The sequence below is a fragment of the Pygocentrus nattereri genome, chromosome 22, assembly GCF_015220715.1.
Source record: "Pygocentrus nattereri isolate fPygNat1 chromosome 22, fPygNat1.pri, whole genome shotgun sequence".
Classification (NCBI taxonomy): domain Eukaryota; kingdom Metazoa; phylum Chordata; class Actinopteri; order Characiformes; family Serrasalmidae; genus Pygocentrus; species Pygocentrus nattereri.
This window is the reverse complement of record NC_051232.1, coordinates 15,694,843-15,839,021: the sequence shown is the minus strand read 5'-3', so window position 1 is coordinate 15,839,021 and position 144,179 is coordinate 15,694,843. Positions and strand designations below refer to the sequence as shown.

The 144,179-nt window shown below is 39.2% G+C and overlaps 1 protein-coding gene across 5 annotated transcripts; it reads right to left on the bottom strand.

The window, feature by feature from the left end:
- Nucleotides 1-34,212: 34,212 nt before the first annotated feature.
- Nucleotides 34,213-138,604, bottom strand: slit2 (slit homolog 2 (Drosophila)). 5 transcript variants are annotated; one of them, XM_037533037.1, is made up of 39 exons: nt 138,156-138,604; nt 136,875-136,946; nt 133,550-133,621; nt 129,430-129,501; nt 88,549-88,620; nt 87,097-87,168; nt 85,088-85,159; nt 81,723-81,886; nt 81,615-81,626; nt 81,011-81,143; nt 77,306-77,377; nt 76,968-77,039; nt 75,531-75,602; nt 74,911-75,054; nt 73,014-73,177; nt 67,574-67,724; nt 67,042-67,116; nt 66,674-66,817; nt 65,651-65,794; nt 63,020-63,186; nt 61,777-61,909; nt 60,639-60,707; nt 59,461-59,532; nt 58,748-58,819; nt 58,293-58,364; nt 56,496-56,659; nt 55,198-55,322; nt 54,794-54,891; nt 51,239-51,378; nt 50,523-50,549; nt 48,402-48,495; nt 47,086-47,223; nt 44,306-44,546; nt 43,916-44,046; nt 43,321-43,475; nt 42,308-42,599; nt 41,168-41,376; nt 39,896-39,936; nt 36,753-36,988 (listed from the first exon to the last, which is right to left on the bottom strand). In XM_037533037.1, the coding sequence occupies exons 1-39, from the start codon at nt 138,317-138,319 to the stop codon at nt 36,896-36,898; spliced, it is 4,476 nt and encodes a 1,491-aa protein (XP_037388934.1). In that variant the 5' UTR covers nt 138,320-138,604; the 3' UTR covers nt 36,753-36,895. The 5 variants fall into 5 exon arrangements, with proteins under 5 accessions (XP_037388932.1, XP_037388933.1, XP_017570496.1 ...); XM_037533035.1 differs by lacking the exon at nt 39,896-39,936 and having other exon boundaries at nt 34,213-36,988; XM_037533036.1 differs by lacking the exons at nt 39,896-39,936; nt 50,523-50,549 and having other exon boundaries at nt 34,213-36,988.
- Between the last annotated feature and the right edge of the window lie 5,575 nt (nt 138,605-144,179).

Here is a 144,179-nt window from a genome sequence, read left to right as displayed (position 1 = left end):
TGGCTATTTATAACTTCTGTTTACAGTGGCATCTTATTGATATCTGTATCTATTGTTGTCATGCTATTGGCAGTTATTTATGGGTTTCTTGACCACTGCCACTGATGACTTTGTCTCCTCTATACTGCAAAACAGGAGCCCCAGCAGCTTTAGTAAAAGAGTAAATGTTTATCTGTTTCTGTATTTACTGTAAAATAAGATGATTTAGAGAGATATATGATTAACTTCGACCCACATACTATTTAATCATAAACTACATTACATACACCTAATACATCTATTATTATCTTTATTATTTACAAAGAAGAGCTGACCTTGAGTTGTTGTCCACCAACACATATAACATGTATAACAATTATAACACATGAATTGTATATAACATGTAAAATCTGAAAGAGTTCAAAGAAGCTATAATATCATATAAAATATGATTCTGTGTCTTAGGTTAGTCAAAGTCATGGAGACAAACTAAATTAACCCATTTTGCAGGGCCTAGAATGCATTTATAGAGGTATTTTGAGTTTACATGGATTTTGAGTTTTTATTGAGAATGCGTGTGTGTGTATGTGTGTGTAGAGATGGTGGCATCATTTTGAAAACCACAGAGGAATGTTAAGCCATCTTTAAGCAGCAATAAACCAGAGATTTACATCTAATGAAAACACTTCACAATTAACATTACCACACAGTGGGCATGCTCATATAATCACCAAATACAACATTAGAGCCCCTTTTTTACCAATAGCATGCCAGAGAGATAACTCTAGACATTAGTATAAAGGTCAAAATCGATTTTACTGCCACTTAGGGACACCATCCTGTTTTGGCTGTTGTTTCACAGTAATTTTGCCCAATTGTTTTTTTCCCTCTCAACTTGCAAAGTTTTAAGAGTTGGAGTTTTTGTCTTGCATTCATATCCACTGCAGTCAAGGCTACCCTGTTTTTAATTAGATAAAAAAAATATTAGTTCGAAAAAATGTTCTCATACTTTTTTCAACTAACCAAGTAGAAACCAAAAGCTCCTCTGCCATTTAGTGTTTTCCAACCAATATATGTATTCTTTTTCACATACATTCACTGGCTACTTTATTAGGTACACCTTGCTAGTAAAAGGTTGGACCCCCTTTTGCCTTCAGAACTGCCTTAATTCTTCGTGGCATACTTTCAACAAGGTGTTGGAAACCTTCCTCAGAGATTTTGGTTGGTTATTTGAGTTACTGTTGTCTTTCTATCATCTTGAACTAGTTTGCCCATTCTCCTCTGACCTCTCACATCAACAAGGCATTTTCATCCACACAACTGCGGCTCACTGGATATTTTCTCTTTTTCAGAGCGTTCTCTGTAAAAACCCTAGAGATGGTTGTGTGTGAAAATCCCAGCAGATCAACAGTTTCTGAAATACTCAGACTGTCTGGAACCAACAACCACGCCACATTCAAATTCACTTAAATCTCCTTTCTTCCCCATTCTGATGCTCGGTCTGCACTTCAGCATGTTGTCTTGACCACCTCTACAAGCCTAAATGCACTGAGTTGCGGCCATGTGATTGGCTGATTAGCTATGTGTGATTGAACAGGTATACCTAATAAAGTGGCAGGTGAGTGTAGATCACAGTCATTCTTGTTGAAAATTCGGAATGATCTGACTTATTTTTAAATTATCATTCAAAAGCCTCAACATTCACTTTTGTCAATCATCTTAAACCAATTTTGTGGCACAAACATGTAAATAAACGATTCTAGCGCTCCACAACTTCATAGGTTTCAGTAATTAGTCATTTGTAAAAAGCTGAAAAAGGCTGTATATGATTCGTTAAAAAGGAAAAGAAAAGTTTACATCATCAAGAATTAAGTTAATAATTACAACTCCATGGAGTTTAAGGATCTTAAGTTCATAAGTTCATCAAAGCACAACCAATATTACAAAATGTTCTTCTGCGTGTATCAAATTTTTTTGATAGTGCAGCTCTACACAAAAAACACCTGTGTGCTAAAATTAGTAGTTAGCTACTTTGGAGCTACTTTCCCAAAATGTGCAGCTAGCTGCAATTTAGCTACTTTTCCAGAAAGTGTAGTGGCTACTTTTTAGCTACTTTCAAAGCACAACTGTCAGAATGCATGTGAATCTTCACCTGACACACCAAACAAGCCCAACTGACAGTGTGAACAAGACACCGCATTTAATCCTGTGCCAGAAAGAAAAATACAATTGAAAGGCTGCAAATATACAAGAAGACCACCAAAAAGTGTAAGCAACAATCAAACTTACACACCCAAAGGCATGATATTCAACAAAAATGAAGACTAAATGCAGTCCAACATTCCAGGTTTTTACTAACAAAAATCAATAAAAATAACTGAATATACACCAGAGAATTTTGTGCTGTCTACTGTAACATAAAATAATACTGTAAAATAAAAAAACTGCTCCAATTTAAACATTTCAGCAAGATACACTGATCAGGCATAACATTATGACCACCTCCTTGTTTATATACTCGTCCATTTTATCAGTTCCACTTACTATATAGGTGCACTTTGTAGTTCTATAATTATAGACTGTAGTCCATCTGTTTCTCTGATACTTTGTTAGCCCCCTTTTACCCTGTTCTTCAGTGGTCAGGACCCCCATGGACCCTCACAGAGCAAGTACTATTTGGGTGGGGAATCATTCTCAGCACTGCAGTAACACCGATGTGGTGGTGGTGTCTTAGTGTGTGTCGCGCTGGTCTGAGTGGATCAGACACTCACTCACTCACTCACTCACTCACTCACTCACTCACTCACTCACTCACTCACTCACTCACTTTTAACAAGATTGACCACAATGGGGAGGTACCGGCACTAGTAAAAAATTCATTAATGGCGTACTGATGTTTTGCATTAATGACACTTTGTTTACACAGCACAATAATAATTGTCTTTAAAGCAATGAAATCAACTGACTTGTCAATCATCAGTGATATCGCAAATTACAAAGGCCTGACAAAGGCCTAGTAGTTACCAAATAAGAAGTCTTAATGAACCCTGATGTTATGGGGTGAACACTGAGAAAGACAAGACACTAGAAAAATGGCCAACTGACACTAATATAAATTATTGTCCATATCAATCTGTCCTCACAGCAATGATAATCGCTTTCTGTTGCTCTATCAGTGCATTTTTTAAACTAAAAATCCCATGTGTAGCAGAATACTACAACTCAGTTTAGGGAGACCTTGTGCTTCCACACTATGACTTAACTCCCACCAGAAGAGCCTTGGACTCCTGTGAAGCCTATCTAAGCTGCTTTAGTGTCTGTTACAATTCTCTTCTGCACAAGCACCTCCTCTGCTGCACATTCCAAAGTCCTTAATGCTGTTGCTCCTGCAACGGGAAACACTCGTCTATGATTTGTAACAAAATAGAAAGCACTTTAACAGGGCAGATACTGAACACACAAAAGCCACAAAGTAAATGCTAGTCCAAAAAAAACAAACAAAAAAAAGCCAGTGAGAAGCTTAGAGATGTTCTTCATCTTTTAGTTTTCCAGAACTAAGTGGCAGCTTGCCAATCATTTTTTCAACTTGTTTGCAATAAATAAAGCCTAAGGAGAAATAAAAAGCCTTTTTATTTATACTGAAAGCTAAAGCATTTCTAAAGATCCAACACCATGGAAAAACGAGCCAATTTAAAAACTACCTTTCTCTATAAGAACAATACAAAATAAATGCAAAAGATAACAGTGTCTTTTATAAAAGATTTATAGAAGCAATTTTCATAGCAGGTCAAAGTAATATAAGTAAATTATAAGTAAATTCACTGATACCAACATTACAATACCAGTTGATACCATGTAACATAAGTCTGGTGTTCACTGCTGTGCTAATGAACAAATGCAGTGAATGAGGTTCTGCTCAAGTGCTAACTGACTTTGTGGTGGTCAGACACAAAGTCATTGATCTCTTTGAACAAACAGGTGTGCAAAAATTGACTGCTGTGCTGCTACACTCTTTGAATAGAATTAAACAGTATTAACATTAATGTAGTGATTTTCTAAAATGTCTCATGTCATTTTTGGGACCAAGACCTATTTTCTCCTTTCCCAAAGCCCCAACACATGGGGTTCAATTTTAAACTATTCTGTGCTGTGGTTTTTTTCAACTGTTGCTTAATTACTTAATCACAAAAATAAAAGAGTATTCAACCAAAAATAAGAGAAAGTAAAATAAAAGACTTCAAATAAAAGACTGAGTTCTTGTGGAAGGAAGGAAAAGGCCCTCTTCTTTTATTGAGCTTCAGGTGGCAAGATGGTTCCCAGACAACCACAATGCAAAGATCATCACAAAACACCCATTTTTTATATCCTATTTGGTGGCAATGAAATAATCTCTTTTATATAATAATCTTTTACCTTGTCACAAATGGTGGACAGAAACTAAGTAAATGTAATTTGTTACTGTACTTAAGTACTTTTTTTGTGTACATTTTGGGTGACTTTTTACTTTCACTCCACCACAATTCAAAGTCAAAAATCTTACTTTTTACTCCACTACATTTTGAGAAATCTGTGGTTCCTTCTGGTTTTTGTGTGTATAAAAACACAACATATCAAAACAAAAGAAGCGCAAAGCAAGAACACCAATCAGGGCACAGCGGTCACTTTGTTCTAAGCTTGTTTTGACCTGTTGGTCATACCAACCCAGTGCAAGCACATGGTTCAGTTTCAGTGGCAGCAGTGTAAAAATTTGGGAACACATACATCACCTAAATGATGGAACTAACCTGCAGTTGTGACTGGCATGTTCCTTTTTTTCTGAATTTATACAAACAATTTCATTTTATAGTTAGTTATTTCCGGTTAGTGTATGTTTATGAACAGAGACACCAAGAGAAAGCAAGTTTTTATTCAACTTGTAACTAAGTTACAAAGTAATCTTAAATGGAAACTTTGCTTGTTCATAAAAAGTGATTTCAGAGCCACTCAGTTCTACCTGATGGAAACTGTTTGCCTTCAGTGTTTTGTGTCTCACAAAGACATCATTTTAATAGACATCAGTGTTAGACTAATTAATGACATTCTATTAAAAGACTGAGTATTTTCACCTAAAATGAGTTCATGGAGCAGGTCTTGTTACAAAAATGATAACAGGACATCAGAGCCATAATTAATCTTTTAGTAAGTAAGTAAGTAAGCAAGAATTTATTTATAAAGCACTCTAAACACAACCTGAGTTGACCAAAGTGCTGTACATAAAACAAATCCCCAGGACACACAGGGTTAAGAACAATAAAACAAATAAAATACATAACGAAAGTAACATATAAAAAGAGCTTAGAAAAGGAGAGAAAGAAAAACTAGCAGCACCTCACATCACTACAATCTCCTGCTATTCAAATGCAAGTTTGTAAAAGTTATTAGACCTGATTTAAACACAGAGATAGAAGTGGCGTGGCGAATATCGGGCGGAAGACTGTTCCAAAGTCTCGGAGCATAAAACCACAAATGCGTGATCCCCTTTAAATTTCAGCCGAGTCCTGGGAACAGTCAGCAAGTTCTGAGAAGATGATCTAAGAGAATGTTGACAAGTTGAGGGTGTTAGCAGGTCTGTAATATAAGAGGGGGCAAGCTTAATTAGTGCCTTAAAAACAAATAACAGCATTTTAAACTGTATTCTGTGCTGGACAGGTAGCCAATGTAGAGAAGCGAGCACTGGAGTAATGTGGTCTCTTTTCTTAGTGCTAGTCAGTAACCTGGCAGCAGAATTCTGGACTAGTTGCAGACGTTGCAATAGAGAGTGATTAATCCCTATATATAACGAATTGCAATAGTCAAGTCTGGAAGAAATGAAGGCATGAATAGGTCAGAGAAACAGAGAAAAGGCTTAAGCTTTTCAATGCTTCTGAGCTGGAAGAAACTACTCCTTACGACAGAGTTGATTTGTTTATCAAATCTGAGATCTGAGTCAAAAACAACACCAAGATTGGTCACAGAGGACTTGACACATGTCAACAGACGACCCAGGTTATTAGAGACATTGTTAATAAGATGGGGAGCACCAAAAACAATGACCTCTGTCTTGCTTACATTCAGCTGAAGGAAATTGACAGTCATCCATCTCTTAATGTCCTCAAGACAATTTGTGAGGGACATTAGTGAGCCATGGTCATTAGGTTTAATCGGAAGATATAACTGTATATCATCCGCATAACAGTGAAAGCTAACATTGTGCTTCCTAATAATTTGGCCCAATGGTAGCATGTACAACGAAAAGAGGAAGGGCCCTAATATGGACCCTTGAGGAATACCCCAAGACATGTCTGCAGAGGAGGAGAAATAGTTGCCCATGTTCACAGAAAATGTTCTATGTTCCAGGTAAGACCTAAACCAACTCAGGACCACTCCCTGTATCCCCACCCACTCGTCTAAGCGCCCAATAAGTATGTTATGGTCAACTGTGTAGAAAGCAGAACATAGGTACTTTACTTTTAGGTACTTAGGTACATAGGTACTTTACTTTTTTTACTTTTTACTTTTAGGTACTTACAGAACATAGTACATTTACTTTCGATACTTAAGTAGACTTGAATGCAAATACTTTTATACTTTTACTCAAGTTGAGGTCTAGAGTAAGGACTTTTACTGGAGTAATATTTTACCTTGGGTATCTCTACTTTAACTCAAGTACATGATTTGTGTACTTCGTCTACCACTGCTTGTCACATATCATCTTAGTCCCTATATCTTAATTCTGCACTTTTCTTGGAAACCCTTATTTCCAGTCATACATGACATTGTTTTTTTTAAAACCTTCCTGTTTTTGGCTGTACCAAGCCGTTTCATCCTTTCAAGGCCCTTTAACTCTTGCTTTATTAACAGGCTCCAAAAACCGGCTTATCAGCTTACTTCACTCTTTGAAGGTCAGTTCGTTTCAGGGACTCTCCAATGCCAAAACTCCCTAACATACACAAATCAAGACCTATCCTTAGTGAGAGCATTAGTATGCTTTTATTAATCAACTTTGTATGTGCAATTGTAATTTGTTTATTGATCAAGGTAGTAATTTTAAGTAATCTTTTAACACAGTTATTATTTTTGATAAGGAGTTTCAGCGTATGAAAATATCACTCCCAGAAGATGTATTTATGGGTATACTATTTTGGTATATATTTGGGGGCAGTCGTGGGCTGGAGGTTAGGGATCTGGCCCTATGACTGGAAGGTTGCCGGTTCAATCCCCAGGGCTGACAGTCCATGACTGAGGTGTCCATGAGCAAGACACCTAACCCCTAACTGCTCCCTGGGCACCGTGGATAGGGCTGCCCACCGCTCCAGGCAAGTGTGCTCACTGCCCCTAGTGTGTGTGTTCACTAGTGTGTATGTGGTGTTTCACTTCATGGATGGGTGAAATGCGGAGTTGGAATTTCCCACGTTGTGGGATCAAAACAGTATCACTTAACTTACCTTACCTGTACATATGCGCTACAGCAGAACATTTTGATAAGATCTCACAGCTTCTCAGAGCACCGCTACAGTTTCGTGTAGCTTAGTGACATCAAATTGATGAGCAGTAGCTTTAACTCACATGTAGCAATATTAGTATTATAGCTTTTTACAACCTCGTAATTCAAAGGATCCAATGGTATTCTGGAGAAAAATGTTCACATCGGGTTCTGAAGATTTTTTTTTACACAGGGTACGATAGAGGTGATTTTTCAAAAACACTATTCATTCTGCCCATAGAACAATGGGGCTTAGACCCGGTGTTCATTATATGGGCATAACGAGGACTACAGAATGACACACGACTACAGTGGTCTATAGAGAAATGGGGCTTAGACCTGGAGTTCCTAATATGGGCACAACAAGGACTACAGAATGATGAGTTTATTTGTTTGAGTTAACAAACCAAGAGCAGTTTCAACTCCTTGCAGTGTATTCTGTCTTAGAGCTCATTAGGTGCTAGCTAGGTTAACTATATTTTCTTGCAATTCATCGATTTCAACAGGTGTGCCTACTTTGCTCCTACTCTTGAATTTGAAAGTTACTAACATAAAATTTGTATTAAAACATGTTTTATATATTTTTTAATATATTTTTTATGTTTTGTATATTTTTATTTTATACACTGCTCAAAAAAATAAAGGGAACACTCAAATAACACATCCTAGATCTGAATGAATGAAATATTCTCATTGAATACTTTGTTTTGTACAAAGTTGAATGTGCTGACAACAAAAATCACACAAAAATCATCAATGGAAATCAAATTTATTAACCAATGGAAGCCTGGATTTGGAGTCACACACAAAATTAAAGTGGAAAAACACACTACAGGCTGATCCAACTTTGATGTAATGTCCTTAAAACAAGTCAAAATGAGGCTCAGTATTGTGTGTGGCCTCCACGTGCCTTTTTGACCTCCCTACAATGCCTGGGCATGCTCCTGATGAGGTGGCGGATGGTCTCCTGATGGATCTCCTCCCAGACCTGGACTAAAGCATCTGCCAACTACTGGACAGTCTGTGGTGCAATGTGGCATTGGTGGATGGAGCGAGACATGATGTCCCAGATGTGCTCAATCGGATTCAGGTCTGGGGAACGGGCGGGCCAGTCCATAGCTTCAATGCCTTCATCTTGCAGGAACTGCTAACACACTCCAGCCACATGAGGTCTAGCACTGTCCTGCATTAGGAGGAACCCAGGGCCAACCGCACCAGCATGGTCTCACAAGGGGTCTGAGGATCTCATCTCGGTACCTATTGGCAGTCAGGCTACCTCTGGCGAGCACATGGAGGGCTGTGCGGCCCTCCAAAGAAATGCCATCCCACACCATTACTAACCCACTGCCAAACCGGTCATGCTGAAGGATGTTGCAGGCAGCAGATCGCTCTCCACAGCGTCTCCAGACTCTGTCACATCTGTCACACGTGCTCAGTGTGAACCTGCTCTCAACTGTGAAGATCACAGGGCGACAGTGGCGAATTTGCTAATCCTGGTGTTCTCTGGCAAATGCCAAGCATCCTGCACGGTGTTGGGCTGTGAGCACAACCCCCATCTGTGGACGTCGGGCCCTCAAACCATCCTCATGGAGTTGGTTTCTCGTTTGTGCAGACACATGCACATTTGTGGCCTGCTGGAGATCATTTTGCAGGGCTCTGGCGGTGCTCCTCCTGTTCCTCCTTACACAAAGGCAGAGGTAGCAGTCCTGCAGCTGGGTAGTTGCCCTCCTATGGCCTCCTCCACATCTCCTGGTAGCCCCTCCAGGCTCTGGACACTACACTGACAGACACAGCAAACCTTCTTGCCACAGCTCACATTGATGTGCCCTCCTGGATGAGCTGCACTACCTGAGCCGCTTGTGTGGGTTGTAGAGTCCGTCTCATGCTACCAAGAGTGTAAAAGCACCACCAACATTCAAAAGTGACCAAAACATCAGCCAGAAAGCATAAGCACTGAGAAGTGGTCTGTGGTCCCCACCTGCAGAACCACTCCTTTATTGAGTGTATCTTGCTAATCGCCAATGATTTCCACCTGTTGTCTATTCCATTTGCACAACAGCATGTGAAATTTATTGTCAATCAGTGTTGCTTCCTAAGTGGACAGTTTGATTTCACAGAAGTTATCTGGAGTTATATTGTGTTGTTTAAGTGTTCCCTTTATTTTTTTGAGCAGTGTATATTTTTGTTTATTTCTAAACATATTTCAACTACATTGTAATTTATCCTTTGGTTGCTAACTAGTTAGCTATCTATCATGGCCCCAATTTTTCCACAGCCTGTTCTCCTGCTTACTTACATGTCAAGTTCAGTACAGTTACGAGTAAATGTTATATGGTGTTGGTGTAATTTTATATATTGGTTAACATTTATATATTGGACCGAAACATGTTGTGAGGGTTTGTTGGGAACGTCTGGCTGAGGAACCTACCAGAAAGATCTTCAACTCCCACATCTGACCAAGCTTTGACAGCATACTGAGGGAGGCCGGTAACATTGAGTCTGAGAGGGCCCTGTTCCATGCCTCCATTGTTGATGCAGTGGATCAGAGCTGTGGCCACAAGGTTGTGGCAGCAATCCCCGAACCTATTTGTGGACACCTTGGGTAAAGGAAGCCGTCAAGCTGAAGAAAGAGTCCTATCGTGCCTGGTTGGCTTGTGGGACTCTGGAAGCAAAAGATGGGTACAGAAGGGCCAAGCAGGTCACAGCTTTGGTGGTTGCTGAGGCAAAAACTCAGGTGTGGGAGGAGTTTGTTGAGGCCATGGAGGAAGACCATTGACAGGCAGCGAGAAGGTTCTGGCAAACCGTCAGGCGCCGCAGAAGAGGAAACTGGTTCCCAACCAACACTATATACAGTGGGGCTGCTGACTTTGACTGGGGACGTCATTGGACGGTGGAAGGAATACTTCAAGGATCTTCTCAATCCCACCAACAATCCTTCCCTAGAGGAGGCAGGACTTGGAGATCCGAGCGAGGGTCCGTCCATCACTCAGGCTGAGGTAGCGAAAGTGGTTGGAAAACTCCTTGGTGGCAGAGCACCGGGGGTGGATGAGATCCGCCCAGAATTCCTGAGGGCTCTAGATGTTGTAGGGCTGTCTTGGCTGACACGCCTCTGCAACATCGCGTGGACATCTGGGGTCCCCCTAGAATGGCATTCCCCTTGGAATGGCCCCTTTTTAAGAAAGGGGACTGGAGGGTGTGTTCCAACTATCAAGGGATCACACTTCTCAGCCTACTCGGTAAGGTCTATGCAGGGGTACTGGGGAAGAGAGTCCGACCGATAGTCGAATCTCAGCTACAAGAGGAACAATGAGGGTTTCGCCCTGGTTGTGGAACACTGGACCAGCTTTTTATCCTCACCAGGGTCCTGGAGGGTGCATGGGAGTTCGCCCAACCAGGCCACATGTGTTTTGTGGATTTGGAGAAGGCATTCGACCGCATCTCTCGGGGGATCCTGTGGGGAGTGCTCCGGGAGTATGGGGTGAGGGGCTCGTTGTTATGGGCCATTCAGTCCCTGTACAAATAGAGCAGGAGCTTGGTTCATATAGCCGGCAGTAAGTCAGATTGGTTTCCAGTCAGGGTTGGACTCTGCCAGGGCTGTCCATTGTCACCAGACAGAATTTCTCAGAACAGCCAAGTGGCGGAGGGTGTCCGGTATGGTGGCCTCAGGATTTCACTTTCTCCGCTGGGTTGCCGGGCTCTCTCTTAGAGATAGGGTGAGAGGCTCGGAGATTCGGGAGAGGCTTGGAGTAGAGCCACTGCTCCTCCACATTGAGAGAAGCCAGTTGAGGTGGTTCAGGCATCTGGTAAGGATGTCCTCTGGAGGTGTTCCAGACATGTCAGATGGGGAGGAGACCCCAGGGAAGACCCATGACACTTTGGAGGGATTATATCTCTCGACTGTCTTGGCAACACTTCGGTATCCTTCCAGAAGAGCTGGAGGAGGTGGCAGGGGAGAGGGATGCCTGGGCCTCTTTGCTTAGGCTGTTGCCTCCGCGACCCGGACTCAGATAAATGGATGACGATGGATGGATGGATGGATGGATGGATGGATGGATGGATGCATGGTTAACTAGCTAGCTAAATGTAGTTTCTTAAGGGTGGTGGTAAATGGCTAGCTAGCTAACCTACTAGATAAGGAGATTAATTTTGGGCGCCATTTGTTGTGGTATGAGTTTGCAGATTGCAGTTTGGTTTGGACTTAGCCCAAGGTGAGTTTGCTTTTTTTTCACATATTTTGTATTTTAAGCATTTTAAATGCTTAAAATGTTATTAATATTTTTCTAAACAACTGAGGGAAGAGGCAGAAGTTGGCTTCCTATTTGCCTGGCACTTGTTCGAATTTTCCCATTCCACCTTAAACAGTGCAGCAGTTGCACTCTGATGCCTCAGACGCCAGAATGTAATTGCTGCAATAGAATCAAATTGCTATGAAAGGCATTTCCATAAAACAAGAATGCCCACATCAGGAATGCTCACTTATGATTCAATGGCTGATATGTCTGCAAAATGGCTTCTCTCATCGGTGGCTAAGACTTAACAGGGAAAATACATCAATTAGTAAAGACATTACTAATACTAAATTAATATTGTTTCTACATATTTACATAATGAGCTTTTGGCATTTAAAAACAAATATGCCTATATCTATAGCCTCTGGTGATTTGAGTTCTGTCTGTTTTGTGATTTACTTGACCTTACTTGAACTTGCAGTCAATGCCATCATAATGGTAGCAATCAGTAGTGTTTTCAGCAGTACTAATCTGCTCCACACAAGCTGTTATTTAAATTACTGTCTAACAATGGATTATAAGGTTAACATCCCTAATGAGAACACAGAAACCATTAAAAGTTTCTGTTGGTTCTTGGGGGTAATGTGTGTTGGCCTTTCTTGATGGGTTGATAATGTAAAGGAATGATTGAGCAGGTGACCTAGTGACTGATTCCAGATACTTTTCTAATTCTTCTTGGAAACTAGTGGTCTCTAATGGTAACCATTAGGAGGCAAGAACATTTTAAAAATCCTCATGGTCTTTGTTCAGAAGGGGTTACTGTGTTGCTGCCAGCTTGGACAATATACCTCTGGCAAGGTTGAGTATTGCTGACTATCAAGCAACCATGTGTTTATTTTACACAAGTTTTAAGGTGGTAGTAAAATGTTAATGTAACAGTAAAACATACCGACATCATAATCTGTATTGAATTGTAATCTGTAATGAAAGCGCTCGCACAGTGTTTCAGGGCCACTAATAAAAATAAAAGTCGTAGACTTTGAGAATAAAGTCATAATATTTTGAGACAAAAGTTGCATTTTTAGAATAAAATTGTAATGTTTTGAAAAGAAAGTCATATCCATCCATTTTCTAATCCGCTTCTCCGTCAGGGTCGCGGGGGGGGGGTGCTGGAGCCTATCCCAGCAGTCTTCGGGCAGAAGGCAGGATACACTCTGGACAGGTTGCCAGTCCATCGCAGGGCAGACAGACAGACACAGACAGTCACTCACACCTAGGGGCAATTTAGCATGTCCAATTGGCCTGACTGCATGTCTTTGGACTGTGGGAGGAAACTGGAGAACCCGGAGGAAACCCACGCAGACATGGGGAGAACATGCAAACTCCACACAGAGAGGACCCCGGTCACCCGGTCGGGGAATCGAACCCAGTCCCTCTTTGCTGTGTGGCGACAGCGCTACCCACCATGCCACCGTGCTGCCCAGAAAGTCATATTTCGATGATAATTTATTACGATAAAAATTATTATATTAAAGTGTGATATTACCAGAAAAGGTTGTAGTATTTTGGCCAAAAGCTTTGCAAAGGGAAGCAGCACCTCGTGTTAAATGAGGGGTGTTGAGTTGGTGGAGCTATACTTTCACCCATAAAGGAACACTCAGTCTGTTATTAGTATAAGAAATGGCTGAGCAGGAAAATGCGTTTATCTAGAATAAAGAGCCAGACAGACTCGGAGGAAACTGTCTGTCTGCCTGTGGTGTTGAAGGAGAATCGCAGACAGGGTCGTCTACATGGCTATTGGGAGCTACATCTCCCCCTATTCAAAGGGGGCATTAAGTTTCACAGAGAGTGAGAATTATAATCAAAATGATCCACAAGGAGACAGGAGTTTGAGGAAATCCGTCGTGCTCAGCGTCTTCACTGTCGCCAGTACAGCAACCGAGACCCCATGGCAGCCCCACTACAGTTAGCACTTAATCCTCAAAATATTGCGATTTTACTCTCGTAATTTTACGACTTAAATCTCTAAATAGTACGACTTTATTTTCAAAGTCTACTATTTTTATTTTTATTAACAGCGGCCGTAAAACACCATCGTAGGTCTGTTTACTCAGTAATGTTACTGTGACTTTAACTCCAAAGCCCACCTGCCCCTGACGTCACTTGACGGGCGTTCCTGTGGGGGCATGTCTGCATCACAGAAATGCCCTCATATGGTGCTGCAATTCGACCCACCTAGATTGCTGCACTATGGAGCCCCAGAGGGGATAGAGGTAAAAAAAAAAAGATTAATTAAAGGGCGAACATTTGGCAATTCGTACACATTTTTTCTCTTATTCATGATTTCTTAAATTGTTCCCTCATTTTCATTTAATTGTGCGCACCCTTTCCTTAATTCGTTCCCACTATTAATTATTCATTCCATCGTTATTATTTAACAATACGCACGTTTTCTTATATTAGTGGGTACATTTTCGATCCCACGATTAACAGTTCATTCCAGCTTCCTTTGTACCGCAAAGCATCATTATCGGCTTGCGGTAGTTGAAGAGGGTTGGATACTGTCAGTGAGGTCTACCAGCTCTACAACAATATAGCATTAAAGTATTGATTGATGGTTATATTATTATTATTATTATTATTATTATTAACATTACATTTTAACAAATGCTAGTTAACACACTTGCTCATATTTTATGTGTATGTAGTGTGCTGCGAATTGAGGGTCTTAAATCTACCGAGAGTCAGCTCATGGTTCTGATAAGCTAGCAAGCCTAGGTTACATAAGCTAACATTAAACCACAAACTGATTCCTAGCTTAGTTAGCTAGCTAACTGACAACCGTAGCAGAAAGATAACATTAATACTGTGTAGAGGTTAGTGTAAAATATTTGCTGAACGTGTGTTACCGTACACTGTATTTTCTGTAATATAACCTACTGATGTTCATGCAGTCTAGGCAGGTAAATGCCAATGAGTTTGTTGAATATGCTAAGTTAAGCTAGGTTTTTGCAGAGAGCTGTTATTTGGCAGAGGGCTTTTTATGGCTGTTCATGCTGGTGCTGGTATATATCCATATTTAAAGTCTGAAACACATCCTAGTTATGTTTTTTCCCTTGTGTGTTTAACAGTTTTTGGAATTTTACACAGATTTATTCAGTACCACCAGAGGCATTAACAAGGCAATGCAATAACATTATATGCCTGGCTGGCAGAGTTCGGTTTATGAACCTTTGGTTTTTTTAACCCAGTGGCTCCGCAGCAAGCATGGTACAAACTAGAAGGTTTGGGAATGCTGTGAGCCTTGTGCGAGGCAGCAGCATACACATATTGTGTCATGTGCTGCACATTTTAATGCTTTCCCTGCTGTAACACCTGCTTGCACTCATCATGCAATTCTAGAGCCATTCATTGGTACAGCTGAGTGTGTTAGAGCAGGTGTAAACAGTGTAGTACAGTGGTTCCCAACCAGTAGCCTTACACTATTATGGTTATGACAGCAGGGATTTCCTCACCTCCACCCCATTATATGGTCTCTTTAACTACATTGTGGAGGTGAACAAAGGAAAAGGGGTGATATTTATATATCATATTGCGTTTCTATCATTTAGACCAGTTTCTCAGCCCTGGTCTTGGAGGCCTACTGCCCTGCACTTTTTAGTGTGTTCTCTGATCTCAACCAACCAATCTGTTCATTATTAACCCCTTACTGAGTTCAACTCACAAGAAAATAGTCAAATGAGCAGGACAGTGGGCCTCCAGAAACAGGACCGAGAAACACTGATTTACACTGTGGCATCTTTTTAGGAATGCTAGTGCCCTAGCCTTTGCTAAAATCATTGTAACTCTATACATGCACACACAATGTCTTAAACTGATAGTATGTTGTATATTTTATTAGAGTATTAATAAACTACTTGTATCTCACAGAATGGATGAGGAACTAAAGAGCTTTTAAGACAGAGAAAAATTGATGAGGAGTGCATACAGAAACTTGAGCATGAAAAGGTCAGCCTTTTTTCACAGGGTGTTTGATTGCATGGATAAGTTGTTCTTTTAATAGCTTTACTAAGTACATTTGATTAAAGTGGCGAGGATCTAAATGGTACTGGCGACCTGTCCAGGGTGTATCGTGCCTTTCGCCCGAAGACTGCTGGGATAGGCTCCAGCACAACCCCGCGACCCTGACGGAGAAGCGGCTTGGAAAATGGATGGATGGATGGATGGATCTAAATGGTATGCTGTTGTGCTTTTATGTTTTCTGTGGATTGATCTGTAATCCCTTTGATGTCTTACAAAGACCTCACTAAATACTTTCCTAAAGTAGGGGACCAAGTATCTGTTGTTGCATTCTGTCAGCAAACCAAGAGGTCAGTTGATCCCAACTTCAGGAAGGAGTCCTGAATAAATAGTCCTGAATAATTTTATCAAGATGGCGAAGTAGGCTGAACCGAACAGAAGACACTAACTCATCTAAGAAAAAGAAGAATTCATGGATTGGTAATAAAAGTGCACAAAAACAACAAAGACACATCAAAGTTGGATGGATGGATTTTAATACAAATGAGCAACGATAGAAGCAAGTTAAAGCAATAAATGGGGGTGGGACAAGACAGCTCACAGTAAAAAAGGGAAAACTGTGGAGGAAGAAATTGCTGGGGGTTTGTTTTCCCCAATGGTGTGTCCAAGAGGAAAAAGAAGCTAGCTTGCTACACAACAGAAATACAGTCATCTCAGATTGAGGTCAACAGCTCAGATACTGTTTCTCAGTTATATGAGAAAAGCAAAGGTAAGCCACTGAGACACTTATCTCTGTACAAAAAAAAGGCACTGACCTGCAAGGTTTGCAGTCAACAGTTGACCTTACAGGTAGTGATGAAGAACAAAATGGGCAGAGCTTTGAGGAAAACCTTGATTTGGAAGTAATAATTGGTGCAGTGGAGAATGATGGTGTATCAGTAGATGACACTGTGCCATGGGAAATAACAGTTTACCATTCTGTAGCCCCAGAACTCAAGAAGAGCAAGCCAGATAAGTAGACCCTGCAAAATATCTATGTATGTATGTAGTGTGTTTATGCATGTGCAATTCTTTAGTTAAACACACTAGTATGTTTTAACCTTCTACTTATAGAAGATACTGTTCCTGTAATAGTACAACTCGAAGATAACCAGCCCCAGATGCCAGTTGAATACAGCCGTGAACAATTTAAAATGTCTTTATTCATGTACCTTCAAGGTTTGGGGCTAGTATGTTTTATCTTTCTTCTTATAGAGGTCCCTGTTCCTGTTAGACTAGAACTCGAAATGAATCTGCCACAGATGCCAGGTGAATACATCATAAACTATACAAAAAAATAAAAAAGAAATTATGGAGACATATTTGCATGTCTCCACATTTCAGGTTTGGGTCATAAAACAGCAATGTTAATGATCAAAATCAAACTACAAACAAACAAAAAATGTTTTCTGGAAAATATTAATACCATGTTTTCAGTCCTTTTCAGTGTTGCAAATTCACAGATCAAATCCTCTGGTGTTCCCCCTATCCATTGTAAACACCATCTATGTGGATTTAATACCTTGTTATATAAATCAGTGCTAGACCAGGATTATAGTTTAAGAAAATCACAAACAGTTTCAGTATGGGGAAACCACTGGATGCGTGAAAAGAGCAATAGATAATAGAACTTAATAGAGCATCTAGAAGTTGCCTTTGGGGTAGGGGAACAGGTCTCTTCATTATAAATCTATATTCTCCTTTATTAAATACTGTCTGTAGCATTGGTTAGTATGACTGAGCATTTCATCCACATGAGTAATGTAAAAAGGTATTATTCTGGCACTTAGCAGAAGCTTGTGTTTAGTAGTGAATACAGATCCTGCTTAGTCACAGAATAACTGTTTAGCAGTAGGGGTTTCATTTCAACAAGTGGTGTTCAGAATGGAGCTTCTGAGTTTCATTTGGTAAGAGAAGCAGATTTCAGCATGGTATTTCACGTGTTTTCAGTGTAAATAAAAAAGAAATGTAAACATTAATATTGATTATATAGAACCACACATTTAATGGTGTTCACAGCGTAGCTTTTCTGAGTGGTATTTGGTAGGGGGACCAGATATTCACAACCCATTTCTTCAGACTGTTTAATCTAAAAGCTGAAATGGAGGCCATCTTTTAGTCTGTATTATATTAACAGAAGTACATCCAGTAATGTTTGTTAGTTAAAGCAAATGTATCATGTTCTTTTCACATGATATTGAGATGGTTAATATATATATCACAATTGACATTTTGTGAAAGGATACATATTCTATTTAATTATAAACAGGAAACGCAGTCATGCAGAAAAATATGTATTTTTATGTTCTGGCACATGACAAGTCACGACGATCCAGCAGCCACAAATGCCAGGTGAGTATGGCTGTGCATCAATACTCTATGAATTACTGGCATACGCTAAGGCAAGGATGTTAAATGCTGGTCCTGGAGATCTACCACCTTGAAGAGTTCAGATCCATCATACCTTGTTCTAATGTTCAGATGCCCTAAATGCCTTCATTACCTGGATCAGGTGTGATAGATTTGGGTTGAAGCCAAACTCAGCAGGGTGGTAGCTTTCCATCCTTGCCTTAAAGCAGCAACATGTAAGGATTTGGAGCCCACTCTAGAGGAAAATGTATGGTGGCCTGCTGAATCATATGACTACAGCATTTACAAAGCAAGCAAAAGCTGAGAAGACAGAAACATTTAGGGAGAACGCAAATACAAATGCAAAAGTGAGAACGGAAATACCAGAAAAATGAAACAAGTACATTACCAGAAATGAAAAAATGCTGCATTTATAAAAAAGAAAAACAGCTCACAATACTGAAACATTAAGCCAAGACACAACGGCATTAAGTGAAACAAGAAACATTAGGGGTTGATGGTTTCCTTATGTAGGATGTGTACATATTCAAAGATCAGTCAGCTGCGAAATCGTCAGTAAAGCATTTGCCAGTATATTGTTTAGTTCCAGTGCTATGAGTTTTTTATTTTTTTTATTTTTTACAGAGGCAGCATTTTTAGTGCTTAATTAGTGCTTAATTTATGGTGTGTATTTACATTCTCTTTTGCATTTTTGCATTCTTCTTTTTGTCTTTGCAGATGTAAGTGAATAATGTGCAATGCCCATTGATTATTTCCAGCTTTACAGAGTGACAAGTGACTCCGGACTGACTTTAGGGCAAGGCAAGTTACGTTGGTTATTGAAACATGTTCTGTATTATTATGATACTTGTAATTCACTCTCAAGTCGAGATCACGAAACCAAGTCGTTCTTTGTATTACGGGCTTTAATCACACAAAGCATGATAGTGTGCCGTGAGAACTGTTAGACATACAGAAAGATAAAACAAAAAAAACAACTTATTTCCACATAAAGACTTCAAAGGAACAACACGACCGTACTGTTACATGAAATTCGTCACATTACATCTTTACACTCTTACAAAATTACAGTAACAGAAAACATTAAATGTACCTCATTGGCCGCTTTCCCTTGAGAGAAAATTAGAAATCTTCAGTCCTTAAACGCACTATGCACTTTATCCAATCTTCCTTAATCATTGCTGATCTTAGGCAGAGGAATCAGCGAGGTGTCTGCCTGCTAGCTTGGTCCAGCATGTTACAAGTATAACCCTCAAAAGTAACACCCTATCAACCCGCGGCAGCAAACTTTGGTTCCCCCCTATCAAAACAAACAATATACATGAAATATATGAAATTATGCTTCTAATATTTAACTATTTTACTAGAAATGTATGTATTTATGAACTCTATATTTTTTAACCTAATATTTATTAATCTATTATTTATTTATTTATTCTGACTTCGATGGCAGCTACAATACTACATGACGTTACTTATGATTTTACTTGAGATGATTTAACCAGCAAGGTGTCTGAACATCTACTGACAGCTACTGAAATATGTAGGATAAGTGTGTGCGACAAAAAAGCTAAATTTTGATGTCAGGTAATGTTCCATAGTTTATTTAATTTACTTAATTGGGACATGAAATTTTATTTTCTTGATTTTTGTAGAATTGTCAGCATTTCACAAAAAATCAACCAACTTCTACTCTGTTTGGGAAGGTGGTAAGCATGTACAATAGTGATGCCACCACTATGACATATTTTTTATTAATGAAACAAGGTGGGGGAGACATAGGGAAGATTATCCCATGTTACCCTGGTCCCAAGGAATTACAGCCCCCTGCCCTATGCAGGTCATGAAATTGGCATTTAATGTTATTACATGCATGATGCCAGGTCATGTTCAGCAGGCAATCCAACACAGATTGGTTTCAAATATTTAGCACAAAACACAATATTACACTTGTATCATAGGATGTATTCCAGTATTAACATTCCAGTCACAATTGTAAAATCTAGGAGCAGAACTGGTGCAACAGGTAGCTCTTACCAAAAATATGTAATTGGGCATATAATGTATTCCAAGAACGTAATCATTTTTGCCTTTTAAAGAATGTCTAAATCACCAAAAATTTATTCTATATATATAAATATATTAGTTATGTCTTTTCTCTATTCATAGATGATTCTGTTCCTGTTGGTCCAGAACAAAAGATGCATGCTGATCCTGAACCTGCAGTTGCAACAATAATCATTAGGTGGGGACATTGCCTTCTCGACCTGACTCATGCTTTCAATAATCCAGCCATTCTACACTCGAAGATCTGTGTGAAGATGTGTCTTCCCAATGGACAACTTGAAGAGGGTGAGGGAATTGTTTAACAGAATTTTATGAGCAATGAACTTTAGGCATGGACATAAAAGTTCCCTTTATTCGGCATCAGTGTGATGAGTGGCAGGTGATTGATATTTGTAGTAGGATGGTTTCAAGCATGTTATCTCCAAATACAACTAGCAGCTCCATTTCTAGTAGAGGTTCTGTATGGCACAACTACAAGTAGCTTAAAGGATGCTTTTTTGCAATACGTGTCTCTCTGTCTAAAAAAGGGAGATCCTTCTCAAGGCTTTGCAAGACTTTGAATCTGTTGAAAGTAATGTGTTGTTTGATGCTCTTGATACCCATGAGTGTCACCATGTTCCTACACAAGAAAATTTGTTCCCACTGTTATCACAAATGGGACACAAGGCTCTTATACAGGCACCAATGTATGTTATTGAGTGTTGTCCTGTGTTAACAGAGATAGCAAATGATCTTCGTCCAGATGCTTTGCATGTTATCCTAAAGAAGAAGATTCCAACTGGAAAGGCCGTGAAGGATCTCCTCATCTTCCCAGCAGAAATGAACCCACCCCAAACATTAGTAGCTCAGTATCTAAAGAGATACATAGGTGAACTTGATTTGCATACTCTTTAGCTGTTCCGTTTTTGTACTAGTTTAAATTTGATTGACAGCCCAATCACTGTTGAGTTTATCGAAACATCTGACTTCCAGGGAAGACCACAAGACCACAATCACACACGTGCGGATGTGTATTAAAGTTGCCAGTACCACAATTATCCTGACCTCTGTAGATTTCATTGGCTTACTTCCAAGCTCTGTGTGGGTTATGGACATCATTTAGATCAGATGCAGTGATATGTGTGTGTGTGTGTGTGTGTGTGTGTGTGTGTGTGTGTGTGTGTGTGTGTGTATGCGTGTGTGTACATATATACATACACTGTATCACTTTATTGGAAACATCTACTAAGTTGGTACACCTAGAACAGTTTGTCTTAGCCATCCTCTACCCTATAGGTTCACAAACCTGGTCTTGCAGTACTCCCTGCCCTGGACATTTCATGATTTCCCTGCTATAACACACCCACTTTAAGTCAGGAAGAGTTAGATAATGAGCTGATTAGCTGGGTAAGATGTGTTGGGAGCAGTGAGCAGTGAGGGACCAGGTTTGGGAATCACTGCTCCAGTCTTTAATAAGTGGTCTGTTTCTGACCATGTCTGGTTATATTTGGGTGGTTGTCCACTGAACCCAGCAGTGAAATTGATGTTTCTAAAAATCCCAGCAACACATCTGTACCTGTTACATTCGTATCAGTGTGTTTTAACATGGCATACCAAGCAAAATAATCTCTACTAAGCAGTGGGACTGTGATTAAAATCTGTCTGTACACAGACTATACATAATTGTATACCTATAAAATACATCTATAAGGTAGGTGGACCATAATGTGGCTAGTGACAATAGGTACAGGATAGGTGTTTCTAATTAAATAATCACTGAGCATGTAGAATGTCTCATGTGAAGAAATTGCCTGCGTTTCAGTCTCCTCGCTGTTGCTTCACATCTTGATTTTCCATCCATCCATCCATCCATCCATCCATCCATCCATCCATCCATCCATCCATCCCCTCCCACTCCCAGGCCTGCCAAGCAATATAGTCACATCAGCGTGCCCTGGGTCTTCCCCGGGGTCTCCTCCCGGGTGGACTTGCCTGTGACACCTCCCGAGGGAGGCGTCCAGGAGGCATCCTAACCAGATGCCTGAACCACCTCAGCTGGCTCCTCTCGACGTGGAGAAGCAGCAGCTCTACTCCGAGTCCCTCCCGGATGACCGATCTTCTCACCCTATCTCTAAGGGAGAGTCCAGACACCCTGCGGAAGAAACTGATTTCGGCCGCTTGTATTCGCGATCTCATTCTTTCGGTCATTACCCAAAGCTCATGACCATAGGTGAGGGTGGGAACGTAGATCGACCGGTAAATAGAGAGCCTTGCCTTATGGCTCAGCTCTTTCTTTACCACAACAGACCGGTAAAGAGCCCGCATCACTGCTGACCTAGCACCAATCCGCCTGTCAACCGCCCGCTCCCTTTTGCCATCACTAGTGAACAAGACCCCAAGATACTTAAACTCCTCCACTTGAGGCAAGAGCTTATCCCCAACCCAGAGAGCCCCACTCTCCACCCTTTTCCGCCTGAGAACCAAGGCCTCAGATTTGGAGGTACTGATTCTCATCCCGGCCACTTCACACTCGGCTGCAAACCGATCCAGCGAAAGCTGAAGTTCACAGCCTGATGTCCCCAATAGGACCACATCATCTGCAAACAGCAGCGATGTGACCTTGAGGTCACCAAACCGGACACACTCCATCCCGTGACTACGCCTAGAAATTCTATCCATAACAATTATGAATAGAATGACAAAGGGCAGCCCTGACGGAGTCCAACTCTCACTGGGAACGAGTCTGACTTACTGCCAGCCATGCGAACCAAACTCCAGCTTTGTTTGTACAGGGCCTGAATGGCTCGTAGCAAAGAGCCATGTACTTCGTACTCCCGAAGCACCTCCCACAGAATACCTCGGGGAACACAGTCGAATGCCTTCTCCAAATCCACAAAGCACATGTGGACTGGTTGGGCAAACTCCCATGAACCTCCAGAACCCTCCAGAAACCTGGAGAGGGTGAAGAGTTTGTCCAGTGTTCCATGACCAGGGCGGAACCCACACTGCTCTTCCTGAATCTGAGGTTCGACTATAAGATGGACTCTCTTCTCCAGTACCCCTGCATAGACCTTACCAGGGAGGCTGAGGAGTGTGATTCTTCTGTAGTTGGAACACACCCTCCGGTCCCCTTTTTTAAAAAGAGGCACCACCACCCCAGTCTGCCAATCCAGTGGCACCACCCCCGATGTCCACGCAATGTTGAAAAGGCGTGTCAGTCAAGACAGCCCCACAACATCCAGAGCTTTGAGGAACTCCGGACGTGTCTCATCCACCCCTGGAGCCTTGCCACCAAGGAGCTTTTTAACTACCTAAACAACTTTGGCCTCAGTAATGGACAAGCCTATTCCCGTGTCCCCAGACTCTGCCTCCTCACTGGAGAACGTGTTGGTGGGATTGAGAAGGTCCTCAAAGTATTCCTTCCACCGCCCAATCACGTATTCAGTCGAAGTCAACAGCACACCATCTCCACTATATACAGTGCTAGTGGTACACTGCTTTCTGAGTCGCCTGACGGTTTGTCAGAATCTTTTTGGAGCTGACTTAAAGTCACTTTCCAAGGCCTCACCAAACTCCTCCCACACCCAGGTTTTTGCCTTGGCGACGTCTGAAACCGCAGATCGCTTGACCTGTCGATACCTGCCAGCTGCCTCTGGTGTCCCACAGGCCAACCATGCCCAGTAGGACTTCTTCAGCTTAACGGTGTCTCTCACCTGGGGTGTCCACCACCGTGTTCGAGGATTACCGCCCCGACAGGCACCAAGTACCTTGCAGCCACAGCTACAGTCAGCAGCTTCAACAATGGAGGAGAGGAACATGGCCCATTTTGACTCAATATCCCTCACCTTCTCCGATGTCTGGTCAAAGTTCTGATGGAGGTGTGAGTTGAAGATCAATCTGACAGGTTCTTCTGCCAGATGTTCCCTGCAAACCCTCACTATACGTTTGGGTTTGTCTGGTCTGACCGGCATCTTCCTCCACCACCTGATCCAACTCACCACCAGGTGGTGATCAGTTGACAGCCCAGCTCCTCTCTTTACCCGAGTGTCTAAAACACATGGCCACAAGTCCGATGATACAACTACAAAGGCAATCATTGAACTGCGGCCTAGGGTGTCCTGGTGCCATGTGCACTTATGGACATCCTTGTGTTCAAACATGGTGTTCATGATGGACAAACTGTGGTTTGCACACCCCTCCAGGTCTGACTGTCATTGCCCATGTGAGCGTTGAAGTCCCCCAGTAGGACAATAGAGTCTCCAGGAGGAGCACTTTCAAGCACCCTTTCCAAGGACTCTAAGAAAGCTGGGTACTCTGAACTGCTGTTTGGTGCATAAGAACAGACAACAGTCAGGACCCGTTCCCCAACCTGAAGGCATAGGGAAGCTACCCTCTCGTCCACTGGAGAAAACCCCAACATACAGGCGCCGAGTCGAGGGGCTATGAGAAAGCCCACACCCGCCCGCCGCCTCTCACCATGGGTGTCACGATTGGCCCCTCCCAGTCCGGTCCATGTGCGTTTGTTTTGGTTTTGTAACTCTGGCCCTGATTGTTTGCACCTGTCCCTCGTTTTCCCTGTGTACTTGGGCCCTGTGTTTGCCGGTCTTTGTTTGAATCTCTGTGTTTCATGTATCAGTCTTTGTTGGAAGCTCTGTGTTGTTTGAATCTATTGGGTGTTTGTGTTTCTCTTCATGTCTGCACCCAGATCTATCCGTGTGGGTTATATGAACCTGGACAGTCTTGACCATGACCCTGGATTTGCCCTTAATAAATCTCACTTATCTCAGCGTCTGCGTCTGCCTCATCGCTCCCTGTTACAATGGGCAACTCCAGAAAAGAATAAAGTCCAGCCCCTCTCAAGGAGATTGGACCCAGAGCCCAAGCTGTATGTTGAGGTGAGCCTGACTATATCTAGCCAGTATCTCTCAACCTCGTGCACCAACTCAGGCTCCTTCCCTGTCAGTGAGGTAACATTCCAAGTTCCAAAAGCCAGTTTCAGCAACCAAGGATCAGAACGCGTTCGGACACTGCCCGATCCACAAAGCACCAAACCCCTACTACTGCCCCTCCCATCGGTGGTGGGTCATTGGGAGGGGGGACTCATGTAGCTCCTTCGGGCTGGGTCCCCGGGCACCATGAGTAAATGCCTGGCCACCAGATGCTCGCTGGCGAGCCCCTCCACCAGGCCTGGCTCCAGGGGATCCGGGAAGGGTACACAAGTCCTTTTTTATTTTTGTTTTCATTATGTAAGTATGGATCACACTTTGTCTGACCTGTCACCTAGGACCTGTTTGCCCTGGGAGACCCTACCAGGAGCTTTTGCTCCAGACAACATAGCTCCTAGGATCATTCAGGCACGCAAACCCCTCCACCACGATATGGTGGTGATCCATGGAGAGGATGTCGTCGCTCGACACTTATTCGACTACTTAGACTAGGTATTATTTATGGTTGATAAAATAAGATGAATTTAACTGTTTGTTGAAGGAAAATAAAAGAATCAAATGCACTAAAAAATACGAGAAGACTCTTCGAATTTCAGAAGTGCAGGTCATTTATTCTTTTCTTGAGCATGGAGAATGCGTCCCAGAGGCCCTCGGGCAATACTCACACAGATGTAGGCTTTGAACACATAATTTATACCCTCAGTAAGGATGGGGTGGTGTCACCCCACCCCTTTTTTGTTATCTCCTAATCTCATGACACCACCATTATGTCCAAATTGATGTCCATACGTCTAACATATGGAATCATGTGGAAACCATTATCTCCAAGTCCGGTCTGTATCATTTTTTAAAAAAGACATTGTACCAGGCACATCCTAACACACCCTAGCATGGTTGCTGGTGTATTTCCATCTTGGCCATTCGGCCTTGAGAAGTTCATAAGTTCACTCACCTCCTAAAAAGTGTTTTTTCTTTCCTCTTATGCCCTACTAAGGAAGCTTGTTTTAGGGCACTTGCTCCAATATGCTAGGCCATATTGTACTTTATTTATGTTTTATCCTGCATAATACAAGATACAAGAAACAAGATTTTGGGAATCTTTAATTTACATCAAGGACATTTTGATTTCCAGGTTTCTGTAATCTGTAATTGTAATTTCATAAGATATAAGGTGTTCATAACCTTGGTGTGCCTATTGAGTCCAGATTCATGCAAAACCCGGATGTGTTGTATAACCACACCAGGTTAGTCTCGGGTTTTGGTATGTTTTGTTTTTTTATTTTAATACTATTAAAAACATGTATTTTCTGTAGCTGTTTTTATGGCTAAGGCGTATTCCTGTTATTTTGAGGTTCCTATTGTTTCACTTTATCCTGTTTGACCAATTTCAGTCTTTAATATGAAAGTTTTCTAATGGAAGTTCATAACTTTTAATATTGAATGTGATCTAGTAATAAAATTTGAGAATAATGCTCTTATGGAATTATAGTTTTATGGTATACAGGGTATTAAAGCTTGTTTTCTGTCTATGAAAAGATGCCCACTGTATGTTTTTCATCTAAGTTTAATACTGTAATACCCATGTGTTCAGTGAAAAGTTAGAAATATTTCATGGTTCATTGCATCCATCTGTATTTTTCATTCTTAACAGTCAAATGGACAACAATTTTCAGAACTAAGAAGTGTTACAAAATGTGTTAATTACAATGTAAGTGAACTATAAAGAGGACTCCGTTTTCTTTCTGGTCCAGGCATATGGAATCTGTGTGATTTCCTGAGTTCGAAAGAAGTGTTGAAGTCCTCTTATCTCCCAGAGGATTCTGGGAGATTGAGTCTGAATCCTTGCTAGGACTCCATGGATTTGTGACAGTACCCTCTGGTCCGTATCCCTCCCAGTCGACTAGGTACTGGAGTAGCCCTCCGCATCTCTGGGAGTCTCTGCGTCTCTAGCAGCCTATGGACAGCGTAGACTGGTGCCCCATCTATCCAATGGGGGTGGCGTCCCATCCAGCATAGCCTCGTCCAATGGCCCTGCAATAATGGGTTTGAGAAGAGAAACATGAAAGGAATGCATGACATGAAAACAGGGGAGCAAGTCTAATCTATAGGTGACATTATTAATTCTCTTTACTACTTTGAAGGGCCCAGTGTACAACCCCAATTCCAATGAAGTTGGGACATTGTGTAAAACATAAATAAAAACAGAATACGATGATATGCAAATCCTTTTCACCCTATTTTCAATTGAATACACTTCATAGACAAAATATTTAATGTCAAATGGATAAACTTTATTGTTTTTTGCAAATATTCACTCATTTTGAATTTGATGCCTGCAACATGTTCCAATGAAGTTGGGTCACTGGCAACAAAAGACTGGAAAAGTTGAGGAATGCTCAAAAAAACACCTGTTTGGAACATTCCACAGGTGAACAGGTTAATTAGAAACAGGTGAGTGTCATGATTGGGTATAAAGTGAGCATCCCTGAAAGGGAGCATCCACTTTTTGAACAACTGCTTGAGCAAATAATCCTACAGTTTAAGAACAACATCTCAATGTGCAATTGCAAGGAATTTAGGGATTTCATCATCTACAGTCCATAATATCATCAAAAGATTCAGAGAATCTGGAGAAATCTCTGCAAAAGCAGCACAGCAGAAAACCAACATTGAACGTCCGTGACCTTCGATCCCTCAGGCAGCACTGTATTAAAAACCGTCATCATTCTGTAACGGATATTACCACATGGACTCAGGAACACTTCAGAAAACCATCGTCAGTGAACACAGTTCATCGCTCCGTCTACAAGTGCAAGTTAAAACAACACCCAGAAACACCGCCGACTTCTCTGGGCCTGAGCTCATCTGAGATGGACTGAAGCAAAGTGGAAAAGTGTCCTGTGGTCTGACGAGTCCATATTTCAAATTGCTTTTGGAAATCATGGACATTGTGTCCTCCGGGCCAAAGAGGAAAAGGACTGTCCAGATTGTTACCAGCGCAAAATTCAAAAGCCAGCATCTCTGATGGTATGGGGGTGTGTTTGTGCCCATGGCATGGGTAACTTGCCCATCTGTGAAGGCACCATTAATGCTGAAAGGTACATACAGGTTTTGGTGCTACATATGCTGCCATCCAAGCAATGTCTTTTTCAGCGACATCCCTGCTTATTTCAGCAAGACAATGTCAAGCCACATTCTGCACGTGTTACAACAGAATGGCTTTGTAGTAAAAGAGCGCGGGTACTAGACTGGCCTGCCTGCAGTCCAGACCTGTCTCCCATTGAAAATGTGTGGCGCATTATGAAGCGCAAAATACGACAATGGAGACCCCGGACTGTTGAGCAACTGAAGTTGTACATCAAGCAAGAATGGCAAAGAATTCCACCTTCAAAGCTTCAAGAATTAGTGTCCTCAGTTCCCAAACGCTTATTGAGTGTTGTAAAAGGAAAGGTGATGTAACACAGTGGTAAACATGCCCCTGTCCCAACTTCATTGGAACGTGTTGCAGGCATCAAATTCAAAATGAGTGAATATTTGCAAAAAACAATAAAGTTTATCCATTTGAACACTAAATATCTTGTCTTTGTAGTGTATTCAATTGAATATAGGTTGAAAAGGATTTGCAAATCATCGTATTCTGTTTTTATTTATGTTTTACACAGCGTTGTAAAAGTCAGTGATGCAACCCATTATAAATCGGGATACACTCTTATTGCTTATGTAAATTTTGTGGGTACATACCGTTTGCAAATACACACTGCTAAAATAATTTTATGGTAGACTGAAAAGAAAGAAAACGACAAGGAAATTCTTTGTAGCAGAACACTGGCCAGAAAATGCCAGTTTTTGCTAAATTGGTGATGCATACCTGAAAATGTATTACAGAAAACACATGCTGGCCCAAAATGTATATGACTAATATATTTCATAGTTCTATTCATAAAAAAGACAACAAGGAAATGCTTTTCAAGAGTCCACCTGTCAGGAAAAGAACCCGTTGTTAGATCTGTCTGGGGGAGTTGTTGCATCTATGATACTTGTATAGGTTTCACATGTTGGTCACAATTATGTGTGATTAAAAACATATTATAGTTGTGTCCACAGAAAGAAAGCTTATAGGGGGATGCCTTTTAAGTCTACCTGCCTGGAAATGCACCCCCTCTTAAATCTGGCTACATTATTATTATGTCTGTGATACTTATATAGGTGTCACATATTAGACAGACAGACAGACAGACACACTTTATTGATCCCGAAGGAAATTTAGCAGTCACATAGGATAGTAGTAGCAATAATGGTGTAAACAATATAAAACACACACAAACACACACACACACACATTTACTAAGCCGCTTCACCCTCAGTGCCGTGGGTGGGGGGGTTCTGGAGCCTATCCCATCAGTCATTGGGCGGAAGGCAGGATACACCCTAGATAGGTCGCCAGGTCATTGCAGGGCAACAGTATAACAGTATAACAGGAAGAATAAATATAAAAGATCCTAACTACAGGCATATACTGTATGCAAATAGAAAAATACAACAATCTGTAACAATATCTATAACCTGAAATGAAAGATGCAATGCAACATTGACTGTACAGGGAGGAACAGGTAACAGCATATAATGACCAAACTGAATAAATAAATATGTGCAGATATTGGTACCAATATAAAGTCAGTAGTGTGGAGTGTCCAGATGTGCAAGATGCGCAATAAGGTACGCAGAAAGTTCAATATGTGCGGCACGCTGTGATTGTGCATGTGTGCTCCCGTGAGGGGGTGCATATCAAGGCAGGGGTGCCGAATTCGGCACAACACCTGCTCCAGCCTACTTTATGTTGTTTGTTTGTGTCTCACAAGCAACAGTAATGTGATGATGGAGAAGAAGCTCCTCCTCCAGCCCACCAATCAAAACTGTTACTAGTTGGTCTGATCAGGATTCTATCCTGGGTGCCCCACGGCAAGAACAAAGCATGTATTGTGATGTATTCAATTTGGAAAGATCCACTGTTGATTGTAAAGCGTTAACATCTTTGCGAAAGGAAGATGGTTCTGTTACCTCAGACCCCATTCAGATGCGGAGGCTGGCTGAAGGCTTCTACCCTTATTTGCAGCTGGAGGTACGGACCAGTGTTGCTCAAAGGTACTGCTTACAGATCTTCCCAAGTTGAATCAAGAGCACAGTCAAGCACAGGAGATTGCAGGAGTTTCTGAAACATTGTTTCATGGTTTCATACAGTGTTTTCATTTATGTCAGATTTTGCATCTAGGAATTGGGGTTTAGTGATTCTAGGTGTCTTTGACCTGAGCTTCTTCTTCTTCTCTTCCCATCCTCTCTGTTTTATATGTGTTAAAAATTTGATTGCCCATTGTATTTTATGGAAATTGGCCTAATTCTGCCATGCCTGCATTGTTTATGGAGTTCCTGTGCACACTTAAAATAATTTTATACAGCTCTGCATGAATTGGAAGTTTGTCCCATTTTTGAAATTCCTGATTTATAAGCAGAGCCCAAAAAAGAGCCCACAGGGCAGTTGGTTCAATTACTGATTCAAATATGTGTAACCAAATTCTGATTAGAATGTCCACAGGAATTTGTTGTTTTGTGGCATAGAAAGCCCTGCAAGCTTTCCCTCTTAGTTTATCCACCACCAAGCTAAAATTTAGGTTAGATTAAGTGACACTTAAAAATTTCACTTCTGCATTTAGCCCATCCGTAAAGTGAAACACCACATACACACTAGTGAGTGAGCTAGAGGGCAGTAAGCACACTTGCCCGGAGCAGTGGGTAGCCCTATCCGCAGCACTTGGGGAGCAGTTGGGGGTTAGGTGCCTTGCTCAAGGACACCTAAGTCCTGTACTGTCAGCTCTGGGGCTGCCTTTTGGTCACAGGGCCAGTACCCTACCCTCCAGCACACGACTGCCCCCAGAATTTCCAGAAGTAATTTCCTAAATAATTATAACTGTTTTAATATTGAATATTATTCATACCTAACCTAAACTAGGGGTGGGAATCTCTAGGCCCCTCACGATTCAATTCAATTACGATTCAGAGGGCTGCGATGTGATTATAAAATGATTATTGATGCATCTTTTTTCTATATATACAGTCTTAAAGCAAAGTATTTGTAATGATCCATAATGAATTTACTTCCAATCTCTTTTATTAGTAAATCAAATGGAGGCAATATTGCAAGTCAGCTGGAGGGCTCTCATTCGCTGCTCTTATTTGGAGCAGGAGACCTGGGCTGCCACTCATCTTCGATAAAAAGCGCAGTTACGGTTAAATAAGATCCAGTGGGAAAGGATGTCCACGCAGCATATTACAACTAATCTACACATTTTCTTCAGCGATTCTACAGGGAGATTCACTCAAAAGAGGCTGCAAATATTCTGTAATAACTGTTGCTAAGATGATGCAATCTGTACGAAACAACGTGTAATTTGCTCCTCAGTATATGGAACTTCGAACAAGCAGTGATGCACCTGCGTTGGAGCAATGAGGTAGGCATTGGACAGCTGTCGTGACGTTTAATCTCTGTTTGCAACTTCCGGGTGCATACCCCTGTATCCCTTCATGTGTCTTGCAGAAAATGGAGATCACTTCCAGCACCGCATGTAATGCAACCATTATGTATGAAGGTATGAAGCTTAATTTTTTGGTTCAGATTGTTTCATCCTAACGGGAGTTACAGCAGAATATTAAGGGCCTCTTTCGAGTGAATCTCCCTGTATAACGTTTTGGTCCTGTTGTAGAGAGTTGCAGGTCACTGCGTGAGTAAAATATCTTAGAGATGGGATGCTGTATCTTGGCTTCAAAGTGTGCAACATAGCCCTGGTTCTCAAAGACTGAGCATGGATGCTTCATCCTTACCAAGTTTGGTGAAAGCTCTCACATTGCTTGATCGATGGTCCTCTGGTTGGCAGCAACTACAATCAGGTGGAAACATGTAATAAGGTTTTCCCCCTCAACTCCATAGAAGCCAAAGTGCATCCATAAGCTAGCTCAAGGGTCAGCACCTGTGGCTCATTTACTGGCCAGTTACGGCTCCACATCAGAATTAGATTTCTAAGTCAAAATAAAATAATCCTCCTTTGCAGTAAGATAAAGCTCTGCTGATCAGTCAGTTTTAACAGTAAAAATGATTAAATGCTGGAATTAATGTAGCCTTTAACAGCTAGTTCACCTAGATAGTAGCTAACAAAAAGGCAAAGAGCAATAATTTGGAGACAAATAGACATATTTGCATTTATAATTACTCCAGCTGGTTTCCTGATATGTTTAATCTGCAACGAGAAACTGTGAAAACACACACAAAAAAACATGTGAAACTACAGTCAGTTTCTTGTTCTCTAGCTTTTTGTTTGAATTTTCCCATTCCACCTTAAATGGTGTAGCAGTTACATTCTGGCGCCTCAGGCACCATTTAAGGTGGAACGGGAAAATTCCAACATGAAGCGACTTTAGCCTCTAAGAAAGTAGAACATTGAGAGACATTTTACAAGAAATTGTTCTACTTTTGTGCAAAAGTTTCCAGCTGGTGATGCAAGAAAAGCAGCTACAGCTGAGTTAAAGTTTAATGCAGAGCAAAGTAAGACTGTGTTTGTGTTTGTATTATATTTTTAGACGACACTAGTACATTAGCACGTACAGAGACAAATTTACTGCCAACAAGGTAAAAGACTAAAAATGTTTGATTGTTTGATTTTTCTTTAATAGACAAAATGACTTGTATTAACATTTGGGTTGCGACCCCTGCATTAGCTTTTAATGTAGCATACACGTCACAGACTGAACACAAACTGAACTTTGCAATGTTCTGCCTTTTGCATTCTGTCAACGTTGTTATCAGTTTAAATTTAGAAAATTGATTTTTGACATTTGTAAATCGATTCAGAATCATCCATGTCTGCATCGCAATGGATCTGAGAATCAATCAGTCCCAGCTCTCAGAACTTATTTTCCCCACATAATATCAAGTTTTGCTTTGGTGTTTTTCAGATTATTCCCAATGATGTAGCCAAGTCAGCTTAATGTTCAGGTTGTGACAGCGGAAGCATGAAAAAAATAACTTGAGTACCTAAGTAGTTTTTCAATAAACACATTTACTCTTACTTGAGTCATTTTATTTACTAATACTTCTACTTGAGTAAATTATCACTACACTAATAGTAATTATATTTTCAGTACTCTCTGTACATCCCTGCTTATTGTATTTTAAACTACCCCACACCATTTAGTGCAATACCTGCTGTTATGTAAACACAAAAATATGTCTTAAATGCTTGTGTAAATATGCTAATAGATTAACTTCTGGTTTCCATTCTCTCGTATTACACTCTAATAAATGCCTATTTTTTATTTTTGCCTAATTTATGTCTGATCTATCCATCCATCCCTATATCTAGTCTATCTATCTACCTATCTGAAGAGCTTCTGTACCTAGTCAGGACTGTGTGGACACTTCAAACAACTCCATCCCAGGAAGCGGTGGACTTTGCAGACTTAAAATGTTTGTGAAATACTGAATTTTGTATGTCATGTCTCAGAAACATAAACAGAGTAGGAGCCAGGTGTATGATTAAATCTGAATGGGTATATATTGCTCAACATAGTGGTTGGATAACGGTCTTAAATAACAAACAAAAAAAAAAAAACAATGCTGCTTTTGCCATCTACTGGCCTTTTTGTGTCATGACACTTTGACAGCTATGGTACTCAATACTTCTAAAATATTCAAATGGAAAATGCCTATGGCAGCACAATCCAGTCTTTATTTACACAGTCCTGCCCATAGGGCTGCCAACAGAATTATCAGCAATCCCTTTATGACCGTGCTTAATTGTGAAATGACAGGCATTGTACGCTACACACAAAAAATGCAAATGCAAACAAATCACTTGCAATTCAATTTACATTGGGAAAATGTAACTGCAAATACAGGACTGAACGTGCAATTTCTGATGAGAATCTGAATTTGAATGCAGTCTGGATTATGCTGCAATCTGACTAATCAACACACTTCATGAGTTTCACACATTGTACTCACTCATAAGAGTATTTCCACAAAGAAACGACAATATAACAAGGAAGGAACATTTTTATTTAAAGATCAGTAAGATAATGTGCTCATCAGTGAAGGAGCACCGTCCTCTACAATAAACATCATCATGATCATCATCATCATCACCCGGGTCTACAATACCGATTTAGCAGCAACATGTTAACATTAGGGGAGGAGAGGGTGGTATTAAAGTAGTATCATTTAGAAAAAAGAGTCACAGTTTTTCTTTTCTATTTATAGAGTTAAAAGGATTTTTGAGGAAAAACATCTTTAAAAGAGTTTTCTGGACTTCTATGGAAGCTAACACTACTCTCTCAGTCTAACACACAGTGGTGCTCTAGCTGGGGGGTAAGCTATACATTTAAACTCTAATGTAAAATACATCTCTGTCACCATACAAAGTTTAAGGATATTCAACAAAAATATACACTTCACATTTGAAGATTTAGAACACCACTAAGGTTTTAGTTTTTTGTTTTGTTTTGTTTTTTTTTTTACTTGTTTTTTTCTTTTTTAATCCAGTAAATTGGTCAAACCAACCTCTGAAGAAACACAATGTTAGTTTCTCTACTCTGTAAGCTAAGGTGTGATCTACATTGTTAAGAGGATGAATATAAATTAATATATATTAACAGGCTCCAACTTGTAACTCTACATGTGGGAAAATAGGGAAATACAGTATAAGTACTATGAAGGTTCTGCTGATACAATAAATACACAATGCTTCACATATAGAGTGTGTTTGTGTGATAAACTGTCAGAAAGAGGTTCAATGGGATGCCACACTCTTAAAAAAATAAAGGTGCCAAAAAAAATGATTTGCACAATGCTGTAGAGAAACCAGTTTCAGTTTCCTAAAGAGCCAGGATGCTGTGAAAGTTCCATGGAACATGGCCAAAAATAAAAAAAAAGATCTAAAATAAAATAAGTGTCGAAATCTAAGGCCTTGGTTTTTATGTTAATGGTACTGAAGATTAGAAACCGTGATTAAAAACAATGTTCTTCGCTCTCCTACGGCGGTCACGTTCAAACACTTTGAGGACAGTGAAAATATCAGCTACGTGCAACTTATTTCACTATGAGGAACAATAAACATGGGATTTATAGGTTTTGGTTCATGTGCAGCATCAAGATGCGCCATAACTTCTCCACTATGGATGTGATAGCACCTGAAAGCACAACTCGATACACAGAACACCGCAAATACAGTACTGTCATCTGTATACTCAGTCTATGCAGTGGTGAAAACATCCACAAACCACACAGAAAGTGCAAAGAATAGCTAAAAATAATGGAATTCACTGTCTTGAATGGTCAATCATTCTCTGTTGTTGAGGATTTTGTGGCACATACTGTAGCTACATACTGTAATTGTTCTAGTATGTTTAACTCTATTTATTGTTGTTTTTGGCCAATAACCTTTAATTGGATGGTTCTTTGGAGGACCTTTTTACAGTTTAAAGAAACTCAACATAATGTATAGGCTCAACAATGGGTAAAAAAACCTTCACATTAATTGAAGGTTCTTCACTCTCATCTCTTTTTCACACTAGGTTCTCTAGGGTAGTGTTTCCCAACCACTGGGCAGCGGACCACAAGTGGGCACCCTCTGGTGGTCCGTGGGTCTCTATACTGTCATAAATGTCATAAAAATCACTCTCTTCAAATGGTAAACAAAATGAATACAAGCTCTTCACAAAGCAGCTTTATCTATTTTTGCCACTTGCCTTTAGAAACAAAATACACTTCCCCAAAGTTCTAACCGCGCACTTGTGATTGAAAAAAATGGTTAATTTGCCTGATTTCAGGTATAAAATAAGCTTATGTTAGTCTAATCTGTGTATGTTTTATGTTCAATGATATATTACATAATGACTTCTCATGGTACCCACACATTGCTGCATTGAAATTCTTTTTCCTGTGGGTCTTCTTGCTTTCTAAAGACAAATAGGTGCACCTTGAGGTGAAAAAGACTGCTCTAGGGAACCAAAAATGCTTCTTCTATGGCATTACTCAAAGTGGCACCTTTTTGTTAAGTTTAAGCGGGTTTTTTCAATATCCGTCTCTATGGTGACATCTCACTTTGACCAGTCATCGTGGTGAAACGTGCCAATTGCAGTCCAAAAACCCGTAAAAAAAAAGGCAGATGACAAGTTAAAAAAGTAAAAAAAAAAAAAAAAAAAGTGGAAAATCAAAGGAGGCAAGTGTATTTGCCCTCCTTTTTCTCACTGAGGTGTTCTAGACAAAAAACAAAAACTCACAGTTCTATTGTGACTGCAAATGAAAAAGAAAAACGAAAACGCCACTAAAATCTATTTTTTGTCCTTTTTTCTCCGCTTCATAATAAAAAATAGGTTCTGTATCTTACAATAATTCTTCTCTTCTGAGGGAAGCAATCATTAGAGTCCAGCACTGAACAAAACAAACAAAAAAAACATTTATATAAACAAACATAAACAAACAAACAAAAAACAAAAGGAAGTAGACAAGTAAGGGAAGGCTAGGATTTCTTTTTTGTTTGTTTGTTTGTTTTTTTTGTTTTTGTTTTTTTAGGATGGACATTTTGTACAGCCACACTTGACCACCTTCTCCACCTCCTGGACGAATGAGGAACCATCCGTGCACTGAAAGGTGTATTTCCTGCGTTTGGTACGAAGGGCCGAGCAGCAGGTAGCCCCACCCTCACAGCTGCCTTTACACTCTAGGCGGGAGACTTTCTCCGTGGTCTGGCAGGCCGCGTAACCCTGCTGCCTCTGATAGTGATCTCGGATCCGTTCTCCCCTACACGCCACCTCTGGGTGGGGGACAGTAAGACAATATTAAAATGAAAGTTCAGCCACAAATCATATACCTACTTTACCTTCCACCACAAACGTAATCAGCCACAACATGTTTGATGTCTAAAGTTTCTTCTTTAATTTTAACTTTGGAGCTATGAGGCTAATGTAGCTAACAAATAATTTGCATTACTAATTACTAATTTGGTACTAATTAACATTATGCTGATGATGATAATAATTCTTCTTCTTCTTCTTTCGGCTGCTCCCTTTAGGGGTCGCCACAGCAGATCATCTGCCTCCATCTTGCCCTATCTACTGTCTCCTCTACTTTTACACCAACCATCTCCATGTCCACCTTCACTACATCCATAAACCTTCTGAGGCCTACCTCTTCTCCTTCTACCCGGCAGCTCCATCTCCAACATTCTTTGACCAATATATCCACTATTCCTCCCCAACACATGTCCAAACCATTTCAACCTGGCCTGAAGTCATCCACCTTTACAAAATCTACTCCTTGCATCTTGTCCTTTCCACCTGCCTCCCTCTCATTCACACACATGTATTCTGTCTTGTCTCTACTGACCTTCATTCCTCTCCTCTCCAGTGCAAACCTCCACCTCGCCAGATTCTCTTCCACCTGCTCTCTACTCTCACCACAGATTACCAAACAATGTCATCTGCAAACATCATGGTCCATGGAGCCTCCTGCCTGACCTCATCTGTCAACCTTTCCATCACCATTGCAAACAAGAAGGGGCTCAAAGCTGATCCCTGATGTAACCCTACTTTCACCTTGAAACCATTTGTCACTCCAACTGCACACCTCACCACTGTCTCACTATCCTCATAAATGTCCTGCACCACCCTAACATACTTTTCAGCTACACCTGACTTCCTCATACAGTACCACAGTTCCTCTCTTGGCACCCTATCATATGCCTTCTCTAGATCCACAAAGACACAATGTAGCTCCTTCTGACCTTCTCTGTACTTCTCTACCAACACCCTCAACGCAAAAATTGCATCTGTGGTACTCTTTCTGGGCATGAAACCAAACTGCTGCTCACTGATCTGAACCTCTCGCCTTAGCCTTGCTTCAACAACTCTTTCCCATACCTTCATGGTGTGGCTCATCAACTTTATACCTCTGTAGTTACTGCAGCTCTGCACATCACCCTTGTTCTTAAAAATGGGGACCAGTACACTGCTTCTCCACTCATCAGGCATCCTCTCACTCCAGGATTTTGTTAAACAACCTGGTTAAAAAGTCCACTGACTTCTCTCCTAAACATCTCCATACCTCCACAGGTATGTCATCTGGACCAACTGCCTTTCCATTCTTCATCCTTTTTAAAGCTGCCCTCACTTCCACCTTACCAATTCTCTGCACTTCCTGATCCACTATCTCTCCCCCATTGTCCTCCTCTCTCTCGTTTTCCTCATTCAAAATAAGACCGGTGGGCAGCGGCAGACAAACACGCCAGCGTTCACCCTTCACCCGGAAGTCCGAATATGGGATACCTGTAAAAGGTGAGTCCTCAGGTAGCTCCTCACTGCCCCCAAGGGCCTATTGCAATTTTTCCCTGAACTGCCTGCAACCATCCTCCTCCTTCAGCTTCCACCATCTAATCTTTGGCTCTGTCTTCACTCTCTTCCTCTTCTTTGTTTCTAATCTCATTCTACAGACAACCACCCTATGCTGCCTTGCTACACTTTCCCCTGGCACCACTTTACAATCTCCAATCTCCTTTAGGTGGCATCTCCTGCTAAGGATATAATTCACCCGTGTGCACCTCCCTCCACTCTTGTATGTCACCCTGTGTTCTTCCCTCTTCTGAAAATACGTGTTCACCACAGCCATTTCCATTCTCTTTGCAAAATCTACAACCATCTGACCTTCTGCATTTCTGTCTTTCACACCATACATACCCAGCACCTCTTCATCCCCTCTGTTCCCTTCACCAACATGATGATGATGGTAATAATAATAATACATTTTTAATATGATCTGACACTGTATGACATACCGTAATAAACTGTGACTATTAGTGCATGGCCTAATTCGTCCACTGATGTCAAATCTCTTAAGAAAACAAAAAAACAAAAACAGCCCTACAGTTAGCTCTCATATAGATTAACACTCCTGTGGGATTTCTAATAGTATGTTAGTGCTAAGCTGCTGCTGATGGCACCCATTTCTAACAAATGGCTGAAAAATCACTCCTTTCTTTTTAACCAAAATTTAACAAGGATATAAAAGTATTATTACAATACTTACAGAAATGAAATGCAACAAGCACGACGACTGCATAAAATTGAACAAAAATGACATATTTTTTAACTATTTAGACATAAGACACAAGATTTACTACCAACATAATCTGACATGGCCTAAAGCAGACACAAGGTAGACTGAATCCAGGTTTCTACTGTTTTAAGCTATGCTAATATATCCATTATAAGTATCCATGTTTATAGATAACAGTGTGTCATACAGTGTCGGAAACCACATGATCAAGTCTATTATAGATTCCTTAACAACTCCACATAGTTTAAGCACATGTGAGATAATATACACATGCGAATTGCTTACTGAAGCTAATTCCATGGCTTGTTAGCGACTTAAGCTTTGTAGCTCTAGTGCTATAACTTTCAGAGTTCAGACAGCAAATATGCTTTAGCTGACTGACTACGTTTGTAACTATGTTGCAGTTTATGAGGATTAGGATTGCAGTGGGGAATTTTAATGATAATGAACAAAAATAATGATGAATAAAAAAAAACAAGTGGACATGAATGAAAAACTGAGGAAGGCAGAAGAGACCAAGCAAATTAATCTGCTCTAGAGCTGCTGTTAATGTGAGCGTCTATTAATGAAAACAAAAGAAAAAAAGGAAAGAGACAGCAACCCCCCTCACCTGGTGGACCTTGGTGGGGTCAATAGCACTTTCAGTGGAAGCTTGAAATGTGCAGAGAGGTTAAAGCGTTAATAAGAAAGCTCATTGGTATTAGTGTGGTACAGAAACTGTGGAAAAGCCTGTAATAATGCAGCGCTGCAGCATTAGAGATTAAAAAGCAGCAACACATGCAAAATAAAACCAACAGATATTATGTTCAGGCATTTACACATATTCTAGTGTGATTCTCACAAAAGTCTGTCCAAGAAATGTCAAACCCTAAACTATATATACGTAAGTATATATCCCTAAACTATATACGTAAGTACACTTTCTTTTTACTTAATGTAAGGCCCACATTTCTATAATATCATTTTCAAAAATGTGCTCTATATTTTACCAGTGTATTTTATGATGGAAAAAGACCAATGATGAGGTCAAATTTGCTTTACACATTTAGACAATCAGCTACACAACAAAACCTACTAACAACCTGACAGTTTTCATTTCCACCACTGTGCAAATTCAGTTTTGAGTTATAAGTTTCAAAAGTCTCTCTTTGCTTGAACTGGTTCTAACTGAACTGAACTGGATTAACTGTATATGAATACAATTAACAATAAATTTTCACCGTAAATCAGTTTTACAATTGTATTTTTCAAACTCTTCGTAATTCTTGGAAGCATTTTCAATCAAAGCAGTGCTGAGAATGACACACCACCCACGTAAAACCTGCTCTGTGGTGGTCCTGTAGGGGTTCTGACTGCTGAAGAAGGTAAATGGGGGCTATGTATGCAAAAAACCAGATGGTCTATGGTCTATAATTGTAGAACTACAAAATGCACCTGTAAGGTAAGTGGGGCTGATAAAATTGACTATGAGTGTAGATACAAAGTAGGTGTAATTAATGAGGTTGCCAGTTATATGCAGCATATGCTCTGAAACTCTGGAACACTCTTCCCCCAATCTGCATGTTTTTAAGGAGTGTCTAAAGACTTTTTAATACTCTTATCTTTATTGCTTTTTACAAATTGAGGCATTTTTTTTCCTTTTATATAATTTCATTTATTTTGTTTTTATTTCTACAATGCATTTATGTGCATGTTTTTGAGAACTCTCTTATTTTTACTTTTTACTTTTGCTGTACATTTTGCTATGATATGAAGCACCAATAAGAGTAAAATAAGAGCTGGATGTGTTTCTTATGAGCTTTGTGAGAATCACCTCTGCTGTAGCTTTTGCCTCTTTAGTGTACATGATATGATGTGTATGTTAGGTGTATGTTACGCATACCTCTGTCGCAGTGCTGCCCAGTGTACCCGCTGTTGCACTGGCAGTAGGCCTTGCCCAGGCCGGAGACGTGGCAGTGGCCATGTTTGCAGGCCAGAGCTTGGCATGGAGTGAAACTTTCCTCTTCATCACACAGAACGCCCACGTAACCCGGAATACAGCGGCAGCTGTATGAGTATGAGTTTATGGGCACACAGGTTCCTCTCATGCACCTAACAGAGGAGCACACCGCTCACTTATAATCCAACAGGCAGTGTGTAAAATCTTATATTTGTATACATTTCTGAGATACACAGGCTCTAAAATGAGTGCTACACAAAAAAGGACAAATTTTAATTAGGCATATCTTGACACTATGATTTTATAAATCATAAAAAATGAGCAGCTTCACTTCTCTATATCGCCACCTTCAAGAACATCAGATTTCCATGTTTATCATTCATATCACAGTACTCTTGATAATTAGGCATTAGTCTTAAATTAATTAAGATGATTGGTATTCCATAAAAAGTGGAAATCATGTCACATCTACATTTCAAACATACTTCTCTGTGCTGATAAACTTTATACAATTCACTCTGTTAACAAAAAAATGAACTTTCAAAAACAAAAAACATTTGTTAATAAAGTAATAAAGATCTTATAATAACCTTTATTACTATAAGACCTTTATTACTATAAAAGTCAAAGATCTGATGACTTTATGTGTGGAGACATCGGACCTTGTTCTGCACAAAGGAAAAAAGTTTTTTCCCCAAGAAAATTATAAATTTGTTGTCAGCTTTAGCTAAAGAATATTTCCTCACTTCAGTAGCTTAATTGTTAAGACTTTTTTTCCCAAAGCACTCATTTTGAGGTAATAATTAAATCCATGCCCATTGAGGAAAACACTTGTTATTCTCTTGTCTTTTATGGTTTTTAATAATTGAAGGTATTTTTTCTTTTTATGTAATTTTACTTATTTTTAAATTGTTTTTACTTTTATTGTTCCCTGATGTGCAATGTTTACAATGTATTTTTACTTTTTGGACCTGAACTACATACCTTAGGGTTGAAAGCTTAGTTTATGTTGTTTTTTGGGTAAATGTGAGTGAATATGTGCATGTTCATGGTTTCCAAACTCAGTGTGTGCAAGTAACTTACTTGTTGCCAAGACAGGGGTCGTTGATCTGCTGGTCACACAGCTGACCAGTCCAACCTGCCTCGCACTCACAGCTGAATGCTGAGTGACCTGTAGCGTGGCACTGCCCATGCACACAGATGCTGTGCTGGCACGGCTGGCACCCAGGCACTACACTTCCACGCAGTACAAATCGGGAGAGATCTTGCAGCTGATCGTTAATGTACAGGTTCCGGATACAGCCATGGAAGCTAGAACCATTTCTACCACCAGAACCCTGCTGGAGCGAGGATACACCGGACTGAAGAGGAACACCTATAGAGAGAAAGAGAGAGAGACAAACAGAGAGAGACACTTAAAAAAGGAAGCAAAACATCTATTGTATCACAAATACAAATGGATACAAAGAAAATAAATCAGCTACATAATTTCAGTAAACAGCAGAATTGTAAGTCAGTGTTACTAGAGTCTACTATATGGCACTGTGTATAAATACTGAATATCCCTGAAAGCTCACAGTGCTATAACACCTCTTTTTTATTTCCAAAATTACTCAAACTTTGGTTTTTGACAGCCTAATAGACAGTGAGTATATTTTGACTTGAACTTCCTAACTAGCTTCCATGATCTTAGAGGACTCTTCATGAAGTACACATTACTCTTCAGTCAACACATTAACATACTGCTTTCGTTTACATTGCAGTGCTTTTATTTTTTATGTAATACTGATTGGTGTCTTTATCTTTGCCTGGAAGAGTAAAGAATACACTATACTGTCGTTAGCTTCAGCTGTAAGTGTTATCAACAGCAGAGGAGATATAGAAAAATAGGATTGGAAGCATAGGTATGTCCCCCTATCAGGTCCTGTTGGTGCTAATCTTAAGGAAATACCAGAAAACATACAAGTGGACCCTTCAGGACTGGACTGATGGTGAAAGGGAAAAGAATAGTTTCAGTTTTCTGATTCCAAAGCTTCCGATACTAGGCACAGTGGACAAATACCCTTACTGTGTGTGTGTGTGTGTGTGTTACATACCCCCAATGTACAGCGGTGCAGTGCCAGGTCTTGGGTTGGGTTTGTTTACAGCTGGGATCGATTTGGGGCTTCCTCCATTGATGGAGAGAGAGAGAGACTGATCCCTTACTACCAGCTCCACCACATGGAAACTGCCATCGTTTACCGTCTCTGCACTGAATGGAGAGGAGGGAGAGAGAGAGAGAGAGAGAGAGAGAGAGAGAGAGAGAGAGAGAGAGAGAGAGAGAGAGAGACAGAGAGAGAGAGAGAGAGAGAGAGAGAGAGAGAGAGAAAGAGAGAGAGAGAGAGATGCTATCAGTATCTGACCTTTTGTAGTGCTATTGGTAGGTAACCAGCCTGAAATGTTTAAAATCTTTAGTCAGTTATGATGCAATGATATGTAAGTTTAACTGTGTATTATTGTAGATTGTTTGTACTGATGGTGACACAAAGCTTTCCAAAGCCGCAAAAATCCACTTTTAAACTACATAGCAAAACGCTTCATTACTCAAAGCTTTTCAAAACACTGCCAATTAATGACAATTAGTGGTCAACAGTGATTAGCAGTGATAATTTCACTAGTGCAAACATCCTTTAGAATTGTGTATACATTTACCTGTATATAGCTGATGGAGGATACGATCCTGTATCATAGCTGACCCTCAGTCTGCCTCTGTAAAGCTCCACAGCAACCTGTCCACTGTCTGCTTTATACAGCAGCACACCGTTATCCTCTTCTGTAGCAATCTATACACAGGCACAATACAAACATCTCACATTCATCATCACTGTCACATTCTCTTGAATGATGTATAAATATATCATATATACAATATTTATATGAACAACTGGGAGGGACTAGACTATATACATGATCAACTGGCAGAGACTCATTACGGTGCCTCTTGTTTTAAAAATGACCCTCTTCACATGCAGTGTCTACTAAATGAATGATAATTGAGTCTAATGGTTGTGAGGTCACATTCACTAGTGCTTGAGCATGTACCTGCAGGGTTATGTTGATCGGCTCAGTAAGGAGCTCAGGAGGAACCTGGACGTAAGCATCTCCACCGATGAAGTTTACACTAATCAGTCGTTCGCACTTCACCCCTGCATAACCATGGAGACACTGACACACAGGGTCCGTATCCTTGACGACGCACTCTGCTCCGTTGGCACAGTCGTAGTTGTCACATGGGCTGGTGCGGGGCAACACCATTGGGGGAGAAAACTCACAGAACAAACCACTAAAAAACACACACACAGACACACACACACACACACACACACCCACACACACACACACCCACACAGACACAGGAACACTTAGTAAATGTCACATCTCTTTAAAGGTCTCTTTAAAAATTTAACATAGGCAAAACTAAGGAGTAGCCATGTGTCAACAGTTTCCCACTTAGTCTATTTTAGCAGTGGAGCTACAAGGCTGACACTGACCCCAAAACTTCTGTCAGTCTGATCTAACAGCATCTGGGTCTCTATGAATTAACTGAATAATTCTACATGAATTAAACATAATATGAGCTACAGTATCTCATAAAAGTGAGTACACCCCTCACATTTCTGTAAATATTTTATTGCATCTTTTCATGGGACAACACTATAGAAATGAAACTTGGATATAACTTAAAAGTAGTCAGTGTGCAGCTTGTATAGCAGTGCAGATTTACTGTCCTCTAAAAAGAACTCAACACACAGCCATTCATGTCTAAATAGCTGGTAACACTAGTGAGTCCACCTCACTGTGAATATGTCCAAATTGTGCCCAGTTGTATCGTCCCTCCCTGGTGTCATGTGACTCAGAGTTACAAGGTTCCAGGTGTGAATGGGGAGCTGGGCTGTTAAAATAGGTGTTTTGGGTACAACTCTCTCATACTGACCACTGGATATTCAACACGGCACCTCATGGCAAAGAACTCTCTGAGAATGTGAGAAATAAAATTGTTGCTCTCCACAAAGATGGCCTAGGCTATAAGAAGATGCTAACACCCTGAAACTGACCTATAGCATGGTGGCCAAGGTCGTACAGCGGTTTTTCAGGACAGGTTCCACTCGGAACAGGCTGGGCAGGGTCGACCAAAGAAGTTGAGGCCACGTGTTCACCGTCATATCAAGAGGTTGGCTTAAAAAAATAGATGCATGAGTGGTGCCAGCATTGCTACAGAGGTTGAAGAAGTGGGAAGCCAGCCTGTCAGTGCTCAGACCATACGCCACACAACGCATCTACTCAGTCTGCATGGCCGTCGTCCCAGAAGGAAGCCTCTTCTGAAGCTAATGCACAAGAAAATCTGGAAACAGTTTGCTGAAGACAAGCAGTCCAAGAATATGGATTACTGGAACCATGCCCTGTAGTCTGACAAGACTTAGATAAACTTGTTTGGCTCCGATGGTGTCCACCATCTGCTGGCCAATTATGTCTCCACACCTAAACCCAATTGAGCACCTGTGGGGCATCCTCAAGTGGAAGGAGGAAGAGGACAAAGTGCCAAACATCCTGGAAGAAGATTCCAGTAGCAACCTGTGCATCGCCGGGGAATTCCAGGCCCAAGGGGTTTAAGGCAGTGCTAGATAATAATGGTGGTCACACAAAATATTGACACTTTGAGTACAATTTGGACATGTTGACTGTGAGGTAGACTCACTTGGGTTGCCAGCTAATTAGACATGAATGTGTGTTGAGTTCTTTTCAGAGGACAGTAAATCTGCACTGCGACACAAGCTGTACACTGACTACTTTAAGTTACATCCTAGGTTCATTTCTACAGTGTCCTCCGATCAAAAGATGCAATAAAATATTTGCAGAAATGTGAAGGGTGCACTCACTTTTGTGAAATATTGTATAAATGTGAGAAAAACTTCATGAAGCTGAACACTGCAGGTGGACACTTCAGACACACTGGTCTTGGGTTGAGAGAAGATTTGGAGATGTGTTTACAAAAAAAAGATTTGCATGTCTATTGATGTTCAGTGTTTGTTAGCCTCACAACTCCAGCACAAAACAACTTTGGGACACTAAATGTGTCTTAGCTCAAAACTGTGACTTAACCACTACCTTTAGGCTGCCATATTTTACATTTTCTTTTATTTTTATTTCCACTGTGCTTAGTACCATTTTTATCTCTTAGAATTAAAAAGGCTGTTTTTGTTAATGTGCATTTAAAAGTGATTTTATGTAAATAAGCTCAGAAATGATTGTATTGTGAATCATTCAGAAAGCAGTCTGGGCAAAGGAACTCCTCATAAATTAGCGCCTTAATAGCGGAGGGTAAACGTTTGCAGAATTCTGCTGTAGATTGAATGCTGTACTACTGTACACTGAATTGGCAGGACTTAACAGCTAAACTGCTGTGGGCTGAATGGGTGGGTCTAAATTGCTTGTTAGTTTCAATGAGAAGGGCTAAATTGCGTATTAATCTGCATGGGTGGATCTAAACTGCTTTTTAAATTTGAATGGGTGGGGCTAAACTGCTTGATAATCTTAATTGGTAAGATCTAAAGTACATTTTATTCAAAAAGGGTAGGATTAAAGTGCTTGGTAATCTGAATGGGTGGAGTTAAACATCTTTATGATTTGAACAGGCTGGGTTAAACTGCCTTTTAATCTGCATTAATGGGTCTAGACTTCTTTTTAACCTGAATGGGTGGAACTAAACAACATTTTAATCTGATTGGGTGAGTCTAGATGTCTTTTAACCTGAATGGGTGGAGCTAAACTGCTTGTTAATCTGAATGGGCAGGGCTAAAGTGCTGAAGGCTGAACATGCTCACCTGTAACCTTCAGGACACACACATGTGTAGCCATTGAGTGCATCAATGCACTGTGCTCCATTTTTACACTTATTATCCAAACAGTCGTCAAAGTCCAGCTCACAGTGATCTCCTGTATAACCGGGAGTGCACTCACACCTACAGACAGACACACAGACACAGTGGATTACTGACTGGATGAAGGCCTCTGATTGCCAGGGGTCTTAGGGGCAATTCATTGCAGATGCATGTTCAGTGCACATTAGATAAACAAACAGCACTTGGTTATATACAAATTACATTAAATAAATGCAGAAATATTTTCCGTGTTCAGTCCTGTTTTCTCTTTTTGGGTATTATTCACTGGAATTTTGTTCTTGTGTTTACTTTTCCATTTTTGTAAGACTACTAGTTTTTACTTTACAACTCAGTTTAATGCATAAGAAAATGCAATCCTTCTTGATTAAAACAAAAATCTGAATTTCTCAGAGTTTTTATTGGAGGAAGGTGGGGGGAAGGGTGAGGGAGCTCACAAGACATGATCCATCCCTGCACTCTGTTATAGTTTACTCAACTTGACTGTGAACTTAAAAATGCTCAACGTGAACATAATCATCAAACCCATAATATGAGATATTTCTCTGCTTTTCCTACAATCCCATCTTCAAACACAAACATTATTCTAGAGATGTTGATTTTGGCCTGGTGGAAAAAAGAACAGTGCAGAGAGAGATAAAAAAATAACAGTGAAGTAAAAGAAAGATTGACAGAGAGACCACACACAAGCGACACAGTACTGTGAAAAAGTCAGACACACTCTTTATTTAAGTTATTAATTTCTCAGGGTTAGGGAAACAAGCAGAAAACATACAATTAGCAGAAAAAACATGGTGTTTAAAAACATAATTAAAAACAGATTTAAACAACGTGCTTAGTTAGCCAAGCCTTTTGTACATTGCTATATTTAGATGGAATTAATTGTATTTAACTGCTATTGTTATTATTATTTATGTGGTGCGGGATGGTTTATATGAAAAAACTGCAGTCGTGCTGTGTGTTTGATTTTTATAACTGAATTTTTTTCACAGCAGGGAGTTCTCACCCCTCCCCTTTCGTTCACTAGCAGCTCAACACACATTTTAAACACAGAGAGACAACAATGTCCCAATTAATCTGACAACAGACCAGGACAAAATACCTTACTTGATTGTTTTAATTAAAAATATATGCAAGTCAATTTCCATTTTGCTGACAGAATGGCTGCAGAGAGACGTTAAATTGCAGGTATGTACTTCTTTAGCACTAACAGACCTAAAGTCCTAAAAGATTAAACTCACTTGTATCCGCGTGCAGCGAGGATGCATTTGGAGTCGTGTTGACACTGATTCAACTCTGGAGCGCAGAAATCCAGCTTATCCTCACACAGCTCTCCTAAACATGGCAGAAAGACTCAGTATCAAAATCTCAAATGTCCACTCAAAACTGTTGTACGAAAGTTTCATAAATAAGATTAACAATTTGTTTGTCGTTAAAGGCAATCAAATGCTCTTTATGTCACTTTGACATAAGGTTATATCCGTTTATGTCCATTGGCACTTTAAATAAAAAAGTACAGTTCATTTATATTTAATTAACTTAAATTTCAAATGCATATTCTTATTCTTAAACGTATTACAACTAGTTAGGACTGGTTATGCAGCTAGGTACGAATTGCCAGCTGATGAGAAATTCTCTGACTTTTCAAATCTTATATACATGCTAGCTTTTTTAGTCTGTCCTTTTACTGCAATATGTAATCAAGCATCAATCTTTCCACCCCTATACTGCTCAAAGATGTGCTCCTGTAACGGGGAGTGAGGAGGCGGACGCATACGCTGAGATAAGCGAGATGTATTGGGTCAAATCCAGGGTCATGGTCAAGACAGTCCAGGGTCAAAGAGTCAACACTGAGAAAACGGGGTTCAGACATGACAGACCAGAATACAATCAACAACACAGAGATTCAAATGAAGCAAACAAACAGAACGCTACATCAAACAAAGACCAGCAAACACAAGAGGCAAACACAGGGCTTAAATACACAGGGAAAACGAGGGACAGGTGCAAACAATCTGGGCGGAGTTACAAAACCAGGGGCAGGACTACAGATACCAAAACAAACGCACATGGACTAAACCAAAACACGAACACATGGACAGGACTGGGAGGGGCCAATAGTGACAGCTCCACTCCTACTCTGTTTTGCCCAAAATTGTTATAGGTGGATTTCTTGGGATTCACATGCAGATTCTTTGCAGCTGCTTTCACACAGAACCAGCAAGCACAAGGGAAACATTAAAACTAGCCTTTAATCCATGTTGGAGACATGTCCACTGTTCTCTTATTGGCCGCACTGAAACTAAAGGAAGATTTTTGAGGGAGGCTCGATAATGGTACTATTTACAGCTGGATGTGACGACGCAATGAGGTCTACAGACAGAAGATGCAGAAGATTCTGAGGGATTCTTCACATCCTCTTTATAATGAATTTGAAAAGCTCCCTTGTGGGAGGCCTAAAACGCCAGAACTCACAAAGAACATTTTTGAGTATTAATTTAACCCACTAACAGTTTCTGTGATGAATTCATAATTTAATCTATCCAGGGATCTGAACTGCAAAATTGTAAATTGTGATATGACCATTATGAAGCCAAGGGCACATTTCCCAAAATGCACAATGCAGTTATCTATTACTCTATCTATCGCTCTTCTGTGCACCACTGCTTACACAAACATGATCTGCATAGAACAGACATCAGAACAAAATCTTTCCTGCAACCTGATCACAAAAGTCAATGTTTGAAGTATGCAAAAAAAAACATCCAGATAAGCCAAAGGCTTTCTGGAAACAAGAGCTGTGGCCCGATTAAGTTAAGGTATGTTTGGAGAAAAGAGGAGAAGCGTTTAATAAAAAAGAACTTGCCAACTGTAAAGCATGATAATATAAAGACTCTTAGCTGGCTATAGAAAGCATGTTCAACCTGTGAAATCTGCCAAAGGGGATGCTATTAAGTATTGATATTTTTTGGCCCTGTTTTTTTCTATTTTTAAGTTAATGAAATATATATCAATATACGCTATGAATTCTATTTTTTTAAAGTAGTTTGCTACAGAGGTTGTAATATACAATGCTATATAAAAGTTGTAATATTAAATTACAAAATATGTAATTTGGCCAGGGCTGCTCAAAGTTTTGCAAACAACTGCATCAGTATTATACACATTTGAAACAGTATGATTAGCATGGGCTTTTATGCCTGAGTTTTTCATTAAAACTAATAGCCTGCTCGACCTGAGCATCTGAGTGAATGTACAGCTCATACATCAGCATGTAGAGCTACAAATAAAGCTACCAGAATTAGCAGACAGACAGACAATCAGAGAAGGAGGACAGAACTGAAAGAACACCAGCAACTGACCTTTCTCCACCTCATTGTTATTAGCAGCTAGCAAAGAAGACAAAGACAAATAAAACATGAATGACACAGAGAGAGAGAGAGAGAGAGAGAGACAGAGAGAGAGAGAGAGAAAGAGAGACAGAGAGAGAGAGAGAGAGAGAGAGAGAAGACAGAAAGGGAGAGCGACCGAGAGAGCAGGAAAGAGGGAGAGAGTAAGAGAGAGACAGAGAGAGAGAGAGAGACAGAGAGAGAGAGAGAGAGAGAGAGAGAGAGAGAGAGAGAGAGACAGACAAAAGATGGACCAGTTAGCAGAAGCAGAACGTTTAGCATGTTAGCGTTAGCAAGTTAAGCATGGAAAGCACACAGAGCAATGAAATGAAGGAATCACAAACTTTCACATCTTTTCCTGTAGACATATTTTTCACGACATCAGCATGTTAGAAAACATAACGATTAGAACATAAACTCTGAGGAACCAAAGCTCACCTGAGGAGTCAGGAGAACCCTCTACAATTCCAGATTGCAGGGCTGGGCGACAATATATTTTTATCATTCATAGCTAACTCTATTAGCTGAAAACACCTAATATTAGCTAACTAATTCTGTTCACTGGAAGTAGCTAACAATAGCTAACTCTTATTAAAAATTCTAAATCTAACAATTATAGTTAGCATGCTGTCGCCCAGACCTGCATATCAGTGTCTGAGTAAAGCTGGCTAGGTGTGCATAACTGTTACCTGTATACTCAGGTGAGCAGAGGCAGGTGTAGTTGTTAATTCCATCTACGCAGGTTGAGTTGTTCTCACAGTCGTTATCTTCACAGTCGTCAATATTAATCTCACACTCATCTCCTTCAAAGCCCTCTGGACACACGCACCTGGGAACAGAATTGGAATTGTGAGACTGGAAATGTGAGTTTGGAATAGTGACTTTGGAGTGGTCAATTGAAAGTGGTTAATTGAAAATTGGGAGTTTGGATTGACGCATCATGAATATGAGTCTAAAATTTGTAATGGCAAGTTTGGATTGATGAATTTGTAATGATGAGTTTGGAAAGATGAGTCTGAAAAGGTCAGTTTGGAATGGTGAGGTTGAAATGGTGTGTTTGGAAAGATGAACTTGGAAAGATGAGTCTGGGAAAGTGAGAGATGGAGAATTTGTATTGGTGAGTTTTGTATAGTGAGTCTGGCATGCTAAGTGTGGAAAGGAGAGTTTGTAAAGAAGAGAGTGGAAATGTAATGAGTGTGTGTGTGTGTGTGTGTGTGTGTGTGTGTGTGTGTGTGTGTGTGTGTGTGAGTGTGTGTGTGTGTGTGTTGACCAGGGTATATTTTGGTGGCCAAATCGTAAGGCAGATTACTCAGTAACTGTAAATCTTTATTTTATTTATTTTTTAAAATCTCCCCTCAAATTAACAGAACACGTGTTTTATGATCTTACATATTGCTATATGCTTACATTTTATTGCTGAAATCCAAACATCTTAGACACTCTTTGCATTATTTTATAAAAAATAATTTTTACAGAGCACATCACTGAAGAGGCGCCATCTGTTTATACACTGCTCAAAAAAATAAAGGTAACGCTCAAATAACACATCCTAGATCTGAATGAATGAAATATTCTCATTGAATACTTTGTTCTGTACAAAGTTGAATGTGCTGACAACAAAATCAAAAATTAACCAGTGGAGGCCTGGATTTGGAGTCACACACAAAATTAAAGTGGAAAAACACACTACAGGCTGATCCAACTTTAATGTAATGTCCTTAAAACAAGTCAAAATGAGGCTCAGTATTGTGTGTGGCCTCCACGTGCCTGTATGACCTCCCTACAATGCCTGGGCATGCTCCTGATGAGGTGGCGGATGGTCTCCTGAGGGATCTCCTCCCAGACCTGGACTAAAGCATCCGCCAACTCCTGGACAGTCTGTGGTGCAACGTGACGTTGGTGGATGGAGCGAGACATGATATCCCAGATGTGCTCAATCGGATTCAGGTCTGGGGAACAGGCGGGCCAATCCATAGCTTCAATGCCTTCATCTTGCAGGAACTGCTGACACACTCCAGCCACATGAGGTCTAGCATTGTCCTGCATTAGGAGGAACAACCGCACCAGCATATGGTCTCACAAGGAGTCTGAGGATTTCATCTCAGTACCTAATTGCAGTCAGGCTACCTCTGGTACATGGAGGCAGGGTGGCCCTCCAAAGAAATGCCACCCCACACCATTACTGACCCACTGCCAAATCGGTCATGCTGAAGGATGTTGCAGGCAGCAGATCGCTCTCCACGGCGTCTCCAGACTCTGTCACGTCTGTCACACGTGCTCAGTGTGAACCTGCTTTCATCTGTGAAGAGCACAGGGCGCCAGTGGCAAATTTGCCAATCCTGGTGTTCTCTGGCAAATGCCAAGCATCCTGCACGGGGTTGGGCTGTGAGCACAACCACCATCTGTGGACGTTGGGCCCTCATACCATCCTCATGGAGTCGGTTTCTAACCGTTTGTGCAGACATTGCACATTTGTGGCCTGCTGGAGGTCATTTTGCAGGGCTCTGGCAGTGCTCCTCCTGTTCCTCCTTGCACAAAGGCGGAGGTAGCGGTCCTGCTGCTGGGTTGTTGCCCTCCTACGGCCTCCTCCACGTCTGCTGGTAGCGCCTCCAGGCTCTGGACACTACACTGACAGACACAGCAAACCTTCTTGCCACAGCTCGCATTGATGTGCCATCCTGGATGAGCTGCACTACCTGAGCCACTTGTGTGGGTTGTAGAGTTCGTCTCATGCTACCACCAAGTGTGAAAGCACCACCAACATTCAAAAGTGACCAAAACATCAGCCAAAAGTCGTCTGTGGTCCCCACCTGCAGAATCGCTCCTTTATTGAGTGTGTCTTGCTAATTGCCAATAATTTCCACCTGTTGTCTATTCTATTTGCACAACAGCTGTGAAATTGATTGTCAATCAGTGTTGCTTCCTAAGTGGACAGTTTGATTTCACAGAAGTTTGATTTACTTGGAGTTATATTGTGTTGTTTAAGTGTTCCCTTTATTTTTTTGAGCAGTGTAGTTTACAGCCCAGATTTGTGGAAAAATTGGTTGACTTTTAATAGAAAAAAAAAATTGGAGTTCAGCTTCTTCTATTATAAGGGTTTAAAATTACATTACCCATCTATTTGACTGGAAAGAAGACAGTTACAGCCTATATGACACCCAACTTTTGAATGTAGCTTCTGAAATACGACAGTTATGAAGAATAAGACGAAGTGCATTTTGGAACCACTGGTGGTCCCAAGGAGTTGGAAAGGTCAGTGGTCTTAATTGTGTAATTAAATGAGAGATTATATCGACACTCTCCATAAAACATATTCATTATTACAAAAGAGAGGAGCTTCATGATCAAAATAATTAAACCCTTAAATAAATAAATAAAAAATAATATCATAAGACTGTGTTGCAGGTCAGGTAGTTCAGCACAGCTGTGATATTATTCACCATAACACAAATTTCAATCCAAAACTGAACACTCAGAATGTGTTCTAAGAACAAAAGGCTGTATATGGATTAATAATGTAACTGTAAATGTAAGCTGCTTTACATAAAAGAAGTCTTAAAGGACTCCACTGATTCAAAAATCATTAACTCACTGGTTTAGTTGAATATCAAATATTTCCTTATTACTCATTAACCTGGTAACCCATTAACTCTAATTTATCTATTAATTCAGTTCTTCCAATAATTTCCCCATCAGTCTTTACCTCATTAATCACACTACATCACTTATTACCCACTTATTAGCAAATTAACTCATTAATTAGTTAATCTACTAATTAGTTAATCTACTAATGAGTTAATCACTCATTAACTAATTAAACAACTCATTCACTAAGACACTCAATCAGTTATTAACTAATCAACCCTGTTAGCTAATTAACTAACTCACTTTCTAACTAAATAACATTCATTAACAAATTAGGTCACTAACATGTTAACTAAATAATCAAGTAAGTAACTCACTCACTCAGTAATAAATTAAGCCATCTAATTACTTAAGTAAGTGATCTAATCCAACACTCATTCAGTCACTTGTTCATTAGGTAATTAAACAATGAACTTATTTGTTGGCTAATTAACTACTTAACTAATTTGGCTAATTACTTACTTGTTACATAAATTAACTCACTAACTTGTTAACTATTTACATCATTAATTGATAGATTAATTGATAGTGAGAGTAAAGGTGATGATACTGTTATTCTTGAAGATGAAGGTGATGAAGGTGATGATGGTGTTTGTTACCAGTGAGTGTTTTCCACTCCGTCCTTCAGGTGGCAGGTTCCTCCATTCTGACAGGGGTTACTGATGCAGGCATGGATCGGCTCCTCACAGTCCTGACCCTGTGCACACACACATACACACGTCAGCTGATGGGTAAAATTTCATTTATTTTACATTGGTCTTCACTTTGTTTTGACAATAGATCTTATTACTTATTATCTTCTTCTACACGACAGCTCTACAGCAAAGGAAAAATGTTCTTAACTTTAGTGTACATTAATGGTACATTAATTACTTACTAAGTAATTTTGAATCAGTTCTGTTGGTCAATTTATAATGAAATGTTCACTCAACGTAAAGAACAGCCATTTTTAAAGGATGTAAAGAGAAAATGTTCTGAGGTTTTCATACAGCAGTAATAGTACCTTATATCCATAAGGACAGGTGCACTGGTAGAAGTCTATGGGGTGGTTGGTGCAGGTGCCATTGTTCTTACAAGGGTTTGATAGACATGGGTCACACTTTGCCTGGATAATGATCTCTACTGGACCTGTATTTGTGAGAGAGAGAGAGAGAGAGAGAGAGAGAGAGAGAGAGAGAGAGAGAGAGAGGGAGAGAGACAACTTTTAAATACTCCTACACACATACAGTATAATCAGTATATAATTTTATTACTGTGTCAGATTTGCTTCATACTTGCAGGAATTTGTGTCTCTGTGCTCAGTAGATGTGAAATGTTACACTTGTTTCTTCATTCTTTTCTGAGACTTTTAGACATTTATCTTACAGTAATAAAGGTTTCATGTTTATGAATCAAAATTTTAAAAAATCCCAACTCACCTACATTTTAATGACAAAGTCTACCATTAAAATAATTCATACTACTGGCACATTATATTAATTAATTTTATTATAGAAAAAACAACATATTACTGTAAATTATGTGTATATTATATAGAAATTAATTCTTTAATACCTTGTCACAGTATTCAACAAAAGAAAAGTCAAAGCCTGGAGAGGTCAGGGCTTAACATTAGTAAAACATTATCTAGGACCAATAGCTCAAATATAAAACCTCATGAAACTTTGCATCTTTTTTATGTATCAATCATTTAAGGCAAGACATTTTTCTCGTGGTTTTGGCAAGCCATAAAATGTCGAACTTGGTAAAAGTTAAGGCCAAGCCCTCTTTTTAAAGCTTCTATATGACAGAAGAAGAATATACAAGATTAAAATTATACACACTCTCTACTGGACACAATTACATCATTTCCTGAAAGCATTAAATCTGAGATGGTCAGTCAGGAGGTCACACTGACTGACCCACACACATGCACAAAAGGGCTAAAGGGGTAGAGAACACATGGGACAGTTTTCAAACAGTCTGAGTTCAAAGGTAACACGATAGGTCCAGAGGGACAGGGCAGATGAAGGCAGTGGGGTTTTATTCATTTCAGGGTTGTGATTGGCTGCCTTACCTGGCACAGGAAAACCACAAGGCCCCGGCACCTCTATAAATGCACCAATCAAGTCATGTTACTTAGAATAATGATGGGGCAGCTTTGCATTTCATGAATCTTATTCTTACTTACTACTGAGACTTTGTTAACTTCTCTCAGACAGAACCGAGTGACCGCAAACCCAACATAAGGTAAAAGGGCTGCTTGTGGTCCTCACATATTGACTCCGTTATATCAGATGTATATTTGTGTGTGAGACGTACCTGTACAGGTAAATTTTTTGGAGGGCGTGGTCAGCAGGAGTTTATCTGCCATGTCTGCAGGTCCAGCGCAGCGGGCAATACCCGGCTCTTTATAGCCACTCTTCACCCACTCAGAGAGCCACTGCATTCCACAGTCACAGTACAGTGGATTTGCCCCCAGAGCACTGCAGTAAACACAAGTAAACATCAACAAGCGGTAAGCAAACAAACACCAACACAACATATCATACTGCTGTGATGTAAGTGTTACTGGGCCTTTTTGTTGAATTAATTCAAACTGCAGTCCCACAGTAAAAGAACTTAAAAAAATACATATTTAGGCTTCAGATATTTACAAGGATTATGTTATGATCTATAAGTAATAATTGTTTTTCAATGTTGTTGTTATTTATTTCAAAGCAAAGTTGAAAGATTTTGACTTATTTTGAATTTAGTTAAAAAAAAATAGTACTTTATTCAAAAAATGCTGTCCCACGTTTTTATGTTATTATCAAAAAGAGTTTTAGTCCACATGCAGAGTCTTATTTTAGCCAAGCCCCTGTACTTTAGAGCTGGAAGTGAGCAGTTAGATCCCATTGTTTCTAAATAAATCTGTCCCAAAGTCTGAAATTCAGTAACATTAAGAACTGTCACTACTGAAACTACTGATATTTTCTGCAATAAAGACTTATGTGTTTTAATGAAAACTATTCTGATTTGTTGTGTGTACAACTGTTCAAATCTATCAGGTACTGACCAGCTCACAATTAACTAGAGAAATCACTACCGAAACTTTGGGCAACGCTTAAGTAGTGTTATGATTTTATTTTGTCACTACCAATACAATGTTTAATCATTTATTCTAACAAATTTAAATTAAACTAATATATAGTATAGGCACAGTGTTTGAAGGAATTTATTGTTTTGAATTGTGCCATATCTGTGTTACATATTCTGTATTGCGTGTGCCTGTACTGTGCCTGTATTTAGAACATTCTTCTGTCTATTCTTGTTTATCCCTATATGGTCGTGTTTGTCACACCTGTTACTTGTCCTGTATGAGCTGGGTCTAATCTTGGCATCAGTCCAGCTATATAACTGTGTTAGCCCAATGTCTTACGGCTAGCTGTATCTCTGAGACCTTGAGTGTGCAACAATAAACTTCACTGCAGCAGACAAAAGGCTGGCTCCCTGGATCCAGAAGGGTTTGAAATTCTACATGTTACTTAAAGCAAAAGGAATCCAATCTTGAAAGCCCAAAAGCTGTGACTTTAAATCAATTTGGTAGAATGATCCTAGCATATTTGTGTTTATTTGCTGTCATTATATTATGGCAAATTAAATCATTATGTCCTCCACCAAGCTCCAGCTTCTGCTTAGCAACCATCGCTGACCACCACTGCTTCAAGCCTTCTGTTACAAGTGCGCCATTGTTTGTAGTCATGATTTAAAGATGTAAGGGATATGCAAATGTACAGTACTGCCTGTGTTACTTGATTTAATAATAATGTGGAAACTGTTAGATTTCATTTGATGCAAATTTAAATTGTTAAACAATTCATTTAAATAAATAAACAGTGTACAACCCCAATTCCAATGAAGCTGGGACGTTGTGTAAAACATAAATAAAAACACAATACGATGATCTGCCAATCCTTTCAACCTATATTCAATTGAATACACTACAAAGGCAAGATATTTCATGTTCAGATGGATAAACTTTATTGTTTTTTTGCAAATATTGACTCATTTTGAGTGTGTGTGTGTGTGTACTTGTTCATAGGAATTGGGGTTGTAAACAAGTGTATAATCACTTACAGGTGAGAGAGAGAGGAAAGGTCTTTAAAAGCCCCTTCAGGAATTACTGCAATGTCGTTGCCATGGAGAGAGCTGCACAGAGAGAGTGAGTAAGGATAGACAATGTGGAAAAACATCACAATACTTAGACATTTACATTATACACAATATTTACCACATTATTTGTGTTTCTGTGGTTTGAAGTGGGAACAGACACAATTCACCAACAAAACATTTAAAAATAGACTATAAGTATAATAAGTTTGCTTTACTCTAAACTGCTGGAACTACTTTTCTCTTTATATTTGAAACAATTTGCAGATTTTGTAGCTTTAATTTTTTTCTTTACTCTATACAAATTGTAAAAAAAAAAAACAGTTAATCACCGGTAATCTATCATGTAAAATGTATCCTACAATGAGTCTATCACAGACTCCATAACAGCTAAACCAGAGGAGATAGCAAGCTGCACTCACAGTAATCGGAGAGATTTGAGTCCGTCGAAGGCTTTTGCTGGTATACACCTCAGTCTGTTGTAGCTTAAGATTCTGTCATTAGGCAATAATGTTACAATCCAGTACATCCCAAACACATAATCACATATGCATACACATACATGCATGCATACACACACTAATGCAAACTTCTATATATACAAATCAGAGCTTCTATTAGCCAGCAAATGCAGTCATTTCACTGCAAGACCAGCAAATTAAAATCTCGCCAGAGACAATGTCCAGGAAAAATACTCATTCCAAGTCCATTTAAAAATAAAAAAAGTATAAGAAAAAATCTTTTGTCCTATATATGCAGCAGAGACCCCTTCAAAGTGGTTCACACTAACTGATGCCATGAATTTACATAAGACACTGTTATGAGGTCCTAAAACTGGACTATAAAAATATAAAAAAAAAACAAAAAAAAAACAGCAGTGCTGAAATATTTTATGCTGTTTTATGCAGTTTTTTTTAATAAAAAAAGGTCCTTAGGAACAATTTGGACTCGCTCAGAGCAGCCCTCTAGTGTCTAGCCAACCAGAAGACATTGCTGAGCGGCAATTCTCCTTACTAGAATTTCTCTGATGTTACAAAAATAATGAATTGTTCAAAAGCACAACCCTTAATACACAAGCAGTAATTATAAACACGTTTGTAATAATACCACTAATAATAATAATTAAGACACTCACAGTGTTAGCAGCTCAGACATGTTACTGTAGCTGTAGTTGGATAGCGTGCTGATCAGATTATTACTCAAATCGCTGCAAAAAACACACACAAACATATACACACACGGTGCTGCTTACAAACACAAACTTTCTTTTATATATTACATAGTAATACCGTATAATTATACAGCATAATGTAGTTATGTAGTTATATATATATCAATAAAGCTCTATTTTTTTTTATGCAAGAGGGAGGTTCAAATAATTTACAGATTATGAATCACTTCTAATGAAAAGAATTTACTCTTCATAGTGAATCCAGAGAAATATGTGCCTGACTCCTGTGAATTTTAGCAGACGACGCTGCTCTAAGAACACAAAATGACTAAAAGCATGTTCTACTGGAATCCGTTTACAATGCTGCATTTTACCTAGTGCTTCTTTGTGTCCTGCTCTCCTCTGTATTTTATAATATTCATGTGAAAATGATTAAGATATTTAAAATAAAGAGTAAGTTGGTAACACTTTATAGCAAAATTACCTAATAGTGTGTTAACAGAGATTAAAATCAGAACAAAAACAAATTAAAGACTGAAACGTGCAGCAGGATGTGGAGCAGTCACATGACCATGCAGCCTTTAAGGAAGCCTGTTAATGAAGCATTATTAACAACCAGCGTGGGACCAATAGAGCATTCATATTCAAAACAGACTAATCTCCCAAACTCAGTTTCTAAAATCAATAAATCAATAACAAACTTCACACTGTAAAAAGGGTAAAAAAATCCAGCAGCAGTGAAAGAGTAAAACCTGCTAATTAACAGTGACATATGTTTTCTCAACAACGGTAAAAATCTGTAAAATTATAGTCATTCAATTTCAACTTAAGTCGCTTTATAAAATGAAATTGCCTTATTTGCTAGTCAGATAATTCGTTTTTTTCCCCAGGAAATAGAGATTAAAATTAGCAAAATGATCTGATTAAGGAATAAGATCCTTAATATTCCTAGATGTATAAAATTAGATAAAATGAGGAAAATTGTCTGGAAATAGGTTAAGTAATCTTGCTGGCTGCACTAAATGAAGAGTAAATACAAAGAAGGCAGTTTGATGATAAGGGGATGTTAAAGAGGTAGCATTATAAGGGCTGTGATTAGCCTTTCGTAACTAGTGAGGCTGAGTGCGATCCCTGATACGTACATGAGCGTGAGGTGTTTATAGTTGGAGAGCTCCAGAGGAACTTGGGTGAACTGGTTTCCATCCAGATATCTATCAAAAACCCAGCACACACAGAGGAAATAGCACATTAGCAACAACCGCAACGGCTAATAGAAGAAAGACAGACTGTGAGGGGATACGCTCCACTGTAAGGAGATACTCGTGTTATTAAACAGGTTCTACGTTCTGCTTGTCACAATCTGATAAACATCATTAAACAGACTGAATGGGAGTTTATTTTTATATGCTTGTGAATATAGTGGCTTTAAACAGCATGTATACACTCAAGACTGTGTTTCTGTATACACATACAGTACTGTGCTAAAGTCTGTCTGAGACTATGATCTATTATGCTGTTTATGTGCACAGTTCTACATTCTACTTGAATGCTGATAAGCACACGTAGATTTTAATACACTGTGTGATACTCCTCTGATAAAGATTGGTTTAGAGAAAAAATAATTCAAGAGACAACACTGACGTGGCAGTGACGTGTTAGTGTGTGTTGTGCTGGCACGAGTGGATCAGACAGAACAGTGCTGCAGGAGCTTCTAAACACAGTGTCCATTCATGGTCCACTTTATTAGGCCTTGTTGGTCCACCTTGTAGATGTAAAGTCAGAGACAGTAGCTCATCTTTTGTTGCACAGTTTGTGTTGGTCATCCTCTAGTCCTTTATCAGTGGTCACAGGACGCTGCCCACAGAACACTGTTGGCTGGATATTTTTGTGTGGTGAACTATTCTTCGCCCTGCAGTGACACAGGTGTTTAAAAACTCCAGTAGCACTGCTGTGTCTGATCCACTTGTATCAGCACAACACACTTTAGTACATCACCACCACTTCAGTGTTACTGCAGTGTTGAGAATAATCAACCACCCAAATAACACCTGCTCTGTGGTGGTCCTGCCCATTGAAAAACAGGGTAAAAGGGGGCTAACAACATAAACAGATGGACTACAGCTTGTAATTGGAGAACTACAGAGTGCACCTATACAGTAAGTGGAGCTGATAAAATGGACAATTAATGTACAAACAAGGAGGTGTGATAATGATCAGCGTACATACACATACAAACACACAAATATGTACACTCATATGTACACACATATATCCACTTACAGTTCAGTAACGTCTTTAGGAATTCCTTTGGGTAAAACCTTCAGTCCTTTATTACTACAGCGAACCACAGTGTCCAAACATGAACACTCAGCTGGACACCGAGCCAAAGGAGAACAGCTATTCTCATCATTACCTACACACACACACACACACACACACACACACACACACACACACACACACACACAGATAGGAGATAAGCACAGTCTTGATATAAAAACAAATCCAGACACTCAAAAAAGTGTGTGTGTTATTGTAAGATTGTGAACGTTTATTTAAGCTTAGCTAACTCAGCTCTATGCTCCACTTAGTATGATAGATTTTTATCACTGTAGCACTTTAAACCCTGTTTAAGGACAAAAACCCAAAAACCATCTCCACTGACACACTGTGCAGTAATATTCTGCAATATTATAATCAAAATCAGAGCAGTGTGATGTTTAATTATTTAACAAAACCTGAGAAAACATAACTGATACCAACATCAATAAGCAAATGTTAAATAATTCACACCAATACCAAAACAAATAAAGAACATAATACAGCACAGACTGTCCTGAATGTTAAAGTCTATTAGATGTTTTATATAATTCATTACTTAAATAAATAATAAATAAATAAGATGTGGCAAATAGTGCTATAAATACAAAAAACATTTTAGAAAAGTAATGCTATAAATAACTATTTGGTGAATAACACTACAAACAAAAAAATCGTATGGATAAATAACTATACATAAAACTCTATTGAGTCATTTACAGTATAAATAAATACCTCTTGGGTAAATAATATTTAAGTAAATAACAATATAAATGAAACATTTTGGATAAAAAAAAATACAATCTAAAATCTACTGGGTAAATAAAACTGTAAATTCTCATTTATTTGGTAAATAACACCAGAAAAAAATGATTTTGAATACATAATATAATAAAATACTATAACAAAAATGTACTGGGGATTATAAACAAAACATCTACTAGGAAATAACACTATAACTAAAAAAATATTAGGAAAATAATGATATAAATAAAAATGTATTCGATAAATAACACTATAAGTAAAAATCTGTTGGGTAAATAATTCTTGGAATTCTTGGAATTCCATAATTTAGCAGAATAATGTTGTGATATTGTATTCTGGAATAATTACAGAAGAATGTTTTGTACTTAATGATTAAGTAAATGAGTGGATTAAGCTCTCTAGTATGTACAGCTGAATGCTGAGCTGAGAGCGTTCGTACCATCCTCACAGGCGAAGTCCTGTGCAGCCACATCCTGTATAGGGATTTCCTTCAAGAAGTAGGGGTTCTGACAGCGCGGGTTTCCTGTAACGATCCTTTTCTTCCTCAACCACTCGCCCAGCCATGCCAGGTGACAGTTACAGTTAAATGGGTTGGCCAGCAGATTACTGTCACACACAAAATATACACTAAAACCACAATTCAAACATAACATTCTCAAAAATCAATATATTAAATAAAAAAGCACTTAGTGATATATCATATATTTATTTGTATCTTATACAAATGACTTAGCTGAGCTACATATTTCTATTTTTACACTGTTTTACACCGATTTTTTTTTTAAAACATAGCATCCAAAAATATTGCACTCCCATTATTAATATTTGCTGACACCTCCAGTGGTGAGAGTTATAGCACTGAGCAACATTCTGTAATGCTTAATAAGGTTGGAGAACCTTATTGAGGGATCTTGGACCACTGCTTTATGCAGAACATTTCCAGTTTCTTGAAATTATTGTGACTTCACTTGTGGACTGCCACAACAGGTTTTCACTGGGTTCAAATCTGGAGACTGAGGGAGTAATTGCAAAACTCAGATTTTTTGTTTCTGCAACCTGTGTGGATTTTCATGTGTTTGGGGTCATTGACTTGATGAAAGGTCCACACACGGCCAAGTTTTAGCTGTCTGGCAGTTAGACATGTTTGAAGTTAAAATCTCGTGGAATTTTGTTCTATTCATTAATTTATGAATCATATCTGACAGCCGGTCTCAGGTGCTTTTCAATGCGCAGTGCCCTCCACAAATTTTGGCACCCTTGGTAAATATGAGCAATTGCTATATTCTTAATTGCTTAGTAGTTTTGATCTTTCATTCAAATATTAGCAAAAAACTAACCTTTATTTGAGGTATAATGCTTGAAAGAATTTAAAAAAAATCTTGTCATGAAAAAAATTTTTTTTTTATCTATGTGTGTCACAATTATTGTGTTAAAGTATACTCTTATTCATAATTTTTGTTTTAAGTTGACCTGAGTGATTAGGCACACCTAAATGGTCAGCCATGGCTTCCTGATTCACTGTGGAGTATATAAGAGATGAAACACAGACCAAATTCTCTCAGTCAGTCATCCATCGTTATGAGACAGACCAGAGAAAACAGCAGTGATGTGTGTCAAAATGTCTTGGAGCTAATAGTTGAAAATGCAGGAGATGTTCTGCTGGGAAGAGGGCGTACGTCTATATTGACCCCATGCACAGTGAGGAGAACGTTTTGAGGAGAATCTCCAAGGATCACAGATGGGGAACTGCAGAAATTAGTTAGCTCTAGTGGTCAGAATGTCTCCTTACAATCAAACATCACTTATATAACCACAAGTTGTTTGGGGTGGTTTTCCAGAAGAAAGCCTGTGCTCTCACAAATCAACAAATTCATAGTTTACCACATGTTACTGGAACTTTCAGTGGGACCATCTTCTTTGGTCAGATGAGACAAAAATACAGATTTTGGCAACAAACACCAGAGGTAAGTTTGTCATGAACACAAATATAGCCATGCAGAAAAGTACCTCATCCCTACTGTGAAGTGTGGTGGTAGATCTGTGATACTGTGGGGCTGTTTTTACTTCCACAGGACATGGGTAATTTATTCGAATATGTGATATCACAGACACCATCAAAGTCACAGCAGAACTAAAATTGAAACCTCACTGTCTCAGCCAGGAATCTTAAACTGGGCCATAGTTTAGATTGAAGTCCCCCCAAAAGATGCTCATTCCTTTGGTTTTATTATAAAACATTTTGAGGGGTGCCAATACTTTTATCCCTTATGTTTTTGAAAGCATACACTGTTCTTAAAAATAAGGAATGATTTGTATTATTGTATGATTTGTATCTCTTGGTACAAGCAGTGGTCATCTCACGCCTCGACTACTGCAATGCCATACTGACGGGCCTCCCGGCCTGTGTTGTAAAACCACTGAAGATGGTTCAGAACGCTGCAGCGCGTCTGGTCTTTAACCAACCAAAACGGGAGCATGTCACCCCACTGCTCATTGAGCTCCACTGGTTACCGGTTGCTGCTCGTATCAAATTTAAAACTCTTACAATTGCCTACAAGGTGTTAACAGAGCAGGCTCCTTCCTACCTGCACTCACTCCTAAAGGCTTACAGCACCGCCCGGCCGCTGCGATCCTCCAATGAACGTCGCTTATCTTTGCCAAACAGTCACACAAAGCAATCGAGACTGTTCTCATACTTGATTCCCCAATGGTGGAACAAGCTACCTCCCACTGTCAGAGCAGGGGCATCCCTCACTATTTTTAAGAAACTCCTGAAGACAGAGCTCTTCAGGGAGCACTTGCTCTAATCGCCTCTTGCAAATCTAGCCACTACCAACCTCATCTCCTTCTTGCCCTCCTTCCCTTCTCTACCCCGCTATTACCCCTTGGCCTCCTTTAAGGCCTGACTATGTTTGTTCTATGTACCACATTATTTGTAAGTCGCTTTGGATAAAAGCATCTGCTAAATGTAATGTAATGTAATGTAAAATGTAATGTAATGTATTAAATAAATAGTAAGCAATTCTTCAAATATTTTTTATAATTTAAACAAGAAAGAGTGTGTACTCACAGTGTGGAGAGAGAGTGGAGTGTGTCGAAGGCTCCTGGGGCGATAGATGTGATCAGGTTATCGTAGAGAGAGAGCAGCCGTACTGAACTCAGACCAGTGAAGCTGCTATTACTGACACAGCTTATCTTATTACTGCGTAACATCCTACACACACAAACACACACACATACACGTACATTAGAACAGAAAGAACTAAACAATGTCCTGAGGACGATTTACCAATGAGCTTCATAGCACCAGCAGGCAAAATGATTTCTGAATCTTCCGTCTGTAAGAGACTGCCAGCACTGTCAGGTAACTGAGGTAGAACAGAAGCCACATCACCTGCTAGACTTCCTTTAGCATATTACAATCTGTCAGAATGACCGTGTGAATCATATGAATATTACAATGCATTATAAAGCAAACAAGCAAACACATTAGCTAGTTTAAATTTTAAAATCTTCCGTTTAATCTAGAACAATCTAGAAATGTAATTGTTTATACTAATATTTTTCATAGTGATGGACTCTCTCTCTCTCTCTCTCTCTCTCTCTCTCTCTCTCTCGTGTGTTAAATCCTACAGCAGATGTAGATGTATGCACACAGTGACCTTCTGGCTGGAGGCCTGCAGTGAGAGAACTTTCACCACCACCAGACTCACTCATGATTTATGACTCTGACATTTAAGATCTAATGACTACAGTCACCCAGCTGTGAGTGTCTGCTTATGTGCATGTCTGTTTGAGAAACTAAAGTTTAACTAAAGAACCACTAAAGGAGAGCCAAACAGTTCCTAGAAGAAAATCACACTGTTGTTTTCACCGGAGAACCACATAGTTTCTAAAGGACAGTCACCTGGTTCCTAAAAGAGAACTACATAGGTGTTTATAAAAGAGAACCACATAGTTAATGAATGAGAACCACACATTTCCTAAAGGAGAATTATACAGTTGATCATATAGTTCATCTTGAGTTCCTTAAAGGTTCCTCTGATAGAAACAAGTTCCTGAAAAGCACCTTAAGCGAGTATATCGTACTCACAGTGTTCTCAAGCCTGTTAGACCCTTCAGCATGCCGTAGTGAATGTTCTCCAGACGGTTGCTAGTCAGAACAAGTTCATTAACACCAGCAGCTCCTTCAAATGTTCCCTCCTCGATATCACTGATCTTATTACTGCTCAGATTACTGATCAACACGCCAGTCAGCATGTGCAGTACACAGTAACAGAGACAACAGAGAAAGAACAGACAGATGAACACAGAGATGATTTCTCTTAAATGGTGACTTAATAGGAAAACGAAAAAAAACGATATTGTAATTTTTAAGAGATTTTATTACATGTCATTCTGGACTGTTTCTATTTATCTATTCATCAGGAAATGTTGATATGTCTAAAAACAGAGACTCACATTTTCCGCAGTTGTGGGAGCTTTTTAAAGATTCCAGTTGCCTCCAACACAGTGAACTCATTATTGTTTAATCGCCTGTAAAAGGAGCACATTTAGTTCATGATTAATTAAGGATAAGAGAATCATAGTTTTGGTTTCAGAAGTGAGGAGGCACTATGAGGTTAGTCACATTCTGGATACAGATGACACAAGTTTATGTAGATAATAAGTAATAGTTTCTACAAGGACCCTGGCTTTTTGATGTAGTGAGAAAAAGGAAATGGATGTAGGGTTACCAGTGAATGGGGGCAGCAACAAATGGAAACAGGTGTAGTCGCCTGGTTAGTGGTGTAGTTGTACAATCAGATGGACGTTTTTCAATGAGTTCTAATTCTATTTCGATGAGCTGTTTGTGTAAATAGAATACATTTATAATCTATTTAAATTTTTGGAATCTACACTATTTACAGATTTTACAAATAACCTCTATATTAGTTTGAAGAGGTGGGCTTGGACTGTATTTTGAACTTAAATTTGCGTGTTTGTGACTCACAGTTCTGCAGTATACTGTGGGATGTGGTCCGGTATCTTGGTGAGTTTCTGTCCAGAACAGTCCACTGTGGTTCCCTCACAGCGACACTTATCAGGACACGCCAGGTCAGCAAAACAGCTACCTCCCAGTTTAGAGCGGTAATCTTCTACACCTACACACACAGAGACACACACACACACACACACACACACACACACACACACACACACACACACACACACACACACACACAGTCAATGATGTAAGGTCTACGGCAGGTGGAAAGTGTGTGAGAGGCTGTTGGTCAAAGGTTAAAAATTAAAGGGACCATAAAGGTTTAAAGGCTGCAGGATAAATTAGACCAGAGGAAACTCAGTTATCACCACGACAACACAAAACCATCATCACCCAAAGCCATGATAACACTATACTCATGGCTTTGCACAGCAACACTCACACGCCAGACACAATGGCAGTGTCTGGTTTCACAAAACAGAAATTAGTAGAGCTGCACTATTTTTCACTAAATAATTTTTTTCAGCTTAGAATTACAAAGATATAAAACCAAATAATGTAATTATAAAGAAATAAAAATATATAAATGAATGTAACATTTGTAAAACAGACAAAAAGAGTTTAAAACTACTTGATTTTTCAGTGTGCAGCATGTCAAAGCAGGATGCAAATTCTCCACAAGGGGCAGTACTAACACTCAAATGGCTTCTATGAACATCATTGAAAGAGCAGAAACCACACAAGCAGGGTCTCATTAATGAACAAACTGTGTATATGTATTGAGATATACAGAAGGGTTCAGAGTAAAATCATAATGTGCAAAATGAAGGATATTCTCCTTGAATGCAGGTCTGGGGGCGATATCTGAATTATTAGGCAAAAAACAATCAGGATTATTAATTATCCAGAGACTTACCCCTTCTGCTATCTATAGCTCACTTGCTTTTTTAGCATTAACTGATATCTTGAAAAAAAATCTTGAACGAAATCACAAATTAAATCATGTTATACAGAATAACTCAACACAATTTGATACATTCTTTCCACCTTGATTTTGCTGACTGCAAAGACGTGCATTTATGAGAACCTGCTGGTGTGGATGAAGCTGCAGTCCTACACATACGCACACTCAGAATAACATTGCATGCAAAAACGTCTCACACACACGCGCACACACACACACACACACACACACACACACACACACACACACACACACACACACACACACACACACACACCCCCACACACACACACACACACACACACACACACACACACACACACACAGGTGCAGGTTGACTCTTGTTCTTGCCATGCTGTCGATGCTGCAAGACGTTCCATGGTGCTTGACAGAACCATGCCTCAGTCTGAGCAGAGAAAACACATGGTTAAATCAAGCACAAAGGAAAACCCCGCTGAGTTAGAGAGAGGGAGACAGAGAGAGAGAGAGAGAGAGAGAGAGAGAGAGAGAGAGAAAATATATATATATATATATATATATATATATATATATATATATATATATATATATATATATAAATATATTTATATATAAATATAAATATATATATGTATATGTATATTTAAATATATTTATATAAATATAAATATATATATGTATATGTATATTTAAATATATTTATATAAATATAAATATATATATGTATATGTAGAGAGAGAGAGAGCGAGAGTATAAAAATAGAGAGTACAGCAGAGAGACGTACAGAGAGAGAAAGAGAAAGATACAGAGTAAGAGAGAAAGAATAAAGGATTAAGGGTGAACACATTAATCAATATTTTGATAAAACTATCAAGAAAGAATACTAATAAAACAAGAAAGAAAAGGTGAGCGGTACAGAGAGAGAGGGAAGTGTGGAAAGTGAAGGTGAAGAAAAAAGAGAGAGAAAGGGTGTGGCAGGAAAATTGCAGCTGAAGCTGACATCAAGTTCAACCAATTTGAGTAAACAAATGAAGAAAATACAAAGAAACAATTATTACTATTCTAACAGAAATTCACACATATATTCATATATTTTGCACATATATGTGTCTTTACATATGAGTGCCTCTGGTCTGACTAGCTGTATAGGAGTGAGGGGATGGGGACGATTAGGTAGAGGGAAGGGAAACGTGAGCAGTTCTCTGATTGGACGAGGGTTTTGTGGTTGTCATGGTTTCCGTTACTTACACTTACTGACATGATGGATCCCTGAGTGTGTGCGAGAAAGGAAGAGAGAGACACACCTCATCATGCACACACACACACACAGTTCATAATGCACTTTGTGTGCATTAAACCGATACTTTGATTGGAAATCCCTCCCCAGTTCTCCCCTGTGCGTACAATTTGTAGTCGATGAGATAAGACTTGGTTTGGTGGTTGAACTTTGCTTCTTTAGTTTGAGCACTAGAGCTACAAGGCTAACGTAGCTAACATGCAATGGAAACATATGCCCCATGTATTAACACGATACTAACTGCATGCCTAAATCAGCATACTGGCCTGTGAAGTGTGAAGTGAAGCTGGCTTTATATTTGGAAGCATCTAATTAGAATTTTCTGTTCGACCTTAAATGCAGTTAAACTGCTATACCACTTAAGATGGAATGGAAAAATCGAATGAGAAAATGGTGAATAGGTTATAATCTTTAGCTTTTTGTGTGTTTACATTAAAGGAATATATTCTATGTTATATGTTAATGTGAAGAATTGATGTTTAGTATTATTTAACAATATTTCACTCTCAACACAGTCACGTAATCCTCTGAGACAGCTGAAGCTCCACCACATCTTCACATTCGGAGGAGAATGCTAACTGCTAATTCTGTTACGTCAACTAACAGATGCCTGCGTTGGCTAGCATCATGCTACACAGCCACGTTACCCACCCCATCAAATAAAAACTTTTTACATCGTCTTACATTAACTATACACAGCTATATAATTGGGTGTCATTGCTTTTTAGCTACATTAGTATCGTAGCTCCAGTGCTAAAACTAAAGAAACTTCAAACAGCAAACATGTCTTGGATGACTGATTGTATTTGGGGTTGGGGGGGGGGGTGAACTATCGCTTTAACAGGAGATATTGATCTGTGGTCAGTAGAGCTGTTTAGTGATTAAACACACCTGCATGCTCAATAAGCTGTGCTGATGGGCTGCACTATATCACATCAAATGCAATGTTCATTAAAGCTGTGTCACAAGGATGATGAATGATGCTTTAAAAGGCTATGCTTTAAAATAGTGTCTCAGAACCTTATTTATTAATTTATTGCTGTATAAACAAAAATCTAAGCACAAATTTTTAGAAAAGCAACATTCACTATCGTGCAAGATAAAAATAATGAAATACTAATAGCTTTTTACATCAGAACTGCGAGCACATTGAGGCTATACAGTCAGCCAGCCTTTTCTATAAAGGCTACAAAAAACTAATATTTTTATTTTCTGCATAGGCCTACAAAAATGAGTATATTTTATTTATGTTTATTTACATTTATTCTAATGACACACAGTTATTTTACAACACAGACACACTCTCTGCTCTGATAAATGGTTTTAAACAAAGTGCTTAAGTGCCTATGACTTTTGCATATATATAATTCCTTCTAAAGCTCTTATGGTGATGCAAGTTTGTTCTAACACTGCTTCACACATTTAATTTGAAAAGCCAGGGCCCACCAGCAGGCTCAAAGTTCTATTATACAATTACATAACTATAGCTTATATAAGTTTATCTCTGCCAGGCTGCATTGAAGTCTCTGTATTTACTGAATAATAAGCCTTATTATGTAATAAACCTGGGAGTTTAAGGGGTTTCCATGCATCACTGAGAGTGGGAATACTCACACAGCAATCACAACCTTTTTACAGGTTTGTTTACAGCAGAGAGTAGTGTTTGAGTTGTCATTTTGTATTTGTATTTATTACTAATGTATTTGCTCTGCCTGTGCAAAAGCAGGGTTTGGCTTCAAGCCCAGCACAGGCAACGCTATATGCCAGTCTAAATGCACCACTCTGCCATTGAATATGAGGTAACCTGATCTTTTTTTGTCATCACAACCCTTAACAATGTATTTATCACAGAAACTCACATTGTGATAACATTAAAAATGCATTCATTGTGCAGCCCTTGTGCTGTAAGTGAATTACATTGTTCAAACAGGTGAGTGTTTGTGAGAGGCATCACACAGTGCAGCACTATCTGAACATACCTGGTATGAAATATTGCTCTTTAGCTACAGCAAACACAAACACAGAAAACTCTAACATCAGTGCCTGTGCTTATCAATAAATGAATATGAATATTGATCAGTGAATCCGGCTCATTTATAACCACACACATAGATCAATACTCATCTGACTTACAGTCAATGAATATTACACTAATATACACCTCACCTCTCTCTGTCTCTCGCTCTCACTCTCTATCTCTGCTAAGACAACTTGGGCTCTGCTGCTAAATATGTAAATATAAATTGTGGCTAAAATATTGTATCACAGTAACATCATACTGTAATATGCTATCATAATAATATTGTCTAGTTCGATCATATTGTGATCACATTACATAGTGATATTGTACAGTGATAATACTGTATGGTTACATTAATTTCTTGACCTGAAACAATCTTATTTTTTGTGATGAACTGTGGAAATTCTTTAAGAAAAAACACCATCCTTGAAGTTCTACAGCTTTCTAAGTAATTTGAGAATCTTCTACAGCTCTGTTCATCATTATGGTCACATATGTAACAGTTCTTTAAAGAAAGAACAGCAGATTATAATCATTTTAACTATTTACCTGAAACCAAACAGATTTTATGTTGTTAAAAATATTGATTTGAACAGCAGTGTGCAAATGTATATATGCAACATTTGCAAATATAATGCTCTTATTTGTTATTCATGTATATTGATATGGATATTACTGTGCTTCTGTGTTGAATAATGTATAAGTCGTATCTGTGTGTGTGTGTGTGTGTGTGTGTGTACTCAGTAGTGGCATAATATTTTATCATGATAATATGGTATTGCTGCATTGTGATAATGTTATGCTGTAATGTTATGCTGTGATAATACAGTATGGTACTAGGGTATTGTGACAATGTTGTACTGTGACAATATCATATAGTGTTAATACTGCATTGCAATCATTTTGTATTGTAAAACTGTTTTGTGATAGTGCTGTCTTGTGATAATATTGATATGGTAATAATGTAGTATCATTTTAATGTTGCATTTTGACATTGTATCACAATCTTGGGACATTAGCATGCATTAGCATGGTGATACTGTATTGTGTTAAGATTGTATTGTAATTAGAACGATATAATATATTGAAAGATAAACTGTATTATTATAATACTGGATTATGACTAGGCATTGTAATAATATTGTATCATTGCAGTATCATATCATCATGATATTGTATTGTGTACCTGAACAGCGGAACTTTTTGCTTTTTATCTGTCCTATGCGTTTGTTAGCGAGGCGTCGTGGACTGGTGCAGCGTGCTCCACTGGTCTCAATTGGGTTCTCCTGCAGGTAATCGGCCAGCCACTTCAGGTGACAGTCACACATGAAAGGGTTCTGCGCTAGGTGACTGACACATACACACACATATTATTGACATCAAAACAAAGAGTAACAACTTTTTTTTGTTTGTTTCAAAGTTGATACAAATCAAATCAAAATAAAATCACATTGATTGCCACATCACATTTACACAGGTGCAAGGTGAGTGAAAATCCTAGGTGCGTAGCCCCCATGTAGAATGTAAATACATTAAAAAAAATGTGTGTGTATACAACCCCAATTCCAGTGAAGTTGGGATGTTGTGTAAAACAAATAAAAACAGAATACGATGATTTGTAAATCTTTTTCAACCTATATTCAATTGAATACACTACAAAGACAAGATATTTAATGTTCAAACTGATAAACTTTGTTGTTTTTTGCAAATATTCACTCATTTTGAATTTGATGCCTGCAACACGTTCCAAAGAAGTTGGGACAGGGGCAACAAAAGACTGGGAAAGTTGAGGAATGCTCAAAAAACACCTGTTTGGAACATTCCACAGGTGAACAGGTTAATTAGAAACAGGTGAGTGTCATGATTGGGTATAAAGGGAGCATCCCTGAAAGGCTCAGTCGTTCACAAGCAAGGATGGGATGAGGTTCACCACTTTGTGAACAACTGCATGGGCAGATAGTCCAAAAGTTTAAGAACAATGTTTCTCAATGTGCAATTGCAAGGAATTTAGGGATTTCATCATCTACAGTCCATAATATCATCAAAAGATTCAGAGAATCTGGAGAAATCTCTGCAAGGCAGAAAACCAACATTGTATGCCCGTGACCTTCGATCCCTCAGACGGCACTGCATTAAAAACCGGAAATCTTGGACATCGTGTCCTCCGGGCAAAAGAGTAAAAGGACTGTCCGGATTGTTACCAGCAAGTTCAAAACCAGCATCTCTGATGGTGTGGGGGTGTGTTAGTGTCCATGACATTGGTAACTTGCACGTCTGTGAAGGCACCATTAATGCTGAAAGGTACATACAGGTTTTGGAGCAACATCTGCTGCCATCCAAGCAACGTCTTTTTCAGGGACGTCCCTGCTTATGTCAGCAAGGCAATGCCAAGCCACGCTCTGCACGTGTTACAACAGCGTGGCTTCATAGTAAAAGAGTGTGGGTACTAGACTGGCCTGCCTGCAGTCCAGACCTGTCTCCCATTGAAAATGTGTGGCGCATTATGAAGCGCAAAATACGACAATGGAGACCCCGGACTGTTGAGCAACTGAAGTTGTATATCAAGCAAGAATGGGAAAGAATTCCACCTACAAAGCTTCAAAAATTAGTGTCCTCAGTTCCCAAACGCTTATTGAGTGTTGTTAAAAGGAAAGGTGATGTAACACAGTGGTAAACATGCCCCTGTCCCAACTTCTTTGGAACGTGTTGCAGGCATCAAATTCAAAATGAGTGAATATTTGCAAATTATTCAATATAATATATAAAATATATTCAATTGGAATATAGGTTTAAAAGGATTTGCAAATCATCATATTCTGTTTGTATTTATGTTTCACACAATGTCCCAACTTCAATGGAATATATATATAATGTATTTTTTTAAAAACACAGAATCTAAATATATATATTGCACTATGTTATTCACTATTTCCATAGTACAGTCTTACAGTTATAAGCTACGAAATAAAACTATTAAATGTACTGTTGTACACAGAATATAAATCAGGTGTAAATGTAATGAATTAATGATGTAAATGAGTATATCATGAATAATTTAACATGTGAGTGACAACGAGACTCACAGTGTCTGTATGGATCTCAGTGAGGAGAAGGTGCCTTTAGCAATTGTCTGTAGTTTATTGTCATACAGAGAGAGCAGGTTGAGGTTCTGCAGGTCCTGGAAGGCGTCTACACGCAAACAGTTTATTTTATTCGCATTTAGCAACCTGCCGGGACACACAGCAATAAACAATACAGAACAACCTCATTAAAACATTTAAGTGAATAGAAATACTGCAATAAAACAAGACACATATTAAAATATTAAGAGCAGTACTACAGCCATGATAATTCAAAGGTTTGGAATGTTTATTATATATATATAGTAATAACACATAAATTTATTTTTAAACATTACAAGCTAGATTTAGATGTTTTGTTAAACACTTTCTGCTCAAAGTTTTCACATACTTGTAACATTTAACATGTAATGGGTAGCAAGAGTTTTTAAATTATGCAGAAAAAACCCAGAAATATATGTAAAAACCAGATATATATTTTGCTATAATATTTTTGTGTGATACAAAGCCATTTATTTGATACTCATATGTATTGATATGGATATTTTTGTTGCACTGGGCTGATTCGAGGTTGTATCTCAGTGACTGTGTGCACTTGTGTGTTTGTGTGTGTTTGTACTTACAGTAGTTGTAGAGAGAAGAGTCCCTCAAACAGTCCTTTAGGAAGTTCAGTGATTTTATTACCATATAAAACCCTAAAAATGCAACACAAACTTATTATTGACCAAATGACTTCAGCATTTTAAAGTAATTAAGTCAAAAACTAATATTCATTTTCATATTTCAGCATTTTACATTACAATTTATTAACTTAATTGTGTATTTTAGGGACCTATCCAGGGAGTATCCTGCTTTCCACCCAATGACTGCTGGGATAGGGTCCAGCTCCCCCAACGATTCAGAAGGATAAGCAGTTTAGAAGGTGTGTGTGTGTATGTGTGTGTATGTGGGGTGAAATAATTACATTATTTCAGCATTTTAAGTTATATTAATGGTTTTTTTGAGGTTATCACATTGTTATTCATTTCATTATTTGTCATTGACATTCATTTTAATCTCAGTATTGTTACATTGTATTATCAAGTTATTTAAGTATTTCTTAATTACTATGCTGTTTTTTTTTACTAAGTTAATTCTGAGTTTTATAGCTATTAAGTTATTATTAATTAAGGTATTTTAGTATTTAAACGAATTAAATTGTTCTACTTGTTAATCCATTGTTATTTCTAACAAATTTATTAAGCAATTTAGATTAAGACTGGAAAACTGCCCAGGGTTTCCTGCCTTATGTCCAATGAGCGCTGGGATAGGCTCCAGTACCCCCATGACCCAGGAGAATAAGCAGCTTAGATGATGAAAGAGAGAAAATTTAGATTAAACATCTGTTTTTAATTTATAGACTAGGGACTATATTATTCTGCATTTTCCGTTTTTTAGATGATAAATGTACCATTAATTTAATATTTTTGTATCTTAAATGTTCTTTGCCCTGTGAAGCATAAAAGTATAAAGTAAGTGGAGTGACATTATTCTTATGATGTGGATTTCTACTGTTTATAGTGGATACAGTGATAAATCCAAAAAAGAAGCACAAATAGTTAAACAAAATAAATAAAATTAAACAGATTAAAAAATGGATACAATTATTATTAGTAGTAGTAGTAGTAGCTGTAGTAATAGTAGTAGTAATTTTTAATAGTCATTACTGGCAAAAGCAGAAAATACTGAAAGAGAGACACACAGATACTGCATATCATGTGCAGTTTTACACAATGAAAGTTCTCCTTAACTCAGGATAAATCTGTTAAAGCAGCATCGCCTTAAAGGTGTGTGGTGGGGGGTGGGGGTGGTGGTGTTGGGTTCTGTACTGGTATGTGGGCGGGCTGGGTTCTTTGTGCTTTTTAAAGTTTTTTAATGGCTGGTGTCCCTGTGAGACCCGTGTCTCACTGCACTAAAAGCCTCAGAACGGAAACGTTTATGAATAATTAAGACTGAGTGATGTCAGCTTAATAAAACTCAGAAAAACACACTCACACACACACACACAGAGAGATACTTACAGTGAGTTTAGTGAGCGGAGACCCTGAAACGAATCTGCAGCCAATTCAGAAATCTGATTATTGCTGAGATCTCTGTGAAAAGAATAAAACACTAATAAAACAAGATTGTGAGTGTGTGTGTGTGTGTGTGTGTGTGTAACCCTTAGGCTAAACTTTGAGGTAATTAAACCTTAAAATTATTTTTTAACAATATTTAATAACAATACTGTGTGACCTTCTGTTACATTCTGTTACAGTTCATTCCATTCGTAGTTGGGTAAAGTCTAAATTGTCCAGGTTGCTGATAACCTTAGTCATGTTGTGTGTGTGTGTGTGTGTGTGTGTGTAAGAAAACTCACATCCTCCTCAGGCGTTTGTATGGTGAAAAAGCGCCAGGTGGTATGATTTTGATGGAGTTCTGCTCCAGACGTCTGTGGAGAAACAGAGTAAAGGGAGAAAAAAGAGATTTCTATAAATCACAGGCAAATCGATAATTCTGTGACCAATATCGATATTAAGGAGCTGAAAATTCTGTTGAAAAATTAAACAAACTCCAATAGTTGTAGTGGAACAGTCCTTTAATGACTAAAATAATCATGTCAGAATGTCAGTTGTCAGCAATGACCTGACCACACCAGAGTCCAGTACTCAACACTGAATGTGTTTGGGATTATTTGGATTGTGAGAAAATTGTTTTAAAAACTAGACAAGCAAACCTAAACGTTTTGATCAATAAACCCTCTTTTTGATGAAAACACCCAGAAAACAGATTTTCTCTGCTCTTAGAATTATTATTGAGGATTTTAGGGACAAACACTGATTGATAGACTAAACAGAATTCAGGGTTGGAATAGCTACTGAAAAATTAGTAGTTGGCTACTTTTTACCTACTTTTTGAAAGGTAGCTACTTTTTAGCTACTTTCAAAGAGCGATTGTCAGAATGTTTATCTCCAATGTGTATCTCCCGCCACACACCAAACATGCCCAACAGAAGAACAAGAAATGTGAACAAGACACTGCATTTAGTCACGTACCAAAAGGAACCATACAATTGAAAAGCTGCAAATATACAAAAAACCACCAAAAAGTAAGATGAAGTGTAACTAACAATCAAACTTACACAACCAAAGATGTGATATTCAACAAAAATTAAAACTAAAGGCAAAGTCAATCATTCCAGGTTTTTCCAATCTGGCACCTCAGGCACCATTTAAGGTGGAACAGGACCATTTGAATGAGAAGCAGGAGAATGAGGAGCAACTTCAGCCTCATAAAAAGTTGAAATGCTGTGCCTCCCAATATGGTTTCATTTTTGTTGAAAGGACAAAATGGCTCTTCTTAACATTTTGGTTGTGATCCCTGAGCTAAGCCTACTAGTAAGGGGTGATCAGAGCGTGGGGCCACTCATAGCACGAGCCCTTTTGCTCAAACTGTCCATTGCTCAGTCAGGATTGCACAGTTGCCACCAGCCTACTTAACTACCATGTTCTATGGTTCAGATTTTGCATGGATTGCCTGAAGCCTGTAGTGAAACTGTAGCGAAAATTATTGCTATAGCTGAAGAGAATGTTGAAGGCACTGCAGCTATTAGCTACATTTCATAAAACTAGCAGCTACAGCTACTAGCCACAAAAATGTGTAGTTAACTACAAAAAGTAGCACGCTGCTTAGCTACTCCCCCATCCCTGACAGAATTCACCATCTTCAGTTAGCTGAAATAACACTGTAGCCAAGACCACTAACCGCCGTAGCGTAACTGAAGTTACTCTAAAAGATTTGCTAATGTTGCTAGGTTGCTTACTTGTTGTCAAAGCCATAGTACAATGAACAAATTTTGTCCAGAGAATTTCCTAACATTGCTAGCTAGCTAACTTAATGTACAACTCTCTGCTGTAAACAAAAACAAACAAACAAAAAATACAGCACAGACCAACACTAATTACATGCTGGTCAAAATTAGTTCGTACTGGTTTATTCTGGTCTAGTGTCGGCCTGAACACAACACACACTGTGCCAGTTTATGCTGTTTTTCCTAGCAGGGTCTACAACACTAGCTACTATGGCATGGCTGAAATTACTTAAAAGCATGTGTTAACTAGTTAACTAATGTGTTAGCTAGTTAACATTAGCATACATCACTAGTTACTGTAGCATGGTTCAAAGAAATTCCTAATGTTGTCAGGCAGCTAAGTTAATGGTGTAGTCTACATTGCTAGCCGCTCTAAGGGCTCTGCTAATGTAGCTAGATAGGTAAGTTCATGTTGTAACCTAGACTGATTTAACCCCTAAACACGCCATGCCTAATATATACAAAGGCTTATTATTCAGGAGCTACAGGAAATTCAATGCAAAATAATGGAGCTATTCTTAGGTTACACACACACACACACACACACACACACACACACACACACACACACACACACACACACACACACACAGATGAGATAAAATGTTTCATCTGCCAAACCACAGCTCTCAGGAGAGAAAACGACAGAAAGAGACAGGAATGAAGGACAGCAGCATGGCAGTGTCTCAATACAGGCAACAGAACAAAATCACACCACTAAACCCAAACCACTAAAAACACTTAGTTCAGATACCTCAATATCAACATTAAATCCATACCATGAAACTGACTATGTACTGTATATATATATATGTATATGTATATGTATGTATGTATGTATGTGTGTATATATATATATATATATATATATATATATATATATATATATATAGCTTGTCTGAAAAAAACTTGTATCTCTAAAATGACATATATACCTTACTTTTAATGTAAGTCAATGGAACCAGACACTTTTTCAAGTCATTTTCAGCCATTTTCTTTTAGTCTATCATCATGAATGTTACACACAGTATAAAGAGCAAAAGGCACTTTCAAATTATGATACGAGATTTTGTTCCGACAAGAGCGATATTTGCATATATATATATATATATATATATATATATATATATATATATATATATATATATATATATATATATATATATATGTATAGCTCACTACCACCAACACTAAAAACTAAAAACTATTTAGAGCACAATTTTGCATGTTTCCAGGAATTAAACAGAATTTTCTGAAAATACATGACCTAAAACGACAGGCTTCAGGTAATTAGGTATAGAAAAATCCCATTTTCATTAATTAATTTAATTTCATTAATTAAATTTGTCAGTCGATTGCTTATAGTTTCCGGGGTGGCAGATTCTGCAGTTTCAGGTGTTTTTGATATATTTTAGTGAGGTTCAGTCTCAGATACTCTGAACCAATCACTGAACCAGATAACATTCATGCTGAATGCCATGAATTTAGTTTGATGCCGTAGGTAGCAAGTAAACGTGATATACTTGTTTGTTGGTTCATTGCTATTCCACTTTATGTGTAGAAGGTATCTGAGCTAAGTGTTCTCCTTAACACAATAACGGTTCTCTAAACCACTCAGTTAGGATTAAGAGCCAGTATTTCAGTGCAGTCTTACACAACTTACAATGAAATTCATCTTGTGTAGCATTTCCACTCTAACAAAGTACTTTGTTCTTTGTGTTTAGCAGAAAAACTGATTTCTGTAAACTGCCAGTTCAGTCCTGCTGTATTTCAGACAACTGCTGCTGACAGCACCCACTAGCGGCTTTATTAGTTGACTTGTCTGTGCAACCCTTAGCTGAAACATGCACGTGCAAGTGTCACACAAGACAAACAGCAGCTAGTGCTACACTTTTATATATTCATGTCTTCACAGCCTTTCAAACTATATAAGGCTAATAACCAATGGAAGAAAGTAGTAACACATTCATTGCAGCCAATTATGAGCCTTAAAACAAAATGATGAATTGTATGTGTTTTTGTCATTTTTTAACTTACTATTTCATTGTAGGGCACTTTGAGCTGCTACAAGTTAGAAATGTGTTTAATAAATTAAGTAGTTGTTGTTGTTTTTCTTCTTCTTCTTCTCATTAAGACTATTATATTATTACTGAATGAATTGTTACTGTGTTGTTGAAGACTGTACTGTCAGTCAGTAAAGCGATGAACACTCACATCTCAGTGATGGTCTCCGGCAGGTTGGTAGGAATCTCAGCGAGTCCTTTACCTCGACAATCCACTATATTATTACTGCATGTACAGAATTCTGGACACTGCAGGACACTACAGGACGACGGAGAGTGAGAACCTGAAAGAGAAAACAGAGAGAGCAAAGATAGGAAAAGAAGAGACAGGGGGAATGAAACACAGAGAGAGAAAGGGGGGGGTTAAGTCAGACATAGAGAAAACCACAGAACACAGAAAAGGAGACGGAATGAAAAGAAAAAGAAAGAAAGAAAGAAAAAAAGAAAAGAGAGAGAGAGAAAAAGATAAGAGAGAAACAAGAAAGAGTGATAGAAAAAGGAATAAAACGACGGTGGGAGATAAAGAAAAAAGAAAAAATGGATAGAGGTGGAGGGGGAGAAAGGAATAAAAGAGGGAAAGGGAGAATAAAGAGGAAGAAGAGAAACAGGCAAGAGAGGAAGAAGAGGGAGTAGAGAGAATGAGAGAACAGAAAAGATTGATAGAGGAAGAAAAATGAAAATAAAATGAATTTTATATGAATGTAACAATAGAGGAGGTGAAAGAAAGTGTTTTTGTTCAAAATTAAATGACTTGCCTTCGTCAAAATCTTGAAAGCATGAGCAAAAGAAAAACAGCCAACACATCAACACAACAGCACAACAACAGCACAATAACAACAAGAAACACCTACACTCGCACTCACCTGTACAGACAAACTCCCTCTTCTGAACCTCGGCTACATTGTGTCCCCTCATAGAGGGTGGAGCCATACACTGGGTATACAGACCGAGTCGGGGTCTCTGCCGCAGCCAGTCAGAGAGCCAGGCCACATGACAATCACAAATCAGATTATTGGAGTGTAGACGACTACAACAGAGAGAAAGAGAGAGAGAGAGAGAGAGAGAGAGAGAGACAGAGAGAGAGAGAGAAAGAAAGAGACAGGTTTAATCTTCATTAGAGGGTCAGTTGAAAGTCCACTCTAAAAGATTTCTATACAAATTTAAAATCAATACAAATATTAATATATTACAGTGTGTATGTTTATAGATGAATTCAATGTGATCTGAAATCAATACAGCTGTAGAACACAGTGAAAATGGTTTCATGTTGAGTGCTAGGTGATGTATACTATTTAGTACATTCAACAACATAATATACATGTTTGTATTATTTGTATTTATTTATTCCAGGTACTCCAGTTTTCCTCCACAGTGCAAAGACATGCAGCCAATTGGACAAGGTACATTGCCCCTAGGTGTGAGTGAATGTGCTTGTCTGTCTGCCCTGCGATGAACTGGCGACCGGTCCAGGGTGTATCCTGCCTTCTGCCTGATGACTGCTGGGATAGGCTCCAGTAGCCCCCGCAACACAAAAGGAGGAGCGGTTTAGAAGATGTGTGTGTCTGTCTGCACTGTTGTCTGCTGCTGTTCTCTGTTTAAATGTAGCACAATGTCCTGGGGAAATAACATGTTGTTTATAAAGCTGACTTTAACTACATCTGAAAAAAGCGATTTAAGAGTCACTGAGTGGCAGTTTAATTTTGTAGATTATGAATAAGCTTCAACCTGTCAGTGTCCAGCATACTAACCTATACTAATAAGAGAATTATGACTACAGAACATGCCTGTGCTAACCTTGCTAACAGTTTGAGATACATGGACTGTGCAATAAAGCTGTTAGCTAAAACAGATAAATGAAATACGCATGTAAAATTACAGCTGTGTCAAATTTATATTGCACATGTGTCTTATAAACAGTGAAACATGGTGTAGAACTGTTCTAGTAGTATACTACATCAGCAACTAAGCATGCTCCAACTTCACACAACAACACAGCTCAGGTACATTCCAGCTCACTGAAGCCTCAACAAGTTTAGAGGATAAAAAATTGAATCTGAAAGAGTGAAAACGAGTGGCTGAAAGACAGAATCTTTCTGAGGATTACAGCTACACTAGAGCTTTTTTGTTTCTGTATCATCCTTTCAGACACATAAACACTATGCAGGGTAGTTTGCATAATCTGCATTAGCATAGACCAATGAGCATTATAAGCACCTGCCTAATATGTTACTCTTCCGTGCCCTGCCAAAACAGCTGCGACCCACTGAGAGATGTACTCTACAAGAGCTCTGAAGGTGCCCTGTGGTACATGGCACCAGGACATTAGCAGCAGATCTTTTTAGTCCTGTAAATTGCAAGGTGGAATCGCTGCAGACAGTTAATCTAGATCTGGGGGTCAGCACAACATATTGAACACTTCACTATGTTCCTCAAACCATGCCTGAACAATGTGTGCAGTATGGCAAGGTGCATTATCCTGCTGAAAGAGGCCACAGCCATCAGGGAATACTATTATTATGATGAGGTGTACCTGGTCTGCAACAATGTTTAGGTAGGTAGCACATGTCAAATTGATGTTCACATGAATGTCCAGACCAGAACATTGTCCAGAGCATCACACTCCCTCCACCAGCTTGTCTTTTTCCCACTATGCATCCACAAGTATCTGACCACTCACATGATGTAAAAGAAAAGCAGGACACATCTTACAGGAGATCCTCTTCCATTGCTCCAAGGTCTTGTGCCAACACTCGCATGCCCCTTGCAGGAACTTACAATGGTGGACAGGAGTTTGCATGGGCACTCTGACCAGTCTGTAGCTATTTAGCCTCATGTGCACCAGGGTACGGTGAACTGGGTGTTGTAACACATTCCTCCTGTAACCTTCATTAAAACGCCACCATCTCATGGATTCTTCCTCCACGGACCACTGTTGGTAGATACTGACCGCTACTGACCAGAAGCAAGCCTTGCTTTACCATGTCAGAGATGCTCTGACCCAGTCATCTGACCAAAATGCTTTGTCAAATACATTTAGGTTTCCACGCCTGCCCATTTCTCCTGCAGTCAACACGTCAACTGCGAGAACCGACTGTTTACATAACATCTAATATATCTCAGACCTTCACATGCACAGCTGTCACAAGAACATCAGTGTTCTTCAGGTCATCTGTGAGTGGTCATGACAATGCTTTGTCTCAAGAATGCACAGATCTTTGCATTCTTAATGAGTGTTGAGGATTAGAGACACTACTATGTCATTTTAGTAGTTTCTCGGGGATAACATTAACACACAGAATTCTTTTACAATTCATTAGTCAATACAGACACATTTTTTGAGTTTTATATTATGACTTTAGAGGTACTTTAAAAAATGTAGGAGTTTTGTTTGAAACTGCTCTTTTTTGTGGGTCTGTTTTGCTCTAGCAACATTTCTACACTCATCCCTGCATATTGTGCAAAAAAAAAGCTTTGTGATTGGTCACTTTGAATATCAGTCAGATGGCCTCTTCTAGTTAAATTAGGAGGTTCCTTATCACGTCAAACAATAAAACAGACAGATTCACTGACATTAATGGCTGGTTAGTTGATTACAGACGCTCATTCCTGTTGTAAACTGAAGATAAATAAATGGATCCAAATGAACTGCGATTTACAATAAGGATTTACTTAAAATACTGATCATCTCTCTTATTTGTACTTGAAGCTTGTTCTGTTCTATTCTGCTGTTTGTGGCTGGTTGCTAATTAACCTGTACCTAAATTTGCTGATTTTATCTTTCAAGTTTCTTTTTAATGGTGGACATAAAATGAACACTTAAGGTAAGGCTGAAACTATGTTACTTAGTGCGAATGTTTACATTTTTGAAGCTTGTACCCTGGAAAAAGTAGGGATAGTTTACATTCAAACCAGACTTCAACTGAACTGACTTCCGCAGTGAGGTAGATGTGTGTGATCAGCTCTTTGTCCACCTCATCCTGTCGTTCTTTTGTTCTCCAACTCCTTCAGGAAGTGAATACTGATGTGGTGATTAAACTTGTTAGTTATAAACGAGCTCTAATAGCTGATTATCATTTAGAGCTGAACTCACTCCCGCAGTGTCCACTCAAAAGGCTTTATTACCCATCAGCCCCTTAATGACTCTGATTAACTGTTCTCCAGGGGGCGAGAGAGCGCCGCGTGCGGAAAACAGACTGAAGCATTAAGAGAGTGACGAAATGATACTCACAACGTGCGGAGTTTGGGCATGTGGTTAAAACTGTTCACCGACAAACGAGAGATATTGTTGTTGTTCAGCGTCCTGAGAGAGAGAGAGAGAGAGAGAGAGAGAGAGAGAGAGAGAGAGAGAGAGAGAGAGAGAGAGAGAAAGAGAGAGAAAGAGAAAGAGAGAGAGAGAGAGATACAGAATAGAGTGTGAGAAAGCAAACAGAAAAAGAAAAAAGATACAGAAGGGACAGGGATACAGAGAGAGAGAGAGAGAGAGAGAGAGAGAGAGAGAGAGATGTCATTACATCACATTACATATGTCAAACCTTCTAGTCATGCAATTTCTACATTCCAATTTTTGCATCTTACATCCAGCAAAATCAGAACCAGACCAGCTTTTTCAGCAGGACAATGCAGTGTTAGCCTTTACTCACCATAGTATACTGATATTAGCCAGCTAAATGTGAGATAATCAATCATGTGTTGTGTTTCATTTTCAAAAATAAAATAATGGGGTTAGTCTAAGGACTAAGCTTCAGTGAAGTTGGCTAGCTGGTGAGCATCCTCCATATACCAATGCCTCTGGGCTTTGATGCTTGTTAGCTGCTCCCTCTAAACCTGTAAACAGCCCTCAATAAAATTAAATCCTGGTTACACCACTGGTGGGTGTGATACTGTGACACAGAATAACAGAATGTGACATAATCCCTCTGACTATCATCACTGCTTCTCACTCTAACAGGATTTACACACATTATCCCCTTACAGTGGAAATCAGCTTCACTAATGCCGCACTGAGACCCCTCATCACAAACATTGCAGGCTCAAGTGGAACAAAGCATGAGTGTGAATTGAATTGTATGTACATGTGAATATTGTCAGGATTTCACAATACTGAACAGTAAAAGTCACAGCAAAATGCTGATTACTCAGCATCATAACATTTTCAGTAAGAACAAACATTTTTATTTATTTCTTTGAGGCAAAATTTCATTGTTTATTGGTGTTGCCAGATATACATTTTTGCAAGTTTGTGCATATTTCAATGCATATGGAGTGTCTATTTTTTCATATGTAAATAAGCAGTAAATTACTGGCTACTGCGTTGCATTACTTTTACAGTTATGTAAAAAATTGCAGTGTTTTTTTCCCCAAAAACAGCCAAAAAGCTTTACTGTCTAAACAGGGAATTGAACCCACGATTTTAAAATTGTACAGGCTATCAAGTTACTTACTATTGTTGTGGTCACCAACTTTATTCCTGGAGGTCTACTTTCCTGCAGACTTTCACTGTAACCCTAAAAAAACCTGTTTGATCTAATTATCACCTTCAGAAGCTCCTCATTAGCTGATGAAGATGTGTTAGCTTTGAGATGAATGTACAACATGCAGGAAGGTGTATCTCCACAAAGATGCTTGATGCAGTGGCCACCGCATTGGAGCCGAAGCCTAGTTAAGAGGTCCCCAGAGTCACCCTCTACAACCCCTACTGCTGTTTGTTTGGTTGCTGTGACCACATAAAGAAATGATCATTTCTTTCTTAAAGAAATTATCAGTGATTTATTGGGATTCCAAGTGCTGTGGTGATGTGTACATCCATTTTTGTTTGGGAGTTATTGATGTGAAATCTCCGCAAGTGGTCTATACTGCACCAGAGGGGGCACCCGAGAGCAGGGAAGCTTGTGGAAACTGAGCTCACCCACAAACTCAATTTCTGCAGCGAGACTGAGCTAAACCTTGCTGAAACAGATCTCATAGAACAGCCATATGAAACACAATTATACACACCCACCAAAAGATCACTTGTACAGTCCAAAGGCAAAAGGGCAGGAGCTCAAACCTCCCCTGGAGTCTATCTGTGCACATGCCTGTGAGCTTTAACATCTAAACCTATAATTTAATACTTATATAATCTAATAACTGTCTACAAATCTAATAACTGTGAGGCAAATCAATAATCCAAGGAACAAGGCCAATGCCTAAACACACTTTAACCACCTGCATTCATAATAACAAATCTCAGGTACTCACAGCACTTCCAGGTCCCGCAGGGCTCGGAACGCTCCATCTTCAATACAGGAAATCTGATTATAGTCCAACTGCCTGATGGACAGAAAGACATGGAAGAATGGAAAAAGAGAAACGAAACCTCACACTCTTCCACACATGGATATTCCTGATAATATTACATAAATTATATTACAAAACATAAGTAAAAACAGAATACGATGATCTGCAAATCCTTTTCAACCTATATTCAATTGAATACACTACAAAGACAAGATATTTAATGTTCAAACAGATAAACTTTATTGTTTTTTGCAAATATTCACTCATTTTGAATTTGATGCCTGCAACACGTTCCAAAGAAGTTGGGATAGGGGCATGTTTAAGTGATACTTTTTTGATCCCACAAACGGGGAAATTCCACCTCCGCATTTAACCCATCCGTGAAGTGAAACACCACATACACACTAGTGAACACACACACTAGGGGGCAGTGAGCACACTTGCCCGGAGCGCTGGGCAGCCCTATCCACGGCGCCCGGGGAGCAGTTGGGGGTTAGGTGTCTTGCTCAAGGACACCTCCGTCATGGACTGTCGGCCCTGGGGATCGAACCGGCAACCTTCCGGTCACAGGGCCAGATCCTTAACCTCCAGCCCACGACTGCCCATTACCACTGTGTCACATCACCTTTCCTTTTACAACACTCAATAAGCGTTTGGGAACTGAGGACATTAATTGTTGAAGCTTTGAAGGTGGAATTCTTTCCCATTCTTGCTTGATGTACAACTTCAGTTGCTCAACAGTCTGGGGTCTCCGTTGCCGTGTTTTGCGCTTCATAATGCGCCTCACATTTTCAATGGGAGACAGGTCTGGACTGCAGGCAGGCCAGTCTAGTACCCGCACTCTTTTACTACGAAGCCACGCTGTTGTAACACGTGCAGAATGTGGCTTGGCATTGTCTTGCTGAAATAAGCAGGGATGCCCCTGAAAAAGACGTGTGGATGGCAGCAGATGTTGCTCCAAAACCTGCATGTACCTTTCAGCATTAATGGTGCCTTCACAGATGTGCAAGTTACCCATGCCATGAGCACTAACACATCCCCATACCATCAGAGATGCTGGCTTTTGAACTTGCGCTGATAACAATCTGGACAGTCCTTTGGCTCTTTGGCCCGGAGGACACAATGTCCATGATTTCCAAAAATAATTTGAAATGTGGACTCGTCAGACCACAGGACAATTTTCTACTTTGCGTCAGTCCATCTCAGATGAGCTCGGGCCCAGAGAAGCTGGCGGCGCTTCTGGGTGTTGTTGATATATGGCTTTCGCTTTGCGTGGCAGAGTTTTAACTTGCACTTGTAGATGGAGCGACAAACTGTGTCCACTGACAGTGGTTTATGGTTAAGTTTTACACAATGTCCCAACTTCATTGGAATTGGGGTTGTATGTTCTTTCTCTCTGTAAAACACACTTACAGGTTTTTGAGGTCTGTAGCTCCTCTGAAAGCTTTCCTTGGAATGCCCTGAATTTGATTTTCACTCAAATCTCTGCAAAACACAAACAACACAAATCCATTAGCACTGAAAACCAGCATTAATCACACATGTCCTAAAGTAAATAGAAAAACAGAAGAAACCTGTGAAATACACAGTGGAGAGGACAATAAATGAAGGAGTAAAAGAGACAACTTTTTTTCTTACAATTTACGTATTAACATCACAAAGGCTCAAAAAGAAGGTCTGACTCAATGTTTAGGTCTCAAATGCAAAATCAACATTATACTGAAGAGGATACTGATGAAAAAAGTAGGTAATTCACTCACATCCTTTAAATACAGTTTTGTTTAAGTTCTCTTTGAATACTTTTTCAACATAGTCGCAAAATAAAGATTGTTCCACTTTTGAGGATCTGAAGCACAACCAATGCGACAAAATGTTCTCTTGCATGTTGTATGCAATTATGTATTATGTGTATTATGGAGAGGTCTCCAATTACCTAGCATCTGCTAAAGGTTGCTTTAAATCATCACATGCATGTCTCAAATGTGTTTCTGAAGCTGGTTTTCCATTTTGGTAGATTCTTATTCAGATTTTCCCCTTCACCTTAAGTAAGAATTAGAATGTGCTGAATTGGAAGCCAACTTCGGCTTCGTGCCTCAAACCGTGTGGAGCTCCAACAAAGAGAGAAGGGAAGAGAACCAGAGGATGACCCTGATCACCTCTACAGGAAGAGTGCCTGTTTTTCTTTTCATTGAACACATGAAAAGAGGAGTAAATAGGCTTAATCCTCCTTTTATCCCTCACTTGTCTCTCTCTCTTTCACTTCCTCTCTCCTTTTGACATCAGTGTTAATAGCCTGTTGTAACACAATAACACACTAGAAAGAGAAGCGGTGGTCTCCTTTTAATCACACATGCAGTGTAGTATAAAAAGATTTAGACAACAGTTAGCTCTGATGTCATTAGGCATCATTGAAATGGTTATAATTCATATAGTCTTGTTTTCACTTGTGTCATATAGTCTAATAGTCATTTTGTGAACTGAAGTGATCATATTTCATATATTGTTGCTTTTTTCCTGTAGTGTGATGGTCATTAAGTGTAACCAAAGTGGTCATTAAGTGTTTTTACTCGACCATAGATCCACTCAGTTCAGCAGGACATCGGGGCTCATTGAGAGTGAACTGAAGCTAAAGATGACCGTTGACCTCACCATGTGTGTGTGTGTGTGTGTGTGTGTGATTTCATTAAATTGAACTCCTGTGGAGAAGGACACACACACACACACACACACACACAGATGAATGCAGTACGGAGCTCCTGTCAATCAAACTGCTCACCCATCAATCATCATCTAAAGCAGACGCTGTGTCTCCAAAGCCAGACAAAACACCAGGGCGCTATGTGCTGCCGTCTGATTGGTCAACTGACAGATGCTCCTATTCATCTAGACTACTGGCAGTCAGACTGACTGACAGCTGACAGCGACCAATCAGAGCTCAAGTAAAACTTTCAGTGAAAAGACACACATTCACACTTCTTCTCTCTCTCTATTTACTCTCTCTCTCTCATTCTCTGTCCCCTATGTCTCTCTGTCTCACCAGCTTTACGTAGTCATATGGATGCCGGCATATGCCAGGTGAGATAAACACCACTGCTGTCCACTAGGGGGCAGTGAGCACTCACCAGCACAGTCCACACTCAGATTTTACTTAAAACTATTCACACTGCAGAAAGAAATGAACACCAGCAGTCACGCTTACCATAAGAATGTGGTAAAGTGTGAAATATAAACAATAAGAGAGTGGTATTACTAACAGGGAAATTAAGTGGTTTGTAGTGAAATGCTCTGTTCTAGAGAAACTGAGGCAGAATTGTTCACTGTGGTGGTGATAGGAACCAGATGCCCAAGTCTAAAAGTTCCTTCACTATGAAATAGTTATGAATACACTGCCTGAAGTCTGAAACATTATTTTATGATAGAACATTTTGGTCTAAAATGTATTTTTAAACTCAATTCATGGTGGAGAGGTACATGATCAAACTTCATCAATCTAACCTTCATCAACATTGAACACACACACACACACACACACACACACACACACACACACACACACACACACACACACACACACACACACACACACACACACACACAGAGTGATGAATTGATTAAGCCCATATGGCTTTTCAATGTTTTATTTAAAGGGCCAATATCTTTTCTCTTTTTTTGATTGTTCTCCCTGAGCTCCACTTATAATGTGAGTGTGGTTTTATGCACCACAAGTTATAATTCAAACAGTTACAAAACCTGATGATTTTCACTCCTCTTTTAAACCTTTAGAATTAAACAGCCAGATTTTCTCGCTGTACTTTTAAGACTGATGTAAATGAGCTCTGTTCTGACTGGCTGAATTCAATCAAACAGCAGTCCATTCAGTGTAAACAGGCAGGGCTAAACTGCTGTAGGCTGAATTGGAGGATGTATGTAAATGCTTTGGCTTTTGTTACATGACAAAAACAGTGAATTCAAAACAGGTTGCTGGTGCAGTTTAGTTTTGCATATATGGACTACATACATTGGGAGTGAACGGTATGCTTTGATATTTTAACAATATTTATATATTACACCAAATAGTTTTATTTAAAGAAAATGTGACACAGTGCCTTTAAATGAGCAGGAAAGTCAGTTCCCTCCTGTACCACTCCTTTGTTTTCTTTTTTCTTTTCCTTTATTTTTTGTTTCTTTTCTTCTCTTTCATTCTGTCCATTCTTTGTCCAGTTGTCTTCTTTGGCACAGAAAGTTTCTGACATAACGTCTGTCACACCCGGCTGTATTTTACACACACACACACACACACACACACACACACACACACACACACACACACACACACACACGCAGCATTACTGTTACAGCTGTATGTGTGTGTGTGTGTGTGTGACCACCTGTCAGCTCTGGAAATGTCATTTATTCACACAGTAACACACACACACGTGCGCGCACCCACTCACGCCGCACGCACACACACACACACACACACACACACACACACACACACACACACACACACACACACACACACAGGCAGTAGCAGGTGGTGAGTGTGTGTGTGTGTATCCTGAGGGTCTCATTAATGTGTGTTTATGAACCAGAAGCGAAAGTCACACATTACTGATACACACACCCACAAACACACAGAGAGTAAAACTGAATTGATCTGAAGGCGGTGATTTAACTGAATCAACTCTGAAATGTCTGAATCAATTACAAACTAAAAAAAAACAAAAAAAAAAACAATAAATTAATAAAATTATACTTATATTAATAAACTATAAAATATTTCTTGGACTGTTATTCAATTCAAAACTCCAATTTAAAACTTGAATAATTGTGAAATGTTCACAAAACACCTGGTCATGCTTGTAAAAGGAGCATCTGGGAAAGGCCAAGTCCTTTATGAGCGAGGCCAGTGATGTTGCGCGAGCGGTGGTTCGAAAAGACATGGCAGCTGGCTTCACAGATCTTGTAGGAAGCCTGTGCTAGCCTTCGCCTTCCTAGCACCAGTAGTATTGTGTATTGTGCTCAGGAATACCACGGTCAATAAACATTGTTCATCACTGCATCTACAAAGATTGCACTATGCACAGAAGATGTCATATGTCAACATTATCCAGAAACTCTGCTGACTTCTCCAGGTTCCAGCTCATCTGAAATGGACTGATGTACAGTGGAAACCTTTTTAGATTGTTTATGGAAATAATGAACATCATGTTCTCTGGGCCAAAGAAAGCAATAATCTGTTCTTCTTAGGCCTAGAGTGATTGTTACCAGCATAACGTTCAAAAGCCAGGGTCTGTCATGGTATGGCAGGGGTTATTAGTGGGTAATTTTTATATCTGTGAGGGCACCATTAACACTAAACGATATATACAAATTTTGCAGCAACATATACTGCCTTTTAGTTGCCATCCATCTAAAAGACATCTACGCTTATGTTAACATGGTGGCAAGAAACATCCTGAACATGGTACAAAAGCATGGGGGGGATGGGTTCTAGACTGGCCTGCTTGTCTCTTATTAAAAATGTGTGGCGCATTATGAAGTGCAAAATACAAACTATGAAGGCCTGATACAGTTGTGCAGCTGAAGACCTGTATAACTGAAGGATGGAAAAAAAAATTAATCAAACTGAATCACAGTGAAATTTGAGAGTTCATGATGCACCAAATTGGATCCTAAGAATTACAATCAACCCAAATCAAACTGAATCGCAGTGTAAAATGGGATTTTCACTATGCACAAAATCGTTTTTTAAAGAACTGTGATGAAACTGAATTCAACTGAATCACAGTGAAACGCAAGATTTAAGGATGGAATGAATAATTCTCTGAAAATCAAATCAAGTCAAATACATTCAAATTGAATCTAATCATCATGAGTTTAGAGATTTGCAGTGCTGACTCACACAGGTTTGTTTATTTTCAGTTCAAATAAAAGAAAGGTTAAAGTGTTTCTGTTATTTTGGCCTCCAGCCGACACAGACTAAACAAAGAGACAGAGAGAGACAGAGAGAGAGAGAGAGTGTGTGTGTTTTAAACACGTTGTTTCAGTATAAAGTATGACACTTTCCCACACACACTCACAGTGAGAATGGAGGAAAAGAACAAATAGTGAGAGATGAAAGAGGAGTGATAACTCTGCTTCATTTCTCCTTCATCCCTCGCTCCCTCTGTCTAAATCTCTTCAAGATGTTTTTAGTCCCTGCCGCCAACATTCCACTGTGTGTGTGCGCGAACCAGTCTGAAATATTCTTGTTCAAATACAGACGCGCCTCAATGTTGTCTTTCACACACTCACAACTTTCACTCACAACCACACACACACTTAAAGAGCACCCGCAACCTCCTGACCTCAAAACCCACCAAAACCAGCCCCCAACCGCTCTCCCTAAGGGCTCAGGGGTAAGCGCCGATGGTCGTCATGGTAAAACCATGGGCATGTAACCATGGAAACACACAGTTTCAGCAACAGTGACATTAGTTAAGCCAGCACTATTGATAGTTTTATAGCTATCAAGTTATAGTTCAGTCGTGACAATCATGAAAACACATGGTCATAACAACTGTGATGTTAGCTGGGCTAGCAGTAATTATAGCTTATTTCTAGCCTCAATCATGACGTAATCATGGATGCATCAACCATGGAAAAACATTGTCCCAACAGACGTAAAGTTAGCTTGGCTAGAGCTAACAACACCTAACAGTTTTTTTTTAACTACTGCCTCATAAGCTTGCTGAAAAACTGGTTCATGTTGGTTTGGTGCTAGTTTTTTATATCAGAAATAGATAGTAAATAATATCTTGAGAAAAAGCATCAGTTTAGGCCCAAGTTCTAGATACGTGACTGACTGCGAATGCAAATCAAAGTCAAACCAGGTTTCAGATGTTTTTAGAAAAGGGAAAACAGCAGCCGCAGCTCTATGCCAGGACTCTTTACTGAAAGAGTCACAGTAAAACTAACACATAGAAGCTCAGATCTATGTTAAAGTCTGTCACACGCTTCTAATAAAACATGTGCAATGTCTTTTATAAGCTTTACACTTCACTGTTTAATCTGGAACGGCCAAAAAATGTTCATGTGAATACTTGTTAGCTCAGCACTACCATACTACTGGAATCCCACAGCGGCCTTATCAGACAATAGCATTATCATAAAAGTGTTTTATTTCTTTGTTTTTTGACCAAGTTTTGATATTTATGGCCTGAACTGAAGGTCTAGCTCTGATGGTTATCGTTTCCCTCTGCTATTTGAATATCTATCCCTGCAGAGTTCATGCTGAGTGTGAGAACAGTTTATAAGAGCAGCTGAGAGGGAGAGAGTGTGTATGTGGTTTTCAGTCTGCCAGTGGGAATTAATTTCAGCCGTAGAGGATTTCCTTCTCTAATACACTGCTTAACCATCACCACAGTGTAGACTGAGTGTAATAGCAGTTGTATCATTCTGAACCACTCTGAGTAAATCAATAAATCTCTCTAAAGCTGTTAACCTGTTGGCCTATAATACCACATAATATCACAATGTCACAGGGCAGCTTTTCATATAGCACATTTCATACACAAAGGAAATTCAAAGAAAATGCAAACCTCAATTCTAATCAAGATGGGACAGTGTGTGAAATGTTAATAAAATAAAATGTTAAAAAATGATGTTTTACCTCTTGAAAATGATTGTTTTGGTAAAGACACGCTCATCCAAAATTTGATATCTGTCATGTCATGTCATTTGACAGCACTCAGTATTCGTTTAGGGACTGAAGGCACCAAATGATCAGCAACTGGACCCTTGTTGTCATATATTGCACTTCATAATTCTACACGTTTTCAACAAAAGGCAGGCAATCTAGCACCTGTACTATTTGATTATGTAGCCATGGCTGCTATAGCACATGCAGAATGTTTTTGCTAAAATCGTGTTGAAATAAGCATGGACGTCTCTGAAAAAGATGCCGCCTAGAAGGCAGCATATGTTGCACCAAAGTGTGTAGATATATTTCAGTGTTAATGGTTCCTTCACAGATATTCAAGTTACCACTAATAACCCCCATAACAATAATCTAACGTTCTGGATGGTCTTTTCCCCCTTTGGCCATTTGGCGTCCATTGTTTCTATAAGCAATCTGAAATGTCGACTCGTCAGACCACATGTTTATTTGCATAAGTCCATTTCAGATCAGCTTGACCCCCAAGAAGGCGGCATTTCTGGATGTTGTTGATATATGGTTTCTGCTTTTGTGTAGTAGAGTCTTAATCCCTTAAATTACATACTAAGGCTTATTATTCAGTAACAACAGAGATGTAAATGCTAACTGGTTGAACCCCTGGTTACAGAAGCGCATAATAAAACTTTGGGCAACTTTGAATTTGTTTATGGAAATAATAGATGTGTTCTCTGGGGGAGCAAAAGAACCATCCCTGCCTATTTCAGCAAAACAATTCCAACTACCCTTTTTTAGATATCTAAGCAATGAATTACTGGCTAAATAATCAAAACTAAACCTGAATGATTTAATTTAGTTGATGATGATGAATGAATTCATCAACACAAATGATCTTATAACATTACAAGGTCTTCATATGACAAGCAGTGTGTTTGTTTACTGTTTATATTCACAGTTGTCTATTTATATAAGCACTGATTCTACCTAAACAGTTTCCCCCATACATCCCCCAGACTACTTCACGAGTAAAGTGAGCAGCAATGGATTCAGTAATCAAATTCAGAGTTTGTTCGAGCTGCTGCAAGTGCTCAGATATTCTCACTAATTAAAACACTAGGAGCTCAGAGCAAGATGTTTAACCCTTTTAAATGACCAAGGGCCTGTAGTGGGCCCAGAGTTTTATTACACACTTTTATAATCCAAGAATAGCTCAACCAGGTTGCATTGACATCCCAGTAGTTACTGAACAATAAGCCTTTGCATGTAATAAGCCTGAGATTGTAAGGGGTTAGCTAGCACTAAACAGCACAAAATTCATAAACACAATCAACATTAAATGCAGTAAATCATGTGATTAGGACTGTTATTTATGATGTTTATAAAGGGTGAACACACTAATTGTTGTGTATTAAAGCAGAGTCCCACTGAGACTTTCAGTTGTATAACCTGAATTCTGGCCAAAAAAACAAACAAACAAACAGCAGGAAAACAAAACACAACACAAACTGCCAACGCTGCACACAAAGAAGCAGCAGAAACTCTCTTACTTCTTTTAGCTTCTAAATGCCTTCTATTACATTCTGTTAATTCATTTCTGACTCATAGATCATTAAAATAACTGGACAAATTGTGTGCATGTTCTAAACTTTCAAATCACATTTAAGTTTAAGTAAAAGAGAAGAGATGAGTTGAATTTCAAGAAAAGTTATTGTGTGTATAGAGAGAAAAACATGATTTATAATTTTTTGCAATTTTTGAAGTGCAGTCTGGAACCTGTTAGTATAGAATGGAAACTGAATATGTGCCAGCCTTCTAAAGTTTGAAATCAGTGTTTTAGTAATATAAAGGCAGTTTGTTTATATGGTTGATTAATATTGTACATACAAACAGTGTGAATGGGTCCACAAAGTTACAACAATGGTTTTAATGTCTCATCGTGTACCTCAAATGAGTTTAAAGCTAAGTTATCTCTATATCTATATTCACTTATATCTGTTTCTGTACCATTTCAGACTTTGCATTGGTATTCAGACTGAGGGTCTCAACTTGGGGCCAAGTGGGTTGTGACAAAGCTGTTCGATGCACGTATGCATACACATATATGTGTGTGTGTGTGTGTGTGTGGACTGTTCTATCAAACTATTTGCAACTTTGGTTTTAACTAAAACTTATTAGACAAACGCTGTCCCATGTTATCACAAACAGCTTTAGTCCATATGCAGAGTCTAACCCTAGATGCATTTACAACCCCAATTCCAGTGAAGTTGGGACGTTGTGTAAAACATAAATAAAAAACAGAATACGATGATTTGCAAATCCCTTTCAACCTATATTCAATTGACTACACTACAAAGACAAGATATTTAATGTTCAAACGGACAAACTTTATTGTTTTTTGCAAAAATTCACTCATTTTGAATTTGATGCCTGCAACATGTTCCAAAGAAGTTGGGACAGGGGCATGTTTACCACTGTGTTACATCACCTTTCCTTTTACCAACACTCAATAAGCATCTGGGAACTGAGGACACTAATTGTTGAAGCTTTGAAGGTGGAATTCTTTCCCATTCTTGCTTCATGTACAACTTCAGTTGCTCAACAGTCCGGTGTCTCCATTGTCGTATTTTGCGCTTCATAATGCGCCTCACATTTTCAATGGGAGACAGGTCTGGACTGCAGGCAGGCCAGTCTAGTACCCACACTCTTTTACTACGAAGCCACGCTGTTGTAACATGTGCAGTATGTGGCTTGGCGTTGTCTTGCTGAAATAAGCAGGACGTCCCTGAAAAAGACGTTGCTTGGATGGCAGCATATGTTGCTCCAAAACCTGTATGTACCTTTCAGCATTAATGGTGCCTTCACAGATGTGCAAGTTACCCATGCCATGGGCACTAACACACCCCCATACCATCAGAGATGCTGGCTTTAGAACTTTGCGCTGATAACAATCTGGACAGTCCTTTGCCTCTTTGGCCCAGAGGACACGACGTCCATGATTTCCAAAAACAATTTGAAATGTGGACTCGTCAGACCACAGGACACTTTTCCACTTTGCGTCAGTCCATCTCAGATGAGCTCGGGCCCAGAGAAGCCAGTGGCGTTTCTGGGTGTTGTTGATGTATGGCTTTCGCTTTGCATGGCAATGTTTTAACTTGCACGTGTAGATGGAGCGATGAACTGTGTTCACTGACAGTGGTTTTCTGAAGTGTTCCTGAGCCAATGTTCTAATATTCGTTACAGAATGATGTCAGTTTTTAATGCAGTGCCACCTGAGGGATTGAAGGTCATGGGCTTTCAATGTTGGTTTTCTGCCTTGCTGCTTACTTGCAGAGATTTCTCCAGATGCTCTGAATCTTTTGATGATATTATGGACTGTAGACGATGAAATCCCTAAATTCCTTGCAATTGCATGTTGAGAAACATTGTTCTCAACAATGTTCTTCACAAAGTGGTGAACCTCGCCTCATCCTTGCTTGTGAACGACTGAGCCTTTCAGGGATGCTCTCTTTATACCCAATCATGACACTCACCTGTTTCCAATTAACCTGCTCACCTGTGGAATGTTCCAAACAGGTGTTTTTTGAGCATTCTTCAACTTTCCCAGTCCTCTGTTGCCCCTGTCCCAACTTCTTTGGAGCATGTTGCAGGCATCAAATTTAAAATGAGTGAATATTTGCAAAAAACAATAAAGTTTATCTGTTTGAACATTAAATATCTTGTCTTTGTAGTGTATTCAATTGAATATAGATTGAAAAGGATTTGCAAATCATTGTATTCTATTTTTATTTATGTTTTGCACAACGTCCCAACTTCATTGGAAGTGGGGTTGTAAGTCAAACCCATGCATTTACATTTTTGAGCAAGAAATAGGACAACAACCCTGTCCCTCATGGGCACATGGCAATTAATTAGATCCTACTGTAGTGTAAATTTTCCAAAATCTTAAATCTTTTGGACACATTACAGTGGGATCTAACTTAAGTAAACATGTTGTCACGATTGGCTCCTCCCAGTCCTGTCCATGTGTTTGCGTTGTGTTTTGGTTTTGTAGTCCTGCCCCCTTGTTTAGTGACTCCGCCCCGATTGTTCCCACCTGTGTTTCCACCTGCGTCTTCTGATCCCTTTTTGGCCCTGTAGTATTTAAGCCCTGTGTTTGACTTTTTGTCTTTGCTGGTCTTTGTATTGGTGTTTGCATTGTTGTTTGTTCTGCTTGTACTGTTCGCATTGTTATTCTTCATGGCCCCCTGGCCAATCCGTGTTGGCTACATGAACCTGGACCGTTTAGACGATGACCCTGGATTTGCCCATAATAAACGTTGCTTATCTCCGCACATGCATCCGCCTCCTCGCTCCCTGTTACACATGTCTAAAAGTCTTAAAATCAGTGTGAACTTTCATTACTTAAACATATATATTTTAAATGCAATTAAGTAACTTGTTGTATAATAAAAAACATTAGGATGTTGTTATGTTGTTATAACTGTTCTAGGCTATGTTTGATAGTCACGTACTGGTTGAGTTATGCTAAAAATCATCTAAAAATGTCCAGTTTACCAAACATTTTGGTAGTAAATGTTTCGGTAGTGACAAATTTAGATATTTTAGTGTTACAATTGTTTTGTTTAGAGACAATATGGTATCTTCATTTATTTAAATGACACAAACTTAAAGTATAGGATCAAAGTAAAATAATTTTAGCTCCATTTTCAATTTTGACTTTGAACAAATTCAGTAGACTGATCCTATGACACTGTTGTATCATGATTGCCCTCTTAACTATGCATAAATGTTTACTCACTAAATGGATATATGTAGTACTGCATAATGTGGTAAAACTAAAGTTCCTCAAACAGATGTGGGTGAACAATGGAGCACATACAAGCTGCACATTAGAAATATATGTATATATATATATATATATATATATATATATATATAATGTGTGTGTGTGTATAGATAGATAGATAGATAGATAGATACTTTATTGATCCCGAAGGAAATTTATATATATGTGTGTGTGTGTGTGTGTGTGTGTGTGTGTGTGCTGCATCTAAAACCAGCTCACTTAAGTATAAGTAGAGTACTGAGCAGGCTAATCTCAAAGCAGAATGATGAAATACTGAATAAAACATCTAGAAATACCTACTGGTGAATAACATTTAAGTCCACTTATTATAAGTTAATATTGTATAAAAGTTTTAAACAGGTATGTAAATTAAGTCCTTCATGACTATCACAATTTAATTTTAAAAAGGAAACTTAAATCACACTTTATTATATCTAAACATGAAATCTAAATCAACACAAACACGCTGAGAGGCACTTCAGAAATGACTGTAGAGCCTTACTTGAGTCACACGCCAGGGGTGGGGGGTTTGATGGGGGTTTATTAGAGTCAGTTGTTTTGATGTGAATGAAGTCATTAAGAGATAAATTATTCATGCCTCATTTGACTCCTATAGGCCACCGTACTCTACCCAAACACGTTACCATGACAGCAGGACAGTACAGAGAAAGGAATCGCACACACAGGCGCACTCAGCTGTCAGCAGATAAACACTCTGTACACACCGCACAAACAACCTTGTTACAGCTCCATTATTAAATTAATATTGACTTTAAATGTCATTGTTAGTTTAATCTAACATCACATACTGAATATTAGTGGAGCTCTGATACGAGTGATTTTAGTGTTTATAATAGTTTACGTAGTTAATATATAGCATTTATCACTATGGCCTAACACATTCCATAGCTAACTACACTAACTTACTGAGTGTTTACTTACTAATACTAACGCCTACAGTGCTAAATTACAGTGTTTTTGAATACAAGCGCTGTATTCCTTATTCTTCTTATTCTTATCCTTATTATTCCTTTCTTCTTCTAGCTTAATTAATACATCAATACAGCTTCAAACACACAAACTCCATTCAAATACTTTTTCTAGATCATTTCAGTGAGGGGTCTCCTGTCAGTTCCTTAATGTCAGAACTTTTATACTTTCAAAAATACTTTTGACAAAAGTTGTCAACTTTCCCATTGACTCGCATTGTATATTGTGTCTTGTGACAAATTTCAATTTCTTTTTCATTTTTTCCTTTTTTTCCTTTCTTGTGTTATAACATTTGATTTCTGTGACTCATTCCTTACAAATACTGTTTCATGATATGTTCTTTCCTTGCAATGTCTGTGTTTCCTTCAGTAAAATGCTAATCTAGTCTGCTCTTATCCAGGCGGACTTGCGCTGCCTTGCCACAGACAGCTGACATTTTCAATAGAGCTGCAATGGAAAATTTAAGACATTACCCAACACTTGCTGCAGAAGTGGAATAAACAAAATGTTGATTGTTTTGGAGCCATGGAGACCAAATGACTCTGAGACAAACTCCGTACAACAAAAATAAAAGAGAACAGAAAGTCTTCCACCTTAAATAAGCAATATCTTCTTGATACATATCAACAGATAGAAAATCTGAACTTTAGCAATATTTCTCAAATGATAGAAAGCTACTTTAGTGACTGCATTTTCATGCGGGATAAAACAGAGCTCAGAGTCTAAGACCACAGCCAGGTTTTGTAGTTCAGGTTTGAATTATGAAGCTAAAGAACCAAGTTTCTCATAAAGCAGCTTTCTCTGAGTTTTTGTACCAACAAACAATATTTCAGTTTTTTCATGATTTAATTGTAGAATTTTTTTGACATCTACTGAGAAATATCTGACACATGGCTGGCGAGCTTGTCTACAGAGTCTTGAGAATGACTCAAGAATGAATGGAAATGTATAACAGGTCATCAGCATAGCCATGAAAATTTATATTATGCTTCCTAATGTCATAGGGAGCATGTACAAAGAGAAAAGTAAAGGCCCTAAAATTGAACCTTGAGGGACTCCACAAGAAACGGCAAATCTTTTTAATGAATGATTTCCAAGTGAAACCATAAATTGTCTATTACCTAAATCTGATTTAAACCATTCTAAAACTGTGCCCGAGAGACTGACAAAATTATTTAGTATGGAAGGATCCAATATTACTCTTTTTTAGCAAAACCTCTGGAAAAGCACCTGGTGTCAGTGAACAATTTACAACAGTTAAACATCATTGTGAAAACAATCAAAAACCATGAAGTAGGAACAGGGTCAAGACTACATGTGGATGAATTTGTTTACAACAGTTTTAAGTTCCTGATGATTGACAATAGAGAAAGATGTCATTACTGATGTAGGTTTCTTATCAGGAACATTATAGGAGCTTGTTTCAGCTAGCTGAGCTATGCCCTGTGTTATCAGGTCTATTTTATTTTCAAAATGAATTGCAAACTCTTCACAAGTTCTAGAAGTTAAATCACCATGAGACGCACTGGCAGAAAGGGTGGGTTAATTAGTCGGTCTATGGTGGAAAAAGGATTTGGTATTATCTTTCTGTTTATTAATTACACTAGAGAGGAATGACTGTCTGAATATTTTCATAGCATTATTATAGACTGAGATCTGATTTTTGAGAATATCATAATGTACCTGCAGTTTAGTTTTCCTCCATAAGCACTCTGATTTATGACAATTTCTCTTAAGCTGGCATATGGCAAGTACGCAAGTTTTTCTTCCATTTGACTGGAGCGAGAATGTGAAGGGTTTCAGGTCATTACAGTTAGATCTGTATTCACTGATCAATTATAAATGCTTTTAAACTCCTCAACTGTTGCTGAATCAACGTACCGCTTTTTAAATGACCTTTCAGGTACCTTCTTCCTTACTTCTTAAATGCAGAAATGATCTGATATGAAAACATAAGAGGTTTGGGACACATCTGTGTTTAAACCTTTAGTGATCACCAGATCCAGGATGTGACCAAGCTTGTGGGTAGAGCTGCCCACATGCTGCTTCAAATCAAATGTTTCTAGAAGTCTAATGAATTCTAATGCATTAATATCTGATGAATTATCAATATGCAAGTTAAAATCCCCTCTAATATTACTGACATATAAAAATAAATAAATAAGCAAACAAAGAACACACACACATGTGTAATTCAGATGTATCTCACTGTATGTCTCAATATATCAGTGTCATTTCTGAATAAACTCCTCCTGCGCAATTCATCATACACACTCACACACACACACAGACACACACACACCCCTCAGCCGGACCCTCAGGCGTCCCACCGCGGTCGGACTGTATGGAGAGGCCGCACATACAATAGAGCTGCTGGAGTCTTTGTGTATCTGTCAAGCACATTAATACACTTATAACATACACACACCCACACCCACATACAAAGAAACCAGGCCAGTCTGTTTCACAATCAGATGAGAAACATTCATTTTATAAAAATATTAAAACTTAAGAGATGATTAGAGAGTGTATTGTGATTAACAGTGTTGATGGTAACATGACACCAAATAAAGTATTACAGTAATCAAATGACTTTTTGGTCATTTTGGTTCAGCCCAGAAACCACTACGATAGTATAGAGAAATCCAGTCATCTGCTAGCTGGTGTCTGAATACTGTGATGTACTCTGACATGGATACTCTGGCAGGACTGAAGCCAGTAAGGCATCACTGATGTGCCAAGCCAGCTAATATTTGCTGTTCATAAGTTGACATGGTGAGAAACTAAACAGTTTAGCACGGTCTTGGTCACTTGTTTAGCATTTGTAATGGGATAGCCGAGAGCTCGTCACCATACAGCTAAAAAAAAATCTGTTTTCTTTCGTAAATTATCACTACCACAAAAACTGTGGCCCTGCTTTTCCAGCTGATAAAAACAGCTCACCAGACACTTTCTCCCACTCTCCCATGACAGATTTGTGAAAGTGTTCACTGTTTGGTGAGTGTTTGTCATGTTCTGACAATAAGAAAAAAGAAGAAAAATCAAACCCCATTCTTGCTTCAAATCTGAAAAAATCAAATGTGAGAAGACTCAATGCTAAAACTCAACGCTATGGGTCTAATAAGATGTGTAGATGTCAAGAAGCCCTGAGATTGGGATTAATTAAATAATGAGGAGTTAAATAAATGCTTAAATGCTGGAAAATTAATCAACTTAAAGCCCCAGAGAACCTAAATGTTTTGCCTCCTGTGGGCCACAATGCACATGCAGAAAATATATCCTGTGAATAACTTTTCAATGGCCAGTAAATGGCCAGTGTATTTCTTCAAAATTCTCCTTGTTCAGTGTAAACTGGTTGGTCATAATCTCGGGTCAGGTCAACTGAAGCAACTTGCTCACCAATCACAAGGCTGATGTCGTTCTCCCACCCAAGAAACTTTAACAAAACTGTGTTCTGTGCCTGTAACAGAGAAACTGAGAGAGGCAGCTAACCACCAAGCAAAAGCTAACCTAGCAAAAATAGCTGACCTATAAAGCAAGGTCATTTCTCCCATTTGAACATTCATGGGTTCACCCAGCCAGAGTTCCCTGGATGCAGATGCAGCAGAAAAGTGAATAAGAATCTTCTTTAAGGTGCCTCCATATAAAAGCTGGGCAATATTTTTAGTGAGTGGTCTACAACAGCACCTGTACACGCAGAGCTGCTTCACTCAATTTTTCCCACTATGCTCACGCTGTTGTGTTTAGTTCTACTTCATTGCATGCATCCACTCTAATCTATATGGATGATGTGTATGTGTGCTGACTCTGATTGTAAACTCTGTAAATTTAGACAACAATCTGCCCAAAAACTGTTTATTGTATTACTTTTCACAGGTAGTGATCAGTAAATGAATGCATTAGAGTTGGAGACAAATAATTAGTCATTTGTAATGGATTATTGTTTATAAGTTACTACTCTAACACTCTTGCCAGCTCTTATCCGTATAGCTCTGCCACTAACACACACACACACACACACACACACACACACACACACTCACACACACACACACACACACACACACACACACACACACACACACACACACACACCCCTTCAGCTGTTCCGGCTGACATTTTCATTATTAGTGGAAGTGTGAATTATTAAAGTGTCTGGAGGATCATAAGGAACCCACTGTTGCTGTATTTTCAATACTGGCTTATTCCACACCAGTGCTAGGAACCGTTTACATTTATGTTTAAAAACGTAAGAACAAGATTTAATTAATAAAAATTTCAAACTGATCTGCAACATTAAAACATTTTCACATCAAAGTCATAATTTAGAAGAGTGCAATTTTCAAATCACAAAAGCTGCAGTTTTAACTGGAGCCTATCAACAACGCTGTCTCAATGAGTTATAATTAGGTAAATTTAACCCAGTAACACTGACTTTGTGAACTGCCTGTAAATGACTTATGCACGGTGATATCACAAGCAGAATATAACCAGGACTAACTGCCTGCCTGCATTCAAGTTTCATGGCAGGAAAACTGGATGTGCGCCTGGACATTAATTTATTGAAAACAACTGAAATATTAGTCAGAAGGAAATTGCAAGGAAATATTTCCCCCAAATTAGTCAGCTCTAGATAGAAATACATATATATATAATTATTTTAAATGTTTAAATTTAGCTTTGTCACTAAATATTTAGTTTAACTATTAAGTTTATAGAATAACTGAACTGAGCTGAAAGCTGTACATAAACACAAGACTAACAATATTTCCCTTAAAACTAATTTCATCTTAATTAGATTCACACAACAGATTCATTTACTGGGTGATGAACTTTTATATGTTATTGAAATATTTAATCTTAGAAATGTTTATATTTCAGCCAGTTTTCAAAATTATTTTTTCAAAATTTATGTAGAATTATTCTATTATTCTATTGAAACTCAAATTCTATTGAATTCTATTGAATCTCAAACACAACAGAAAATTTGAGGACAAATTGGAGCACAACTTTTTGCTCAGTTGCAGATATTACCTTTTTTTCTTGTTTTATGTAAATCCAATCAAATTTTTGTGCAACAGATATATTATTTATAAAACAACTGTAAAGAAGAAATGTGGCACACACATTAAACATAAAAAATATACCGATGCACAGTAGCAAGTCCTATAAGTCTGTTAAAACTGCTCAAACTGCAAGTAAAGCAGGTGACATTATGACTTTCTCACCATTTTTATAAATATTGTACCCCCAGGGTAAGATGTCCCACCACCTTTTTTTTCACTCTTTGTCAATTGATGGTGCCAAATCTAATCTTAATATGTTTACTGAATTGTCATAGTCTAATTTATCATGAAATTTCAGCTGGATCACAGCATTTCTGGGATCAATATAGTGACAATAATAACTATTTAATTCATGAGCAATTATATCTTTTTCAGCTGAATATAAGAATTATCATATATAACAAAATGAAACATAAAATATTGTCTGTGCAAAAGTTATGGCACATTTTATATTTATTGTTTAATTTTTTGTATAAAATAAAATATTATTATGTATTCTGCACATTTTACATTTTAGTACACAATTGATTACCAGGAGTTAGCATCACATATATATACATATAGGGTTGAGTCAGGAAGGGCATCCGGCGTAAAACTTGTGCCAAAACTATCATGCGGATCACAAATATGATTGCCATACCGGATCGGCCGAGGCCCGGGTTAACAACAACCGCCTCCGGTGCTGTTGACCAGCAGGGTGCCGGTGGAAATTGGACTACTGTAGGTCGAAGACCATCAAAGAGGAGAGGAGGAAGGCGGGGTTAGAAGGCAGCGAGAGAGAAGGAAAGGCAGGAGTGTGGAGGTTAGAGTAGGGACTCTGAACATAGGGACAATGACTGGTAAAGGCAGAGAGCTTGCAAACATGATGGAGAGAAGGAAGGTAGATATTCTGTGTGTCCAGGAGACCAGATGGAAAAGAAGCAAGGCCAGGAACATTGGAGGTGGATTCAAACTGTTCTATCATGGTGTAGAGAGGAAGAGAAATGGAGAAGGGATAATCCTAAAGGAACAGCTTGGGGAAAGTGTTCTGGATGTAAAGAGAGTGTCAGAGAGGATCATGAGCCTGAAGTTGGAGGTTGATGGTGTAATTTTGAATGTGGTCAGTTCATATGCACCACACGTTGGTTGTCAGTTAGAGGAGAAAGAGGAATTTTGGAGTAAGATGGATGAAGTGGTAGATGGTGTCCCTAGAGAGGAGAGATTGGTGATTGGTGCAGACTTCAATGGACATGTTGGTGAAGGGAACAGAGGGGATGAAGAGGTGCTGGGTATGTATGGTGTGAAAGACAGAAATGCGGAAGGTCAGATGGTTGTAGATTTTGCAAAGAGAATGGAAATGGCTGTGGTGAACATGCATTTTCAGAAGAGGGAAGAACACATGGTGACATACAAGAGTGGAGGGAGGTGCACACAGGTGGATTATATCCTTAGCAGGAGATGCCACCTAAAGGAGATTGGAGATTGTAGTGGTGCCAGGGGAAAGTGTAGCAAGGCAGCATAGGGTGGTTGTCTGTAGAATGAGATTAGAAACAAAGAAGAGGAAGAGAGTGAAGACAGAGCCAAAGATTGGATGGTGGAAGCTGAAGGAGGAGGATGGTTGCAGGCAGTTCAGGGAAAAATTGCAACAGGTCCTTGGGGGCAGTGAGGAGCTACCTGAGAACTTGGAAACTACAGCTAAGGTGGTGAGAGAAACTGGCAAAAATGTGTTGCGTGTTTCGTCTGGCCAGAGGAAAGAAGACAAAGAAAGTTGGTGGTGGAATGAGGAAGTCCAGGAGAGTATTCAGAAGAAGAAGGCAGTTAAGAAAAAGTGGGATAACCAGAGAGATGAAGGAAGTAGGCAGGAGTACTGTGAGGCTAGTCGCATAGCGAAAAGAATGGTGGCAAAGGCAAAGGCTCAGGCCTATGATGAGCTGTATGAGAGGCTGGACAGTAAAAAAGGAGTAAAGGACTTGTATCGTTTGGCTAAACAGAGAGATAGAGCTGGAAAGGATGTACAGCAGGTTAGGCTGATAAAGGATAGAGAGGGAAATGTACTAGTGAGTGAACAGAGAGTGTTGAGTACATGGAAGGAGTACTTTGAAGAACTAATGAATGAGGAAAACAAGAGAGAGGGGAGGACAATGGGGGGAGAAATAATGGATCAGGAAGTGCAGAGAATTAGTAAGGTGGAAGTGAGGGCAGCTTTAAAAAGGATGAAGAATGGAAAGGCAGTTGGTCCAGATGACATACCTGTGGAGGTATGGAGATGTTTAGGAGAGAAGTCAGTGGACTTTTTAACCAGGTTGTTTAACAAAATCCTGGAGAGTGAGAGGATGCCTGATGAGTGGAGAAGTAGTGTACTGGTCACCATTTTTAAGAACAAGGGTGATGTGCAGAGCTGCAGTAACTACAGAGGTATAAAGTTGATGAGCCACACCATGAAGGTATGGGAAAGAGTTGTTGGTGATGGACAGATTGACAGATGAGGTCAGGCAGGAGGCTCCATGGACCATGATGTTTGCAGATGACATTGTAATCTGTGGTGAGAGTAGAGAGCAGGTGGAAGAGAATCTGGAGAGGTGGAGGTTTGCACTAGAGAGGAGAGGAATGAAGGTCAGTAGAGATAAGACGGAATACATGTGTGTGAATGAGAGGGAGGCAGGTGGAAAGGAGAAGATGCAAGGAGTAGAGGTCATAAAGGTGGATGACTTCAAATATCTTGGGTCAACCATCCAGAGCAATGGACAGTGCAAAAAAGAGGTGAGGAAGAGGGTGCAGGCAGGATGGAGTGGGTGGAGACGGATGTCAGGGCTGATGTGTGACAGAAGGATAGCAGCAAGAGTGAAAGGGAAGGTTTACAAGACAGTAGTGCGTCCTGCTATGATGTATGTTTTGGAGACTGTGGCTAAAAGACAGGAGGCTGAGCTGGATGTGGCGGAGATGAAGATGCTGAGATTTTCGTTGGGAGTGACAAGGCTGGACAAGATTAGAAATGAGCAGATCAGAGGGACATTGAAGGTGGAGCAGTTTGGAGATAAAGCCAGAGAGGCCAGGTTGAGATGGTTTGGACATGTGTTGGGGAGGAATAGTGGATATATTGGGCAAAGAATGTTGGAGATGGAGCTGCCGGGTAGAAGGAGAAGAGGTAGACCTCAGAGAAGGTTTATGGATGTAGGGAAGGTGGACATGGATATGGTTGGTGTGAAAGTAGAGGAGGCAATGGATAGGGCAAGATGGAGGCAGATGATCCGCTCTGGCGACCCCTAAAGGGAGCAGCCGAAGGAAGACACACACACACACATATATATATATATATATATATATATATATATATATATATATATATATATGATTGCATATCATCTAATAAAAAAGTTATGCAGAGACGATGAATTGATCCAAGATTCATTAGGAGGACATCTTGCCCCGATAGTAGGTCAAGACGGCTCCTTTTAAAGCTGTTGTATTTTGTGCTATATAAACAGAACTGTCTGCTGTTCCAGATTATTTCCTCTTCAGGTTTATACATTATTCTGAACCCGACAAACTCACAGATCAACACAGATCTGACTTAGATTTACAGTAAATGTTCTTTAGATGGACCTTTTTCTGAGTCTCACGCATATACACTTACATCCACAGACTGTAAAGCTGAATACTCAAACACGCAAAGCCAACGAGGAGGGCAGTTCATAAGAGGTCAGTTCTTTGTGAGTGAGCTGGACTGTAGAGTGAGCAACGTTAAAAACTCTACACACCCTGAAGGCAAAACCCACAAATCAGTCTGCACTGCACTTCTCTCTCTTTCTTGCTCTTTTCTTTCACTCTCTCTCTCACTTTTAAAAGCAGCCTGAGGTTAGCTGATAGCCTTTTAGCCAGCGCATGTTGCAGCACGACAGTGTGCATGTGTGTGTGTTATTATACCGATTATACCGTATGGTGGATAAAGCAGGTTTTTATAAAAACCTTTTATGAGCTCAGCCTGAAGCAAATAATACAATAAGCAATAAAACATGTAAACTCACACACACACACACACACACACACACACACACACACACACACACACACACACACACACACACACACACTCCAGTACACTAATCAGAACCTTGGGGTCAAAAGTGCTTTTTCTGTTTTTCCTTTACTTTCTAATCTGCTTGTAGTGTGTGTGTGAGTGAGTGAGAGAGAGAGAGAGAGAGAGACAGACAGACAGAGAGCAGGGACATGGAAAGGTGGTTTAACCTAGGCAGAAACATACATATACACAGTTAAACAGCTTGAACACCCAGCCAGAGTTTGAACACCTAAATCACATGATTTGTTGAATTTCTAAAATACATATACCAACACATCCTCTACAGAGAACATGCTTAAATATGACATTTTGATGTTATGTTTAATGTGCTGAATTTAACATTGTTGAAAAAACATAAAACTGTTATATAGGCCACATTTTGTGTTTTTTCCCAGATGCATTAAATTCAGCCAATAAATAATAATTGTACATTAAAATGTGCAGATTTGTGTTCCTATAGAGGATATGATGGCATATTTTCACTTAGAAATGGGTAACCCCATCTTTTATATATATATATATATATATATATATATATATATATATATATATATACACACACATACATACACACACACACCTATATACATATACATATATATATATATATATATATATACACACACACACATTATATATATACACACACACACACACACACACATATATGCAAAATCGCAGATTTACAAAATAAGAAAATGGTGATACAGGATTTTGTTCTGACAGTGAAATATTAGAAGCTGCACCGCTCTTCATTTTTACCAGTCAACTAGTCACCATTACCATGTTAAAGTGAAAATGAATGTTCCGAACATCTGTGAAAAGTATTGGCTGTTCACAGAGGCTGGAGCTGCACATATTGTGGTTCAAGGTGTTTGGGATATTTCAGGGATGTTCAGTCTGCAGACAGACGCACACAGGCTGTCTGATGTAAACTACACATTAAAATTGCCACAGCTCTCAGAATCTGTAGAGACTGGCTTCATCAGTTCCGATTGGGAAGAGACGACTTCTCATCAAGCTAAATGCAAGTAGCAAACAGCAGCGTCTCCATATCATAACAGCAGCCTAGAAACATCTTACCAACCACCTGGGAGAGCACAGCAATGGCTTTTGTCAAGCTATCTTAAAGTTTGTTCACAAACATTCCCATTCTAGTTTTAAACTGCGGCTCTACTGTTTTTTTTTAGCTACTTAAATCTGGGTGTGCTGCAATCCCCTCAGCTCCCCGACCTCTCACGTCTCTGTATGTGTAGTGCGGGTGAGGTTTTCATTACACGTTATCCTGCACAACTGGCAATGTCCGGCCGAGATCCCCCACCCCACACCCCCATGTGCCATGTCGGTGCACTTGCTGCAGTAGATTATTAATGCTTGGCTTGCTGGTCTTTTTCCATCTCTGTCTATCAAACACTAACTAAAATAAACAGAGTCTGCACTGTCAATCAAACTCATCAAGCACTTGCATATTTACATACCCATGCCCAAAAGCTCTGCCCCAACTTCCAGAATCCATTGCTGTGCACATTTAGTGGTTTGCAAAATATTATGTTTTTTAAGCAATCACTGCAAACAGACAGAATATGTGTGTGTGTGAGACTCCTCCAACAGTAACACTGTCTAAAATTAACCGTGTGTATGTGTGTGTGTGTGTGTGTGTGTGTGTGTGTGTGTGTGTGTGTGGTGTTGATGTGCTAAGCTCCTGCGGTCATTATATGTGTGTGTCACATTCCAGACAGTTCCTACATTATTTTTAGAGGCCGAGGGGATTTACACACTCGCACACGCTCACAAGTCCCCACTGTCATACATATACACACTACAGTGTGTTATTACCCAATCAACAGGCTCCACCCATAAACCATGGTCTTGTGTAGCTACTGTAAACAAACTGTAGAACACACTAATTTTATATCACAATACTATATTTAGACCAAGTTAATCATTTAACCTAATGAGAAACTGTAGAGCACACAGCTGCAAGGCACCTCATGGATCTGGTTTGTTATGCACTCACATTCAACATGCTCAATTTTTAGGATGTAAACTGAGTAATTCGGAGTGGTTTGCTGTGAAATGCTTGGTTCTAGAGAAACTTACTGAGTCAGAACTGTTCACAGTGCTGATGGTAGGAACCAGACGTCCACCTCTAAAAGCTCCCACACAGAAATGTACTATATTAAATGGTTTTGATTGTGCTGTCTGATGTCTAGGCCATCGGTGTGTGATAGTTTTGGGAAGATTTTGGCCTAAAAATATTTTTAAAATTCATTCATGGTGGAGGGGTACATGCAAAGTGTTCTGAGGCAAAATCTTTTTTTCAGAATTACCACTATTTTACCATCATCAACATTACACATACAAACTCAAAAGGCTTGTGGAAGTTCACTGGTGCATTTGGATACTAAAAAATAAAATGCCTATATTTGTGTTGTAGACATCACAACCCCTCATGTCCATCACTGCCACTGTAAAGAAATCTGAGTCTCTACTATGAACCATTTCACATCAAATCACTCTGAATGTCTTTGCTTCTAAGCCACTACATTATGGGGGAATTCTGGAGAAAGTAGTGGAATTACTTCTTTCAGTACACTGAACTGAGTGAGCAGTTGTGTTTAACTGAGTTTGTTACCACTCACCGCTGCTAATACAGAGCTGTATATTGAATTAAAAATAAACAGTAAAGGTACTGCCTTTACACAATCTTTGTTTTTCTCTTTTTTTCATTATTTCAATATTTTTTCTTTTTTCTCTGTGAACTTGCTACCAGCTCCCTCACTCAGACAGTTGCGCAGTTCCGCTTCCCTGTATTAAATTACTTTTGAGTGTTGGTCCTGTTAGAGCTTCAATTGGAGTGACCTCACAGAACAGGAATTCCTGAGAGCCATACAGAACACACTAACCAGAGGGGGAGAGAGAGACAGACAGAGAGAGAGAGAGAGTGAGAGAGAGTGAGAGAGAGAAAGAAAGAAATAAAATTAACACCTGCTAAGCCACAATTCCCAAACCAAAACATTTCAATCCCACAGAAACCCTCGTACCGAGTATGCAGAGCTAATAAGCACAAATCTGTCATCTCTGTACTTAGAGCGCACTCACAGAAGTCTTAATCAGTCATGGTTTAGAACTATTTATCTGGGTAGTGAGGATATTTCTGCCAGTACAAGCACTATATTACAATAGAATAAATACAAGAATAAATAAATGCAAAGGCATTAATATTACATGAAAATAATACAAAAAATAGTGGCAAGATAATAATTTAATGCTGTTAATGCTATGCCGGACAGTGCTCACAGTAGAACTACTAATAAATTAACCAACAGCAAACTTACAAAAGCAACAGTAAAGTGGAGCCCCAATTCCCCTCAACTGGGAAAAAAAACCCCAAAATGTAAGGTCTGAGACACCTGTGATAGATCTGTAATGGCAGTACCCTCACTGTTCTTTCCAAACACAGCCAATGAACAGTAGAGCCACATTAACAGCAAATCAATCACAATCTGCTAATTTAGAAAATCAGGTGCCATTGATCTTCCCACAACATACAGTATGAGCAACACACAGCAGCACACAAATTACAGTTTGAATTATTTTACTGCAGAAACATGCACAAACTCGTGGGTTTAGTGGGGCATGATGACTGTTGGTGGGGCATTGCCCCTATAAATGACACTAACACTGAATCTGGCACTCACCCAACTCCAACACATCTACAGAAACTCATACAGCAGTGAAAAAAGAGACTCCCTGAACATAAACATCACTACACATCACTACAGAGAGAAAGAGAGAGAGAGAGAGAGAGAGAGAGAGTAGCAGTTTCTGTATCACCACAAAAACAACACAGGCACACCTGTGGGCTAACAGGGCAAGTGAGAGTGTGTGTGTGTGTGTGTGTGTGTGTGTGTGTGTGTGTGTGTGTGTGTGAGGGACAGAGAGAGAGAGTGAGAGAGAGAGAGAAAATAGAGAAAGAGAGAGAGGTTTGAGAGAAATTGTTCTCCTACTGTTTACAACCAGTCTAGTATTTAATTACAGTGTCTCTGATTAACAATAATTAATTAATTAATATTAAAAGCTAAATCTGTGGAATAAGTGTCTTTCAGTTAAGTTAGCTGCATTGTTGGTGAGTGGCATCTAAATAGCTCTAATTGGCAGGAGGCCAATATTCCTGACCAGAGTATTTGCAAAGGTTTTATACACTTCTGACATCTTTTATACTTTTCAGTCTGTTTCTACTGTTGACTGCTACTGTATGTGCTGCTCTCAGTAACCTGAGCCAATAAAGCTATCAAACTCATTGCTGCTCTTCTGGATGGTTTGTGTGAGCGTAAAAGACAGCTGTTTCAGAGCTACTGCTGTTACACATACACACACACACACTCACACAGGGTGTAACAGGTGGTGTGTGTAATGAACTGCATAAAATCCGGAGGAACTCCATCTACAAACATCAATTCCATAACAGTTGAACTGAAATGTGAAATGTAATTAAAAGAGTTATTAGTAAAGTTAGTTTGATGTGTGTTTAAAAACACAAACACATCTGTACGTAACCCAACAGGACAGTAACTGCAAAGAGAAAAGAACAACACTGAGATCAAGTGGAAAAATAGCAGACTACGGCTGAAGTCTCTCCAGCTGATGCTTCTCCTGAGAAAAAGAGCTCAGTAATCTCATAGGTGTCTCCTCTTATGTTTCAAAAGAGATCTCACTAACGTCTGACATTGTGCTCAGACAGGAAGCAAGAGCGGAGCTTAATTTTCTCCTCTCTCCCAAAGATGAAAGCTTACTTAAAGTACTGTTTATCTGATGGGGACAGGTTTGATAGTCTTCCAGGTCTCGCAGGGGGTTATTAGGAGTTCCATTTTCTCTGTAGCTTTTAATCAGTTATTGAACTCCCGTATGTTTACTCTTTTTTGACTTATCTTACATCTAATCTCTTCACAAATACACTACATGGCCAAAAGTATGGGGACACAGCTATGCAACTTTCATTCAAATCAAATTTCATTCAATACTAATTTCATGTGTATATGCAATTTCTCTAGGCAAACATTGGAAGTAGAATGGGTTGTACTGAAAAGCTTAGTAACTTTAAACGTGGTACTGTCACAGGATGCCATGTTTGCTAAAGTCAGTTCGTGAAACACATAGCAGGAACAGTAAAGTTTGGTGGAGGAGATACTGGTCTGAGATGTTTTTCAGGGTTTGGGTTGGCTCCTTAGTTCCAGTGAAAGGTAATTTTAATGCTACAACAAACAAGACATTTTAGACAATTATATGCTTCCAACTTTGTGGCAGCAATTTGGGGAAGGTCCTTTCCTGTTCCAGCATGACCCTGTGCAAAGGCGAGGTTGTTTAAAAAAAAAGATATGATTTGACAGGGTTGGCATGAAGGAATTCCAGCGGCCTGCATAGAGCCCTGAGCTTAACCCCACTGAACACTCTTTTGGATGAATTGGAACATCAATTGTGAGCCAGATCTTCTCGTCCAACATCAGTGCTTGAAACCACAAATGCTCTTTTTGGCAATAATTCCCACAGACACACTCCAAAATCTTGTGGAATGTCTTGTTAGAAGAGAAAGGGCTATTACAGCCACAAAGGTTGGGGGGGTGGCTTGGGCACAACTCCATACTTATGGCCATATTAGGTGTGGTGGTCAGGTGTCCACATACATTTGGCCATGTAGTGTGTCTCCCAAAAAATGAATAGCTTAATGGGATGATTTGACTAAAAAAATAACTAAATGAAGGACTGACTTTGCACAGTACTGTGTATCGACAATGGATCAGCGATTTACATAGTCTCAGCTTACTGTGTGTGTGTATGTGTGCACATTTTCCATTTTCTCATCTTCAAAAGTTCATTAGTTCAGACTCTGCACCCCTGCAGTGTAAAGTCTTAATTGCTGCCATGACGACTTACTTCAATTTGAACACACACACACACACATACACACACACACACACACACAGACAGGGACAGAACATAGCTTACAAAAACATCTGGAGAACCTGTACAGCAATCCACAACAAAAGTTCCAATACGTATAACATTCATGCTTCGAAATCTGTGTTAGCCTGTGTTTCTGTATTTAGCCTTTGTCAGGACCAAACAGCCATGATGAAAGGAAGACAATTTGTATGAGAGTCATTCTAGTAAACAACAACTGATGCTGTATATATGAGAGAAAAATCTGATACTATATATTCATTCAAATTTCGTCATTAACCCTATGGAACGGAGTGTCTTGCCCGTGATCTATTCTGAGAACTTAGCCACTTAAACTTGTTAAAATCGACCACCAGAGAAGTTACAGTGTGTGAATGTTCATCGCTACCATAGTGAAAGGTATCAGCAAGTAGAGTCAGAGCTTTCTGTAAGGTACTCTGTCTTATCCCTGTATAAAAGGTGCAAAAAACTGTTGGATGCACTGTGATTTTTTTAAACATGATCAGTAAGTGCTTATTATTAATTTGTAATCAGAGTAATACATAAATGCCTAAGTTCCGAATCCTACATCTTTTTTATCATCTTTTCTGAGAACATGGGCATTTGTTACATGTCTGACAGCCACTAATGTTCCATCTCAAATACTGCTTCACAACAGTTGTTTTAACATTACATTTTTGTCATGCTATTAATACTAAACATCAATTTAATGTAAGAAGCCTTCGTTTTGACTAGAATATAGGTATGCATATGTGTCCATGAGTTTGGCTTACCCCTGTCATACCAACTTTTTTAGTTATAAAAATAACGTACTGTCACCTTAATGTTGTGTTCACATGTTTACGTTGAAAAAAGTAGTTCCATACCTCATAGTTGTACACAGACAAGCAGCAGAAAACCATGCACACACACTCCGAAGAAAGCTTTAGCAGTGTTGACTGTTTGGTGGAAAGGGCAAGAGGATGACCTGTACTCTATTAATGCTTGCTTTGTTGTGCAATACTGGGTTTATCTGGAATTCAACAACGAGATGTTTGGCGACCATGGCTACCAAAAAATTGGGTTTATTCAACTGCTGCCGTTTATGGGAAAAGTTGTGAAAATTAAACTCCTGGCGGATCATGGTAGAACTTTCTCTCAGGGCTCCACTGAACATATAATATCCAGAGTTCAGCTGTCCATGTACTGCAAACATGTGAACACAGCTTAAGTGTAATCATGAAGAGGATGAGATATTATCAAAAGCTGAAATTAGTTTCAGCCCTGGGGTTTTTTGTCTCCTTATTTTTGACTGTTTTGACATTTATGGGCCAACCTGAAGACCAAACTCTACTAGCAACTGAGAATATTGGTACAACAGTTCAGTTTCAATGATGCAGAACTGAAGAGACACTCATTCTGAATTGTGCTGAACTTCTGAACCTTTATTAACACACACACACACACACACACACACGTACACATAGAGGCTGTATTGCATTTCCATTTGTGTTTGAACAGGTTAAACACTTGCTTTCTTCCCTCCAGCCTGCACCACACACATTCCTGTCATTCCATATACACACACACTTACCCACATTTGAGGCTCCTGGGCACGAGCATCATTGCCACCACACGCGCACACACACACACACACACACACACACACACACACACACATACTCTCACAAGAACACAAAAATAATAAAAATCATTTTATTAAACATCTCTTGTTTGATTATGTGCGCAATAACCTATTACTATGATATACTGCACAGTTATATTTCTGCACATTTTATTATTTTATTTATTATTTTAAATATAGTAGTAGATTTATGCTGAAGAGGCTTCATTATATTTAGCCAACAAACATTCAAAGACTTTTCACTCGTGCAACGCTTACATCTGCAGTGAATTGTACTCAGTATTAGTGCCCCATTGAGCCGTGCAGTCTGAGGCCCTGTGAGGCCCCTGAGCATTGACCCCAGTGACCTGGACAGTAATCCGGCCCTTCACCCCTCAGAGAGCTTCACCACTATAAGAACCCTGCACTGTAGGGAGGGTGTGTGTGTGTGTGTGCACTGCTGTAGGGGAAGGATGTGTTTCCTAATGAAAGCTCAGCATTTATCAGATTTCCATCACAGCACCTCTACTAACACCACATACCACACACGCCTCCTGCAGGCTCTGACACGCACTCATACAAGCCTGTAATTAAAACTACCTGATTACATCATCAGTTACACTATGTCACTCACACACAGACAGACAGATGTGTAAAACTGCTGTGAGTAATGGACAGTGAAAGACATGTAGCACATTTGCCCCCAGCACTGAAAATCAGCAAAACAGCCCTGTATCACTTTCACTGTATCACTATCACATATCTATCACTATGTCACAGTATCATTCTATCACTATATCATTATTGCCATCATTATCACATATCATTGTTGTCAGTCTATCAATATCACAGTCACTAAATCTTTATCACTATACCATCACTATCATGATATCATTACTTTCACTATATCAGCATCTCTGATTTTCCATTGAAAAGAAAATACATTCCATTAGCAGGGTTAATCCCAGTGCAGGAAATCAGCCCTAAATCATGATCATTGTATCATTACCACACTATCAGTACGACACTATATTGCTACATCATGTATGACTGTCACTACAACACTATCATTATATCACTACCTCACTACATTACATTATCACTGTATCTCACTATCGCTGCATCATAACTGCATCGCTACCAAATCACATCACTACATCACGATCATTGCATCACACTATCACTATATCACTACCATATCACTATATCACTATAACTGCATAACAATATAACTTCAACTACATCACAATATCACAATCACTATGACTACATCCGTCTAAATGCTGACATTACACTTTCACTGACTTCAATGACTCCATGACCATTTGAGCCTACCCACCACATACTTTATAGAATTTTTAAACACACTCTTGCTATATACCATTTAATTGGCTAGAGAGAGAGACAGAGGGGGCGGGGGGTTATTAGAGAATTCACATTAGTTAAGGTTGATTAAGACACATAGACTGAGCACAAATAAGTGTGTAAGGCAGAACAGAACAACTGAACAGAACGTAGCTTTCATTCAGAGACAGAGACAGAAACAGAGAGAGATCATGCGTCTAGTAGATGAAAAAACTCAACAACACAGAGGAATGTCCTAAAGTGATTCCACTGTTGTGTGAAATATGGAGCTGGTTGGTTCTGTTCTCGCCCAGCTCACTATGCTCATCACTGAGGATCTGATCTACTGAGTGTTTAGCTCCAGTTGAAGGCGCAGTGATGATTAAAATGTACATTTTGGCTGGAGTGTCCTTTTAACTTCAGACACACTGAGAACATACTGTACTGAGAACAATACGCTGTGCCTCAAATGTACATTAGAGCTTTTTTTTTTATTTTTTATGAGTAATGACACCTTCCTAGTTTCATATAAACTCCACCTCTAATTCAACTAGAACCTTTACCAGTACATGGCTGTTTCATTTGTCTTTTAGTCTCAGCACATGACCACAAGCAGAGAGAAACTTATTAGAAGAACACAGGGAGGGATGAACAGAATGGGCACAATACTATGAGTGACAACAGGTCATATCAAACATATAGATCATATATATAGTAATATCAGAACCTCATCTTGCAGTTAAGCCCAGTGTGGGAAAGTAAACATTGAGCTACTGGACTCTTGAGCAGTGAAAACATGTTTTCTACAGTGATGAATCATGCTTCAGTATGTAGCAGTCTAATGGATGAATGTGGGTTTGGTGGATGCAAGAGAAGCACTACCCACTGAAATGCACACTGCCAACAGTAAAGTTTGGTGAAGGAGGGATAATGGTCTGAGCCTGTTTTTCAGGGTTTGGGCTCGGCCCCTTTATTCCAGTGAACAGTATTATTAATGCTAAAGCATAAAAAGAGCATAACATTTTTGACAATTATATGCTACCAACACTGTGTCAACAGCCTTTTCCTGTTTTCCAAGACCTTTTCCTGTTCTAGCATGATGGTGCCCCTGTGTAAGGAGGAGATGTTTATAAAGACATGGTTTGACAAATTTGGTGTGAAGGAACTCCAATGGCCTGCACACAGCCCTGACCTCACATCCACTGAACACCTTTGGGATGAATTGGAAGGTGAACCAGGCCTTCTCATTAAGACCTGAATGCAAATGCTCCTTTAACTGAAATGTCCACAGACACATTCCAACATCTTGTGAAAAGCTGTTACAGCCACAACACCATAATGCCCATGGTTTTGGACTGAGACATCCAATGAGCTCAGATAGGTGATGAGAAGGTCTACATACTTTTGACCATGAGGTGAAAGGAACTTTGGTTGATTGATTTGCATACTGTGTCGTAGAGTCATACTTGAATACAGCTCTGCGTTATGCAGAGTTGGACCAGAGGGGGCGTTGTAGAGGCTTAAGTGACCACAATAATGATAGTTTAAAAAGAAATGTTAAAACTTCAACAAGAGTCATATCATTTATTATTGCACAGCAATATATTTAAGCATATGCATCAATATATTTCCAATAAGAAACATCAGTTTTAGGGAATAAATACACTGTAAGACAGTGAAGTGAAGAGCATCATTACCTGTCAATCACTCTCAGGAACCCTGTCATTACAACCACACAGAGACATAATGTTACCAAGGAGACAAGAGGAAACAGTTATTAAACCCTGACAGAGCTGCAGCTGAACCCACTATTATTCAATTCCCCACTGAACATTCTGGTTTCCTGATCATGGTGTAGCTCAGCTCTGCCTCATACAGTGTTGGGCCATTACTTATAAAAAAACAATGATCCATTGCAAATGACTAATTACTTCTCACAAACTGTAATGAATTACTTTACTAATTACGGGCCAAAAATAATCTCAGTACTCTACTTTATTTCTGAGTCACTCCCTAAAACCCAAACACATCTGTACCAAATGAAAACCTAACAATTCTTTTGGTATATGATTTGAAAGAAACAGTTAGTAGAATCACTTCAAAAGCAGCTGAAATAAATCCTTTGTGAGTGAAGTGTACATCTAAGAGAGCTGTTTGTGAATGTAAATGGCATTGGGTCATTCTCTCCTTCAGCAAGGAGATATCTATCCATCAGTTTTACACTGACATGATTAGATGACCAGACAGAGTTTATGGAGCCTCCTACACTCATGCTACTGTTCTCATTTGAGTAAGACAAGTATCATAATTGTTATTAAGGCAGTAACTGTGATTATATGAATTTAAACTGTAATGTGTTACACTACATTACAGAAAAAAAAAATCACATTACTGTGACGTTACTGGGTATTGTGATGCCCTCACAACATTGTTAATAAGTGTGTGTGTGTGTGTGTGTGTGTGTGTGTGTTTTGTTTTCTCCATGTTAAACGTGAGTTGGTGGAGTTTGTGATGTCATCAATGATGTAATACAGTAATTAAACTGTGTAATGAGTGAATGTGCATACTTCTGTCTGTAACCGTGGTGATGTGCTCAGTAACCGTGGCGATGATGCTGGTTGCCGTGGTGTTAGAAAGGTGAAAGTAAAGAGCATGAAGAAGCCAATCTGGTTGCTAGGTTACGCCCAGAGTTTCGATTCTCACATAAATGAGAAACTGGGCACCTTCATTATATCACACACACACACACACACACACACACACACACACACACATACACACACACACACACACACACACACACACATACAAACACAGTGCGATATTAAAGGAGAACTCCATCTTAAAACCAAAGATGTGTCCCTGTATAGCCTTATAAGAATTAATAATTTATATTTTCATATTGTGTCTAGCCTTAACCCTAAACTCTTCACCATAAATGCTTAACCATTAAGCCGTAAACATTTAACCCACACCCTGGAATCATAAACCCCAAACTCTGACCATAACAAACCCCTTAACACTTAATCTTAAACCTTTAACCCTAACATTACTCCTAAACCCTTAAACATTTTTTAACCCCTGACTCAAACCTTAATCTTTGGGAATCCATGTCGTGTCACCCAGTTCTGACAGCTTGGTTAGCTATTGGTTAATACATACAATCAAGCTAGCATTAGTGTAACTCCTAACATTTTTTGTAAATAGAGTACATCTTTCTACTTTCTCAAATTAAAGGAGGTTCCTGCATGAGGAAGGCAAAGAAGGCATATTTCTTCTATGAAGAAGGCATAGTCCTCCTCCTCCAACCTTCAACACACATCTTCAGAAGGGGCATTTTCCTAGTCTTTAAAACAGAAAATTTCTCTATAGAGACACTGAAGCAGTTCTATTGTAGGAGGCTAGTCATGTTTACAACAGTTGCAGAGATGGCTGAATTTTTCATTTGGCTGGAGTGTCCTAAACTTTTGGAAACATCAAAATGAATGTAACAGTGATAATTAAATACGAAATAAGTACAGTTACTAAACGTAATAAATTAAAACGCGATTTGGATTAATATGGAATCACGAGCAGTAGAACACAGTTCTAGTGGTTTCCCTCAATGCTGTATCTTACTGTGCGCCAGAACCAGAGACACTCTGGCTGAAACACACCATGACACACTGCTCAGGTAGTGCTTTGTGTGTGTAAGTAATAATAAAATAATATCTAACATTAACTCTCAATAAGAACAACTTTCATATATGTTCAGTTTACACAAAAAAACAAAAGTGTGTGTGTGTGTGTGTGTGTGTGTGTGTGTGTGTGTGTGTGTGTGTGTGTGTGTGTGTATGTGTGTGTGTGCGTGTGTACAGACAGATGGTGGTATTTGAATCAGCCGACAGGAACAGACTCATAATTTACTTTAATTTCCTGACATATTTGACATGACCTTGCATAACTCAAACAGGGAACTGAAACAGACAGAAACAAAGAAGGAGACTGAACTGTTATTCAGTAAAGTACATCAGGGCTATACTGTGTCAAACTGGACTAGTTTATCCTAAAACCCTAAACCTTACCCCTTAAACTCTAATCACTAAATCATCAACTATAACCTCTAAAACTTTATCTCCATCTCTTAAACACTAACCCCTAAACCCCAATATAACCCCTTAACCTCCAATATAAAACTTAACTATAACCCCAACCCATTCATTCTAGCCTATAGACCCCTAAACTCTAAACTCTAAACCTTTAACTCTAGCCCATAAACCCTTAAACTCAAACCCAAATCCTAAACCCTAAACTCTTACTTCTAAACCCTTAAATTTAATGTCTGAACCATAAAGCTTTAGAACTAAGCCCTAAACCCTTAATTCTAATCCCTAACCCTTAAACCCTTAAATCTAACCCAAACCTCTAAACCGTTAACCTAATCCTAAACCTTTAACTTCAGCCCATAAACCCTTAAACCCTAAAAACTAACCCCTAAACTCTAACCCCAAGTCTAATTCTTAAACCTTGAACCCTACCCCTGAATGTTTAACTGAAGCCCATAAACCCTTAAACTCTAAACACTAACCTATGACTCTAATCATTCAACCTCTCCCCCCAAACATTTAACCATAACTGTAAAATGCTTAATCCTAAACCTTTAACTCTAACCCATAAACATTTGAATCCTAACCCCTAAACCTTTAACATAAGTCTATTAGAGATCACTCCATGTGGTTTGAGGAAAGTGAGTGATGATTTATGCATGCACTTAGCACTATACTAATTCTTGGACCTCTAACAGCCCCCACCCATCAGGCAGTGTGTAACGCCGGGGAGCGAGGAGACAGACGCATACGCTGAGATAAGTGACTTTTATTGTGTGCAAATCCAGGGTCGTGGTCGAGCCAGTCCAGGTTCCAATAATCAATATCAAGCTTAGGGTGGACAGACATAACTAAGAACACCAAACAATAGAACCAAACAGTATATCTAAAGAAAGACCAGCCAAACATCTAATGACAAACAAAGACCTGCAAACACACAGGGGAAAACATAGGGCTTAAATGAGGGCTAACTAGGGATCACAAGCCACATGTGGAAACAGAGGTAGGAACAATCGGGGCGGAGTAACCAAACAAGGGGCCGGACTGGGATCAAAACAAAAAGCACATGGACTAGACTAAAACAAATGCACATGGACTGGGAGGGGCCAATCGTGACAACAGTGCTGAAAACAGATAAGCTACAGCATTAAAACTAAAGGATGCAACTCTGTATGCTAGAATGCTAATAGTCAGTAGCAATGTAGCAAAGTTGCAGAGTGTATTTCACTTTTACACTACTGTTGTAAATACAAAGCACGCTGTGAGCTCCCCTCATATACATGTGTATTCCTTGACGAGCTGAAAGATACAGAATCCAACTCCCCATTGCATTCCACCACACACAATTTCTATGTCTGCATGAGTAAATAACTAAAACTGGCACTGTAATTTGAAGCATGCACGTGAAGGGGAGTCAGATTCTGTCGGGAGACAGGATACGGCACAACACCTGAGAACAACATGCTGACTTACACGGGAGAGTAATATTACAGGATTTTATTACAGGAGGTAAACTTTCAAGGCATAGTCGGTGTGAGATCAACAAAGACTGACCAAACTTTTTGGCACGAGATGAATTTTTTCTTTGCATGCAAGCCTGAAATGGGACTGATGATTTTTGTAGCAGCTTCTGTTCACACATACATTCCCAGACGTTATACTGGGTCTCATGTTTTCCATTTAATTACCATTAAATTCAAAGGTAAACGTACCTGTGTCTGAAAAAGGCTTCAGAGAGAATCTAAACCCAAACTGTGACCGGCGGCCAGAGTTTAGTCTCCAGTACAGTGACCACTTCCTGCTGTTTCTCTAAAGCTTTTTCGTCAACTTCTGCTGCTGCTTCTGAATACTTCACACACGACATTCTGCTCTTCAAAGGATTTACACACACACACACACACACACACACACACACACACACACACACACACACACACACACACACACACAGGCATCTGACAGGGAGAGGCCTCTATAGGTCAAACTGTCACCATGGCAACAGGCTATAAACACTATCTTCATTAAAACCTGACTACGAAGGAAATTAAAACACACACGCACTCCTCATAATGCTACACTTTGCACCGGCGGCACTGCAGCACTTCTCCACTCGCTCTCTTTAATTCCAAACCTGTTCCCACCATCTCGTGTGAACAGACAGAGCTCAGAACCCCCCTCCAATGTGTGTGTGTGTGTGTGTGTGTGTGTGTGTGTGCGCGTCTTGTGAGCCGACACGACGGAGGTTAAGCGTCCACTCTGCGGACAAAAGCCGGACCCTCTACAGCCCCGTGACCTAGGAAACGCCGGGCTCAGTAAACACACACACACACACACACCTACACACACACACACACACAGACTGGGAGGTAAACAGTTTGACTCGTCTGCATTTGTTGTGAGGATTAAACAGAAGAACATAAGTGACATTCTCTCCGTGAGCACAGTTTCCACACTACAGTCCAAATATACACCAAAACCTTCAACTTCAACCCCAAACATCAACCCAAACTCCAAACCCAAACATCAACCCAAACTCTAAACCCAAACATCAACCCAAACTCCAAACCTAAATCCAAACTCCAAACCCCAAACCCAAATATCATTCCAAACCTAAACCCAAACATCAACCCAAACTCCAAACCCAAACATCAACCCAAATTCCAAACCCAAATATCATTCCAAACTCCAAACCTAAGCCCAAACATCAATCCAAACCCAAACCTAAAGCCAAACATCAACTGAAACTCCAAACCCAAATATCAACTCAAACTCCAAACCTAAGCCCAAACATCAATCCAAACCCAAACCTAAACCCAAACATCAACTCAAACTCCAAACCCAAATATCAACCCAAACATAAATCCAAACCTAAACCCAAACATCAACCCTACACTACAAACCCTAACATTATCCCAAACTACAAACCCAAATATCAATCCAAACTCCAAATTCAAATTCACACATTAATCCAAACTCCAAACTCAAGCATCAACCCAACCAACCGAGAACACAAACATTAACCCAAACATTTAGTACTGCCCTTCAAAACCCACCCAAACTCTTGTTTCCTTAAAAAAGTTGAGATCTGCTCATTATATCACCTGTTAATCAGCCTAACTTACCTAATCCATATTACTTTTTATTTCAGACAAAATTCAGTTACCAAAAGCCCAAAGTTTAGCACTTTAAACAAAGTATACTTAGTTAATACTTATTTATCAGCACAGTTACTGGCTGTATAACCTTTAAAAACAAACTCATTTGTGTCTGAACTCAGAAACGGCCCCACCACACACCCATCACCGTGAAGTACTGTTTAGCTGGCTTCCTATCACTTACAGACCGAGAGAGACCCAGAGTCTGTATTTCACATTGGGATGATGAGAGCAACTTACACTGAAAAATGACAAATCTACTGATAAATCCAGTGTAAAAACATGCTGAATAAATTTGATAATACCACTGAAAATCAAACACTGCTCCACTTTCTCCAGAGATCCATCAAAGCCTTCAAAAACTATTTTCACACAGGAGAAGGATCAGATCAAGTTCTTTGGGTTTGTGAGATAAAATAATACTTAAGCTCTTTTATTTGGTCAGTGCTGTGCAATTGGCACTCTTTGGCTTTAGCTGAGGGTCGCAGCTGAAACCTGTTAGCCTGAAAGATTCTGGGAAATCCTGAGTTTTATAACTCTGTAATAGTTCTGTAAAACTTCTCAGTGTGAAATGTTCTGAGAGCTGAGCATCTGAGCTTGGCGTCCATGCAGATTGTAATTTTCTGAAAGGCTCATTGTTGAAGATCATGGCGTGTTGTTAGTATCAGCTGCTCATGTCTGAAAGTGTTTCACTTATTTCATGTTTTGAAGTTTTCTGCTTGCTACCAGAATGCATGATTTTGTATTTAATGTTTAGAGGTTTTCATGTTTCCTTTCGTGGTTTGATTATTGTTAAAGGAATAACACTTCTCCCAAAAAACTTCAAAGAACTTCAAAATCTCCCAATTGGTGCAAGTTCAATGCTTTCCAAAACATCTACTATAGCACACCTCCTGAACACACACACAAACTCACACTCTCTTACAGCTCTATAATCTGTTTGATTTGTCTTAACGACCACTGACGGCTTCAATAAAAGCTACACACGCCATTCTGGGGGAATTCCTGTAGTGCCTGAGTAACTGAATGAGGCATAATGGAGACTGCAGTACCCCGACACACACACACACACACACACACACACACACACACACACACACACACACACACACACACGTACACACACACCCACACTTACTGTTAACATTCATCACACTAAATGTATTATTGTGCATTTTCTGAATTATACAAATACTAATGATCTAAAGTATTTAATAAGTATTAGATTAATTAACTAGACTAACTGAATACAAATTCAATTTTAACTCAATTATAATAACTCAATTCTATCTCCAAATGAACTCAACACTAAATCTACATTAACTCAATGCAAACTCAATGCATTATTCAACGCTAACTTAAAACTAACTCCATATTAACTCACCAATAACTCCATATAAACTCAACACCGAGACCATGTTCTCAACACTAAGTGCATAATACTAAGACCATGTTAACTCAGCACCAAGTATATATCAACTCAACATTAACTCTATTTTAACTCAACACAAACAGCATATTAACTCTACTCTTAATCAATGCTAACTCAACACTAATTCCACATTAACACTAACTTAATACTAATGCTAACCCTATATTAACTCAACACAAACACTATATTAAATCAAAACTTGACACAAACTAGTTATTTGGAAGTTATTAAGACACTTTTTCTGAACAGACTTTGTCCGTCTGCATTCAATGGGTAGAAATAACAGCGCTTCTACAGCAACAGTCAGGATCAGTGGGGTACCCCAACGACCACCCCCACCCCCTCGCATGACGAACAAAACAACAGCACTGGACCTCCTAGAACGTTACACACACACACACACACACACACACCATCCACTCACATTAGCATCAACACAGATCAGACTGAAAGAAAGAAAGAAAGAAAGAAAGAAAGAAAGAAAGAAAGAAAGAAAGAAAGAAAGAAAGGTACTGAGTGAAAGATAAAAAGAGAGAGAGTGGATGGAGAGATGAAAGAGGTGAACACTGAGCACAGGTGCAGAGAATGCTGAGTAATTTAATCAGCACAAACCTCTCAACTGTGTGTGATGCTCAGTTCCTCCTTTAGAGTCCTACAACTCTTCTAACCGTAAAAAGCTTTTAACTCTTTTTTTCCTTTTACTCTTTATTCCTTCTCTTTTTCTTCTCCCTGTACAACTCTCTGCCTTTCTTATCTCCCTTCTCTCTCTCTCTCTCTCTCTCGCTCTCTCTCTCTCTCTCGCCGTTTCTCTCCCTCTTTCATTTCTCTCCCTCTCTGTATCTGTACTTTCTCCCCTCTCTCTCTCACTCTGTTCATTTTGCCTCTGTCATACTCTCTCTCTCTCTCTCTCTCTCTCTCTCTCTCTCACTGTCTCATTGTCGCACTGTCTGTAACAGATGTTTTATTGTGGATCTGTTTAATTTAATGTTCTGTTGGTGGTCTGGGTCTCTCACTGCTGAGCTCAGAAAATCCACCATAACTCAATTACACACACACACACATACACACACACACATACACACAAAACACTGAGAGACGTTCTAGGAGGAGAGTTTGGCTGAAACACTGAATCCAACTGAATTTTGACAAAATTACCCATAAAATCCTCATAAATAACTGACACATTCACATTCTCAGTGACTCTCAGTTTAATGGCGTTACAGATGGAGATGAATGACTGTTATCAGTGATTAGTGTAACAAAGAGTCATTATCAGGAGAGAACTGAACTCCAGTCCGCAGAACCTTTTCCACCAACACAACATTAAAGAGAAAGACTCAATACAGCCTTACATCATCATCATCATCAACAACATCTTCATCAACAGCATCCGCCTCAGATATACACCAACTACCCAGCACACAATACCGACACAGCACAGGAGACAAAAAAAAGAGAAAAAAAGAAAAAGCGGAAAAGGAAAGAGGGAAGAAAAGAAGCAGACAAGAGAAAAGGAAAAGAGAAAGAGAAATGGTGGAGAGGTAAAGGACTAGGGAGAGAAACAAGGGGATGAGAAAAGGAGAAAAATGAAAAAGAGAAGGAGGAAAGGAAGAGAAAAGTAAAGATGGTGAAGAGGAAGGAGGGAGAAGGAAAATGAGTGAGGAAAAGGAAAGAAGAAAGGAGAAGGAGGAGGAATGAAGTCAGATGTGAGGGTGTAAAGGTGGGGTAAAGTGCAAGAGGGGGAGCAAAAGACAAGTGATGGAGTTAAAGAGGAGTTAATTGAGGGAGCAAAAAGGAGTTCAGTGAAGGAATAAAGGGTGACAGAATAAAAGAGAAATAAAGAGAAGGAGTAGAGGAAGAGTAAAGCGAGGGAGTAGAGGATAAGTAGATTGAAGGAACAAAAGGAGTAAAGTAAGGGAGTTAAGGAGGAACAAAGAAGTGAGCAGGGGACGTATAAAGTGAAGGAATAAACAGTAAAGTGAGGGAGTAAAGGAGGAGTAATTGAGTAGACAACGAGTAAAGTGAGGGATTAAGGGGACTAAAGGAGAAGTAAAGTAAAGGAGGAGTAAAGTGATGTAGATGAAACTGCACTCACAGTCTGGAGAGTTTAGTTGTTGCAAGAAACAGCAGTTCTGGTAAAACCTGTAGATTATTCCTGTTTAATCTCCTGCAAAGAAACAGAGAGAAAGTTGAAATCACACTCCAGCTCTATCATATGGATAAAATACTGAGGTTATACTGAAACATTACAATTTAGAGTACATACACACAACACACACACACTGCTGAATCAATAATGTGACATTATTTGGACCAAATCATTTCCTTTTTTGGGATTATGTGCTTGTGCTGACTAATCAAATGATATTATTGCTTATCGAATATAAAATGAATTAGTAAACTGAAAGTTTAATTGGTAAATGCAAAAGTTCCTATATGTAAACTTTATTACATGTAAGAATTCAACTTTAATGTTTAACATTAATATTAATATTAAATTAACAATTACATTTTCACAAATAAGAAATAATCAGAAATTACTGAATTATTGAAACTTGTCACAAGCTAAAATTTTAGAATTTAAGAATCCTTAGAGAACAGAATCCTTCAGAACAGAAATCCTTAACAAAGCAAAAAAGGGAATAATAACTAATAATAATGAAAACAATAAGCTTTATTTATATAGCACCGTTCATCATCCAAAATATCAAAATGCTTTACATATAAATCAGACAAAAATAAAACTACAATCATAAAGAATAAAACACACAGAAGATGCTATGTAAGTGGTATGAAATACTGATTAATCAAATAGTAGAAAAGCATTAGCACTGATAAAAATATTAACACCATAATAATAATATTAAACTACAAAATAATATAAACCAAATAAGAATTTTAAAATTAAAAATAAAAAGTCCTTTTATTACAAGTAACAAGTGGAATATTTGATTTCAGGCCTTGTGTTCCTAATACACTATTCCAGAGTTTAGAAGCTACATAAGAAAAACATCCACCACCAGCTGAACTGCAAATGGTCCTAGAGACTGTAACACTTCAAACAGTCTGTAAGATATTTTGGAGCTAAATCACACACAGCTTTATATTCTTCTCTATAAACCCAGACAAAAACGTGTCTGTGAAAAAGCTGCATAATTTTTACTAATAAGAAGGAAATGCCAACATGCTAATATTTAATTTCTACTAGCATCGTTTTCATTTTGGAATATTACAGTTAACATCTTTTGAAGTTCAAATATGATGTATACAATTAGATTTTTATCTGTTCATATTTGTTTAAAACCTAAATCAGTTTGTTCTACACACTCAGGCGTAAATGAATTTAGAGGGAATAAAAGTGTAAAACCTCCCAGAAGCTGAATGTACATTTCAAAAAGGTTTTCAAAAAGTAATGTTTAAAACTTTAAAACTCAGCTCTGCACAACTGTGTGTGTGTGTGTGTGTGTGTGTGTGTGTGTGTGTGTTTGTCTGTCTAGTAGACAGTCACTGTGCGACACACACACACACACACACACACACACACACACACACACCCACACACACACACACACACACACACACACTCTCTCTCTCTCAGACAAAGCCGGCCGGAAAAACAGATGTGGGAAAAACAAACAGAACCCCCCCCAACACACACACACACACACACACACACACACACACACACAACAGAAGCTCAGTTAATTCTTAGATTTAATGTGCCTATAAATTACATTTATTACTAAATAAGTTAACATAGTTGCATAGTTAATAAAATTCAGCTATTCTTCGTGTCTCTCTCTTGCTGTTTCTCTCTCTCTCTCTCTCTCTCTCTCTCTCTCTCTCTCTTTTCAGTTGGCAAGAAGCTGATCAATATTCTTACTCATTATTTTACATGTAGTGTTCTATAATATATGCATAATAATCAGTGCATATACACCACATATAATGAATATTCATGAGATTCAGTGTGTTTGTGTTTCTGTAAACTTTTTTTTCTAACAGCATGTGCTTTATTTAAAACAAACTCTAAACTTCACACGCACACACACACACACACACACAGAAGCGCAAGTGATGATGACATCATTCTTTAGCTGCTGCTTTACGTCATCCTGATTAAATAATTGATGAGTGATAAAATAGTAACGATGCAGCACAGCGGCTAAAAGGCCCCTCGTTCAGAACCCAGAAGAGAACAGACTCCCTCAGGAAACACTCTCTCTTGCGCTCATACACACACACACACACACACACACACACACACACACGTTTAAAGGGAATAAGATCAGCACCCTGAAATAGACTCACACCTACACACTGTCTATCACCTGCTCATATATATTCTCACCGTATACTTTATTATGGACACCTATCTTGTGCTTCCACTCACTGGCCACTTTATTAGATTATAATCTAGGTGTTTCCAATAATGTGTCCTGTGAGTGAGTCAGTGTTCCTCAGTGTCACTCCACATTGTGCTGTAAGTGGGGTTTTGGGGTGTAAAGAGTTACACACATGAACGAGTGTAGACCAGCCAATAAAAACACTAATAACACCAGAGAAACCATCTACAGCAGAAAGAATGTTTGTGTGTGTGTGTGCGTGTGTGTGTGTGTGTGTGTGTGTGTGTGTGTGTGTGTGTGTGTGTGTGTGTGTGTTGGAAGGTAAAGGAAGTATGGAAAAAAGAAAGAGAATAAGAAGAAGCAGAAGGCAGAAAGTTCTAGAAGAGAGCGACAGGAAGACAGAGAGAGAGAGAGAGAGAGGGAGAGAGAGAGACGGAGACATAGAGATTGAACAGATCTATGAGTTTCTTTCTATAAGCTTTACTTTATACCTGACTGCATTTCTCACAGTCAGCTAGCCGTGACGATGTGTGTGTGTGTATGTGTGGAACAGAGCCTCCACTTTTCCTCCCCACAGGGGGTCGTCACACCCAATACCTAAACACCCCCCACCACACACACACACACACACACCCACCCACCCACACACACACACACACTCCTGCACGTGTTTATGAAGAGTTTTTAAAGTGTGTATGTGTGTGTAATCCTCTCTGCTATGCGGACCCCGCGCTGGTCGGCCGGCTGAACACTTTTGCTCACTGCACAGCAGGATTGATCTTACACACTGACTTTAGCTTCACCGCTAAGCACTTATGCAGTGCCTTCATTCTCGCAGTTATCACCATAAAGAGCCATTTACCAGACACACACACACACACACACACAAAATAACACAAATGCAAAACATGACATATGAACACTGCAGCGCAAACTACACCACAGTGTGGAGGTAGAAAAGTAGGAGTAAAGGAGTAAAGGAGTAAGGGAGTAAAAGGAATAAGTGAATAAGGAGCAGAGGAGTAGAGCAGAAAATGAGTAGAGGAATAAAATACTAAATGAGCAGAAGTATAGAGCAGAGTAGATGAGTACAGTAGGCAAGAGGTAGAAGAGTAGAGTAAAAAAGGAGCAGAGAAGTAAAGGAGTAGAGAAGTGAAAAAAATAAAGGACCAGTAGAGAGGCAGAGATGGAGAAAATGAGTAGAGCAGAATAGAGTGGAGGAATAAAAGAACAAAGGAGGAGCAGAGAAGTCGAATAGAAAACGAGTGGAGACGTAGAGGAGTAAAGGAATATAGGACCAGATAAGCAGGGGAATAAAGAAATAGATGAATACAGTAGAAAAGAAGTAGAGGAGAAAATGGGCAGATCAGTAAAATAGAGTAAAATAGTGTAAAATAAAGTAGAGAAGAATAGGCGAAGTATAGGAGTAGAGGAGTAGAGCCAGGGGGAGAGTGAGAGAAAGTGATGGGGGAAGTGGTGAGGGGTTAAAGTGCGTAATTCCAGCTTCCACTGTCACTCTCAAATCCTCCCTTAGGGCTAACTTGGCTGTCAGACAACACGCGTTAGTCTTACTATACTTGTGAGGACTTCAACAGACTGTATTACTGTGGCCAAATAGTACAACAGTTACATCTACATCCAACTTAACCCCAACTTCAGCAACTAAAAAGTGATCTTTCTGCTCTTTTGTTTTTCCAAAAAAAGATGAAATTGCATGTTTTCAAGTTTCAAGAGTGCCTTTATTAATGTCCTCACTTGTCCTGTTATAATATCTCACCTTGTCTGGTTATTCTGAGGACATTTGGTCTTCATGAGTGTAGCAAGACAAGCAGCAGTAAATAGTCATGAAAGTTCAAAGTGTGGACTTACAGTCTTTCCAACTCTTTCAGGTCCTGAAACGCTCCTCTCTCAATCACACTGATCCTGTTCTCCATCAGCTGCCTGCGTGCACACACAAATACACAGTGAGAAAACACCCCTCAGTGTGACAACACACACACACACACACCTCTAATAGCTCCCTCACAGAACATTTTTCATATGAAATGGTTATAAATACACTGCCTGATATCTGATATATGTTTTATGATAGTTTTAATAAGGTTTTGGTCTAAAACATTTTTTGGCAGTGTTATGTGGAAAATAGTCCCCAAGAAAATGTATTTTTATATACTTAATTTATTTTTACGAAAAATACAATATTTTACCATCATATACATTAGATATAAATACTCAAAAAATACATGTAGATTCACTGGTGGCCACTAGTTCTTATCACCACCACTGTAAAGAATTCTTTAGTGTCTACACTAAGACTCACTTCACTAAATTACTTTATTTAAGTACCTAATTATGGTGAAATTTTCTGAGAAATTTAGATTCAAGTAGATTGTAGATTCAAATAGGTTTTCTGCAGTGCATCTTTACTGCAGGGGTCACCAGTCTTATCTGCAAAGGGCTGCAGGTTGTCATTTGAACCAATCAGGAAGGCATCTCATTTAACTAATCAATTGTTTGAAGACTGAGACCAACTGATTAAACAAACAAATTAGGTGTGATTTACAAAATGCTGGTAAAAAAAATCCCATTCAACCTCACAAGAAGTTGTAGAACACCATCAAATCATATCAAAATACTTACATTTAGAGCAAGATTTTCACAAGATTTTCACTCAATCTAATGAGAGGGTCTGGGTTTTAACAATAAACATCTGACTGATAGATAAAGCTGAAAGTCCAGCTGTTTTAGTGGCACTATCAAAGCCCTGACCCTTACATCTTTACACTGAAAATGATCTTGACCCCATCACTGACCCGAACATCAATGACAACCTTGACTCTGACACTGACCCTAATTTTGCATCACATGAAGCTGTCGCATTCAGACAGAATTTTGTCAGGCTACAGTGTAGTTCAGAAAGTATATTGTGGGGCTGCAGTTGAATTCAGACAGAAATTTGACGGCCTACATTCCAGTTCAGACAGAAATTTATTGGTCTACAGTTGAGTTCAGACAAAAATTTGTCAGTCTACATTTGAGTTCAGACAGAATTTTGTTGATCTACAGTCTGGTTCAGGCAGGATTTTGTCAGTCTACAGTCAGACCGAATTTGGTTAGCCTACAGTCAGACAGAATTTGGTCAGCCTACAGTCAGACAGAATTTTGTCGGTCTACAGTCAGACAAAATTAGGTCAGTCTACAGTCAGACAAAATTCGGTCAGTCTACAGTCGGACAGAATTATGTTTGTCTACAGTCAGGTTGAGATAGAATTTTGTTAGTCTACAGTCAGACCGAATTATTTTGGTCTACAGTCAGGTTGAGACAGAATGTTGTCAGTCTACAATTAGGTTCAGAAAGAATCTTATCACGCTACAGTCGGTTTCAGACAAAATCCTAAAGGGTTAAGTTCAGTTTAAAGTTAAGTTCAGGTTGTATTTTGTTGGGACTCTGTCAGACTCTGTTGAGTTGCAGCGGGTTTAGACTGTATTTTACCTGGCAACAGTCAAAGATTTTTTTAATCTACAACCAAGTTCAGACAGAATTCTGTCAAGCCAGCATCTAGGTCAGATTCAGATGTCAGGTTGAGAACATGGTGCTCTGGGTTGGACAGAATATTTGCAGGGTTTGTTGGAGATCGTGTCAAATTTTTTTTCCGAACACTCGGGCCTGCACTCATAACTATGAGATGAGACTAGGATTGATAATCCAAGATTGGCAGTGATAGAGTAAGAATGTTTCTAGTAATTCACTTCTTCAAGTTTTCAGTTTTACACATTTATACCATTGTGCTCATCTGTTATTGGATTAAAGCTGCTGCTGCTAAATTTCTGCACCAAATACCACAAATACTCCAAGCACATATGCACTCATGTGACAAATGATTCTGAGCTTCATTCAGAGGCTGTTTGTTCTCTCCTGAACAGAATTACAATCAGTGTCATTCCAAGTTTACTTACTGGGGGAATTCATACAGAGGAGAGAGAGAGAGAGAGAGAGAGAGAGAGAGAGAGAGAGAGAGACAGAGAGAGAGAGAGACAGAGAGAGAGAGAGAGAGAGAGAGACAGAGAGAGAGAGAGAGAGAGAGAGAGAGAGAGAGAGGGAGAAAGAGAGAGAGAGGTGTGAATTGTTGAAAATTGTTGAATAGTTGAAACTCTAACCTCTGGAACAGGACAGTAAGCTTGTTCTTACACGATTCCTCTGTGCATCTCTGTCTAACACACACACATACACATACTAACACTCCATTCTAACTGAATATTCATGCACAAAGGAGTATGCAAATTCTCCCTTTACTTCTTTCTTTCTCTTTTACAGCCTAAACCAACTCTACAATAAACTCTTTTGTCTGAGGCTTGTTTACCCAATCCTGAGTTTTAGAATCACTACACCGCACTCTCCAAACCAGCTTAACCGCTTTCTCTCTCTCTTTATTTCTCTGTTGTGTTACAAGTGAACTGTTTTACCTCCTGCAACAATAAACATTTAGTATATTATGTAGACGTTTTTCAGTAGTTTTGAAGAATTTTGGTTTGCAGCAGCAGCTTTGTTTCAATGACATGCCCTCACACAACAGCATAAAGATGGAAAAGTGTTGGATGGAGACATTCAAACCGATACTGTCGGTACAGGCCACAAAGAGCTTTAAAACTTTCATATTTTTTAATACGAGCATAAACATTCCTCACCAATGTTTAGTTATAGGTTCTGATCCTGATTAAAAGGCCTCCATTCTGCTTTCTTACAGCATAATAGGGCACATCTGTAAACCCATAGAGCTGTAAACTCTGTAAAGTTCACAGCTCCTCTTAATATTTGTGTGATTAATACAATTTCCTTCAGGGCTAATTATGTCTGTCTATAAACGTATCTATCTGTCTTTCTATCTATATATCTATATTTATATGTCTCCCCATCTATCCGTCTATCTGGCTGTCTGCCTACACACAAACACACACACACACACACACACACACACACACACACACACACACACACACACACATTTTCTAAGCTGCTTCTCCTTCTGGGGGGTGCTGGAGCCTCTCCCAGCAGTCATCGGACAGAAGGCAGGATGCACCCTGGACAGGTCGCCAGTCCATCACAGGGCAGTGATTGTTACACATTGTTTATAATGTAGGTCGCGATCTTGCTGACCATGAGTGACGTGAATGTACAGAAAAAGTTTGTACTTACAGCACCCGTAAGTGTCGGAGCCCTGCAAAATCAGCCTTGGTGATTTTAGTCAGATTATTATTGTTGAGGTCACTGTAAACACACAGGAGATGACAGTGGTCAGTACAGAGGTCACAGCTAGGAATAACATACACATAAAAAACTGCGATGCTATGAGTGTCATGTTAATAATGCTCAGTGAAGAACAGCAGTCAGTGAGGTTGCAAAACACATTAACTCTCTCAATGTTAGACTTTCGAATACTGACACTGCAGAACACAACAATATTGGCAAATGAGCCCTCTAACCAATGACAAATAGAAGGGAAGAGAGGACCAGAGAAGAGCATGGAAAAGGGCAGGAAAAAAGGAATATGGAGGAGTGAAATGAAGTAGAGAGTGAATAAAAGCACTAGGTAGAAAGCACTAACGAAGGGTAGAAAGCACTAACGAAGTGTGAACTGGAGTTTAGAGGCGTCTAGGAAGGTATAAAGAGATAAAGTTGAGTGTTTTGCTCCTGTCTGTTATGCTGTGTCTAAAAGGAGGTGTGGAGATTTCCTAGAGCAGTTAGGACGTGAGGACTCTGCTGTACTGTCAGGTTGATGTTGATGCTCTGATCTTAAATTGACCCCAGCAGTTTTTATGTATTTGTTTGTTCCATTTACAGAGAAATCAGTGAATTTGTATACATAACAAAAAGCAGAAGAAGAACAGTGTTGAGATGAAAATGTCTCCAGCAGAGATTTGAAGGATCTAACAAAAGACTGGTGACAGAGAAACTTGAAGAGTGAAAGAGAATTTAGGACCTTGATGAAACTTATGGAGAACAGTAGTGGATGTGCTCAGCTTGTGCGTTGGTGCTTTAACACCAGCTCAGAACAGACTGAAGTCTGCTGAAACATTTAGCAGGACGACCGATAAAGAGGGAATTACAATCATCACATTGAGAGCTGATAAAGGCTTAGACTAGAATTTGCATCACTGGTATTCAGAAAAAAAGTGAGGATCGCAAAGAAGAAGGAAGCAGATTTGGTGAGAGATGAGGCTGTAGAGTTAATAAGGATGCTGAGGCTACTAACAACCTGGGTGGGTTTTACAACCATACAAATCAGTGTAAACAGGAAAAGTGGACAATGTGGCTCTACAAGCAGAACTTCAGATTTATTCATTTAACATAAAATATTTACTGATCCAGGATTCAAGATCAAATATTCAGAAACCACTAATCATAAACTTCTATCTATCTATCTATCTATCTATCTATCTATCTAGCTATCTATCTATCAGCGCGCGCGTGCCTTACATTCTCTCGGCGCTCCTCGTGATGCCCCTCGGGACGCTCCTTAGTCCCTGCGCGTGGCAGTCCACGGCGGGCCCCGCGCATGTGCACTGTGGCGGGCAGAGCTGCGCGCGCGCCCCGCGGACCAGCAGCGCGAGCAGCAGCGGCGCGACCCAGGCGCGCGCCATGCGGTCCTGCAGCGCTGTGCGCGACTCAGCGCGGGGCTCCGGGCTCGCGCTCCTGCACAGTACACGCTCCCGCGCGCGCTCCTGCAGCACGAAACTCCGCGCGCGAACTCTCAACGCAAACGCACGCGCTCCTGTGTGTACGCACTCTCCGGGCTTCAGCTGCAGATTCTGCTCACGCGGCCATTCCTGCGGAATCACGCGGTGAAGATCGCACACGCGCCCGTGTGTTAAAGCTCCGGTCACCGGTAGAGTTCCGCTCGAGCGCCGCTCCTGCAGCCCTACACGCTCAACGCACACTGACCACACACTCTCACACACACAATCTCTCAGCGGCGCGGACACGCCCACCGGCTCCGCCCCGACTCCGCCCACCGACCCGCCCACTGCTTCATTCAGCCTAAACGGAGCACGGAGAAAGTGAAGCGAGAGAGAGAGAGAGAGAGAGAGAGAGAGAACGCGAGTGAAAGATAGAGAACGAGCTGAGAGAGAAAGAGAAAGACTGAGTTCTCAGCTAAGAGAAGAGAAACAGAATTTCTGGTGCGCAGAGACAGAAAGCAAGAAAAAAGAAAACATGAACAGAGAGAGAGAATATGCACAGAAAGAAAAGCAGTAGGAAATATGAATCTATCTAACTGTACACACTTACATACTAATTATATATATATATATATAATGAGTGTGTGTGTGTGAGTGTGTGTGTGTGTGTGTGTGTGTGTGTGTGTGTGTGTGTGTGTGTGTGTACTGGAACCCCACTAACCCCACTGACTAGAACACACCTACCCGCACCACAAATTTATTGGTGCACAAATTCCAGTACGCACACAATATATATTGTGTCGTCTGCCTTAACACGCATATGACCTTGAGTGACATTGCATTCTTTATTATGTTATCGGCCCACCCTTTGCTGCTATAACAGCTTCAACTCTTCTGAGAAGGCTTTCCACAAGGTTTTGGAGTGTGTTTGTGGGAATTTTTGACCGTTCTTCCAGAAGCGCATTTGTGAGGTCAGACACTGATGTTGTACGAGAAGGCCTGGCTCACAGTCTCCGCTCTAATTCATCCCAAAGGTGTTCTATGGGGTTGAAGTCAGAACTCTGTGCAGGCCAGTCAAGTTCTTCCAACCAAACTCATTCATCAATGTCTTTATGCACCTTGCTTTGTGCACTGGTGTGCAGTCATGTTGGAACAGGAAGGGGCCGTCCCCAAACTGTTCCCACAAAGTTGGGAGCATGAAATTGTCTATAATCTCTTGGTGCTGAAGCACTAAGAGTTCCTTTCACTGGAACTAAGTGGCTGAGCCCAACTCCTGAAAAACAACCCCACACCATAATCCCCCCTCCACCAAACTTTACACTTGGCACAATGCAGTCAGACAAGTACTGTTCTCCTGGCAACTCGTCCATCGGATTGCCACACTGAGAAGAGTGATTTGTCACTCCAGAGAATACGTCTCCATTGCAGTGGTGGCGCTTTACACCACTGCATTCGAGGCTTTGCATTTGCGCTTGGTGATGTAAGGCTTGGATGCAGCTGCTCGGCCATGGAAACCCATTCGATGAAGCTCTCTACACTGTTCTTGAGCTGATCTGAAAGCCATATGAAGGTCTGTAGTGATTGACTCTGGAGAAAGTTGGTGATCTTGGCACACTGGTGCTTGGCAATGTGGCAATGGAAGTGATTGGAACACCTGAATTCAATTATTTGAATGGGTAATGTGTGTTTTTATAATGTGTGTGTGTGTGTGTGTATGTGTGTGTGTGTGTGTGTGTGTGTGTGTGTGTGTGTGTGTGTGTGTGTGTGTGTGTGTGTGTGTGTTTGTGTGTGTACTGGAATTTGTGCACCAAGAAATTTGGGTAACCCCACTGGCCAGAAGACACCTGCAGGTGTGACAGGGCCAGCAGGGGAGTCAAAGGTCAAATAACTTCTGAGGAGTTTTTCTCTATCTCTCTCTCACACACACACACACACACACACACACACACACACACACACACACACACACACACACACACACACACACACACACACCTACACACACACACACACACACACACATATTATAGAAGTATAAATACAGACATTTATTTATTTATTTAATGTCAAAGTCAGATAACTGAGCATAGAATATTACAATTAATTAGCTGATGCCAAATATTGTATATGATACTGTATTGTATATGATAAAAGACCATCCCTCCCCAGGAAAGTAAAAACTTGTATAGGCTGTATTTATGTCTTGTGTGAGTGTTTAACTGTGTCTGAATGAAATATTTCTCTTATCAGCAGCAGGGATACAGGCGTGTGTCTGTGAGATATACATCTTAATAACACTAAAGAGAACCTGAACAGGTTTTTCAGAGAGCGAGAGAGTGAGGGGGTGTTAATGAGTGATGTTTCTATTCTGTAGTTAATGGTGCTTTAGTTTACAGTAAACACATTCATGCTTCAGCTTTGCAGCTTCAGTGCTGTCCTAGCAATCCAATTTAACTCAGAGGCCATCACCACGACTTAAACTGGATAAACAACATTCAAGCAGCTTCTAGCTTTCAGAGTTTACCTGCAGTGTGACTGAAATAAATTATTAACCATATTCACTGTATTACTATAAAATTACAAACATGTTTCACAGGAACAATAAAGGATCAATGTTTAAGTGGTATCTACTACCTGGAAGTATCTATCTACACCTGGAATAATCATAACCTCAGTTTCTAAACCTGGACTAATCATGGGCTGAGTGCCTGGAATGATCATAGCCGGAGTGCCTAAACCTGGATTAATCACAATCTGAATATCTACACCTGGATTAGTCACAGCCTCAGTATTTATACCTAGATTAGTCATAGCCTGAGTCTCTAAACCTGGCTTAATTACAGCCTGGACAGGCTATGATTAATCTAGCCTGCTCAGGCTATGATTACACCAGGTTTAAGCCTGGAGTAATCACAATCTGAGTTTCTAAACCTGGATTAATCATAATCTGGTTGTGTAAACTTGGATTAATCACAGTCTGATAATATAAACCTTGATTAATCACAGTCTGTGTATCTAAACCTAGATTAACAGAGAAAGTTGTTAATCACTGTGGCTATTGAGTTTTAAGTTTTATTTGAGAATTAAGTTTGTGTTTGTTCGGTTTTGTGAAGCTGAAACTCTGAAAGTCTGTCTTAATTGTTCCTGCTTGATCAGACAAACCACAGATTGATTACTTCTGCTCTGCTGCGATCATTCTGTTGGAACTCAGGAGTGTGTGTGTGTGTGTGTGTGTGTTGTAGTTATGAGTGTATATGTTTGATGTTTCTATCGAGACCTGTAACACAAGATTTACACTTTAATCCTGGTCACTCTCACACACGCACACAGAGACACACACACACTCCAGCATATCTTTCCCCACCATCTATACTCTTGTAAACACAGAGAACTGTCAGCACTGACAGAAACAAGTGGAAACTATTCACACTCACACTGTGTGTGTGTGTGTGTGTGTGTGTGTGTGTGTGTGTGTGTGTGTGTGTGTGTGTGTGTGCGTGTGTGTGTGTGTGTGTGTGTGTTACACAAAGTTTTAGGATGGCTTTATTTCATCAGTTCTTTTAGTTAATCAGACAAACTGCTTCAATACCACATGAAAAAGGAGTTCCAACAAATTTCCAAAATAATCAAAGATGGCATAAAATGGAAAACTGTACATTGAATAAGTAGAGTACATGCGATTAAAGTTTTGGAACCTCTTTCAAACACAAAACCTGTATTTGCAAAAATCGCAGCCTAAGGATCTGAACCTGGATTAATCATAGCAAAAGCTGCCTAATTTGAACATGGAATAATCACAGCCTGAGTATCTTATCCTGGAGTAATAACAGCCTGAGCATCTGAACCAGGATTCTTGACACCCTGCGTGTCCAGACCTTGATTAATCACAGCCTGAATATCTAAACTTGGATTAGTCACAGTCTGAGTATCTAAACCTGGATTAATCACATCCACAGGGTGTCTAAACATGCTGATTCCAAAATTCTAAACTTTTTTGTAACAGTCTTGACTCACTAATATTTACACCCACAAATTTACACAGTTTAGTACACGGAACTGAAGTGTTTAAACATATAAACAAATAAGACACCAGTAAGACATCCTTCACCAAGTTCTCTGAGTTCTCTTTGAATGTGCAATGAGTTCGTAATCATCGGATTCATCTGCTCAAGGAAAGACTCACAACCCACATTACAGAACGTTCCTCCTTATGCTGCATACTGTTACATCTTTCCACTGGAGGTCTTTAGATCCTCAAAACATACACAGTGCAGTTTCAAAGGTGCAATACTTTTTGGAAAAAATAATTTTGGATCATTTTCATTACTCCATCCATCATGACATTTTAACAAGTTGTACAAGACTACAAGTGTACCAAAGACACAAGATTTTTTCCTGAAAACAGTGTTATGACTGATGTTTGAGACATTGTTTTATGACAGTTTTGTGCTACACATTTAGCTTCAAGGATATTTTTACAATCCATGCATGATTCCCACTATTTCACCATGATCAACATTACATATGAAACTCAGAAGATGGCTAGGTTCGCTTGTCATTTTGGACAGCAAATAAAATGGTTATATTTGTGTTGTAGACATTGCCACCCCTGTTTCCTTTCACCACCACTGTAAAGAAAACGGAATGCCACTGAATTACTTTGTGTATCGCAACCAGTTTTCTGTGGGAGATTTTTAAAAATTGGATGGAATTTCCCTTTAATAGCATTTGTGTCTACATGTGTCTTTAATCAGTAAAACAATAGCTCTCTACAGTATGGCAGCAAAATGATGATGACATAACCCCCCCATAAAGCATGCAAAATTGGAACATTAGTCCAAGGACACACACACACACACACACACACACACACACACACACACACACACTGCTGGCTGTAACTATATGATAAAGTGTGATGCTGTTCCATAGCACTAAAAATAATAAATAACCATAAAGCAATGAAATGCTTTAACAGAAGTAAGATTACAACAGTAGTTCTGGAAAAAAGTCCCCAATTGCATCAAATTTAGTTGATCAGCCAAGACAGTTGTTGTCTGAATTTGCTTCTTTAGCTTTTCAATTGGAGCTACAAGGCTAATTTACCTAACAAGCAAAGCAAGCGTATTCCCCATGAATTAGCACTGTGCTAACTTTCATGCCTAAATTTTCAAACACTTGCTGCAAACGTGTTAGTGAATGTCAAGTCAAAGTTTATTTATATAGTGCTTTTTACAACAGGTATTGTCACAAACCAGCTTTACAGAAAAATCTGGGCTAAGCCCACATGATGATCGCCTGTGGTGACAGTGGCAAGGAGAAACTCCCGAAGAGCAAGGAAGAGGAAGAAACCTTGAGAGGAACCAAGACTCAAAATTGGAACCCATCCTCCTCTGGTCATAGCATTAGCATAAAATATTTGAATACAAAACGAGGAAAACAGGCGGAACAATGATTAATTAGATTAGTTTTAGTTTTTGCAGCAGCAGCAGCATCAGGAGGGTCAGTTCACGAGGGTGAGGTATAGCGTGAAGCTCCATGGTGGTTGGAACTCTGGTGGTGACTCTAGCAGCTCTGGTGGCTCCCATGCAGCCATGCAGGCAAACATCACTCAGGAGCTCAAATAAAGGGGGGAGAGAAAGAGAGAGAAAGCGAGAGAAACTGATAAACAGGACAGGTCTGTTTATGGAGAGATATTAGTGAGTAATAGTGCATATGACTGATATTAGTAAAATGCTTATGCAGAAAAGTTTTGAGTCTAGTTTCAAATGTGGAGAGTGTGTCTGAGTCCTGAACAGAGGTCGGTAGATGATTCCACAATTTT

Coding starts and splice junctions, on each gene's coding strand:
- slit2 (XM_037533035.1), bottom strand. CDS start 138,319: ATGGCGCGCGCCTGGGTCGCGCCGCTGCTGCTCGCGCTGCTGGTCCGC. Junction 136,947..138,155: donor ACGAGGAGCGCCGAGAGAAT/GTAAGGCACGCG, acceptor GTGTGTTTACAG/TGACCTCAACAATAATAATC. Junction 55,323..56,495: donor CAAAAAATTTACCTGTACAG/GTACGTCTCACA, acceptor TCACAAATACAG/GTCCAGTAGAGATCATTATC.